At 42.6% G+C, this 144179-nt stretch overlaps 1 protein-coding gene across 1 annotated transcript; it reads left to right on the plus strand.

Moving 5' to 3' along the window:
• The first annotated feature begins 6739 nt into the window (after window positions 1–6739).
• Window positions 6740–110270, plus strand: LOC136114675 (microtubule-associated protein 1B-like). Its single transcript, XM_065860108.1, has 7 exons — window positions 6740–7117; window positions 12717–12818; window positions 71590–71672; window positions 84922–85062; window positions 93986–100280; window positions 104190–104428; window positions 105967–110270. The coding sequence occupies exons 1-7, from the start codon at window positions 6748–6750 to the stop codon at window positions 106120–106122; spliced, it is 7386 nt and encodes a 2461-aa protein (XP_065716180.1). The 5' UTR covers window positions 6740–6747; the 3' UTR covers window positions 106123–110270.
• The last annotated feature ends 33909 nt before the right edge of the window (window positions 110271–144179 follow it).

Below are 144179 nucleotides of genomic sequence, written 5' to 3' on the forward strand. Positions count from 1 at the left end.
ACATCTGGACCGAGATAATTTGTTTTCTTAAATAAGTTACCAATGCTTCTGCACCCCAGTGACACTTCTGGTGTTCCATCTGAAGTATTCCTCTCATAATAGTGGTTGGTACCACAACTTGTCCATTGGTGGTTACATACCACCCAGAATTATTCTTACTGGCTCTTACTAGACTTGCCAATTTTTCATCTTCTGTAGAATATTTAGGTGGTTCTGAAGGTAATAAATCAATTGCTCTTACCTTCTGGGAGACAAGACCCACCATTGTCCTCACTTGCCGCGCTACTGACCAAGCTCTTTGATCAGCAAGCCAATTTCCCTCGATGATTTTTGATGTTCCACTTTGATGAGCTTTACAGTGCATTACAGCAACTTGTGATGGTTTTTGAATGGCCTTAATCAGGTTCAGTATCTCCTCCTGGTACTTAATGTTTGTTCCTTGTGAAGAGAGCAGTCCCCGCTCTTTCCAAAGGGCTCCATGCACATGAACAACTCCGAAAGCATATTTTGAATCAGTCCATATATTAACTTTCTTGTTTTGCTGAGTTCCAATGTCCTGGTTAAGGCGATTAACTCCGCTTTTTGTGCTGAGGTGTTTGGTGATAAGGGCTTAGCCTCAATTACTGTCTTGGAAGTAGTAATCGCATATCCTGCATACCGCATTCCGTTCTCCACAAAACTACTGCCATCAGTAAAGAGTTCCCAGTCAGTTTCTGCCAGCGGAGTGTCTTTCAAATCAGGGCAACTTGCATGGGTATATTTGATGACTTCCACGCAATCATGTTCTAGGTCTCCTTCTTCAGTACCTGCACCCAAAAACTCAGCAGGATTCATTAGGTTATTAGTTTTTAGAACAACATCATCTTGTTCTGTCAGAATTACCTGGTATTTCATCATTCTGCTTGGGGAAAGCAAATGGCCCCCCTTTTGTTCCAGTACTGTTGTCACCATATGGGATACAAACACTTCTATCCTTTTTCCCATAGTTAATTTTCGGACCTCCTGGATCAGTATTACTGTAGCAGCTACTGCCCGTAAGCACGCCGGCCACCCAGCACTCACCGGATCTAGCTGTTTAGAAAAATAGCCAACAGGTCTTTTCCAGGATCCCAGTCGTTGGGTTAATACCCCCAAGGCAAGTCTTTGTCGCTCATGTACAAACAACTGGAAATCTTTGCTCAAGTCCGGCAGGCCCAAGGCAGGTGCCTGCATCAAAGCCTGTTTTAGCTTTTGGAAGGCTTCACATTGTGGTTTTCCCCACATGAACGTCTTATTCCCTTGTGTTTCGTATAAAGGTTTAGCAATCAACTCATAGTCCATAATCCAAAGTCTGCACCATCCTGTCATTCCTAAAAAGGATCTTAGTTCATGTAAGTTTTGTGGTTCTGAAATAGCACAGATAGCATGCACACGGTTTGTACCTAATTTCCGCTGTCCTTGAGAAAGCTTGCATCCTAAATAAATCACAGTCTCGGATGCAATTTGAGCTTTACTTTTCGATACTTTGTACCCATTCATTCCCAATTGGTTCAGTATTTCAATCATTACCTGGATGCAGAGTTCTCGTGTCTCAGTCGCGATCAAAATGTCATCTACGTATTGTAGCAACAGGTACCGTTGTCGAGGGATTACGATGTGGCCTTTCGTAGTCCATTCCTCGAGTTCCTTGGCCAACTGATTTCCAAAAATAGTTGGGCTATTCTTGAATCCTTGCGGAAGACATGTCCAGGTTAACTGAGTTTTCCTTCCATTGTGTGGATTTTCCCATTCAAAGGCAAATAGCTTTTTGCTTTCCTGGTCAAGGGGTATGCAGAAGAAGGCATCTTTTAAATCAAGTACAGTAAACCATTTATATTTCTCCTTCACAGATGTTAACAAGGTATATGGATTTGCAACTACTGGATAAATGTCCTTAGTGATCTGGTTTACGGCCCGCAAATCTTGGACTAATCGGTAACTACCATCGGGCTTCTTTACTGGAAAAATTGGAGTATTCTGATTCACATTCCTCTAGAATTCCATATTTCAAAAATTTTTCAATTAGAGGAACTATTCCTAACCTAGCTTCTAATTTCAGTGGGTACTGTCTCAACTGTACTGGCCTGGCATCTTCCTTTAATTCCACTTTTACGGGCTGGGCTGTTTTCAGTTTCCCAGGTATGTCAGTCGCCCATACCGTGGGGATCACCGCCTCCTCCACAGCTTGTGGTATTTCCACTACCGGGTTTTCTTTTAATAACAGAATTTGTCCTACCTTGGATTCTGGAATTTTCATTACCAGGTTTCCATTCTCAAATGTTATCACAGCATCCAATTTGGTCAATAAATCCCGTCCTAGAAGGGAAACTGGACAATCTGGAACATATAAGAACTCATGGGTTAATTCCTTTTCTCCAAAACACAGATCTAAGGGTTACAGGAATGGCCGTACTTATTCCCTCCCTGTGGCACCAACAATCGTTGTTGTTTTATGACTTATTGTTCCATGTAAGGAATTTAGCACAGAATAAGTAGCCCCTGTATCCACTAAAAATCTCACATCCTGGTCCCCCACTTGTATTGTCACCAGGGGTTCCTTATTCTGGGTATCTGTTTTTGTGCTGCCATATAGTCAGCTGTTATTATTATACTCCCCCAACACCATAGTTTGTATTCCATTCCCTGCTGCACTTGGTACCTGACTCGTGGAGCCCGGACGGTTCGGGCATTCATTTTTCCAGTGTCCTTCCTCCTTACAATAAGCACATTGATTTATACCAAGCTTTACAACAGGTCTTAAAGGAGTTCCCTGAACATTCCGAAAACCGCGCCCTCGGCCGCCTCTAGTTCCTCTGCGACGGATTTCCATTCCTATTCCCCTACCTTGCCCTTGGACCAGGGCCAACAAGTCTTGCTGAGAACGCCTCGACTGTTCCTTTTCTCTATTATTATAAACTTTCCAGGCTGTTTCTAACATGACATCCAGATCTCGTAATTGTGCCCCCTCCAGTTTCTGTAATTTCTTCCGAATGTCATCCTGAGACTGTCCCAAAAAGATTAAAGCCAACTGAACCCTTGCTTCTTCTGTTTAAATATCTAAATCCGTATATCTCTTTGCAGTTTCTTTTAATCTTTCTAAAAAGGCTGAAGGGGATTCATTCTTTTCCTGCCTAACATTATACAATTTTGACCAATTCATTTGTTTTGGCACAGCAGTCTGAACACCGATCAATAACCAGTCCTGATACCTCCGGAGGCGAAGTTGACCACCTCCAGTATTATAATCCCACCGGGGATCCTCCTTTGGAAAATTTTCATCGACATTGCCACCCACTATTCCGTTCTGAATATCCTCCCTTACATTATCTCTTGCTACCCGTATAACCATATCCTTTTCTGTAGAATCCATTAATGTGTCAAGAATCACTTGTATATCATCCCAATCAGGATTCTGTGTTTTAATTATCATTTTAATTATCCTTGCAACCTTGTCTGGGTTTTCCCGGTAAGGACCAGCCGATTGTTTCCAGATCATTAAATCTCCTGGCAAAAACGGGATTTTTACATAAACTGGCTCTCCCCCCACTCCTACCGCTTGTCTCAGGGGTGCTATTACATTTGGCAGTCCACCCCCCTTTTGGGCTTCCTTTCCTCTGTTCCTAGTCCTGTGGGATATTGGTGTGGTTGTTACTCCTTTTACACCAGTTGCTGCCCCCTCATCCCCACTGGAATCAATATCACTTTCAATAAGATGCACAGGTGCCGAGGGTTTAAGGGGTTTTAGGTGCCGAGAGTTCAGTGTCTGAAGGCGCAACGTCTAAACACGGCAGATCTAAGGCATTATCGCGGCTGCTTTCTATTGCCAAACACATCATGCATTTCTTTTCTGCCGTACAGCCCATACATTTATCATTAGTACCGCTCCTCCGGACTAACATTAACCCACATTCCTTCCTCCAGTCCTGTTTTTGTACAAGATAGAAAAAGAGATCCATGTACTGTACCTCATCCCATTTACCTTCCCTTTGACAAAACCTCATTAATTCACTAATAGTTCCAGGTTCTAAAGTACCCTCCGGTGGCTACCGTACTTCATTAGGCAAGTCATATTCAGGCCAGTAGTGAGTACACTATTCAATTAATTTCTTTTTACTCATTGATTGTCCAAATCCAGCCTCCTTCCAATGTTTCAACAAACAGTCCAATGGTGACATCTTTGTATCGCTCATATCAACATGAAAGGGTAACACACAGACGATTAACACAGAAAGGTGACACACAGATAACTTTACCAGAACAGTAAAGACGGATCAAATCACCAGTTTCAACAGCAAATACAGATCAAATTGCTAAAACTGTAGACCAGGTCCTGAACAGCATAGATAACCAGATCAGGTGAGTGCAAATAACCAGACCAAACCAGGTGCCGAGCCTGCGGTGTAAATATCCAGAACCAGATGCCGAACCTGCAGAGGTTTCCCTCTGTCTAACGGACGGCTGCCTAGGCAATACCTCGGGAGCTCCCTGCCCAACCGAGCGTGGCTTTTGCCGCGTCTGACCGGCAGGCTACCAGACACCTGACCAGCAGGCTACCAGAACCAGAACCAGACCAGATGGGTACCCAATAATCCAGGTAAAACAACAGATAAAGCACCTTCTTACCAATCAGAGGTCCATCGTGAGCAGCGGAGAGCCGGTCGCGTCCGATGCACTCCCCAAGAATACCTCGGTGCTAGCTGGAGCAGGATCGAGATGCGATCCATCTCAGCAATGCTCGCGAAGTCCCATCTGAGTCGCCAAAATGTTAGCAATCAGGACACATAACCACGGACGTAGTTATATGCGGTGCTTTATTTCAGCACTGGGAAACCAGGGGTTCGCACCCAAAGCTGTTTTCAAACAGCTGATTTAGACCATACCTTATTATACAAGTTAGTCACATACATATTCATTACACCCCTGACAACCATTAGCATATCCCACACCTATTCTAACACAAACTTTCTATCTAAAAGATGCTATAATTATCAGTTATTTTCTACGGTACGAACTTTAAAAGAATATATCGTAAATCTATGTCCACCTTAAGAATAAGGCTCGGTTACAGTTACCTGCCCTATAAGAATATACCATAAATCTATGTCAGCTTTAAGAACAGAGTTTGGTTACTGATTACAAGAGTTCTATGGCTACAGGGCTGGTTGCTATCCTAATATTAGTTCAACTGTAACAGATCCAGCGATATTCAGGGAAGATCCATTCTGTCCTGTTCCATGGAAAAAAACATGTTGTAAGGTTGATTACTATCAGTACCACAACTTGTCCATTGGTGGTTACATACCACCCAGAATTATTCTTACTGGCTCTTACTAGACTTGCCAATTTTTCATCTTCTGTAGAATATTTAGGTGGTTCTGAAGGTAATAAATCAATTGCTCTTACCTTCTGGGAGACAAGACCCACCATTGTCCTCACTTGCTGCGCTACTGACCAAGCTCTTTGATCAGCAAGCCGATTTCCCTCGATGATTTTTGATGTTCCACTTTGATGAGCTTTACAGTGCATTACAGCAACTTGTGATGGTTTTTGAATGGCCTTAATCAGGTTCAGTATCTCCTCCTGGTACTTAATGTTTGTTCCTTGTGAAGAGAGCAGTCCCCGCTCTTTCCAAAGGGCTCCATGCACATGAACAACTCCGAAAGCATATTTTGAATCAGTCCATATATTAACTTTCTTGTTTTGCTGAGTTCCAATGTCCTGGTTAAGGCGATTAACTCCGCTTTTTGTGCTGAGGTGTTTGGTGATAAGGGCTTAGCCTCAATTACTGTCTTGGAAGTAGTAATCGCATATCCTGCATACCGCATTCTGTTCTCCACAAAGCTACTGCCATCAGTAAAGAGTTCCCAGTCAGTTTCTGCCAGCGGAGTGTCTTTCAAATCAGGGCGACTTGCGTGGGTATATTCGATGACTTCCACGCAATCATGTTCTAGGTCTCCTTCTTCAGTACCTGCACCCAAAAACTCAGCAGGATTCATTAGGTTATTAGTTTTTAGAACAACATCATCTTGTTCTGTCAGAATTACCTGGTATTTCATCATTCTGCTTGGGGACAGCCAATGGCCCCCCTTTTGTTCCAGTACTGTTGTCACCATCCAGCAATATCCAGGGCAGAGCCAGCGAAGGCCCATCCTGACCTGTTCCAGAAGGGAACATGGAAGGAAACATCTTGTAAAGTTGATTCTGTTACTAACATTGGGACGGGACAGGAGGGGAGGTAATATGTCTCAAATTTTGCTGCAGTGATATAGTGAGATGCAGGAGACTGGACTCTTGGCCTTGGACAAGTGGAGCTGCTTTTTTCATCCAGTGTCATGGGTGCAACTGGAGCCCTCCCTGATGCTGCTTTTCCCAGATGATCTCGCCAGGTCTGCCAGGGCATCACCTGTGGCTCCTCATGGCACAGCCACCATGCTTCAAGGCTGAGACCCTGGGAGGGACTCGGGGAGCAGGAGATGACCAAGCCAGCAGAGTGAGGCCCTGGGGCAACAAGGGACATGGGATGACCAAACCAGCAGGCTAAAACAGCAAGAGGGCACAGGGGAAGAATGCGCGTGCAAGGAACCTGCGCCGTCCGGGACAGCACGGGAGGAGGGGTCACGCGGCTGGCCGGGGTGCGCCCCGCGTCCTTCCTGCTTCCGGGAGCCGCCGCGGGGAGGATTTGCCGCAGATGACATCAGCTGTGGATGCTGGAAAACTAGTTGTGCGGGGATGCGCTGGCTCCCCCCACCTTATTCTTCTCCTCCTCCTTCTCACCAGATCCCTGCCCTGCACCGTCTCCGTATAAAAGCGCCGCCACCTCCTCCCCCACCCTCATTCTCTGCCTCCTGCAGAGCCACCGCCGAGCAGCCCTTCTCCCCTCAGCGCCTCGGAGCTGCGGGGTGGAGCGGGGTGCCCGCGATGGCCACCGTGGTGGTGGTGGAAGTGGACTCGGAGCCCTCCTGTAGCATCCCAGACCCCACCTCCCTCTCTCCTAACCTCTCGCATCGCTTCCTGGACAGCAAATTTTACCTGCTGGTGGTCATCGGCGAGCTGGTGACCGAGGAGCACCTGCGGAGAGCTATCACCAACATCGAGCGAGGTAAAGCGGCAGAGAGCGGTGCCACCGCAGGCAGCGCCGCAGCCCCCCGGAGCCTCCACCACGCTGATGCCTTCCCCTTGAAAGCGGCCGCGATGAGGCCGCCCGACCCGTCGGGGCACCGCGGAGGGCAAGCTGACGGTCCCCGTTTTCTTCCCCTTCCGCGCGGGGCGCTGCCCGGGCTCGGCCGGCGGGGCTGGGGGCCCGACCACATCTTGTTCATGGTCGGGGTGACGCACACGGCACAGATACATGAGCTGTGAAGTCGTGGTCCCTGGTTTCTTTTTATTTAACAAGGGGCTCATCGTCCCGTCTGCGTGCACACCCCTCCCGCCCCGCCGGACTCTGAGCCCCTCCGTCGGGTGCAGGCGCGGTGGTCAGCGGCTGCGGGCTGGACCCCATGCGACGTCCGGTGGCGGCTCCCTGCTGCCGCCCAGACAAAGATCCGCAGTCGGCTCGGTGCATACCGCGCCCCGCTGTCCATCCCCAGGAGCGTCTGCCTCGCCGCTAGTAGCGGGCGAAAAGGGCAAGCCCCCTCCTCACCATTGTTGGGGCGGTGGGACTGCGTTTGCAGCAAGAGCCGAGCTCTCGCAGCACTCCGAGCCCATCTGCCCGGAGACAGCGGCGTATGGGCGTGGCGCAGTCCGCACTGCAGTCCCTATGGCAGCCCGAAGCGGACAAAGGGTGTCCGCGCCGCCGAAAAAAAACCGCGTCGGGGGCTAGGGCAGATGGGCTGCTAGGCGGTTGTTCGGCATTTCCCTCGGTTACCCAACAAACCCTTGTCCCATACCGCGAAACCATACCAGTGAGCTTCGGGGCATTTTCCTTTTCAGTGGCAAAGACTCCCTGAGCAGGAATGCAACTGTGCCTATTGTGTCTAACTTTCGACAACGAGACTTTTCTCTTGGCTGGAGAATTATTCAGGACCTAAGCTTTACATGCATATGTGTATTTCTATAAAGAAAAAGATATGGGTAGTAAGGCTAATACGTGAGTGCTCAACCTCATTATTGTCCAGCCACGGGATGCTATGATTCACTGTTTATTTGTCCTTTTCTTAAGACAGCAATACAGGAAGGTATCACAAGTGAAAAGACAGTTTTATACATTCTCGATGTGGTTTCTGATACAATAGATTGCAGTGTACATGGAGAGGGGAAAAAGCCCTGTTACCATAATAATGGTATGAAGCACAAAAAATTATTGCTGGACCCTATAGTTTGTTAAACTCAATTGATACATGATTTCATAATATATTTTTGTTCTGGGCTGGTGAAAACAGAAATATCAGAAACCTGCCATTGTTAGAAGGGAGAAAGAGACCTTGGAAAGGGGAATTGGTAGCAGCCTTGCCATATAGGTGTGGTTCAATAATCCAGCTAGGACTTCATTTGTTTCTATTGTTGTTTTCTCAACTATTGCTCTACTTGGCTCTTTCTCTTGATTTTTTTTTTTTTTTTTTGTGACTGTGCCTCATCTCAGCTAACCAGCTTCACTGTGACCTGTTCATCTTTATCGCTACCATTGTCTCCTAGAAAGAACTACTGAGGCAGATGCTTTATCATTCAGAGCCTCTTGAGCATTGCACTTTCTTAATGCTAATTTTTGGTTGTGTCAGAAGTAAATTGGCTGCATTTAATTAAATTATTACAATTTATAGAGCAAAAGGATAAAACTTCTGCCCTCAAGACATTTGATGTCATCCTTCTTCTCAAGAAATGCTCTTCAGTCTCTTCTTAAAGCTTCTATTGTACAGTTACTGCTGCATAGCTCTGTTGGTGCTACCTCTTGCCACTAAGCATAACACCTACTTACAGTTTTAGATGTTCAGAAGGAATGCTTTGGCCTTTTTATTAATCATTTTAGATTAATCTGGTGTCAGATGATGTGATTGGGATTTTGCCTGCTAGGAAAAAACCTTGATAAAATTTTGAGGTGCGTTGTTCTGGATGAATATGCTGGGAGTCTGAAGCTTTATCTGTGTGAGGTAAATATGGGCTTGACTAATCTCTTTTTCATTGGAAAGTATGCTGTAGTCTGGAAAAAATGGCTTCTTTCAACCTTTATTCTCAACAGAGCCTTAAATGCATTTAGGGTTCTTGATAACTCTACCTCACTGTCTTCTCTGGTACATCTCCTAAGTACCATCACTCAGAAGTGTGCATTCATGTGCTAAACTGTAGCACAACATGTCAAAGAAAATATCTGCTGATAACACATCAGTGGCATGATGCTACACAACCCAGTGCAATGCAGAGTAATTTCTTAATATATCATGAAGAGGGAATGGTGTGGCAAGCTGCATTTTCAATAATTACATTTAGGACGTCACTTTGCTAAGGGGACAATCCTCCAACCCACCGTCCACCAAAAAAGGAGAGAACGAAGAGAAAGCTTCAAGATTTTTCCACTGATTTGGCAGGTGCCACTGGGTGTGCCCTGTATGCTGTCTGATAAGTCCTATGCCTAGTGGCATTGCACTCCTAAGCCTTCAGAAAGAAATAGCTCCAGTTCGGTCCAGTAGTTTCTTCCATGATGTTAATAATATACATCATTGGATTTACCTTGGATTTTAGTTCCAGAATTACCTCTGTTCTACCCAAACCTGATTTGGTTATATTAATGTATATAATACTTTATATTACATTATAATGTATTTTCATAATTTTTGCATCCAGAATGCTGAATCATGCAGGTGCAGATTTGGGATATTATATTAAAATCCCAACTTCAGCTTCTAGGACTACTGTGTGCACAGTATGTCTAGGTTTTTTGGGGTTTTTTTGTGGTTTTTTTGCTGGTGTTTTTTTTGTTTTGTTTTTGTTTTGTTTTGTTTTGTTTTTTGGCAAGGGGTATTTATTTCAGATTGAGTCCTGTATTTTGGACATTGCCTGGCTCAGCAGTCTGACTATGCCTAATCAGAATCTTATCCCTACTGCAAATTTGGATTAATGAGAAAAGCAGCTAGGGATGGATGGTGGACAGATGCTATCATTAGCAGCATTGCTGAATCATAGTCCATATTGCTTAATTGACCTCTGGAAAGTTTTATAGTCTCCCCACACAAGCTTACTGACAGAGGACAGTGATCTGTTTATCTTCTAGCTTCTTCAAGTTCAGCATTCATTCATTCAGAGTACTTCAGCTTTGTGATCAATGTCAGTTTGCTAGTCATAGTTTTCATACGCACTGTACATGTGTGGTATTATATCATATTTACTTTCTTGCTCTCAAATGTTCCAACACCTGGAATACATTAAAGCCTGCTGAACTGTATTTGTCTGCCAAAACCACACTCCAAAAATGCACCATATGGCAAAGAGATTTTTGAGAAATGAAAATAAGGAGACCTACAGAAGAGACTCACTACTTATGCCTCTGAACAATGATGTATAATTCAGGAAGTGGAGGTGGCTGGTTATAGTTCAGTTATTTTTTTCTTCAGTGGTTATGAAACACACAGGTGATACTGTATTTCCAAATTTATTTAATTTCAAATGGCAGCTACTTAATAGCTGGTAGCATATCCCAGTAAGAAACATGCTCCTACCTTGACCGGGATGCTGACAAGGAAAAACCCTAGATGAATTCTCCCTGAAGAGGCTTCAGGCTCCTGAAGTGCAGATGTTCATATTTGCGTGGAGAACCTACCCAGAGCTGTAGTGGGAGACCAGCAGCACAGATCTGGTTTCTCTGCTCTTCCCCCTCTTTCTTCTCCTAATTCTTCAGTCCTACAACATGGCTTCTGCCAGCATGAGGCTTGACATTTCTCCTGCCTTGAAAGAGAATAAAGCATGAGAGGCAGCATTGACAGTAAAGTTTGCAACCTGAAAACCTAACAGAGTTACCAGCAGAAGTGTTAGTGGTAGTCTCATGGTAAGGGATTGGCCACACACCTCTTCAGGCATCTCCTCCACCCCAAAGATACCAAACCCCAAAGCGATTTAAGTCAACAGTTTCATGCAAAAACATGGTCAGGCATGTGGGGAGGGGTCACTAGACACTTCCTTGCCTGTGGTCCCTTCTGCATTTGCCAGCTAATTTGTGTAAGTCTAATGATATTCCTCTAGGAAAAACAAACAAACAAACAAACAATCAAAAATCACTATGATGTTGGTGTTCAAAATAGCAGCAGTGCCTGGGCTTACCAGTAGTGCAACTGCCTGCTCATTATTTTCAAAACAAAACAAGAAAACTATAGAATAATCTCAACACATGTTCTCCAGTTAATTTGTTGTGGGGTTTTTTTTTGTGTTTTTGTGGTGTTGTGGTTTAACCCCAGCTGGCAACTAGGATCATGCAGCTGCTCCCTACTCCTGCCCTAAGTAGAATGGGGAGAGAATAAAAAAAAAAAAAACAAACACCACCACCCAAACTCATGGGCTGAGATAAGAACAGTTTAATAAGATATCAAAGGAAGAGAAAATAATAACAGAATATACAAAACAAATGATGCACAATGCAGTTGCTCACTGATCACGACATTGATAGCCCGTTCGTTCCTGATCAGTGGTATTTTTTCCCCCTGGACTACTCCAGTTTATATACTGAGCATGACATCATATGGTAAGAAATACCCTTTTGTCCATCTTGGGTCAGCTCTCCTGGCTTTGTACCTTCCCAGCTTCTTGTGCACCTGGTAGAGCATGGGAAGATGAAAAATACTTGACTACCTGACAACAACCAAAACATCAGTGTATTATCAACATTCTTCTCATACTAAATCCAAAACACAGCTACTAGAATGAAAATTAACTCTATCCCAGATGAAACTGGGACTGTGTTTTTTAAAATTTAGTCATCAAAATCTTATGGTAGGAAACTGTAAATTTGTCTTTTGGCTGCAGTGATTTTTTTTTTCCCTGGTCAAATTTCAGTCCTTAAAATATATTTTGAAATAATACATTTAATGATCATATATATGTCAATTGTCTCGCTTTCTAAGTAGCTGGGGTGAAAATGGCAGGGAATGAAGATGCAATGTTTATTTTTTAGAAGAAAAAGTCAAACGTGGCAGTTTAAAATCTCAAAACTAGAATTTGGATATTTCATAAATAAAAGATCACTTAAATTTTGATTCAAAATATGGGATGCTTCAAAGCTTTTGAATGAAGAAGTCAGCAATTTAATACTTGGTATTTAAATATTAATTTGCAACATGCTATGTCATGCTGTCTTTTTTTTCTTGCAGGTACAAATACAATGGTCTTGCAATAGGACTAACATATCCTCTGAGTGATTTACTCTTTTCAGTTTTATAAATCAGTGTATTGCTATTTTAAAGTCAATTCCAAGACATCAATAACTTCTCATAATGTAGTTACTAGGATGTGGGAACCAGCAGTCCTAAAGCAGAAACCTTAAAGGATTGTTACCTTTTGGAAAGGCAGATTTCCTCTTGCTTGTGACTGATCTCTGTCCAGAGTGCTGCTTCTGAGCACTTAGCACTTTGCAAAGGATAGCTGTGTGGCTTGAAAGGAAGAGAGGCTGCTTTTGGAATTTAGAAATATGTAAATAACATGAATGTAAATGGAGAAATAATCAATTAAAACTTCCAGTGCTCATATATCAAGCTAGATGTGTTTTGCATTTTGAATTTTAGGAATCCGATCATGGGACACAAACTTGATTGAATGTAACTTGGATCAAGAACTGAAACTCTTTGTGTCTCGCCATTCAGCTCGATTCTGTCCTGAAATTCAAGGTGAGTTTTTGGAAGTGTTTGACAATTTTTTTTAATTTTTTTTTTTTTAAGAACAGAGTTATTAAACACACTCAGGTATTGGATGGTCCACTTTAATTTGTGATTCTTTATAATGAATACTTTTTTTTTTTGAAGATATGGCTTGAAAATTATAGTTTGTTTTAACTTTCTGACAACAGGAAATGTCTGAAACTTTAAAATAATTAGCCTTTTAGGTTAGCTTCATGTATCTTACCATGATTGCTTTGGCAGTAGATGTTAGTTTTAGGTCCCCATTAAAGTTAAGTGAAACTCACTTTTTGACTGAACAGTTTGTTCATGTAGCACCAATCTAGTAGTCCTGGAGACTGAAGCTGTTCCTCACTGTGGTAGGTAGAGCACATACAGAAAATAACCTGAAAGATTAGCTCTACAGTTTGACAGAGCCATAAATGGTGTCATGGCTGTTGTATGAGTGTGGCTCAAGCCCCATGTTTGTCCCTAAAGAGCTTGGACTTTTTCTTGGTATGAAAAAACTGAGGGGTGGAGGGTCTGTCTTGACTCACAGGAACTTTCTTTGACTTATATGAAGAAATTAGAATTTTACAGAGCTCATGAGACTAAATCTTCTCTTCTGATGATGCCTTTTCTTCAAGCCTGTCCTTCCTTTAGAGGATTCATAAAATAAAAAAAAAAAATCCAACAATTTTGTGAAGTGTAAAATTTTATTTTATTCTGAGTGCATGGGAATCAAGTGTTTGGTAAGGTTTCTAACATCTCATTACTTTAACACAAATGCTAAGTGAGTATCTGTGAAATTAATCTTGGTTTCCATATAAAAAATACATAGCCTTCTCCAAGGAGTATAGATTGCTTTCTTTGGTGAAATTATTGTGGCCATGTGCACATTGACTAGTACAACCTAGTATTGATGAATGTTATAAATTCTAGCTTCAGGAACATCTATGAAGTATGGTGAAAAGGTCTATGAAATGTTTTATCATACTACTGCATCACATTTCTAAGGTCAGTTGCTATACGCTGTTGACAAAGAGATCCTGATGTCTTGCTAGCATAGCATCATTGACCTGATGGTCTTGAATAATGTGCCAAAATGCCTTGTGTTACTAATTCTTCCTCTTGCAGCACAGATTATCTATAGAGAGTAAAACATTGCCAGATTTAAGAAAAAAATATACTTCTATGATTCTTCCCTTGGTTTGTAAAACAGCAGAACCAATACAAGAATATTGAGTGTGAAGATTTAAGGTCAAGGCATGTAGTTCCTGAATTATGTAGAAGTAAACTCAGGCCTAGAATGCAAATCTTTCATTTAAATTTCAATGTCATGAAGCAAATTCAATTTCTCAGTGACGTCAGTTGTCTTGTTTTACAGAGAAGGTATTCTGCTAAGTGATATTAGCAGAATTTATCTTTAAGGAATGCAATATGCAGTGCACCTCATTTTTAACATGTATGTGTTTTATTTTAAAACTTGGGGGGGAAAAAAGATCTTGTGCTTCTTGTTTGGCAAAAATATTCCAGTGTGTCCAGTGTGTCTAGTTTTGTTTGTCTTTTTTAGATGATATCTCTTGATAGCATTTCATTAATTAAAATAAAGCAAATATTCTGCTTTCATATGATAAATAAGATTGTGCACTTCTTTTTAACAGAAAGATTGCAGAATCCTCTAGGAATTTTTGTCTAGGAACTGTATTTTTGTTTGTTTTTTTCTTATTTGTCTAGACTTGCCTGTTTAGTCTGTCATTGTGTTGAATTGCAGCTTAATTGCATGTGACTGGAATTCATCAACATCTCTATGACAAGCAGTAAAAACACTTTGTGGAGAAGCCCATTGAAACCTTCAGAATCTCACTGCACAGATCAGAGGACAATATTTTAGTCTCATTAGTCTTTCTGGGTTTCTCTGATGTTGAATCTGCATGAAGCTCCCTTGTGTCTTCTCTACTGTTTGATAAGAAGGAGGTTTTTTTTTTTTTCTTGTATTTTTAAAATAAAATTTCAGAATGTTTGATTTCTGTTCAACAAATGTTGAGTGTTTAACCAGAGAAACTGGCAACATTTATCCTAAAAAGGATTGTAAGTATATATTCTCTTATGGTCCCAAACTCAGAAGTTCTCTGGAATTTGGGTAACTAGGTGACATCTTGTCTAAGGAAAGTATTCATCCAAGATGATGGGATAGTCTGTGGGATTTAATTAAACAACCTTTTTTTTTTCAATCTTTTGAGACTGAACTCTGTGCAACTCAAACATAGGAACAGTTTACTCTTGAGGAAGGATAGAGTCATTTAGTACCTCTGCACAGCTCTTAGAATAGTGAAGTCTGACTACTGGCTGAAGTCTTTTTGATTATAATGTTTATTATGGTAGTTGCAGTGCCAAATCAGTACATGCTTGTATGCTTTTCAAAGCAGTTTGAGGATACACACAGCAGCAATGTAAAGGGTAGGACTCTTTCTCCAAAAGGAAGCTTGGAGGAAAGAGGGCCAACCTGTTCCCATGCCATATGCCTGCACTGTTGAAGGAGAGACATGCAAGAGAATGTCTGTCAAAGCATTTGTGTGTTTTCACTTGAAGAATTTGAGGTCTAATCCTTCTTCATGTGTAGTGAATAACAATGTACATATTGATATTGCAGGGAGTATGACCAGATCCCAACACTCTTTTTGTGCTCTTATCAAGGGAATGCATTGTCACAGTGGTATTTGTGCATTCTATATTCAGCTGCTGGGCAATTTATGGACGATTTTCCCTGAAAAGATTCAGAATGGAAATGACAGCAGATCTTTTCTGATAACTTGTAAAACAAGTGAGTTAGCAGACTCCTTAACAGTACCAAATATTGCGGAGTTGTTGTCAGGTGCTGCTAAAAAATGAGTAACAGAACTTATTTACTGGTTGCCAAGACAACAGGCAACATCTCTTAAAATGGGTACTCCAGTGCTTGTTTCTGTTTTCTCTGTTAGGTACTGACAATAAATTCCATCTAACTTCAAAAGGACAAAAAATTCAAACCATGAGTTGTAAAACATACGTGTTGGAAAAGGAACTGTGTGGTAGTGAGGCAGAGCAAGTGGAGGGTCTTGGAAAGAACTCTGTTGAAATTGCATCTGTTGCTACCAATCTTAATTAAAAAAGTTTCAGCTACATAAAGCTGAATGTCCTGGTTCACAAAAGACTGAGTAAAAGGATTTTGTGTGTGGATGAAACCATTGAGGGCCCTTCTGCAAGACTTCCACACTTGTCATTTTGTCCCCTAGCTTCTACCTGGGGACGCTTGACTGTATCATTGGTGTGTATTCAAATCCTTGTATAGATTAAAATCTGTTTTATTTCAGTAGCTGTGCAGTAGCTAGTCACTCCAAATCTTCTAAGAAACAACTGCTCAAGCAATGCAGTATGGCTACTTTGTATTGTGTCCTGTTGTTATGAAGAACATGTTTTTGTGGAAGGCATATGTCATGGTTTAACCTGAGCTAGCAATACAACCACGATAGCTGCTCGCTCACCCCCTTCCCAACCCCCCAAACAGGGAAGAGAATCAAAAGGGAAGGGAGAAACTTGGAATGAGATAAACACAGTTCAATAAAATAACTAAGTACTAATACACTACTAGTAAATATACATTTATATAAAATAGAAATAGAATACAAAAAAAAGATACTCAGTGTAATTCCTCACGAACTCCGTCCACAATGAGCAGCCAATACCAGGAAATAGCACCTGGTCCCTACAGCCAATCCCAGAGAGAGAAAAGAGGAAAAAACACAGAAAGGCCCACAGGCCTCTGCAAAACATCAGGATGGCAAAAGGCTGAGCTAACAAAAGTTGTGAACACAACTCCCCCAGCTCCGAAAGAAAGAGCGAAGAAAGCCAACAGAACACGAGAGAGAGACCAGAAGATCCCGACTCTCCTTAAATATGAAGCACGATGTTAATGGGATGGAATACTCTTATTGATCAGTCTGGATGTCATTCAAGGTCTACCCCATCTATGCCCCCCTTCCTCGATGCCTCACACCTGTGGGCAGAGCACTCAGAATGTCCTTGTCTCTAAGACCAGAGCAATTCAAAACATTAACTCTGTCCCAGGGTGTTATCTTCTGGTTCTCAAACTAAGTCTAAATAATGACCATGCTAGCTATGAAAAAGAAAGGTTTCTAACTCCATGAAGAAAATTAACTCATTTTCAGTCAAACCAGCACATTCCACCCCTTATTCCATACGATTTATGGCATGCTTAGCCCTTATCAATACATTCTAGCTAATTACTACTGCTATATATATACAAATGTACATATATACATATACACATATATATACACAGATGTAATTCATCATTCTCTTAGTCCATGGACCATCCTTTCGAAATGTTCATTAAGTTCATTTAGTTAATGACTTTAAGCTTCACTTATCACAATAGTCTCCCAGGGCTGGAAAGATGGTGTATCTCATGCAGCTAAGTGCTTCCAGGTCCTTGGACAAAGACAATCCCACAAATGGATTTGCCTTTGCCTGAGACAGGAGTAACCCAGACTGCCTTCCCTAACATTTTTTTCATGTGTACCACAGGGACTTTATCTCCTTCTACAGTACGGAGAATTTCTAATTGGGCAGGTCTGGCTCGATTGATTGATCCTCTAGTGTCGACCAACCAAGTGGCTTTTGTTAAATCTGAATCCCACTTTTTGAAGGTTCCAGCACCCATTGCCTTTAGTGTATTTTTTTTTGTACCTTTCAATTTTCCCAGAGACTGGTGCATGATAGGGGATGTGATATACCCACTCAATACCATGCTCTTTGGCCCAATGGTCTATAAGACTGTTTTTGAAATGAGTCCCATTGTCTGACTCAGTTCTTTCTGGTGTGCCATGTCACGACTTGCTTTTCAACGCTGAAGACAGTATTCCGGGTTGTAGCATGGGGTACAGCATATGTTTCCAGCCATCTGGTGGTTGCTTCTACCATTGTACATAGTGCTTAACTTGGTGGGTTTGTGGACGTGTAATATAATCAATCTGCCAAGCCTTGTATTTTAACCATCACCCTTCATACCATACAGGCTTCAACCAGTTGGCTTGTTCGATTTCGGCACATGTTTCACATTCATGGATAACCTGTGAAATAGTGTCCATAGTCAAGTCCACCTCTAGATCACGAGCCCATTTATATATTGCATCTCTTCCTTGATGACCTGAAGCATCATGGGCCCATTGAGCTAGAAAAAGTTAGAATCATAGAATCATAGAATGTCCTGAGTTGGAAGCGACCCACAAAGATCATTGAGTCTAACTCCTGTCCTTGCACACGACAACCCCACAGTTCACACCATATGTCTGAGGGTGTTGTCTAGTCTCTTTTTGAATACTGTCAGGCTTGGTGCTGTGACTACCTCCCTGGGGAGCCTGTTTCAGTGTTTCACCACCCTCTGGGTGAAGAACCTTTTCCTAATGTCCAGCCTAAACCTCCCCTGTTACATCTTCCTGACATTTCCTCGGGTTCTGTCACTGGTCACTAAAGAGAAGAATTCAGCACCTATGCTTCCTTCTCCCCTTGTGAGGAAGCTGTAGATGGCGATTAGGTCTCCTCTTAGTCTCCTCTCCTCCAGGATGAACAAACCAAGTGACTTTAGCTGCTCCTCCATATAGCTTCCCCTCCAAACCCTTCACCAACTTCGTAGCCCTCTTCTGGACATTCTCCCATAGCTTAATAGCTTTTTTATACTGTGGCGCCCAGAACTGCACACAGTACTCCAGGTGAGGCTGCACCACTGCAGAGTGGAGTGGGACAATCACCTCCCTCGAGCAGCTGGCAATATTGTGCTTGATGCACTCCAGGACATGGTTGGCCCTCTTGGCTTCCAGGGCACACTGTTGGCTCATATTCAACTTGCTGTTGACCAGAACCCCCCGGTCCCTCTCTGCAGAGCTGCTTTCCAACATCTTGTCCCCCAGTCTGTATGTACAGCCAGACTTGCCGTGTCCCAGGTGCAAAATCTGGCACTTGCCCTTGTTTAACTTCATGCAATTGGTGATTGCCCAGTTCTCCAATTTGTTCAGATCCCTCTGCAGGGCTTCTCTGCCCCCAAGAGTGTCGACAGGTGCCCCCAGTTTTGTGTCATCAGCAAACTTACTAAGCAATCCTTCAAGTCCTGATTCTAAGTCATTTATAAAGACACTGATGAGTATTGGCCCTAAGATGGATCCCTGTGGAACCCTGCTGGTGACTGATCGCCAACCCAACATAACCCCATTTACTAGAACCCTTTGACCCTGGCCCGTCAACCAATTGTTCACCCACTGCATTGTGTGTTTCCCCAGCTGTATGCTGGCCTCCTTGTCCAGGAGGATACTGTGAGAGACAGTATCAAAGGCTTTACTGAAATCCAAAAAGATCACATGGATGGGCTTCCTTTGGTCAATTAGGTGGATAACCTTGTCATAGAACTAAATTAAGTTTGTCAAACAAGACTTTCCCCTCATTAGCCCGTGCTGGCTGGGACCAATGACTGCATTGTTGTTCAGATGTTTTTCAATAATTCCCAGAATGATCTTCATGATTTTGCCATTTTCCCACCTCAGCTACTTTAATCTCAGGAACCTGATCCACTTGCTTGTTGTTTTGATGTTCTTCACTGGCTCGACTTTTAGGCACATGAGCGTCTACATGATGAACTTTTACAGGCAGTCTCTCTAGCCAGGCAGCAATGTCTTGCCACAGTGTGGCAGCCCAAATGGGTTTACCTCTGCATTGCCAGTTGCTCCTCTTTCACTTCTGTAACCACCCCCACAGGGCATTTGCCACCATCCATGTGTCAGTGTAGAGATAAAGTCCTGGCCACTTTTCGCTTTCAGCAATGTCCAATGCCAGCTCTATGGCTTTTACCTCTGCAAATTGACTTGATTCACCTTGTCCCTCAGTGGCTTCTGTGACTCGTCATGTGGGACTCCACACAGTAGCTTTTTGTCTCCGATATTTTCCTACAGGATGGCAGGATACATCTGTGAACAATGCATACCACTTTTCATTCTCTGATAGTTAATTATATGGTGGTGCTTCTTCAGCACGTGTTATTTCCTCTTCATCTGGTGACATTCCAAAGTCTTTACTTTCTGACCAATATGTAATCACTTCAAAGATCCCTGGGCAACTGGGACTCCCTATTGAAGCTCGTTGTGCATTCCACTTACTCCATGTAGCGTTGGTTGCACGATGCGTAGAGGGAACCTTCCCTTTGAACATCCAACCCAGCATTAGCAGTTGAAGTGCCAGGAGAAGCTGTGCTTCAATACCAATCATTTCTGAAGCAGCTCAGACCCCTTCATATGCTGCTAGTATCTCTTCTTCAGTTGGAGTATAGTTGGCCTCGGATCCTTTGTGTTCTCGACTCCAAAAACCTAAGGGTTGACCTCGAGTTTCTCCTTATGCTTTTTCCCAGAGGCTCAAAGTTGGGCCATTATCTCCGTCTGTAGTGTAGAGCACATTTTTAACATCTAATCCTGTCCAGACTGGCCCAAGGTCTACTACATGAGTTATCTCACGTTTAATTTGTTCAAAGGCTTGTCATTGTTCAGGACCCAGTGGGGCAGCATTCTAAAACAGATGAGGACCGGGTGGCGTCCTGTGCCCCTAGGGAGAAATTGGTGTGCTCTGCTCGCTCCCTGAAATGCCTGTACACCAATGCGCGCAGCATGGGGAATAAGCAGGAGGAGTTAGAATCCTATGTTCGGTCGGGAGATTATGATCTGGTGGCAATTACAGAAACGTGGTGGGACAGTTCACATGACTGGAATGTGGTCATGGATGGCTACGCCCTTTTCAGGAAAGACAGGCCAGCCAGGCGTGGTGGTGGAGTTGCTCTCTATGTGAGAGAGCAACTGCAATGTACTAAATTCTGCCCAGGAGCGGATGAGGAACGAGTTGAGAGTGTATGGGTCAGGATCAAGGGACAGGCTGGCAGGGGTGATACTGTTGTAGGTGTCTATTACAGGCCACCAGATCAGACTGAGGAAGTTGATGAGGCCTTCTATGCGCAGCTGAGAGTGGCCTCACAGTCACAGGCCCTGGTTGTTGTGGGTGATTTTAACTTCCCTGATGTTTGCTGGAAGGACCATTCAGCCAGCCAGCCACAGTCCAGGAGGTTCCTCCAGTGCATTGATGATAACTTCCTCATGCAGATGGTGGAGGAGCCGACCAGGAGAGGTGCACTGCTGGATCTCATCCTCACTAACAAAGAGGGTCTGGTCGAAGCAGTAAAGGTCGAGGGCTGCCTGGGTTGCAGTGACCACGAGATGGTGGAGTTCAGCATCTCGTGTGGCAGGAACAGAATAGCAAGTAGAATTGCAACCCTGGACTTTGGCAGGGCTAATTTCGGCCTTTTCAAGCAATTGCTGGGGGAAATCCCATGGGCAAGACTGCTTGAAGGAAAAGGGGCCCAAGAGAGCTGGATTGCATTCAGAGATTGCTTCTTCCATGCTCAGGATCAGAGCATCCCCACACGTAGGAAGTCGAGGAAGGGAGCCAGAAGGCCTGCGTGGTTGAATAGGGATCTGTTGGGTATGCTCAAGCAGAAGAGGAGAGTTTACAGGTCATGGAAGCAGGGACTGGCCACTTGGGAGGACTATAAGGCTGCTGTTAGAGGATGCAGGAGGGCAGCTAGGGTAGCCAAGGCCTCCTTAGAATTACAGCTGGCAAGAGGGGTCAAGGACAACAAGAAGAACTTTTTCAAATACATAGCAGATAAAACTAATACCAGAGGTAATGTAGGCCCACTGATGAATGAGGTGGGTGCCCTGGTGGCAGAAGACACAGAGAAGGCAGAATTGCCTAATGCCTTCTTTGTCTCTGTCTACTCTGCTGGAGGCTGTCCTGGGGAACCCTGTACCCCTGAGACCCCGGATGAAGCCAGGTTAATGGAGGAGTTTGCTTTAGTCGATGAAGACTGGGTTAGGGAACAATTAAATAGTCTGGACGTCCATAAATCCATGGGTCCAGATGGGATGCATCCGCGGGTGCTGAGGGAGCTGGCTGAAGTCATTGCTAGACCGCTCTCCATCATTTTTGCCAAGTCTTGGGAAACGGGAGAGGTGCCCGAGGATTGGAGGAAAGCAAATGTCACTCCAGTCTTTAAAAAGGGCAAGAAGGAGGACCTGGGTAATTATAGACCGGTCAGCCTCACCTCTGTCCCTGGGAAAGTAATGGAACAGCTTATCCTTGGTGCCATCTCAAGGCACATCAGGGATAAGAGGGTCATTAGGGGCAGTCAGCATGGCTTTACCAAGGGTAAGTCATGTTCGACCAACCTCATAGCCTTTTATGAGAATGTAACAAGGTGGATGGATGATGGCAGAGCGGTGGATGTGGTCTACCTTGACTTCAGTAAAGCCTTTGACACAGTCCCTCACAACATCCTCACAGCTAAATTGAGGAGGTGTGGTCTAGACAATAGAGTAGTGAGGTGGGTTGCAAACTGGCTTAAAGAGAGAAGCCAGAGAGTGGTGGTCAATGGTGTGGAGTCCAGTTGGAGGCCAGTATCTAGTGGAGTGCCTCAGGGGTCAGTACTGGGGCCAATATTATTCAATATATTCATTAATGATTTAGACGAGGGAATTGAGTGTACCATCAGCAAGTTTGCTGATGACACTAAGCTGGGAGGAGTGGATGACACGCCAGAAGGCTGTGCTGCCATCCAGCGGGACCTGGACAGGCTGGAGAGTTGGGCGGGGGATAACCTGATGGAATTTAACAAGGGAAAGTGTAGAGTCCTGCATCTGGGCAGGAACAATCCCAAGTTCCAGTATAGGTTGGGGAATGACCTATTAGAGAGCAGTGTAGGGGAAAGGGACCTGGGGGTCCTGGTGGACAACAGGATGACCATGAGCCAGCACTGTGCCCTTGTGGCCAGGAAGGCCAATGGCGTCCTTGGGTGTATTACAAGGGGGGTGGTCAGTAGATCGAGAGAGGTCCTCCTTCCCCTCTACTCCGCCCTGGTGAGACCCCATCTGGAATATTGTGTCCAGTTCTGGGCCCCTCAGTTCAAGAAGGACAGGGAACTGCTGGAGAGGGTCCAGCGTAGGGCAACAAAGATGATTAAGGGAGTGGAGCATCTCCCTTATGAAGAAAGGCTGAGGGAGCTGGGGCTCTTTAGTTTGGAGAAGAGGAGACTGAGGGGTGACCTTATTAATGTTTATAAATATATAAAGGATGAGTGCCACGAGGATGGAGTCAGGCTCTTCTCAGTGGCAAACAATGATAGGACAAGGGGCAATGGGATCAAGCTGGAACACAAGAGGTTCCACTTAAATTTGAGAAAGAACTTCTTCTCAGTGAGGGTAACAGAGCACTGGAACAGGCTACCCAGGGAGGTTGTGGAGTCTCCTTCCCTGGAGACATTCAAAGCCCGCCTGGACACATTCCTGTGCGACCTCACCTAGGCGTTCCTGCTCCAGCAGGGGGATTGGACTAGATGATCTTTTGAGGTCCCTTCCAATCCCAAACATACTGTGATACTGTGATACTGTGACCCCACTCAAAATGGTTCTTTTTCTGAGTCACTCGATAGAGAGGGCTCACAATCTGACTGTAATCAGGAATACATGTTGTCCAAAAACCTACAACACCCAAGAAAGTTTGTCTCTCCTTTTTATTAGTAGGTGGAGACATAGCTGCAGTTTTGTCAGTCACATCCATTGGGATCTGACGATGACCATCTTGCCATTCTGTTTTTAAAAACTGGATCTCTCGTGCAGGTCCCTTGACCTTGCTTCGTTTTATGGCAAAACCAGCATTCAAAAGAATCTGAATTATTCTCTCATCTTTCTCAAAAATTTCTTTCGCTGTGTGACCCATACGATGATGTCATCAATATATTGCAAGTGTTCTGGAGCTTTACCTTGTTCCAGCATGATTTGGATCAGTCCATGTCAGATGGTAGGACTGTGTTTCCACCCCTGGGGCAAGCGATTCCACATGTACTGGATGCCCCTCCAGGTGAAAGCAAACTGTCGCCTGCACTCTACTGCTAAAGGAATAGAGAAAAATGCATTAGCAATGTCAATTGTAGCATACCACTTAGCTGCCTTTGACTCCAGTTCAAATTGCAGTTCTAACGTCTGGCACAGCAGCATTCAATGGTAGTGTAACTTTATTCATGCCACCATAGTCTACTGTTAGTCTCCACTCGTCACTAGACTTACACACTGTTAGCAGGTGAGTAAGTCTTACTGATCACACCCTGGCTTTCCAATTGACGAATCAACTTCTGAATATGAATCAGAGTCTCGATTGGTGCGATATTGCTGGCGATGCACCCTCATGTAGCAGTTGGCACGTGCTGCTCATCAACCCTCAGCAATCCTACAACAGAAGGGTCCTCTGAGAGACCAGACAAAGTAGACGACTGTTCAATATTGTCAGTGTCCACAGCTACTATGCCAAACACCCACCCTTTTGGGTCCTTAAAATACTCTCTTCTGAGGTAGTCTATGCCAAGGATGCACGGAGCATCTGGGCCAGTCACAATGGGATGCTTTTGCCACTTTTTCCCAGTTAGACTCATTTCAGCCTCTACTACAGTCAGTTCTTGGGATCCCCCAGTCACTCCAAAAATATTGATGGATTGTGTTCCTTTATAATTTGAGGGAATTATCGTGCACTGAGCACCAGTGTCCACCAAAGCTTTGTACTCCTGGGGTTGTGTTGTACCAGGCCATTGTATTTGCACAGTCCAATAAACTCTGTTGTCCCTTTCCTCTGCCTGGCTGGAGGCAGGGCCCCTCTAATTTGTGTTACGCGCATTCTATGGGTACGAATTAGAGGTTCCTTCAAGAGGATCAGAATCTCTTCTACCCTTTCTTGAAACTGAAACAGCCATTTTCCTAGGAGTTTTTCCTTTTAACTCATGTACTCTTTCCTGAAGTGCTGAGGTAGGTTTTCCATCTCACTTCCTCATGTCTTCTTTCTGATCACGTAAGAAAAAACACAGTGTGCCTCTTTTTGTGGATTACTTCTCCTAATAGCTGAAACATAGGTTCGTACGGGTCGTGAATGGAACCTGTCTTCTCTGAGTGCTTTGATTTCCTCTAACAGCTTTTCGAACCAGTCGTCAGATTTTTCATACAGTTTCTCCACAGTTGAGACACAAGCCTGTATAGAGGTAATGAGGTTGTCCTCTAAGTCCCAAAGTTGGTTAATCACTTCAGTCACATTTTGTTGAATTGTAGCTGCCCAGGATATTGATGCCAATGACCTAGCATATGCTGATGGTGCGCTTTGTACAAACCTGCGCCAGATGGGTCCTGTACAAAGGATTCTATCTGGATCTGTCCCCTCTTGACTGTTTGGCTCAAAATAGATTATATCCCCCACAGCTAATTCTCTCAGGAACTCTAAACCTCTGTCTGTAGTATTCCATTTCCCTGGATGACATACAACATCTTCCTTGAAAGGAAATCTTGCCTTCATGGCTGTCAGGAGTCGACTCCGGAGGGTGGAGGAGTTGTTCTCTCTTGCAATTGCCCTATCAAGGTTTGCATCCCTTGACAAATCCCAGCTGCTTGGCTTCCCTACCATCTAGTTTCAGACCATCAGCTCCATTATCCCAGCATCAGAGCAGCCAGGTTACAACATTCTTGTGTTCATGATGGCTGAAATAGTTTTGCATATCTCTCAGTTCACTTTGAGAAAAGGATCGAGTGGTTACCTCTTTTGTTGATGATGCCCCTTGGCTGTTATCAGCAGTGCGAGTAGTCTTTCTTGTGACTCTCTTACAAGGGACAACTGATGCTGACATGGGCTTGCTATCTTTTGATTTCTTTATAGTGCCTGTTGTGGAGGTTGCAGCAGCACCAGTGCCCAGTCTGGGGAGGGTGCAGTAGCTGCCTTGCCAGTCACTGAGGCTGGAGAAGTGGCAGTGCCTGCTGTCGGGGGAGAAGTAGCTACAGGGGCTGGAGCAATGGCCTTGACTGCTTTGCTCTGTGGAGGAGCTGGAGCTGCCTTGGCTGCCTTACCCCGTGTAGGGAGGGCAGTAGCTGCAGCAGCTTCCTTATGAGCTGACGTGCCTGTCACTGAGGTTTGAGCAGACGCAACATATGTCTCAGGAGTTGGAATAAATGCCGTCCTATTTAGTCTCATCTCTCTTATCAATAGCACAAACTGGCACACATTCAGCAGACCTGACAATACCAACAGGATATGATCAAATCCCCAAAGATACTCAAAATTCTCAAAAAACTTCTGTAATCTCTCCTAATGAAAAAGGAAAGGTGTTGTTAGTTAGCTTTTCTATAGACTGGCTCGTCCAATTGGAAAACACATAGGTGTATTTCACTGTAATCTCTACTGGAAGTTTCTCTAGATACAACAGTAATGAATATAAATTCACTGTCAGCTGGAGTATGATAAAATAAACCAGTGCCAAGCCACACAGCAGAATCATCACTGTAGACCAGTTTCCAGATGTGATAAACTGCACAAACGTATTAGTAAAATATACCCAGCACAAATAAGGTACTGCAGAACACACTGTAGAGCATGGGGTGTCATGTAACTACTTCTACATTTATACAGTCCTAAAATGACATTCAGCTCTTGGAAGGCAACCACAAGGCTGATGTGACCCCCAATGAAAATGAGTTTGACACCCCTGCTGCAGAGAGTAGCTGATACAACTTTTGCCACAGCAGTTTTAAACCAATATAATGAAATCTGCTTTAATACTGCCAGATTATGTCTGAAGCACACAGACCTGTGAGTATCTGAACCCTATGAGTTGGCACTGTGCCAAGAAAATTGAACCTGCATCACAGCAGTAAAACCAGCAAAATCTCCAAATTTTATCCCTTTTTAGTGTCAAATTTTAATGTTTTTTGCCACCACACAAGCCTGTCATGGTTTAACCCAAGCTAGCAATACAACTACGATAGCCACTTGTTCATTCCCCTCCCCACCCCACAAACAGAGGAGACAATCGAAAGGGAAGGGAAAAACTTGGAGGGAAAAACTTTGATTAAGATAAACACAGTTTAATAAAATAACTAAATACTAATACACTACTGGTATATATATATTTATATAAAATAGAAATAGAATACAAAATAAAAGATACGCAGTGCAATTCCTCACGAACTCTGTCCACACTGAGCAGCCATTCCCAGGAAACAGCACCTGGTCCCAACAGCCAATCCCAGAGAGAGAAAAGAGGAAAAAAGGCAGAAAGGCCTACAGGTCTCTGCAAAACATCAGGATGGCAAAAGGCTGAGCTAACAAAAGTTGCGAACACAACTCCCCCAGCTCCAAAAGAAAGAGCGAAGAAAGTCAACAGAATGCGAGAGAGAGACTGGAAGATCCTGACTCCCCTTAAATATGAAGCATGACTCTAATGGGATGGAATATTCTTATTGATCAGTCTGGATGTCATTCAAGGTCTGTGGGCAGAGCACTCAGACAGTCTTTGGCTCTCAGACCAGAGCAATTCAAAACACTAACTCTGTGTTATCTTCTTGTTGTCAAACTAAGTCCAAATAATGACCATGCTAGCTATGAAAAAGAAAGGTTTCTAACTGCATGAAGAAAATTAACTCATTTTCAGTCAAACCAGCACAGCATGTTTCCTGTCTGAGCAGTACCAGAAGATTTCCTGTTGCCCATAAATCAGAGGTTGGGCTTGAGTCCTTCTTTACCTGTGCCCAAGACTTTATTTTCACCAGTCTTCACTCCGGTCACGACTGGTGGTCCCCAGAGCTCAGTACTGGGGCCAGTTCTGTTTAATATCTTTATCAGTGATGAGGGGATTAAGTGCAAGCTGTGAGCTTGGTTAAATGCAGTAAAGTGTTACATATTCATGAAAGTTTTAGGAATGCCTATATATATTCATAACCTGTCCCTGAGAAGGTGGTTCTTATTACAATGAGTTCCAGGATACCATTTCCATAGTCTTCGCCTCCGGCTCCTCCTGGTTGCAGTTGCGCAGTGATCGTGAACCCGGGTCTCCTTCTCTGTACACGGTCACCTTTGGTCCAGTGTGATGAGTTGGTTGGGACTCAGACTGCTGAGTTGGTTAAAACTGGCGTATCTCCTGTCCTGTGCCCAAGTTTCTGTTATCTTGTTCACCCAAGGATGCACCCAAGGTTTTTTATCTTTGCAAGGCGTCTGCGAACTCCTATTTCTTGTACAATAAGTTACACAAAGCTAAGCAAGGCTAGGCAATAGTGATGTGGGTTAAGGGTTAGTTCTCGAAGTGTTATCTCTTTAGTTCTTTAAGTGTTAATTAATTAATTGTTAATTCCCTGTATCACACCAAGGTGACTATTTGTGATCATATCACGAATTGGCTATGTAAAGCTTGGAATCAGGGCTGACAGCACAATAAACAGTTTCACTGCTGAGTTTGATGCTTTTGCAGATTTTAGTGTCAAAGGCTTGGACTCTGAATATTCTCACCAAATATTTAAAGAAGTCTTAAGAGTTATTTTTTGAGATTCTGTGAAATAAGAGGCATCACAGGAAAGTAAAAGGAGTCTCAGTCTTGCAGCTTTATTAATATTTTCTTATCTCTGATGTCTTTTAAATTGTTACTATTTTCAAACATTACCCTTTCTGATACAAAATTAATTTGTATTAACCAGGTTCAAAACTTGTTCCCAGCAATATTTCTACATAAAATTCACCATCATATCATGGAGTTACAACCACTTGATTAAAAAAAACCCCAAAAAACAACAAACAAAACCACCAAACCCCAACAACTAACAACCTGTATCAACCCACATAATTTTCTTACCCTTTCCCTTTTTTTGGAAATAGCCTGCCATGGAATTATGCTCACTTGTGCTTTTTTGCCAGTAGATGGCATTCTCAATGCCCATACTCACTGCTGTGCAGTAAATGAGCACATACTAAAACCAATGTAAAGACCTCTCTACTGTTTTTAGGTCATAGTACTTAATGTGATACATATGTTTCTATTTTGCTCTGAGATCTTACTTGGAGTTTGAAGTTCAGACAATTCAGATCTGTTGACTTTGAAGGATGAATCCCTCGGTATGAAATGAGCTCAGCAAATTTCAGATCTCTCATAAAAGCAGAATATAACTCAGACAGGGCAAGAGCTCACACAGTTTAAAGACTGTAGATAGTGATTATTTATGAAAATGCTTAACATTTCATTAATTCTGCAGGGCCAGTAGAGAAAAAAGCAAAACCAGTATACATATGGCTCTATTTGTGCATAAATTAATGCATGCTGTAGATATATCTGAGGAAATACTTGCTAAATCAGCCTTAGAGATCATATATTCTCTGTATTGTCGGAATGTCTCTAACAGATCTGAGCTTCCTCTGTTTTGAAGCTGCCATATAACCACACCGAGATGTATAGTAGTGCCTCCTCTCCTTTGCTGAATTTAGAGCACAGCATGAAATAAAAGACCTGAGACCTAAACAAGTTGTAAAGTTTAGTATATCTCATTTTTTTCCCCTGTCTCAGTCTGTGGTATGACTGTTGGGAATATAGGAATACAGTAGCATGTAGCTTGACAAAGCATTTCAGTATTGTCTGACTAAAAATACTTGTTCATACAAGTTAAATCCCAGTGTGGCCTTATGCCTTTCTTAGGGATGGGGAAAAAATCACGACTTTCTGTGACTGTAGAACACATGATATATCCTAAATCAAGAGACCTAAAGTTTAGTTCTTAACTTTGCCCCTCAACTACATAAAGAATATTTGTGACTGTCGAGCTCACATGTTGTGGACAAACCTTGATCTGGATTATTCAGTTGCAGAGACGTAACGACATAATTTTTTTGATCTTACTTCAGCTTCCCATCAAGGACTGCTCTGCCAAGTGTACCAGTAGGGAATCTAACGTCAGTGATTTGTGCGGCTTGGTCTTCATTAGAATTCAAAATGAGGTCACTAGCTCTCTTCAGATAAGCCACCAACCAGATGTCAGAAAGCAGTCACTACAGGGATCGCTCAACTTGATTTGAAAATATCACAATAGGTGAAAAGCTGAGATTATTCATTTGAAAATTTGCGTAACTCCTTCAGATTTCTGAGTTGTATTTAAAAAAAAAAAAAAACATTTAATGAAACTGAACACCTTACATACATCTGCATGGGCAAAACATTTTGATATGCGTCACTATATATTAGGGCAACATTGGAGTGCTGTTGAAGAATTGCATTTTTCTAGATCCCATCTATAGATAGTTCGAGGGTATTGGCTGTAGTTTATAACAGGGTTCCACATAAAATTAAATGCAGCACTGCTGAGTTGCTGTTGGCACCACTTTGAAATAAATCCCAGTAATTCTCTCAGATGGTTTCTTTGCTAGTTTGGGTGGTGTTGGAGTTGGCTATAAATCAGTTGACTTCCATTAGATCTAAACCCCTGTAGGAAAGTGAGTGTTTGTGCACAGCATAAGCCAAACTAGTGAAAAATTTTCTGCCATCTCTGTTGTGGTTGAGACGGATAAACAACATAGACCAAGTTCTTCCAGGATGAAAGTAGTAGATGCCATTTATTGCCACAAGTGCATTTTTATGCAGTTTTACCAATTCATGTGTCTCTTCACTATTGGTTACAAGTTACAGCAGTAACATTTCATTGGCTAATTTTGCTATCATCCATGTTACTCTTCTACTCCTTTCTCTCTCACGGGTACACCTTAATATCTCTGGATACTCCTTTACTCCCATCTTTCTCATGGGTAGGCCTTAATATCTTCAAGGTTAATTTCTGTTCCCATGCCCTCCGTCAGGGAATTCATGGACCCACCATAGTCCTCCACACATCTCTAACAAAGCTTCATGTCAAGTAGAATTGAAACGCTTTTAAGCGCTGTCGTGTGTCTGTGAAAATGTGTGCTTTGTGATTACTAAAACATTTTTATCTGTCCTAAATCCAGAAATGCTTACAGGGTAAAAGTTAAAAAGCCATGTGGAGATGAAATAAATGACATTTTGATTACCACTCAGAGCTTGACTTAGTGACTGATACAACCTTCAAATCCTGGGGGAAGTGGCAAGGAGTAGTTTTTCTCTTTGGCACCTCTGCTTATGCCATCCCTGCCTCTACACGGCTGCTTATCTCATGATGGAGGGTTATTTAGAAGACTTTAAGGATTAAGCTGTGGAAGAGAATTTAAATTCCATCTGTGTGGATTATGATCTGGTGGAGTTCATTAGCATGCAGACAGAATTTGAGCACCTGTCTTCCAAGAGGCATGAGACTTCCAGGCATTTTCACACTGACAGATCTGTTATGCCTTATGGGCTTGTCCTGCATTTTCATATTAGCACAGTTTAATTAGGCAAGGAGTAATTGCTTTGTCTCCAGAATGATCTACTCTTATAATAGATCAATATTTATTACAAAGATTCTTTCAAGTAAATGTCCATTATTTTAGACAGGTTTGCTCATTCAGAGACCCTGAGGCCATTTAGGAAACAATTAAATCTTCTCTGGTGTGAAACAGAATATTAAAAAGAAGTAACACAGACACATCATGTATTCTCACTAGTTTACCCTATGTTCCTATGGCTTACTATTCTAATCTGATATGTAGGTTTGACAGAAGTTGTTTTCATAGACTGTTTCCCTTTCCTTGCAGCAGCATAAGTGTAAGGGGGGGAAGTAAAATGGGTCAAAACATTGACTAAAATAATCAAGCCCAAACAGAAATATGCAACCGTAGAGGAATATCTAACTGTTGTGCTGAGAAGAACTTTTGATAGCTTCATTCCATAAATTTATCCTGGTTATCCAAATTTGAAGTGAAAGGAAGTTGTGAAGCAGTCTGGTCTTCTAAAGATGTGAGTAGCCAGGTTTACAGTGACTGTCCAGTAAATGTCATATGAGGAGAACTTGTATAATCAGGTTATTATTGATCTCTTTTTTTTTTTTTCCCAAAATTAATTTTAATGTTCTGTGCAAGGGAAGCAGTTTTCCTGTGAGGAAGCATGTTGGAACAGTATGCAAAATCTGCTCATTTTAAGGATTCACAAAGGACCTAAAATAGAAGCCATAAATCAAAAACTTTTCAAAAGAGAAAGGCAAAGTGAAAGATTTTCTGATGTCAACTAACAAGAAGTCTCATTATTTTCCACCTAATTTTGAAAGTTTCATCTTTTAATGTACAGCTTCAGATTTCAAAGTCAGTTCAATATTTTGGATGCATACTTTACAAGGACCTTTTTTTTTCCTGATGTGGAAAGCTGAATATTTGTTACCAGTTTCTTAGTTCATCCAAAACAAGGTGCTTGTCACAAAATGTGTAATGAGCAAAGTTCAGCTAAAGGACACTATCTAACAGTCTCAAGATACATGTTAAACAAGGTTCAACTAATTGTTCAGGCTCCAGGATGTCTACACTGTGAGGACAGTAGTCCTGACAAGGTGTTCTTCAAATCTTTGTTAAAAGAGCAGACTGACCAGAAACTGGTCCAATGATTTACATATCCTTAAGTTAGTAATTGCTGACAGAATTAATTCTTTTAGCTGGTAATGACTACATAGGTAGACAATACTAACAGCCTTTCCCTCATCCACTAAGCAGGTCACCTGTCATAGAAGGAGAACAGGTTATTCAAGCAGGACCTGCCTTTCATAAACCCATGCTGACTGGACCTGATCACTTGGTTGTCCTGTACATGCCACATAATGGCATTCAGGATGATCTGCTTCTTGATCTCCCCCAACATCAAGGTCAGACTGACAGGCCTGTAGTTCCCTGGATCCTCCTTCTGATCATTCTTGTAGATGGACGTCACATTTGCTAACCTTCAGTCAACTGGGACCTCCCTGATTAGCCAAGACTGCTGATAAATAATTGATGATCACCTCCACCAGCTTTTTCGGTACCCTTGGGTGGATGCCATCTGGCCCCATAGACTTGTGGGTGTCTAAACGGTGTAGCAGGTCACTAACCATTTCCCCTTGGATTATTTGGGCTTCATTCTGCTCCCCATCCCTGTCTTCTGGCTCAGAGAGCTTTGTACCTAAAGCAAAACTGGTCTTATTATTAAAGACTGAGGCAAAGCATCAAGTACCTCCACCTTTTCCTCATCCTGTGTCACTATGTTTTCGCCCGCATCCTCTAGCAGGTGGAGATTCTCCTTAGCCCTCCTTTTATTGTGAATGTATTTATAGAAATATTTTTTATTGTCTTTTACAGTAGTAGTCAGATTAACTCCTGGTTGCACTTTAGCTCTTCTAATTTTCTCCCTGCATATCTTCATGGCATCCCTGTAGTCCTCCTGAGTTGCCTGCCCCTTCTTCCAATGCTCATAAACTGTCCTTTTAATCCTGAGGTCCAGATGAAGTTCTCTGTTCAGCCAGGATGGTCTTCTTCCCTGACCTTCTTCTTCCCCGTCTTTTGGCACATGGGGATAGCCTGCTCCTGCGCCTCTAAGATTTCCTTCTTGAAGAGAGACCAGCCTTCCTGGACTCCTTTTTCCTTCAGGACTGCCTCCCAAGGGACTCTGTCAACCAGGCTCCTAAACAGGTCAAAGTCTGCTCTCTGGAAGTCCAAGGTAGCAGTTCTGCTGATCCCTCTTTATTACTTCTCCAAGAATAGAAAACTTGATCATTTCATGATCACTATGTCCAAGGTGGCCTCCAACCATCACATCACCCACAAGTCCTTCTCTGTTTGGAAACAACAGGTCCAGTGGGGCATCTTACCTAGTTGGCTCACTGACCAACTGTGTCAGGAAGTTTTCTTCCACACACTCCAGGAGCCTCCTAGACTCCTCACTGCTGTGTTGTTTCCTCACTGCTGTGTTGTATTTCCATCAGGCATCTGGGAAGTTGAAGTCCCCCACGAGAGCAAGGGCTAGCGATCGTGAGACTTCTCCCAGCTACTTATATGTGAGGGTAAAAACTCATGGACTCCACACAATTCAATATGAATTCAAGCAAAGCCATTTATTACAGAGACAAGCCTCCTTATATATGCAGTTATTTCCTGATCACGCGTCCACGCTCCAAGCATGCATTAGCTGATTGGATATTGTCCATGTTCACAGGCTGTCCACGCGCCCGAGTCTCACTGCTAATAGGTCCGTTGATTTACACCATGTTGGAGCCTTGTTATTTCGGAGTTGCTTCTCTCCCATGGCAGGTCCTGTTCCCAGCCTTGAAATTCCTGGCTGGTTCAGTAACAAATGTCCATCTAACAGCAACCCCTCCACAACTCAGCCTCAAGAAAATCCCTCAAATCTCCCACACTTATATAATATTTCATCTGTCTCTTCATTCTGGTTGGGTGGTCTATAACAGACTCCCACTATGATATCTTCCTTGTTGGCCTTCCCCCTGATTCTTACCGATAAACACTCGACCCTATCATCACCATCATTAAGCTTTAGACAATCAAAACACTATCATACAAGGCTACCTCACCTCCTTCCTTGGCTATCCCTTCTGAAGAGTTTATAGCTATCCATTGCAGCACTCCAGTTGTGGGAGTCATCCGAACAATGTTTCTGTGATGACAACTACATTGTAGTTTTTCTGCTGCACAATGGCTTCCAGCTCCTCCCGTTTGCCCATGCTGCATGTATTGGTGTAGATGCACTTCAGTGGGGCTATTGATCCTGTGACCTTTTGGGAGGGAAACTCTTATTCCTACGTGACCATTCTTGGGTGTTTCCATGGTTTGTAACATATCAATAACCCTCGTGTCTTTGCTGCTTCGTGGCTCTCCATTCCCTACCTCCACTGAGACAGCAGACTGAAGGACCTTGCTAGCACCCTGTTCCCCAAACACTGGTATTCTGACCCCGGGTTTGTCTCTGGTGAGCCTGGTTTTCTCTGTTTCCTCCTTCAAATCTAGTTTCAAGCTCTTTTAATGAACCCTGCTCATCATTAGCTTACATGGAAGCTTATAATTACTACCTTAAAAGATCTTAAGGCAGAACAGTCTGCTGCTGCCGGAGTTTTTGTAGCGTTGCAGCCTGATAAGAATCCTGAAAGTCGCTGTGAAGTTTACCCGGTTCATGTCTTTGATACCCTCCCTATTCCATCCCCTGCTGTGCCTTCGGCACCCCTGATGGTTCAGCAGTCCAGGGCGGGGGGAGGAAAAATGGCGAGCGGGTGGCCTCCTGTACCATTGTCCAACCCTGATGAGAACAACAAGTCCAAAGGATTGGAGTCAGACAACTTGCCCAAAGAATCTGTGAAAGCTGAGAATGCTAAGGTTGTAGACAAGTGTACTATCAGTCCTTTTACCAATTTGTATCTGCCTTTACCACCTTTTAACCTTCCAACTTCCATGAGAGAGTAGAAAGAGTCACTGGATAAGAACTGGACAACAGAACTATGTGACAGATTAGATCAGCTAATAGAGAGTGAATCCAATAGTCGGCAATGTAGTCATGCTGATCGTGATGGGAAAGGGGGTGCTCCTGGGGACTCAGGTTATATGAATAATGATGATGCTAGAAAGTACTGGCGAGACTGTGCACTGTTACGAACCCCCCTGTTACTAATGATTCTCCAGCACCATTCAAGTCTGCGTTATCTGATGACTCGGATGGGGATGAGGGTCTGCAGCATTTTCTTGGAAAGTTAAAGGGAAAAAGAGTATGTGTATGTGTTGCCCCAAGATCAGATAAAAACCATGAAAAACTCAAGCAGAATTTGACCTATGCAATGTAACAGCTACAGATCATTTAGGACGGAACGATGGGGACTCGTTGAAAGGGGCAGGTATCCCACAGCTCTTGGAACAGACACTAATTGGCACACCACAATTACAGGTGCTATTAGTTTCTGAAATCCTGAGGCAGTCAGCAGACCTTGCATATCAAGCTATGATAAATGTGCCTGAAACCAACAAAGCAGCCAAATCATTTACAACTATTAATCAGGGTCCCAGTGAGAATTGCATGCAATTTATTGACCATCTTCAAGAGACCATCAATAAGCAGGTTGAAAACTTAGAAACTAAGGAAGCACTGGTGTTGAAATTAGCAGTAGAGAATGCTAATGTTTGCTATCAACGTGTTATCTGCGAGTTTTACAGTACATATTACATGCTTCTGTGTATTGCCCCTCTGAAAATCAAGGAGCTTGTCAGGAATGTGAGTTAATTGTTTCGCTGGTTGTTGTTAGAATTGTTTCTTTGTCGTATAAGTACACTGTAAAACTTTCTCCTCACTTTTCCCACTCGCGCTGCAAGCAGCCCTGTGCTTTCCCCCGCTCCCTCCCTCTTCTCACAGTTTTTACTTACAAGATGGGGTCAGGAATGACTGTTTTCAGTCGTGTTCCTAAGAAATTGGTATTGGGAGGTGTTTTAAAACATAGGAAAGCACTTGGAAATATGAGGAAGGAAGATCTTGTCAAATATTATGGTCATTGGTGGCTGCTGTATAAGTTAAATGATTGAGAAAAGTGTCCGGAGAATAGAATCTTGAAGTATAACACCTTGTTGCAATTAATGTTGTTTTTAAGGCGAGAAGAGCAGGACAAAATAAATCTCTACAAGAGATCATTAAATCATTTCAGACAGTTTTACAGGCGGAACGATTTGAACTTCACCAAGCTGAGAGAGAGTTAACTGATAACACACAGGTCACAGTAAACTTGCTGAAGTCTGCAAGATGCTTTCCTTATTAACCTGTTCTCTTTGTAGGTATCTGTTTAAGCATATTATAGTTTGGTAAGTCTTTGCCTGTTAAATGGTACAGTAAGTTCACAGACTGTTAAATCATGAGAATCCGTTGACTCAAAAAATGCATTTTGTGATAATACAGAAGATCATGAGTAATTTAGTTCCTTACTGTGTGAACGTGATGATAAGATTCTGTGTGTAATAGCTGTTACTTTTCTTTCTAGAATGCTAGCTTTATTCCAGTATTGTGGAGAGTTTTTGAAAGAAGAGGGCATAAAATGCATGCTATGAACAAGCCAGAGCTTGATGTAACTGAAGTGTAGGCCAGGGCCTACACGGAAGGTTATCTAAAGACACCAAAGAAGTAAACAAAAGCTGGACGCAGGAGAGGTGCTGTCGTCACTGCGCGTGAACATCTCATGGACAGTCCCCTGCAGCTAATCACGATGCAGGGGGGGATGCGTGACTGCATGGAGTAGCTAATCATAGCCTGTGCTTTGTCGCGTGACCACTAAGTAAGAGTATATATGTGTTGTTAGAACATGCATAGGAGGACGTTGATATTCAATGTGTTGTTAAAACGTTCATTAAAGGGCATTGATGTTAAACTCATATTGAGCCCGAGTCTCTGTCCTCGCCGGTCTGCCCGTCGCACTCAAAGAGACTTACTGTGCCAAATTCTTCATTCTCCACATCTGGTAGCAGAGGATGGTTAGCAAAAGTAAGATCTCCGGAGTGCCATTTACTGCGGTAAGCAGCATTCATTAAAAGACGGAGCCAAACCGGCTTGTAGGAGAGTGTGCTTTGTCCGGTAACAAAAGACAAGCACCAGACAAGCTGACCACTCGCCTCCTACTGAGAAGACCGCACTGATTAGATTATGGAACTTGAGGCAGCTGCGGCACTGTTGACGACTATTCTCTCTAAGAGAGGTATCGAATTGTCACAGGAAAAGTTAATCACATTGATTACATTAGCCCAGAAATGGGTACACTTTAAAGAAATTCCACTTTTGTTTTCCCCAGTGGAGTGGAGATTATTGGGGGACACTGTGGGATAAGACTATCAAAGGGGACGAAGAGAAAGAAATCAAAGCTCTGAGAGATTTGTGGAGAAACGTGTTAGAGACGTAAAAAGCTGCGAAAGCAGAACGAAGTGCTGCAATGGCGGCTGCGAAAGTGCCTGCACCCGAACAAACCTGTGCTGATCAAAGTTGTCAGCCAAAAGAGAAGAAGGGTCTGTGGGCTACTCTGTGGGGTCTGCCTGCTGTTCGGGGTGGTCGAGGGGTCCCGGCTCAGCCAATACTCTCACAATCGGATCTGCGGCAAGAGTTAGAGGCTCTGCCCTCCACAAACGGAGAAGCGGAAGTTTCCCCGTCTGAGTCTCTAGAGCAATCTGAGAAGAAAGCGGAAGTGCAACCAGGGGACTGTCAGGATGTGGGAGGCCCTGAGTGCTGCCCTCCTCCTACAGCTCCACCTCCGCTTTACCCCGTGTCAGACACTTCCTCCTCTGCGACTGCCGCATGGGGACCGGGGCCGCCCCGCAACTTACGTCAGCAAATACCTGCGGAAGTACCTTGTGAGCCTACTTCTACATCATTGGGCTCACCCCAAGGTGTAGAGCATTTACTGCAGGTTATTACCAGTAAGCTTGAACAACTTGACTTGCAAATATCAGATGTAGAGAAAAATAAGAGACAAGTCAGGTATCAAAAACCAGGTTGCCTTCCACAAACAATGCAACCAAAGGTACCCATAGAATCTACTGACCAGCCACAGCCCCGACCTGGCAGATGGTCAGGGTCATCACAGATGCCATTCTAGAAGATGATTGGTCTCCAGCAAAATTAGCCCTACCGGTAATTCAAAATATGAACACCCAGACAGCAGTATGGGAACCACATGAATGGAAAATTTTACAGCAAGCCAAACAAACAATCACCAACTATGGGATACGTTCAGAAGCTACCAGACAAATACTGCTTTGGATTTCTACCGCTGACTTATTGTGTCCCATGGACCGCCAAAATTTAATGCGCTTATTACTAACTCCAGCACAATTCCTCCTGTGGGAATTGACCTGGTATCAACGAGCGCAGCAAGAAACAGCCAAACACACCAGTCCAAATGACCCATTAACCAGTGTGTTACCCGACACCTATACGGGTCGTGGACAGGACGCTACAATAGAAGTTCAACTGCGATTTATTGCTGAAGTTCACTGGAAAACTGCACAACTTGCCCTGGATGCTTTCTTAACTTTACCAGGACCCTTAGCTCCCTCATTCATCGGTATACGCCAAGGCACTGCAGAAAATTTCACGCATTTTATTGACCAGCTACATGAAGGAATAATGCAAAACCTGGATTTATCAGAAGAAATGAAAAATCAAATGTTTCGGTTGCTAGCCTTCGATAATGTAAATTCAAAGACTAAACAAATACTAGCAACTCTGCCACCAGGATCTTCAGTAGAACAAATGCTGATGCGAGTAGCCAGGACAGAAGAACAGCGAAATGTGAAAGTGATGGCTGCCGCTTTCGAAGGGGTCATGCAGAGATCTCTTCAACAAGTTAGCCAGCAAGTCTCATCTACAATCCAACCAGTAGTGGCAGCAATTCAGCAATCCCACCACTGGAATGTGGAAGGGACCGGTACCTGTTATTGTTAATGGTAGAGGGTATATGTGTCTCTCCACAGATCAAGGTCCATTGTGGGTTCCAAGCTGAGCAGTAAAGCTGGAGTTGAAGCACGTTCAACTGAATCAACTTCCTGCAACAGAACCTTCGGAGGACACAGAGTGAAGCGTAACCCTTGCATTAATTTAGCGGTGACATGTATGTGTAATATAGTTATATAAGTAGGTCTTAATGATAAAGTGTTAAGCATGTGGAAAGTTTGTATCTTTTTCATTCTCTTGAGAAGCAATCTAGTTCCTGGGTTTTTGTTAAGAACTGCTTTTGATCCTCATCAGAATGTATGGGTAATGTTAGGAAGGTCTTTAAACACCACTACCTTCTGGGCAGGTTTCTCAACACCCAGCACACCATTCGTTACATGTTGAGTAGGAGTACCATTAAACCAAAGTTCTTGGAATTTGTTTAATAAATCCATTGCGATATTCAAACAGCAATGGAATACCTCAAGTTTGCTAAGAGGAAAAAATATTAGCGCATGGTTTGAAGACTATGATAACTGGGATGATCGCCTTCCCATAGGGCCAGAGCCACAGGAAATCGAACCGATTGAATTTTTGGTTTAGAAAGTTTAACAAATTGGCTTGGCCTAGGGGGGTGGATTAAGGGTTTATTGCAAGGTGCATTGCTTATGTTGATTGTTGTTGTAATTGGTATGTTATGCATAAGTCGTGCGTTATCGTCTATCAAAAAGGGGTTAGAACGTATAGTTAACCAAGCCTGGCTTGTCCAAAAAGAAAAAGGGGGAATTGTGGAGAGTTTTTGAAAGAAAGAGGGCATAAAATGTATGTTATGAACAAGCCAGAGCTTGATATAACTGAAGTGTAGGCCAGGGCCTACATGGAAGGTTATCTAAAGACACCAAAGAAGTAAACAAAAGCTGGACGCAGGAGGGGTGCTGTTGTCACTGTGCGTGAACAGCTCGTGGACAGTGCCCTGCAGCTAATCACCATGGCGGGGGGACGTGTGACTGCAGAGAGTAACCAATCATAGCCTGTGCTTTGTCGCGTGACCACTAAGTAAGAGTATATATGTGTTGTTAGAATGTGCATAGGAGGACGTTGATATTCAATGTGTTGTTAAAACGTTCATTAAAGGGCATTGATGTTAAACTCATATTGAGCCCGAGTCTCTGTCCTTGCCGGTCCGCCCGTCGCACTCAAAGAGACTTACTGTGCCAAATTCTTCATTCTCCATACAATATCCAGACTTGTGCAACTTCGATAGGCTGTGTCTCACTTCAGTGTGCTGGATTTGGCTTTTTGTATGCACACCAAGTAAAGAATCATGGTACTGGAATAACAGTTGTAGCACCCCAGATGAGACACTAATAAAAGCCTTGCCCAGTCCAGCTTGCTGCAGCGGCGGGGGAGCGGATGCTGAATGGGCTCCAGCGCGCACTGACCTGTTTTGTCAGGGAGACCCAGCAGCACCTCTACCTGGCTGAGCAGTAAGCGGCCCAAAGGTGCAATGCAAAAATTGAGATATTGTCTTGAATAAGTGTAACTCTGATCTATCTGCATATTTGAACTTGGTATTTCGTTTTCATATCTGAGCTCAGTATTTTAATTTGCATATTTCTATTTGGTACCAAAAGAATTTTGTTCGGGGAGATAATTACAAAATGGGAACCGGTTCCACTGCTAAAATTCCACCTTGCTCCCCGTTAGGATGCATCCTTATGCATTAGAGTAATTGCTTATATTGTTATCTAGTAATTTTGAGACCAGAAAAGAATTTAAATTGTTAAACTCTGCTTTGCGTTGAAAAAAGAAAAAAACAAAAAAAATCAAAACAAAAAAGCAACCAACCAACCAAACACCTAAATGCTATGATGGATGTGAACTTGGTGTTGTATGAAGTTGCATTTAAAAGTTGCTAGAATATGAACTGATTTGGATTGAGGAAAATGGAATAATGGATTGATACTTAATATATTGTTTTTTGACGTCTGTAAATTGTAAAAGGTAAATGGAGCTAAGGAATGTAACAACTGCTGAACTAATTGGAATTGCGTATAAAGTGTATTATGATTGGAATGAAATGGGAAAACAAAAAAGCAAAATATCCCAGGCCTGTGCTTGAACATACATTTCAGGCCTGTGCTTGAACATACATTTCAGGCCTGTGTCAAGCTGCAAGATAAACTCAGCTCATCGTAACTGAGGAGTTTGCCAGAGCCTCCGACTTCGTACCAGCGATTATACCACCTGCGTGGCCTTGGCTACATCTAAACTGCAGCAAGAAGAGAAAGAAGAAGAAAAACAAAAATGGAAAAAACCTGGTTGTCCACTGCTAAGCGGAGATAGGGGGGCTTTAGTCCCCCCGCTCTGTCTTTTATTTCCTCAAGTGTTGTCATCCATCCTTGATGTGGCACTGTATTGCTTCTCGGCTTTGAATTGGGAGTTGTTGGTGCTGTTTCTTTTTGCTTCAGTCTTGTTTCCTAGGTTTTGGCACATCTGGGGAAAGAGCTCATCGTTTAACCTCGTTGCTGAAGTTGGTCTTTTCACACTGGTCAGCTTTTGGGGGTCAGAGTGCTCAGTGCTTCTCTGGGTAAGACTGAGACTAATTTGGGTGTGGAATGGAGCCAGGTTGCTTTGATGTGGAGTTCAAACTGATTTGTTTTCATGCTGGGCTGGAGATTCTGCCATCTCAGATGGGGGCGAGAGGGAGGTTTTATTCCCCCCCCCAGCAATGTTACTGTTAGAGAACAGTAATACTGCATGAAGGAGTCTGAGGGTTGAAATGTAAAGGTATTGCCAGTGGATTCATAGTTCTAATGAAGATGGGAAATTAAACAAAATATTATTTTTTTTAATAGACTTATTCTTTGGTAACTAGTTGTAAGAGACTTCTTAGTAAATTCACCATGCTAGTTTTTGAGGTCATGGGAGAGAATGAAAGAAAGGCTGTTTTTTGAGACCAATGGAATGCCAAATTTGGAATAAAGTTTTACCAGATGAATTCTTTTATTTGCCAGAAAGCCCTATACCTCTCTTGGGTCAAGATTTGTTAAGTAAATTGTAAGCTCAAATAACGTTTTCTGAGAATTCTGTTTAGTTGCATGTCCTACAAGAAGTTGTTTGGATGGTGCAGATCTGCTTGCTGCAAGTGAGAAATCTCCAAGGAAATTTTGAATGCTCTATTTCCACTGGTATTAACAGCCAATGTTCTGATAAAGCAAATGCTACACTGACAGAACTGAAACAGGACTTCGATCCGGTAAGGGAAAACAATATCCAATAAATATGACAGCCAAAATGGAGTTAGAAACTTTGAGGAATAAATTTATGACAACCTTACAGGCTGACTGCATTCGTTTGGACTTGCAGATTTGTCTGTTTATAGCTACAACATCGAAACAACCTGTGGCTATTGTGGGACAGTATGATGAGATTGCTAGCAGACTGATATACTGATTGTTACTCTGATCAAGAAATGCAGGGAATTAATGTAAGTCTTAATAGACCATGATCCTTTTGTCATACATGTACCATTTGTGAAGTTTAATTTGGATTTCTTATTTGCAATCTACATCCTTGTAAATTGCACTAGCTGGTTTTCTTAACAGCACAGTTTTTGGCATGCCTAAATGTAAATTGATGCAGAACCTTTAACATCAGGTCACAGACCATACTTGTAGTTGGTCTGATCCTACATACTTGCACGGTTTTTGCTGATGGTTCTGGGACGTCTCATAAAGCTGTAGTGGACTGGCGTGAAGATAACAATTGGCATCATTCTGTAAAAATTATTGAAGGTTCAACCCAATTAGCAGAACTTGGCGCAGCTTTAAATTACTTAGAGCTTTTTAAGGAGGAACCTCTAAATTTGATTTGTGATTCTGAGTACGTAGTCAAGGTCCAACGCACGTATCTGATTCTGAACTGTTTTTTTTTGTTTGTTTTGTTTTTGTTTTAAGCAAAAAGGGGGGAGAAGTAGGGAAAACACCACAAAACCAATTGTCAAAAGCATTGTATGTGATGAATCACTTACATCTAAGTGGTGCAGCCCAAATTTGCCCTGTGTTGAAACACTTTGCAAGTATGACCCAATAACATGCTAAATCAGAAAGAACCTACGTTAGTTATGGCCAAATCACTAGTTAATGATCAATGGAAAAGGCCACATCAGTTGATAACCTGGGGAAAAGGTTATGTTTGTGTCATTATAGGCCAAGGATCGAAGTGGATTCCTGCGAAATGGGTCAAGCCACGGCTGAATAAAGACAACAAAGATTTAACAAATGCAGACGGACAGGAGGGAGATAAGTTGTGAGGACTGTTTCAGATGTAAACCACGGATCCTAATTCAGTGTTATAGATGCTCACAGACCTGGTGGTCTAGAAGCCTATTAGCAAGCAGGTGGTGTACCTTCTGTGGAGAATGGCAATTTGAACATCCAGCAGGAGAGCCAAAAGGGTGATATTACACTTAGATAGTCAATGCAAAAAATGAGGTAAAATTATGAGACATTCCTAACATAGTATCTACCGCACTCCTTCTCCCTAGTTTAGCGGCTGGTAAAGCTTTAGGAGACATATCAAAGTTAAGCTATTGGTCTTTTAAACAGGCTAATATAACTTCTGAGATACTAACTCAATTAATAGTAGATGTTGGTGGTATTAGGCATGTTACATTTCAAAATCGTGTTGCTATAGATTTTTGTTGTTGTAAGGACATGGTTGTGACGAATTTAAGAGAAAGATCTTGTATTAATTTGTTTAATCATTCTGGATCTATTCATAGTACTTTAGACAAACTAAAACAGCACGTTAATAAGATTGTCATAGTAGAATTAAGGTTTGACAAATGGTTTAAAAGCTTCGGAATAGGTGGGCAGTTGTTTGATCTTATTATGTAAGGCTTAGCTGCGTTATATATAACTGTAATCATCATTGTTAATCATATGTTGTATGCTGCAGTGTATTTCAAAGATGATTTAGAGTGTTGTAAACAAGGCCTGGCTGGTTCAAAAACAAAAAGGGGGAATTGTGGGAGATTTGAGGGATTTTCTTGAGGTTGTTGTGTGAATGGGTTTCTATTAGATGGAGATTTATTTCTGAACTAGCCAGGGTCAAAGGAATTTCAAGGTCAGCTCGAAAACTGAAAACAGGACCTGCTGTGGGAGCGAGGCAGTTCTACAATAACAGGGCCTCAACAAGATGTAAATGAACAGACCTATTAGCAGTGAGACTCGGGCGCATGGACAGCTCGTGAACATGGACAATATCCAATCAGCTAATGCATGCTTGGAGTGTGGACGTGTGATCAGGGAATAACTGCATATATAAGGAGGCTTGTTTCTGTAATAAATGGCTTCGCTTGAATTCATATTGGATTGTGTGGAGCCCATGAGTTTTCGTCCTTGCATCATACCTATTGTGCAAGGAAACCTGTGAAGTTGGGGTAGTCACAGCAGAGACCCTCCTTCTGCATCAGGCAGGAACATGTTGCTGTTGCCTCATATCCCTTGAGTCACCACTTTCTGCCATGCAGAGAGAGGACAGGGAGTCCTCTATATCATTCACCCTGTCTAACTGCTGGGCCTGCTTTAGGGAAGGTAGAGTGGAACTTCAGTAGTCTTATCTCCCACTCGCACTCCCTGATACTCCTCAACCTGCTCCCCTCCTCCCAGAGTGTTCTGTCACTAAGTCGAGGAGTTCCTCTATCTGGGCACACCTTCCAGAGGCGTGCTTGCTGCTGCCATCTGGTACTAGTGTAAGAGCAGGGCACATCCTGCAACCTGACACCTGGGTGGCAGCATGTTCCCACCAGACCTCGGTCTGGGCTGCCACATCACTTGTGGCGGGTGCCGACCTTACAGAGTCCATGGTTTCTGCTGGGTGGATACCATTGCTCCCTGGTCAAGCTGGCAGAGCTTCTCCATCTTCCCTGCTCACCCTTCCGTGCCAACTGTTGCGCAAACTGCCACACCATGCCATGCTCTGTTTGCATGCCATGCCACACTCTGGTTGCTAGCACTCTCTAGGCTCTTTTTTATAGGCATCGGGGGTGGTCACTGCTGCCCTGGCAATGCCTAGGTTTTGTCAGTGTCTCCTGTGAGAGAGCTACCAGCTCCTGGCAGATCTTTGTGTTGCCCTGGCATTTCCCAGCCTTGGGAAAACCCATCTGCTGCTCCGCTGCAAACGAGATTGGCTTCAGAGCAGCTCCCCTTGGCGACTGTCGAGTTTTTCAATATTTTCATGTTAAAAAGGCAGAAAGAAAAACTTTTTTTGTGGCTACTGCTAGCAGAATCTCTGAAGAGAGGGAGTTTCTGCTTCCTATTCTGCCCTTCAATATGCTCTTTCCAGCAAAACGCCCCCAGTAACCTCCTGCTGCATTTGGAGCTGTGGTTTGCTTAGACCTCTTGTGGTACCTTGTCACATAGCTCTGTATCTCCTGACAGGCTCATGCATTTAATGAGAACAATTGGACATGGTTGCAAGAGACCCCTCTATTTTCACAGCTACCAACTGCTTTCTTGCTCTCTCAGTGACAAGTATGGATCACAGAAGCCAAAGTTGACCCAGGCATCAAAAACAGGAGCCAAGTTTGCCCAGTACTTTTCTGCCTTTTCTCATTGAACATCGTCTAGGTAAGGCGGCAATAAAAGAGCTCCAGAATCACTCTGGATGTTATAGAAAAGGATTTGTTTCTTGTGCCAGCTTTGTTTTGAGAACAAGACCATGCCAAAGCATTAGACTTGGCATGTCCATCAATCCTGTAGCCAGCCATAAAAGAGAATTGAGCTAATGCTGACTGAGAAGGACAAGCAGATGATGGAGAGTAGAGGTAACTTTCTTTTCCTGATTGTTACTCAGAGGCTCACTGAGCAGGCTTATTCCTTACTAGGGTAAATGTTTTGTTGGTTATATCAAACTGCAATGTAACTAATATTGTCTTCATTTTACTGTTATTTGAAAAAAATAATCCAAAAAAATCTCTTGAATCTAGACCTTAAAAAAGCCTGTTATTTCCCTTACATCAACTCAATGGAAATCTTGTTATTTCCAAAGTAATACAAATTTTTCCCCAGAGGTGATACTTCTTAATAGCCTATACTGAAATTCAGACCTGGAAATTGCTTTTGTGTTCCCATGAAAAAAAAATAGTGCAGTGCATATTCCATGTTACATGTACTCTTCAGACATAATTTTCAGGTTAATTAGTACTAAAGGAGAATTCTTATAAAGCTTACACCTTTAAAATTTTACTAGGTGAGTGGCTCTTCAGTAGTCAGACAACCTGTACAGACCAGTTGTCAGTGTAATAATATTTGAGGGTTGAGATAATTCAGTATTGTGTTTTTTTTCTTTAGAGTTGGGTTGGCTTTTTGTTATCCCATTCCTTTGCTAATAGTTTCCTTCTACTGTACTAACCTGATAATTAGGGAGAAATTGCAACAAATCTTGACATGGTCACATACTTCAGAACTTTAAATGGTCAGTTTAATTATGAAGAAATCATCATTTGTTAACAAAGTAATAAAATGCAGAAATAGGTAATAAGTCCCCAAGCAGGAGACTATACATGCTGCTACTAATCTTGCAAAGGAATGTTTACTCTACATAAACAGTTAGCTGTTTATATAATTTGCATAAACAATATAAATGCCAAAGTTAAGAAAATATCCTTTGAAAAATAATTTTAGTATTCATTTTTCTTTCCCTTCCTCTTTAATGAAACATAAGAGGTGGAAAGCCAAACCTTCCCTTTGTGCCTCGTTTAAGCAAATTTCTGTTCTGAATTTCTGTAGAATGAAGGCTGAGAAAATTGTCATTAATATCAGAGGAACTCAGTATAGTCCATGTATTATCAAATATGACTAATGAGTGCTGCTACAATCTGTTATATCTATAGATAACTCTGCTGATGTCACATTGGTCTTATGGCCCATGTAGTTATGTGGACCACAGTACAGTGCATGCTAATAGAAATGAAGGCATACAGGGGAGCTAATTTTCCCCATGGAACATCCAGGTGTGTCCTTGTTCTGGATACAAGTGTCTGAGACCCTGGGGGCCCACAGTATGTGCTTGACCTATTGGAAACCCTTGATACTCCCAGACTGTCAGATCCTTCTCCTGGCAGCTGCCAACTCAGTTTCTCTTCCTTGGAGAAGGATCCTCAGTCTGCAGTGCTCTCTGTCTGTGTTACCCTTTTTCAACACTTCCTTGGACTTTCTCATATGTTTCTTAATGTTGCTCCTCTTCCTTTGTGGGTTTCCCATCTAGTTAGACAGACTCTAAGCCTGTCAGCACAGGAAATATATAATTTTCATAAAAGATCACCACTAGAACTAGATGATTCACAGGAAGTTTTTAAGCCAAGGGAGATAATTTTAAATGAGAGTTTGGTTATTTTTCTTTATTTGTAGAAGAAACAAAAATAATTTTGGGCACTAGAAATGTAACTACAACCCAATGTTTTTGTGAACTTTCAAATGTGACACCCATCTACAAAGAAGGACGGGAAGTAGGATCCGGGGAATTACAGGCCTGCCAGTCTGACCTCAGTGACGAGGAAGGTCATGGAGCAGATCATCCTGAGTGCCATCATGTGACACTTATAAGACAACCAAGAGATTAGGCCCAGTCAGCAGGGGTTTATGAAAGGCAGGTCCTGATTGACCAACCTGATCTCCTTCTATGACAAGGTAACCCACTGGATGGCCAGGCCCAAGGAGTTGTGGTGAAGAGAGTCATATCCAGTTGGCGGCAGGTCATGAGTGGTGTTTCCCAGGGCTCAGTATTGGGGCCAGTTCTGTTTAGCATCTTTATCAGTGATCTGGATGAGGGGATTGAGTGCACCCTTAGTAAGTTTGCAGATGTGGAGTGTTGATCTGCTGGAGGGTGGGAAGGCTATACAGAGGGATCTGGACCAGCTGGATCCTTGGGCTGAGGCCAATTGCATGAGGCTTAACAAGGCCAAGTGCCAGGTCCTGCATCTGGGTCACCACAACCCCATGCAATGCTACAGGTTCAGGGAAGAGTGTCTGGAAAGCTGCCTGGCGGAAAAGGAACTGGGGGTGTTGATTGACAGCCAGCTGAATATGAGCCAGCAGTATGCCCAGGCCAACAGCATCGTGGCTTGTATCAGGAATAGTGTGTCCAACAGGACTAGGGTAGTGATTTTTCCACTGTACTCGGCACTGGTGAGGCCCCACCTTGAATACTGTGTTAAGTTTTAGGCCCCTCACTATAGAAAAGACATTGAGGTACTAGAGAGAGTTCAGAGGAGGGCAACAAATCTGGTGAGGGGCACAAGTCTTATGAGGAGTGGTTGAGGGTACTGGGGCTGTTTAGCCTGGAGAAAAGGAGGCTGAGGGGAGACCTTATCACTACCTGAAAGGAGGTTGTAGCATGGAGGGTGTTGGTCTCTTCTCCCAAGTAGCAAGTGATAGGACAAGAGGAAATGGCCTCAAGTTGCACCAGGGAAGGTTCAGATTGGATATTAGGAAAAAATTCTTCACCGAAAGGGTTGCAAAGCAGTGGAACAGGCTGCCCAGGGAAGTGGTGGAGTCACCATCCCTGGAGGTATTTAAAAGGCTTATAGACGAAGTTCTTAGGGACATGGTTTAGTGCTAGGGTTAGGTTATGGTTGGACTCGATGATCCTGGGTGTCTCTTTCAACTGAAATGATTCTATAATTCCATTCATTTTAAAATAGTACAAATAGGCTTTTTTCTTTGCATGCTTTTTTCTAAGGGAAGCAAATTACATTAGTCAAATTATAAACCGCTCAAAACCATCAGTTTATGAAAAAAATCCTGAAAATGTTTTATTTCTATCTATACTGCTGGGCCATTCCCATGACAGCTATGCTTAAAAGGATCTTATACTAACAGATGTCTTCTGAGTAGAAATATACCTAGAACCCAAGAGGAAATGAAAGGAAACAATTTTTTGTCAGAAAATTACATTATGATTATATCTGGTTCTGTGAACTTCCTTTGCCAGATTAGACAACTTTGCACGTATTGCCATGGATTTACACATTGTCTTCCTTTCATTCTCTACTCCACATAGAAAGTAGAGATGGCAGCTCATGATAGGTCTACATGCAAGTCTTACTAAAAATATTTGATGTATTTTATAGAAAGTAGCCAGGATTTTTTAGAAGAATCATGCAGTAGTCTGATACACAGTGAACACAAGATAACAGTACAAGAAACTTAAGCCTTGTTTCAAGAGAATACTTAAATGAATGCTACTTTGAATAGGAGATTTAAAATTGTATTAATGGAAAGGGAAACTTTTATATTGTAATATATTTCAGGTCTTCCAATTCAAAATTATTTGCACAGTCCCTAATTTTGGGGGGCTTTGTTTTTACATCTTCAAACAGGATGGAAGATCAGATTTCTATTCCTTTTTAAAGTGCTTCCACTCTGATGTACTAAAATGTTATTCCATTTTAACTTAAAAATCCTCTTCAGAGGTAGTGAAAGATCCATGATCAGAAGCTCAAGGTTTTGGAGGCCTTGTGTCTTACTAACTGTAAGGTCCTTTCTGCTCCTCCTCAGACTCGCAAGTGTCAGTGACATGAGTCGAGTGGACATCCTTGATCTTCTGCTGACAGCTGCCCATGCAAAGCATTGACTGCATGGAAAATGCACACTCTAAGTGGAAGCTCTGTTGCCTCCTTCACAGATTGTCCTCAGGGTCTGGTTGGGACCAAGAGCAACATGTCCTTGCACATCCCTGAACTGGTCCAGGACTATGTTAGACCTCAAATAGTGGCATGTGGTATCCTAGCCGACCAGTACTCTCTTCTCTACAAGGAGATATTTCATGCCCGAGAGAGTATTTTCTTCTAGCTAAACTCATGGTGACAATCAGGCCCTTGTTGCTGATGGCAAATTATGTTTTATTTATGCTACAGATAAAATGTGTTTGCATTTCTGAAGTCCCTTGCAGTGTTGGTATCTTGGACTTTGTAGCCCTGCTTTACTACAGACACTGACCATAAGTAGAATGACACAAAATAATATATTTTCATTGTTCAAAAGCACATGAAAAGTACAGAAACAGTAAGAAGTATGTTTAGCTATCTCCAGTCTTAAACATTGTCCAAGGTCTTTTCTTAAGTGCCTTTTTTGGAATGCTAATCAGCAGTGCAGATAACTTTCTCGTAGTAATGGTAATAGCAAAGATACATAATGTAGGAAAAGAGCAGAATGAAAACTGAGGTTTTGTTGCCTTAAAAATTACTAAAATTTCCAGTGTTTTCATCCAACTTGTTTTATTCTCCCTCAGAATAATACTTATGAATGTATACTTAATCCAATATATTATTTATATGAGAAATCTAAATCTCACTTGTTTAACTTTAGAAGTAATAGTGGTGCCAGTGTTTGATCTCACAAGCCAAATACATGCTAATGGGTGAAACTATGTTTCCATTTCAAACAATTATTCAGGCTGTTCCAAGTCTAGATATATAACAGATATCATTGTCTAAGGATATGAATCATGGTGTGCTCCATTGCTAGGTGCAAGTATATAAACTGAAAGGAAAGCTTAAACTGTCAGAAAGATATTGAATCTTTTCTTCTTATTTGTTTTTTTTTTTTTATGTTGACAGTAGGCACAATATGAGTGAGCAGTGTGCTCTTGTCGTGGGTGAGTGATATAGGGTTCTGCTTGCTGCAGATCAATGTTTAAATCTCTCAAAAGTCCAGTAGCAAACTTTCAGGCGAGGTCCGATAACCATATGCAGAGCAGACTTTCAGGAGACAAAATTCTTAGAAAAATAAAAATTTAATGGAGTAGAATAGCAGGAGGGCCGACTCAAGCTGGGTACCTGCACAGGGATCCACCCAAGCATAGAAAACTACAAACCTTTATATCTTTACAGAACATTCACACCATGATTCAGTCCAATAGCAAAATTTCACCACCAGGTCCTTTGCTCCCCATTGGACGCTTTTTCTCTGACTCCACGTGGGCCTTTGTTTTGTTCAGTTGTAGACATTGGTTTTGGTCCATATCCTTGAAGGTGCTGTTTTGTTTGGATAAACCCTTTCTTCTCAGTGAAGTGCAAAATAGGCCCTGCTTTGCAGATGTCTGTAATGTCTCTGTGTTAGCCTTGGATCGTTGTTTTCCTAATCAGTTCCATCCTTCCCAGCAAAATGCAAGCTAGACTTTTATCTTGCAAGCATTTAGTGTAGTCTGCAGTTGCCCTTGGTAAATATGAGCAGGACTTTGCAGCTTAAAATTTTAGCAAATTTAGTCCACCAAGTTGTCGGATCAGTTTATGAATGCGGATCAGGGAATCTCGGTTGGTGCGATATTGTCTTCTATGCACCGTCATGGTAGTAATCGGCACCTGTTGCTCTTTGACCTTAACCAGTCCTACAACAGAAGGGTCATCTGAGAGATCAGGCACAGTAGACAGCTGTTTAATGTCCTCAGTCTCTGCAGCTTCTGTACCGAAGGCCCATGGATACCCTTTTGGGTCCTTAAAATACCCTCTCCTTAGGTAGTCTATACCAAGGATGCATGGAGCATCTGGGCCAGTCAAAATAGGGTGCCTTTCCCACTTATTTCCAGTTAGGCTCACTTCAGTCTCTAATAGAGTCAATTCCTTGGATCCCCCAGTAACTCCTTCAATACTAACAGATACTGACCCTTTATGATTCGATGGCATCATTGTACACTGTGCACCAGTGTCTAAGTGTCTACCAGGGCTTTATACTCATGTGGTTCTGACGTACCAGGCCATCGAATCCACAGTCTGTTAGCAATCTCATCATACTGTCTCACAATAGCCACAGGTTGTTTCTATGTTGTAGCTATAACAGACAAATCTGCAAGTCCAATCGAATGCAGTCAGCCTGTAAGGTTGTCATAAATTTATTCCTCAAAGTTTCTAACTTCATTTTGGCTGTCATATTTATTGGATATTGTTTTCCCTTACCGGATCGAAGTCCTGTTTCAGATCTATCAGTGTAGTATTTGCTTTATCAAAACATTGGCTGTTAATACCAGTGGAAATAGAGCATTCGAAATTTCCTTGGAAATTTCTCACTTGCAGCAAGCAGATCTGCACCATCCAAGCAGCCTCTTGTAAGACATGCAACTAAACAGAATTCTCAGAAAACGTTATTTGAGCTTACAATTTACTTAACAAATCTTGACCCAAGAGAGGTATAGGGCTTTCTGGCAAATAAAAGAATTCATCTGGTAAAACTTTATTCCAAATTTGGCATTCCATTGGTCTCAAAAAACAGCCTTTCTTTCATTCTCTCCCATGATCTCAAAAACTAGCACAGTGAATTTACTAAGAAGTCTCTTACAACTAGTTACCACAGAATAAGTCTATTAACAAATTTTTGGTTTAATTTCCCAGTTTCATTAAAACTACGGATCTGCTAAGGATGCCTTTAAATTTCACCCTCAGGCTTCTCCATTTAGTATTACAACATCGGTGCAAAGTGGGGGGAGAAAACCCCCCTTTCACCGCCCTGAACATGGCCAGCCAGTTTTTTACTTTTTTTTTTTTTTCTTTTTCTTCTTGCTGCAGTTTAGATATAGCCAAGGCCATGCAGCTGGCATACTTGCTGGTATGAAGCAGGAGGCTCTGGCAAACTCCTCAGTTACAATGAGCTGAGTTTATCTTGCAGCTTGACACAGGCTTGAAATTTATATTCAAACTATACAAACTGGGATATTTTGCTTTTTTGTTTTCCCATTTCATTCCAACCATAATACACTTTATATGCAATTCCAAGTAGCTCAACAATAGTTACATTCCTTTGCTTCATTTACTTTTAAAAATTTACAGATGACAAAAACCAGCATATTAAACATCAATCCATTATTCCACTTTCCTAAATCCAAATCAGTTCATATTCTAGCAGCTTTTAAATACAACCTCATCCAAGTTCACATCCATCATAGCATTTAGTTTTCTTTCCCATTCCTCCAACTAGCACATAAATTAAATGCAAATCAAAGTTTAACAACTTAAATTATTTTCTGGTCTCAAAATTATTAGAGAACAATATGAGCAATAACACTAATGTATAAGGATGCATCCTAAGGGGGAGCAAGGTGGTATTTTAGTAGCGGAACCAGTTCCCATTTTGTAATTATCTCCCCAAACAAAATTCTTTTGGTATCAAATATGCAAACTAAAATACTGAGCTCAGATATGAAAACCAAGTACGAAGTTCAAATATGCGGATGGATCACAATTACACTTATTCAAGACAATATCTCGATTTTAGCATTGCACCTTTGGGCTGCTTACTGCTCAGCCAGGTGGAGGCACCACTGGGTCTCCCTGACAAAACAGGTCAGTGAGCGCTGGAGCCCCATCGGCGCCCACCCCCCCGCCGCCGCAGCAAGCTGGACTGGACAAGGCTTTTATTGGTGTCTCATCTGGTGTGCTACAACTGCTATGCCAAAACCAGGATTCTTTACATGGTGTGCATACAGAAGAGCCAAATCCAGCACATCGAGATGAGAGACAACCTATCACAGAGTTGTGCAAGTCTGGATACCGAAATAAAGCTAGCATGCTAGAAAGAAAACTAACAGCTACTACACACAAAAATTTTACCATCACATTCACACAGTAAAGAACTGAATTACTCATGATCTTCTGTATTATCACAAAACACACATTTTGAGTCAACGGATTCTCATGATTTAACATTCTGTGAACTTATCGTACCATGTAACAAAGACCTACCATGCTTAAACAGATACCCACAAAGAAAACAGGTTAATAAGGAAAACATCTTGCAGACTTTAAAAAGTTTTCTGACCTGTGTGTTATCAGTTACCTCTCTCTCAGCTTGTTGAAGTTCTAACAGTTTCACCTGTAAAACTGTCTGAAATGATTTAATGATCTCTTGCAGAGTTTTATTTTTGTCCTGCTCTTCTCGCCTTAAAAGCAACATTAATTGCATCAAGGTGTTATACTTCAAGATTCTATTCTCAGGACACTTTTCCCAATCATTGAACTTATACAGCAGCCGACGCTAATTTCAGTATTTAACAACATCTTCCTTCCTCATAATTCTGACTGCTTTCCTATGTTCTAAAACACCTCCCAATACCGATTTCTTAGGAACACGACTGAAAACAATAATTCCTGACCCCATCTTGTATGTAAAAACCTTGAGAAGAGGGAGGGAGGGGGGAAAGTACAGAGCTGCTTGCAGCACGAGTGGGAAAAGTTGGGAGAAAGTTTTACGGTGTACTTATACCACAAAGAAACAATTCTAACAACACCAGTAAAACAATTAACTCACATTCCTGACAAGCTGCTTGATTTTCAGAGAGGCGATACACAGAAGCACGTAATATATACTGTAAAACTCGCAGATAACACGTTGATAGCAAACGTTAGCATTCTCTACTGCTAATTTCAACACCAGTGCTTCCTTAACTTCTAAGTTTTCAACCTGCTTATTGATGGCCTCTTGAAGATGGTCAATAAATTGCATGTAATTCTCATTGGGACCCTGATTAATAGTTGTAAATGATTTGGCTGCTTTGTTGGTTTCGGGCACCTCTATCATAGCTTGATATGCAAGGTCTGTTGACTGCCTCAGGATTTCAGAAACTAATAGCGCCTGTAATTGTAGTGTGTCAATTAGTGTCTCTTCCAAGAGTTGGGGGATACCTGCCCCTTTCAACAAATCCCCATCGTTCCATCCTAAATTATATATAGCTGTTACAGGGCACAGGTCTAATTTTGCTTGAGTCTTTCATGGTTTTTATCTGATATCAGGGCAACACATACACATACTCTTTTTCCCTTTAACTTTTCAAGAAAATGCTGCAGACCCTCATCCCCATCCGAGTCATCAGATAACGCGGACTTGAACGGTGCTGGAGAATCATTAGTAACAAGGGGGTTCAGAACAGTGCACATTCTTGCCAAGACTTTCTAACATCATAATTATTCGTATAACCTGAGTCCCCAGGTGCACCCCTTTCCCGTCATGATCAGCATGACCATGTTGCTGACTATTTGATTCACTCGCTATTAGCTCATCTAATCTGTCACACAGTTCTGTTGTCCAGTTTTTATCCAGTGACTCCTTCTGCTCTCTCGTTTAAGTTGGAGGGTAAAAAGACAGTAAAGGCGGATACAAATTGGTAAAAGGATTGATAGTACACTTGTTTACGACTTTAGCCTTCTCAGCTTTCACAGGTTCTTTGGGCAAGTTGGCTGATTCCAGTCCTTTGGACTTGCTGTTCTCATCAAGGTTGGGTAATAGTGTAGGAGGACACCCGCTTGGCATTTTTCCTCCCCCTGCCCCAGACTGCTGAACCGTCGGGGGTGCCGAAGGTACAACAGGGGATGGAATAGGGAGGGTATCAAAGACACAAACTGGGTAAACTTCGCAGCGACTTTCAGGATTCTTATCAGGCTGCAATGCTACAAAAACTCCAGCAGCAGCAGACCGTTCAGCCTTAAGATCTTTTAAGGTAGTAATTATAATCTTCCATGTAGTTGCTAATGATTTAGCTTCTTTATCTCCATTGCCGAGCTTATCCCATAATTTCTGCCCTTTATCATTCCAAAGTTCACATTTAAAAGCCTTCTCGGTTTCTCCCGGGTAGCCGTTAATTCTACATCAAACTAACAGTCTACATATGTTACTTTCTTCCTATTTAAGTCCTCTCACAGGGAGAATATGAAGGAGGAGCTTAACTATGGCTTGTTCTTCAGAAAATACGTATTGCTCCATAACTTCATTCTTCCCTCCTCCTGCCCCCAGCTGCTCACCTTTTCCGGTGATCCGTTGACGAATTTATCCCTGGGGCGTCTATGCCTCCGTCCGGTCTTCAGTCCAGCTGAACCGCCTCCAGCTGGGCTGCTCCAGGCTTTTCTCCAATCGTAGTGAGACGCCATTCAGAGTATCATGTCGGAGTCACCATTTGTTGGAGTGAATAATGGACTCAGCATTCCGATTCAATGTGAATCATGCAAAGCCCTTTATTACAGAAACAAACCTCCTTATATATGCAGCTATTCTCTGATCACACATCCACGCTCCAAGCATGCATTCACTGATTGGATATCATCTATGTTCACGAGCTGTCCACGCGCTGGAGTCTCACTGCTGATAGGTCCGTTGATTTATGTCGTGTTGAGGTCTTGTTATTGTAGAACTGCCTCTCTCCCACAGCAGATCCTGTTTTCAGCTTTCCAAAGTGACCTTGAAATTCCTTTGGGCCTGGCTGGTTCAATAGCAAATCTCCATCTAACAGAAACCTCTCCACATTGGACAGTTTGTCACACAGTTTCTCCACAGCCGAGATACAGGCTTGTCGGGGAGAAGAAAGTGTCTTCATGCTGCTGCAATATGTTTGCTATTTTACCCACAGTTGCTGGTCTCCCACCGAAATGGTGAGCAATCCGAAAGTGTGGGTATAAGATGGTGGTGTACTCTGCGCAAACTTCCGCAGTATACCTCGGGTACATGGCACTTCATCAGGTTCTATAATTGTCTGTGGGTCACTGTAAATTATCTCTTGCACAGCCAGTTCTCTCAGATACCTAATACGTTTCTTTATAGTGGTCTATTTGCTTAGACAGCACACAATATCATCTTCTAAAGGATACCTGATTTTTACCACTGACAAGATTCGCCTCCAGAGGCTTTTTGTTTCTTCTTTGCAATTGCCTTATCAGTGCCACCATCTCTGGGCAGGGATCCCAATTGACTGGCTTCGTTGCCATGTATTTCCAAACTATTGGCCCCACCATCCCAGCATCGAATCAGCCAAGTGACAATTGGCTCACCTTCACAATTGCTAAAATCTTGTTTCACAGTCTAGTACCTTTTCCTATACTGATTGCTTTGCTTTAGAAGGACCCTCTCCTTCCTCCGACTGTTCTTCATCTTCACCTTGTTCTATTGCAGAAATAACCTCTCCCTGCTCTTCATCTTCACCTTCCTTCACAATGGATTCCAATTGTGTTTTCTTTTGCATCCTCCTTGAAGTGGCCACATCATGTACTGTGGAGGTTTGAGTAGATGCGGTAACTGGTATTGGAATTGGCACAGCTACAGTAACAGTTGTTGAAGTTGTAGTGGCCACAGTATCTGTAGTCAACGTTGGTGTGGCTGCGATGCCAACTGTTGGAGTTGCAATAGCAGCATTAACTGTTGTTGGTACTGGCATGACTGCAGTATCCAAGTTAGGAATTGGAGTGGCTGCAGTGCTTATCGAGGGAGTTGCAGTAGCTGTTGTATCTGTTGTCAGAATTGATGTGGCTGCAGAATCTGTCATGGGAGTTTGGGTGGCTGTGGTGCATGTTGCTGAGGTTTCAGTAGCTGCAACACCTGTCACAGAAAGTAGAATCGCTACAATCCTCCTAAGTAGTTTTATCACCAGCAAAGACTGACACACATTCCAGAGACCCAGTAATACCAACAAACTTCACTTGATTGTCCAGAGATATTCAAAATTCCCAAAAGCATCTGTAATTTGCCCTAATGAAAAAGGCAAAGACCAGTTGAATAGCTCTCCTAAAAGATCACTCCTGCAACTGAAAAAACAAAAGGTGCATTTCTCTTTAATTTATTTTGCTTCTACTGGAGGGCTCCAAAAATACATATTCCTGAAGTATGACAACAATGAATAGAAATACACCATCAGCTTAGCTATGACCATATAGAGCAATGCCACACAACCCAGCAACAAAGCTATTATACCAACTTTATCCCAACTTCCAGAGATGATGTTCTGCATATAAACACTAACAAGAAGCATAACAAAAAGTGATGTTTGAATGCAACCAAGTGAGCAAATAATACAAATAATACCAGATTTGCAACAACATCCTTCAAATCAAGATAACTGCAATCTGCTTTAACATCACCAAACGACCCATAAAGCACACAGATCTACCATTTTTTCACCCCTCTGAAACTTAGAAAGAAAAAGCTGATACTGTCTCAAGTGTGGTTTCTGAGGTCTCCTCCCACCAGAGGATTAGAACTTGGACCGCTCAAATCAGGAGTCCGATGTTCTCTCACTTGCACTACCTGGTAAGCTATTTAGGCAAATTGTCAGAGACCATTCTTTGCCTTTCTCACTTGCCCCACGTTGGGCACCAATATATCTGTCACCATTTACTGTACAGAGACAATAAACCGTGGCAGATGCTCTCTGTTAACCCCCCGCCCTCCTGACTAAGGAAAGGTAATAGGAGGAAAAGGGAGAGAGACTTACAAGTTGGAAAGTTAAAAATGAGACTTTTAATTTGGAAAAGTTTTAAATGCTTTACTAATGCGACTAATAAATAGAGAAAACAATACAAAATATACAAAACCAATCTTGAATTTCTTGGGGTAGTGTAGCGACAGCCCACGGTGGAGCTGGCACTGCTCCAACAGCTGCAGGGCAGGTACCCAGAAGTCCTGGGCTGGACTCCACAGTAAACCAGAAGTGGCTACAGGGATGCAAGGTCTGGAACTAGGCCTAGGGTCACAGGCACAACAGGCAGGGTCCTCCTCAGATGCTGGCCATGGTCAGAGAGAGCGAGACCCTTGTGATCTCCCACTTCTATAGGATGTATGACATGTATGGGATGGAATACTTAGTTGGTCAATTTTAATCACCTGTTCTGTCCACCCCTCCTTGCAAATACACCCCTCTCACTTACAGGATGTGCAAAATTTATCAGTAACCTTGGCTGCCATAGCAATAAGTCTAAACCTGGGTCACTTCTGCATACCATTGCTACCGTTATCATTTCCAGAGCGAACAGTGTCTGAAAAACATGCAGCCAAATTCAGAGAAGTGCAGTTGCTTAGAATAACTTAGCTGAAAGGAAAATTCACTAAAAGAGAACTGGTCTTGTTTTAAACAAAACTAGGACAGCATCCTAGCAGGTATGGATTTTATTTTCACACAGAAATGTATAAAGTACTCTAATATTTGTACATTTGAGTTCTTCCTGGAAAAAATATTTTTCCTTCCTTGCATCCAGCTTTAATTTAAGAAGTCATTGGGTTGAATTGAGCCTTGGAGGCAGTGAATCTATCTTCTCTGACATAAATGGAGGTATGCCTGTGTTATACACACCCCACCACATCAGCTAGTTACAAGACTGACTGGTTAGCCTTTGCACATCCTGGCATCCCCTGCAAGGCTTTCAGAGTGTGCCTGGAAGGGACTTTCTGAAGTTCATTCATTGTCCAATACAGGGTTATTGCACCATTGTTTGGTTTAAATGGATGACATAAAAGGTACATGATAACCTTCCAATAAGTTTCATCAGGCATGGTACATCAGAAACAGATATAATTGAGAAAATTTCTGATCAGCTATTGCTTTCCAGCATACTGGCTGACAAACCCCAAGGCCAGATGGGACCCATTCAAGGGTAGTGAGGGAGCTGACAGAAGTCCTCACCAAGCCATTTTCAATTGTGTATCAGCAATCCTGGCCAATCAGAAAGGTCCCAGTTGACTGGCCGTTAGCAAATGTGATGACAATCTACAAGAAGGGCTGGAAGGAGGATCCAGGGAATTACAGGCCTGTCAGTCTGATCTGGGTGCCAGGGAAGCTCATGGAGGAGATCATCATAAATGCCATCACATGGCACATACAGGACAACCAGCTGATCAGACCCAGTCAGTATGGGTTTATGAAAGGCAGGTCCTGCCTGACTAACCTGGTTTCCTTCTATGACAAGGTGACCTGCTTAGTGGATGAGGGAAAGGCTGTGGATGTTGTCTACTTGGACTTTAGTAAAGTCTTTGACACTGTTTCCCACAGTATTCTCCTGGAGGAACTGGCTGCTTATGGCTTAGATGGGTATACCCTTCGTTGGGTAAAAAACTGGCTGGATGGCCAGGCCCAAAGAGTTGTGGTGAATGAAGTTAAATCCAGATGGTGGCTAGTTACAAGTGGTGTTCCCCAGGGCTCAGTATTTAGGCCAGTACTGTTTAATATCTTTATCAGTTATCTGGATGAGGGGATAGAGTGCATCCTCAGTAAGTTTGCAGCCAACACCAAGCTGGGTGGGAGTGTTGATCTGCTTGAGGGTAGGAAGGCTCTACAGAGGGATCTGGACTGGTTGGATCAATGGGCCAAGGTCAATCGTATGAAATTTAACAAGGCCAAGTACTGGGTCCTGCACTTGGGTCACAACAACCCCATGCAGTGCTACAGGTTTGGGGAAGGGTGGCTGGAAAGTTGCCTGATGCAAAACTACCTGGGAGTATTGCTTGACAGCTGGCTGAATATGAGCTTGCAGTGTGCCCATGTGGCCAAGAAGGCCAGTATTATCCTGGTTTGTATCAGAAATAGTGTGGCCAGCAGGACTAGGGAAGTGATTGTCCTCCTGTACTCAGTATTGGTGAGGTTGCATCTTGAATACTTTGTTCATTTTTGGGACCATCACTACAAGAAAGACATTGAGGTGCTGGAGTGCATCTAAAGAAGAGTAATGAAGGTGCTGAAGGGTCTAGACAACAAGTCCTATGAGGAGTGATTGAGGGAACTGGGGTTGTTTAGCCTGGAGAAAAGGAGGCTGAGGGGAGACCTTATTGCTGTCTACAACTACCTGAAATGAGGTTGTAGTGAGGTGGGTGTCAGTCTCTTCTTTCAAGTAACAAGCAATAGGACAAGAGAAAATGGCCTCAGGTTGTGCCAGGAGAGATTTATATTGGATATTAGGAAAAATTTCTTCATGGAAAGGGTTGTCAAGCATTGGAACAGGCTGCGCAGGGAAGTGGTTGAGTCTCTATCCCTGGAGGTATTTAAAAGACATGTAGATGTGTCAGTTAGGGACATGGTTTAGTGTTGGATTTGGCAGTGTTAGGTTAACAGTTGGACTCGATGATCTTAAAGGTCTTTTCCAACCTAAATAATTCTATGATTCTATGATTATCTGAAACCCTTACATTCTTAAGAATGGGAATCAGTTGTCTCTGCAGAAATTTCTAAGTGAGTTCAGAGCCCTTTGGATCCCTTTTTTAAAATCCTGGCAGATGGGTTTTCTCTGCCCTGTATCTTAAACCTTGCTGAAACAGTTCCGACAGCTCAATTTAATCTCAGAATAGCATAATAAACTGGAAACTCTGGACTATTTCTTATTTCATAAATAAGAACTTGAGTGAACTTTTGCAACTGAGTCCAAATACTCACATTGTAGTGCCTAAACATTAATAAGCAGTAAAAAACTTGTAGAACAAACTTAAAATAAACTCTAAACTTGGCAAGTGAGCATCCTCAATCAAAATTAGGGATGTTAATCAGGATCTCCACCAGGGGCTTTCAGCTGTCATCTGTGGGCTACTTCAGGGAAAGCTAAATTCGGAAAGCAAGGCCATAATCAGACACACACAAACATATCACAGTCATAGAATTGTAGAATAGTTTGTGTTGGAAGGGACCTTTAAAGGTCATCTAGTCCAACCCTGCTGCAATGAGCAGGGACATCTTCAACTAGATCAGGTTGCTCAGAGCCCCGTCCAACCTGACCTTTCATTTCTCCAGAGATGGTTCATCGACCACCTCTCTGGGCAACCTGTTCCAGTGTTTTACAACCCTCCAGAGCTGGACGTAGTACTCCAGGTGGGGTCTCACCAGAGCAGAGTAGAGGGGCAGAATCACCTCCCTTGACCTGCTGACCATGCTCCTTTAGATGCAGTCCAAGATACGATTGGCCTTCTGGACTGCAAGTGCACACTGCTGGCTCATGTCCAATATTTCATCCCCAAGTCCTTCTCTGCAGGGCTGCTATCAATCCCTTCATCCCCCAGCCTATGTTGATACCGGGGTTGCCCCGACCCGGGTGCAGGACTTTGCACTTGGCCTTGTTGAACCTCATGAGTTTCACATGGGCCCACTTCTCAAGCTTGTCCAGGTCCCTCTGGATGGCATCCCATCCCTCAGGCGTGTCAACTGTACCACTCAGCTTGGTGTCATCCACAAAATTGCTGAGGGTGCACTCAATCCCACTGTCTATGTCATCAATGAAGATATTAAACAGTACTGGTCCAAATACAGACCCCCGAGGGACACCACTTGTTACTGGTGTCCATCCAGACATTGTACCATTGACCACTTCTCTCTGGATGTGACCATCCAGCCAATTCCTCATGCACCAAACAGTCCACCCATCAAATCCATACCTTTCCAAATAAGAGAGAAGGATATTGTGGGGGACTGTGTCAAAGGCTTTACAAAAGTCCAGATAGATGACATCTCTAGCCTTTCCTTTGTCCACTTATGTAGTTACTCCATCATAGAAGACCAATAGGTTGGTCAGGCAGGACTTGCCCTTGGTAAAGCCATGCTTGCTCTCTCAAATTACTTACCTGTCTGGCATGTGCCTTAGCATAGCTTCTAGGAGGATCTGTTCCATGATATTCCTGGGCAGAGCTGTAAGGATGACAGGTCAGAAGTTCCTGGGGTCTTCTTTTCTAGCCTTTTTAAAAAAAGGGTGCAATATTTCCCTTTTTCCAGTCACTGGGGACTTCATCTGACTGCCATGACATCGCAAATATCATGGAGGATGGCTTTGCAACTACAGGAGTCTGGGATGCATCTTGTCAAGTCAGATAGACTTTGTATGTTCAGGTTCCTCAAGTGATCACGAACCTGATCTTCTGTTACAGTGGGAGGGACTTTGCTCCCCCAGTCCCCATCTTGCAGTTCATCCACTCGAGAAGTGTAGGAAGAGACCTTGCCAGTGAAGACTGAGGCAAAAAACTTGTTGAGTACCTCAGCCTTCTCCTCGTCTGTTGTTACCAGTTTATCAGTCTTGTTCATTCAGGGGGGACATATTTCCTTTGTCCTTCCTTTTCTGGTTGGCATACCTGTAGAAGCTCTTCTTGTTATTCTTTGTGTCCCTTGCCAAGTTTAGATCCAGCCTTGCCTTGGCCTTCCTGATCCCATCCCTACACAACCAGGCAGTGTCCCTATACTCTTTCCAGGACACCTGTCCCTGCTTTCAATGCCTGTGCATTTCCTTCTTGCCCTTTATTTTGACCAGCAGGTCTCGACTCAGCCATGCCAGCCTCTTGTCTTGCTTACCTGATTTCTTACACCTGGGGACTGACAGCTCTTAAACTTTCTGGAAAGCATCCTTAAATATCTGCCAGCTCTATTCTGCTCCCTTGTCCCCGAGGGCAGTTTTCCAGGGGATCCTATTGGCTAACTTCTTGAAGAGATGGAAGTTGGCTTTCTTGAAATTCAGGATCCTGACTTTACTCTTCGCTTGACCAACATCCCTCAGTGTTGGAACGATAAGGGACTCAGCACTCCGATTCAATGTGAATCACGCAAAGCCATTTATTACAGAAACATGTCTCCTTATATAAGCAACTATTCTCTAATCACGAATCCACGCTCCAAGCATGGATTCGCTAAATGAACATCATGGGCAGTCCACACGCTGGAGCCCCACCGATGATAGGTCCGATGACTCAGGCCATGCTGAGGCCCTGTTAATGAAGAAACGCCCCTCTTTCTCACAGCAGATTCTGTTCTCAGCTTCTCGAAGTGGCCTTGAAATTCCTTTGGGCCTGACTAATTCAACAACGGATCTCCTTCTAACGAAACCCCTCCACACCTCAGGACTGCAAATTCCATGGCTGCAAGATCACTGCAGCCCAGGCTGCCTTCAATCTTGATGTCACCTATTAACTCACTTGCATTGGTGACGATCAGGTCCAGTGTCACATCCCCCCTGGTAGGGCTGTCTGTTACCTGGCTTAAGAAGTTATCCCCAATGCACTCCAGGAGTCTCTTGGATTGTCTATGGCTCACCGTGCTAATTTTCCAGCAGATGTCAGGGTGTTTGAAGTCTCCCCCAGCAGGACGAGAGCCTGAGAGTGTGATACCTCCTGTAGCTGGAGTAAGAAGGCTTTGTCAGTAGTCTCCCCCTGATTGGGCAGCCTGTAATAGACACCAACCACAAGGTTTCCTTTGTTGCCTCAGTCTCTGATTCTTACCCATAAACTTTCAACCTGCTCATGACTATTCTTCAGAGAGCTCTTCACTTTTTATCCATCTCTTGATGTAGAGGGCAAACCCTCCACCCTTCCTTCCTTGCCTGTCCCTTCTGAAGAGCCTGTAGCCATTGATAGCCACACTCTAGTCATGGGATCTGTCCCACCATGTTTCAGCAATGGCCACTAGGTCGTGGATTTCTAGCAGCACAGTGGCTTCCAACTCTTGTTTCTTGCCTATGCTGCATGCATTGGTGTAGAAGCACTTCAGCTGGGCTGTTGGCTGCTTCACCTTCTTAGAGGAACACCCTTTAATTCCTTTGAAGTATATTTCACTGGCCTTTCCCTGTTGGATTCTGTTACCTCAGCAGCCCCTAGCTTGTCTCCATAAGACTTTGACTGTCCTCCAGTGTGGCAAACACATCACATTTATGTGACATTATCTGAGGAAGATGCAACAAGAAATGAAAGCAGGTCTGACTCTGCACAGAGTAGCCTGCAAGCCCATCTTTGAAATACACTGCAACGCACAATACATGATTAATAACATAATTACAATTACATATAATGCAGTTAAGCCTTAATAAGATCAAACAACCACCCACCTATTCCCAAGCTTTTAAGCCATTTGTCAAACCCTAATTCTACTATGACAATCTTCTTAACGTGCTGTTTTAGTTTGTCTAAAGTACTATGAATAGATTCAGAATGATCAGACAAGTTAATACAACACATTCTCTTGAATTTTTCACAACCATGACCTAGTGTTAAAAGATCTATAACTGTGCAATTTTGTAGAGTAGCATGCCTAATACCACCAACATCTACTATTAATTGAATTAGTATCTCAGAAGTTAGATTAACCTATTTAAGAGACCAACATATTAACTTTGATATGTCGCCTAAAGCTTTGCCAGCTGCTAGATCAGGGAGAAAGAGTGCAGTAGATACTATAGTAGGAACGTCCCATAATTTTACCTCATCTTTACATTGATTATCTAAGTGTAATATTGCCCTTTTGGCTCTCCTGCTGATTGTTCAAATTGCCATTCCCTACAGAAGGTACACCACCTGCTTGCTAATGGGTTTCTAGACCACCAGGTCTGTGAGCATCTATAAAATTGAATTACGATCCATGGTTTACATCTGAAACAGTCCTCACAACTTAAATCCCTCCTGTCCATCTGCATCTGTTGAATCTTTGTTGTCTTTATTCAACCATGGCTTGACCCATTTTGCGGGAATCCACTTTGATCCTTGGCCTGTAATGACACAAGCATAACCTTTTCCCCAAGTTATTTACTGGAAAGGACCTTCCCATTCACCTGTAACACCATTGCGCACTTTGACCTGACACTGATTTTCCCTAAGGTCTGTCAGATGGCCTTTTAAACTTGTTCCATGGCAAATCATAAGTGGAATATCAAACCCTTGGGGGAGGCGTAAAAAGTTCAAAACATATAATGCTTTGCTCAGTCTGTCATGTGGAGTAGTGCAGTCACTTCCCCATTTTGTTTTTTTCTTAAAAAAAAACCCAAAAACGGTTCAGAATCAGATATGTGCATTGGATCTTCACTACGTACTCAAAATCACAAATCAAATTTAGAGGTTCCTCCTTCAAAAGCTCTAAGTAATTTAAAGCTGTGCCAAGTTCTGCTGATTGGGTTGAACCTTCAATATTTTTTACAGAATGATGCCAACTGAACCTTCAATATTTTTTACAGAATGATGCCAATTGTTATCTTCATGCCAGACCACTACAACTTTATGAGACTTCCCAGAACCATCAACAAAAACTTTGCAAGTATGTAGGATCAGACCAAATACAAGTATGGTCTGTGACCTGATGCTAAAGACTTTCAGGTTCTGCAGCAATTTACATTTAGGCATGTCAAATACTGTGCTGTTAAGAAAATCGGCTAGTGCAATTCACAAGGACATAGATTGCAAATAAAAAAATCAAAATTAAATTTCACAAATGGTACATGTATGACAAAAGGATCATGGCCTATTAAGATCTACATTAATTCCCTGCATTTCTTGATCAGAGTAACAATCAGTGTATCAGTCTGTTAGCATTCTCATCATACTGTCCCACAATAGCCACAGGTTGTTTCTATGTTATATCTATAAATAGACAAATCTGCAAGTCCAATCGAATGCAGTCAGCCTGTAAGGTTGTCATAAATTTATTCCTCAAAGTTTCTAACTCCATTTTGGCTGTCATACTTGTTGGATATTGTTTTCCCTTACTGAAACGAAGTCCTGTTTCAGATATATCAGTGTAGTGATTGCTTTTTTGAAACATTGGCTGTTAATACTAGTGGAAATGCAGCATTCGAAATAACTATTAACAAATTTTTGATTTAATTTCCCAGTTTCATTAGAACTACGGATCTGCTAGGGATGCCTTTAAATTTCACCCTCAGACTGCTCCATTCAGTATTACAACATCGCTGCAGTGGGGGGGAGAGAAAATCCCCCTTTCACTGCTTTAAAAGCGGGCAACCAGGTTTTTCCATTTTTTTTTTCTTTCTCTTCTTGCTGCAGTTTAGATATAGCCAAGGCCACGGAGGTGGTGTAATCGCTGGTACGAAGTCGGAGGCTCTGGCAAACTCCTCAGTTGCAATGAGCTGCGTTTATCTTGCAGCTTGACACAGGCCTGAAATTTATGTTCAAGCACAGGCCTGGGATATTTTGCTTTTTTGTTTTCCCATTTCATTCCAAACATAATACACTTTATACACAATTCCAATTAGCTCAACAGTTGTTACATTCCTCAGCCCCATTTACCTTTTACAATTTACAGATGTCAAAAAACAGTATATTAAACATCAATCCATTATTCCATTTTCTTAGATCCAAATCAGTTCATATTCTAGAAACTTCTAAGTACAACCTCATACAATACCAAGTTCACATTCATCACAGCACTTAGCTTTAGTTCCCATACCTCCAACAAACACAGAAATTCAATGTGAATTAGAGTTTAACAACTTAAATTATTTTCTGGTCTCAAAATTATTAGATAACAATATGAGCAATTACTCTAATGTGTAAGGATGCATCCTAAGGTGGAGCAAGGTGGTATTTTAGCAGTCGAACCGGTTCCCTTTTTGTAATTACCTACCCAAACAAAATTCTTTTGGTACCAAATATAAATACGCAAATTAAAATACTGAGCTCAGATATCCAAACCGAACACCGAGTTCAAATATGCAGATGGATCACAATTACACTAATTCAAGACAATATCTCGATGTTAGCATTGCAACTTTGAACCGCTTACTGCTCAGCCAGGTGGAGGTGCCGCTGGTTCTCCCTGACAAAACAGGTCAGTGTGCGCTGGAACCCAATCAGCACCCGCACCCCCGCTGCGGCAGCAAGCTGGACTGGGCAAGGCAGAAAACAGGTTAATAAGGAAAGCATCTTGCAGACTTCAGCAAGTTTTCTGACCTGTGTGTTGTCAGTTAACTCTCTCTCAGCTTGTTGAAGTTCAAACCGTTTCACCTGTAAAACTGTCTGTAATGATCTAATGATCTCTTGTACGGATTTATTTTGTCCTACTCTTCTCACCTTAAAAACAAAATTAATTGCAACAAGGTGTTATACTTCAAGATTCTATTCTCCGGACACTTTTCCAATCATTTAACTTATACAGCAGCCACCATTAATTACAATATTTCACAAGATCTTCCTTCCTCATATTTCCAAGTGCTTTCCTATGTTTTAAAACACCTCCCAATACTGATTTCTTAGGGACACGACTGAAAACAGTCATTTCTGACCCCATCTTGTAAGTCAAAACCATGAGAAGAGGGAGGGAGGGAGGGGGGGAAAGCACAGGGCTGCTTGCAGCGCGAGTGGGAAAAGTGGGGAGAAAGATTTACGGTGTACTTATACCACAAAGAAACAATTCTAACAACAACCAGTGAAACAATTAATTCACATTCCTGACAAGCTGCTTGATTTTCAGAGGGGCAATACACAGAAGCACGTAATATGTACTGTAAAACTTGCAGATAACACGTTGATAGCAAACATTAGCATTCTCTACTGCTAATTTTAACACCAGTGCTTCCTTTTCAACCTGCTTATTGATAGCCTCTTGAAGATGGTCAATAAATTGCATGTAATTCTCACTGGGACCCTGACAGTAGTTATAAAAGATTTGGCTGCTTTGTTGGTTTCAGACACCTCTACTATAGCTTGATATCCAAGGTCTGTTGACTGCCTCAGGATTTCAGAAACTAATAGCGCCTGTAATTGTGGTGTATCAATTAGTGTCTGTTCCAAGAGCTTGGATACCCGCCCCAATTTAGCTTCTTTATCTCCATTGCTGACTTTATCCCATGATTTCTGCCCTATATCGTCCCAAAGTTCAAGTTCAAGTTTTGAGTCACTAATGCTCATAACAGTCTTTTCAGGTTTTAATTGCTTCACTGTGGTAATTATCAGTTTCCAGGTGGTTACAAGGCCGAGAATATCTTTTTCACTGTGACTAATTGCCTTCCACAACACAGTTCCCACTTTTTCCCAAGTCTCTATTTGAAAAACTCCTAATAGGTCAGCAGAAAACCCATTGCCTCTGCACCAAATTAATAGTCTTTTGAGGTTACTCTCCTCATACTTCACCCCTCTCTTAGAGAGAATATGCGGGAGGAGCTGCAGTATTTCTTCTTCTTCTTTAAAAATATTCTGCCCTATCTCCTCTCACCCCCAGCTGCTCACCTCTTTGGGTGTCCGTTGCAAGGATATCGGATCCTTTATCCCTCCTCTGTCGCTTCTGTAGTGATCAATCAGGAGTCATGCAGCCCACAGACTGCGTCCCGGTCACGATCCAGCCGAGCCGTTCCAACTGGGGCTCGCTCCCCACAGCAGTCATCTACCGTCTGTAAATTCTCCTTATGGATCACGTCGGGGTCACCACTTGCAAGGGCGAAAACTCAAGCTAAGCCATTTATTACAGAGACAAGCCTCCTTATATATGCAGTTATTTCCTGATCACGCGTTCACGCTCCAAGCATGCATTAGCTGATTGGATATTGTCCATGTTCACAGGCTGTCCACGCGCCTGAGTCTCACTGCTAATAGGTCCGTTGATTTACACCATGTTGGAGCCTTGTTATTTTGGAGTTGCTTCTCTCCCACGGCAGGTCCTGTTCCCAGCCTTGAAATTCCTGGCTGGTTCAGTAACAAATGTCCATCTAACAGCAACCCCTCCACAACTCAGCCTCAAGAAAATCCCTCAAATCTCCCACACCTGATCACGTGTCCACGCTCCAAGCATGCATTAACTGATTGGATATCATCTATGTTCACGAGCTGTCCACACGCCTGAGTCGTGTTGCTGCCTCATGGTTGCTGAACTGTTTTACTTCCACAGCAGATCCTGTTTTCAGCTTTCCAAGGTGGCCTTGAAATTCCTTTGGGCCTGGCTAGTTCAATAACAAATCTCCATCTACTAGAAACCCATCCACACCTTGCTGCTGCAATTTCCAACCAGTAGGGCAAAACGGAGGCTGACAAGCTTAGAACTCTTTCCTATAGTTCCAGTTCTTCTTTCAGAGTTGTTCTAACTGAAATGCTGCTTTTCTAGCTTTGTTGCTGGGCTTGCATCCAATGTTTATACTGCATTACCACTATCTGCTCTATTTGTTTCTGTCATAGTGTTTTGGATAGCATACATTTTCATTTTATAGCTCTCCTACTTCCTTTTAACTTATGACCTTTATTTCAAAAGAATGCATTTGTCTGCAGACTGTCAAGCAAAAGGGTTGAATCACAGGGGCTTGGCATCTGTGAAATGCTTTGCAGTCTACTGCAGTAGTATCAGGCAAGCAGTGATGGAAAACCATAAACTGCCTGAGATTAGAAGTTTATTCTGGAGGACCCCAACTTTCCTTTGGAAGGCCAAGCACATTTCAAACCCTCACCAAAATAAAAACAAAGACCTGTTGGGAAGGGGCATTTTGATGCTCCCCTAACACATTTCATTATTGACTTTTCAGTCTTTTAAGATCATTTCTGTCCTTTTCTTCATACCTTTACTGCTCATGCAACTCACAGTCCTCCTTAGTGGATCCTAGGTGCATGCACAAGGCGTTTCAGAAGCCAAAAGGGGACTGGATGAATTCCAGAATTCAGCAGTGTTTGGTAGCAGGGACCCGACAACAGTGCCAGGACGTTGCGTTTTACAAAACAGAGGCAAAAAGCCATTTTGCTTTTATTTCAACAGTTCACTAAAAACCTAACCACTCATGTTCTTATGACATCTGCATTGTTTCCCAGCAACTTAAAGGATGCTCTCAGTTTAAGAAATGCATATTCAGTATAGGCCTACCAATTAATCTCACTGCAGTTCTTACAGAAAGAGATGCTGATAAGAACTTGCTAATTACCATAGAAAAAAAATCAAGAGTCCTATAGTGTTTTTCTGGCATCCACTCCCAGTCAGTTCACTATTAAATACAGATAACAGACTAACTACTAAATATGAAAACAAATGGAATGTGAGGCTTCTCCAAAATTGCCCAGATGTTATTCATTCAGGAGCTAGCTGTATTTTGTACGTCTGTTAACTCTTGTCACTTAACATGGCTTGTTGTAGTTTTTGTAAGCAGGAGAACGATGAAGCAGGGCAGCATGGCAATTGTTCAACCATCCTGACAGGGAATTTCTCACAGTGTCCCAGTGTTAATCAATATCAGCAGAAGGCTGAATGGGGAGTTTTGGCAGGGTGGGTCCCAGTTTTCACCTGGTTCGTTCAGTGTGGCTGTGGATCTGTGATCTGTATGGGGTACTGCCTCTCCTGAGAGTGCTTCTACAGTATGTGATGGGGAGCACATGTGTGCTGTGCAGGACAGCGCTAGTGGTGGTGGGGAGCAGGGACATCCCTGGGCTCCTTTGCTTGTTCCACAAATTGTGCTCATTAGCCATGATGGGCAGCACTGACATACAGGCCAAGTATTCACTTTGCTTCTTGCAGGGGAAATTTGCAGCCCATGCTGACTTTCCTCCTGCTGTGGCTAAGCCACCAATAGTTCCTGGAAAAGCTAATTTTAAAACACCTAGGCTTGTTACAGGACTGTGTAACCTCAACTGTATCTGTGGTGTAGATAAGTCCATGAAAATCCAAGGCCAGATGCTCAGCTGGTGACGGTTACTCTAGTCCCTGATTCACACCAGCTCAGTAAGACCAAGTTGAGTAACAGGGACTCCTCCTGCCATAGGGAAGGGACAGGACCCAGCACTGTTGCCAGTTAGTTTTCATTACCTTGAATTTTCTGGAGTGGTGTTTCTGGCCCATAGGACCACACGCCATGGTTATTTCTGAACACAAGTCAGCACAGTAGTTGCTGTGGCCGGTGTGCGTTGCCTGTGTAACTAGAGGGCTGTCACACAGTGGAACATATAGCTAGCTCAGGGAAAGTGCTGGTTTAAACCATACTGGTTGAATTTAATGTCTTCTTTTTCTTTTTTTTTTTTTTTCTCTCTGTGCTTGCAGGTCAGAAGATTCTTCACCACAGAAGTGATGTCTTAGAAACTGTAGTCCTGATCAATCCCTCCGATGAAGCAGTTAGTACTGAGGTATATCAGTCAGAAATACTTCACTGGATGTGTCATAAAAACTCCATTAAGTGGACAGGTCGAGAGAAGCTCCTAACTGTGGATGAAATGACATGTTAGGAGCAAATATTATCAAAACATCAGCCATTCCTTGATTTTCTTCCTGGTTTCCTGGACTCCTGATAAAGTGTCAAAGGCATAGAGCAAAAACACACCACTTATCTCAGCACTCATTTCCTCATAACACACTAAATTCCCTTCCTGATAAAGGGAAGGCAACTGTGGTAAAACTGCATCTGCTTTTCTTCTGCTTCTCCATTGTTTGGTAGCTGTGGATGCCTATTTTACATATGAAAAAGTGCCTGAAAAGAAACTAGGTGCCTTGAGATAAATTTAGGTATTCAAGAAGAATTGCCATCTATGTGGTGGTAACTCTAGGTTGATCTATGTGATCTGTCCTTCAAAAAGCTCGTGACATGATCAAAGCACTCTGGAGAGTACCCCAGAAGAGTACTGTCAATTCCTCATGAACTTGCTAGAGTATTGAGTCAGAGACCTCAGCATGTAGCTCAAAGACAAAATTGACAAATTCAACTAGTGAGACCAAAGGTTGTAAAAAATAGGGATAATTACATTGCTAGCCAGTGCTGAGAAGCACTGTCATAGTACAAGTTCTTTTGGGAGATGAAGTGTCTCTGTTTGTAGTACTTTGTTAAAAATCTATTTTGTTACCAGCTTTAAGTGATACACAAACAGAAGGAAACACACCAAAACAAATTAAATTTCTGAAATTTTTAAAGTTTTTAAAAAGTAAGTAACTGTAGTTAATGGCAGCTCATGCACTAAAAAATTATGTGTGAAAATCTCTTACATTGTATTAGAGGTACTTGGTAAGGAACAAGGGTGTCAGCTGGGTGGTGGCTTTTAGGATTGTCTTTAGTACACTCAGGCTTTCAGAGTAAAAAGCTATAAAGGATGGGCATAGTTCTACCCAAAGCTCCTATCATATTGTCAGCTGCCAAATACCTCCCAAAAGAGAGAAGCCCAAAGGGAGAGAGACTGAAGTTGCCCAAAGAAAACAAGTTTCTGAAAACCCCATGAGCAGTTACATCCTTCTTAGGATGATCCCACTCCATTGCTTTAACACCTTGTCGAGGGTTAAGATTGCGGGGTGACAATCAAACCCTGGCAGATGTATTGTTAACCTCCTCTCCCCCCTACTTCCCCCTTTTGCCCCTCCCTCTCCCCCCTTCCCACTCAGGACAGGCGATCGGGAGGGAAAGAAGGACAGAGAGAAGAGAGTTGGAAAAGTTAAAGATGTTTTACTAATGCTACTAATAAGAATAGAGAAAATAATACAAAATATACAAAACCAATCTTGTAAGTCTCAGCAACTGCAGAGCCAGCACCCAAAGTCCTGGATTAGACTCTGTAGCCAACCGGAGCTGGATTCAGTCTGTCGCTAGGCCTCAGTTCGCAGGGACGACCAGCAAGGTCCTCTCCTAATGTTGGCCATAAGCAGAAGGGAAGGAAAAGGGCCGAGATCCTCGTGATCTCCCACTTTTATATGAAGTATTCACGTGAATGGAATGTTATACACCATTGGTCAGTCACTCGGTCATCAGTTTTCTCGTTGCCCCTCTCGCAAGATGTCCATCCGTGCTTATCAATAAGTTTGCATTCCATTGCTAGGTTTAACCAAAACATGTGTTGGGTTCTCCAGGAAAATGAAGCTAACATGAAGGCTTTAGCTGACAGGCAAATTCACTAAAAGAGAAACTTGTTTTTAACAAAACCAGGACATTCCACCCCTTATAATATGACATTCACTGAATACTTAAACCTTATCAATACAATCTATCAATACAATCTAATTAATCACTACTAATATATATATATATACACATATGTACATATATACACAGGAGTAATTAATCAGTGGACCATCCTTTGAAAAGTTCATTAAGTTCATTTTGTCACAACAGTCTCCCAGGGCAGGAAAAATGGTACAAGTGCATCTCATGACCACTGTTTGTGGGTTAAGGACACCAACTTCGAAGAAGGTGTCGGGCGCCACTCGAAGAAGCTAGCTCTAGTTTCATCACCATTGTCTTGATATGAAAGACACTTATTAAACATTGTTAGTGCGGCAATTCACATCATACAGTTCAGCATTGCATATTTTCACCTAAAATCAAATCCCCTTGAGGTACACACCGAACTTCTCCATCCTTAAGCATCACCCACCAGGTGCTGCCAGGTCCCTGGGCAAAAACAATCCCACGAATAGGTTTGCCTTTGCCTGAGGCAGGAGTAACCCAGACTGCCTTTCCTAACATATTTTTCATGTGTACTACAGGGACTTTATCTCCTTCTACAGTCCGTAGAATTTCTGATTGGGCAGGCCCGGCTCGATTGGTTGATCCCCTAGTGTTGACCAACCAAGTGGCTTTTGCTAAATGTGAATCCCAGTTTTTAAAGGTTCCACCACCAAGTGCCTTTAGTGTAGTTTTTAACAAACCATTGTACCTTTCAATTTTCCCAGAGGCTGGTGCATGATATGGAATATGATATACCCACTCAATACCATGTTCTTTGGCCCAAATGTCTATGATACTGTTTTTGAAATGAGTACCATTGTCTGATTCAATTCTTTCTGGCGTACCGTGCCGCCAGAGGACTTGCTTCTCAAGGCCCAAGATAGTATTTCGGGCTGTAGCATGAGGTACGGCATATGTTTCCAACCATCCAGTGGTTGCTTCCACCATTGTAAGTACATAACGCTTACCTTGACGTGTTTGTGGAAGTGTAATATAATCAATCTGCCAAGCTTCTCCATATTTATACTTTAACCATCGCCCCCCATACCATACAGGTTTTAACCGTTTTGCTTGTTTGATTTCGGCGCAAGTTTCACATTCATGAATAACCTGTGAAATAGTGTCCATAGTTAAATCCACCCCTCGATCACGAGCCCATTTGTATGTTGCATCTCTACCTTGATGCCCTGAAGCATCATGGGCCCACCGAGCTAGGAAAAGTTCACCTTTATGTTGCCAGTCCAAGTCCACCTCAGCTACTTTAATCTTAGCAGCTTGATCTGCTTGTTGGTTGTTTAGATGTTCCTCGGTGGCTCGACTTTTAGGCACATGAGCATCTACATGACGAACTTTCACAGGCAGGCTCTCTAGCCGAGCAGCAATGTCTTGCCACAGTGTGGCAGCCCAAATGGGTTTACCTCTGCGCTGCCAGTTGCTTTACTTCCATTGCTGTAGCCACCCCCACAAGGCATTTGCTACCATCCATGAGTCAGTATAGAGGTAAAGTATTGGCCACTTCTCTCGTTCAGCAATGTCCAAAGCCAGCTGGATGGCTTTCACTTCTGCAAACTGACTGGATTCACCTTGTCCTTCAGTGGCTTCTGTAACTTGTCGTGTGGGACTCCACACAGCAGCTTTCCACCTTCGATGTTTTCCTACAAGACGACAGGATCCATCTGTGAACAGTGCATACTGCTTATCAGTCTCTGAAAGCGTATTATATGGTGGTGCTTCTTCAGCACGTTTTACTTCCTCCTCATCTGGAGACATCCCAAAGTCTTTGCTTTCTGGCCAGTCTGTAATAACTTCTAATATCCCTGGACGGTTGGGACTTACAATTCGAGCTCGTTGCGTGATCAGTGCAATCCATTTACTCCATGTAACTTCGGTTGCATGATGTGGAGAGGGAACCGTCCCTTTGAACATCCAGCTCAGCAACGGCAGTCGAGGTGCCAGGAGGAGCTGTGCTTCAGTGCCGATCACTTCTGAAGCAGCTCGAACTCCTTCATATGCTGCTAGTATCTCCTTTTCAGTTGGAGTATAGTTGGCCTCAGATCCTTTGTATCCTCGACTCCAAAAACCTAAGGGTCGACCTCAGGTTTCTCCTGGTGCTTTCTGCCACAGGCTCCAGGTAAGTCCATTATCTCCGGCTGCGGTGTAGAGCACATTTTTAACATCTAGTCCAGTTCGGACTGGTCCAAGGGCCACCGCATGAGTTATCTCACGCTTAATTTGTTCAAAGGCTTGTCGTTGTTCAGGGCCCCACTCAAATTGGTTCTTTTTACGAGTCACTCGATAGAGAGGGCTCACAATGTGGTTGTAGTCAGGAATATGCATTCTCCAAAAACCTACAACGCCCAAGAAAGTCTGTGTCTCCTTTTTATTAGTAGGTGGAGACATTGCTGCAATTTTGTTGATCACATCCATTGGGATCTGACGACGGCCATCTTGCCATTTTATTCCTAAAAAGTGGATCTCTCGTGCAGGTCCCTTGACCTTGCTTTGTTTTATGGCAAAACCAGCATCCAAAAGAATATGAATTATTCTCTCACCTTTCTCGAAGACTTCTTTTGCTGTGTCGCCCCATACAATGATGTCATCAATATATTGCAAGTGTTCTGGAGCTTCACCTTGCTCCAGCGTGGTCTGGATCAGTCCATGGCAGATGGTAGGGCTGTGTTTCCACCCCTGGGGCAAGCGATTCCATGTATACTGGATGCCCCTCCAGGTGAAAGCAAACTGCGGCCTGCACTCTGCTGCTACAGGAATAGAGAAAAATGCATTAGCAATGTCAATTGTAGCATACCACTTGGCTGCCTTTGACTCCAGTTCGAATTGCAGTTCTAGCATGTCAGGCACAGCAGCACTCAGTGGTGGTGTAACTTCATTCAGGCCACGATAGTCTACAGTTAGTCTCCACTCGTCACTAGACTTACGCACTGGCCAGATTGGGCTGTTAAAAGGTGAGCGAGTCTTACTGATCACACCCTGGCTTTCCAATTGACGGATCAGCTTCTGGATAGGAATCAAAGAGTCTTGATTGGTGCGATATTGCCGGCGATGCACCGTCGTGGTAGCAATTGGCACCTGCTGATCGTCAACCCTCAGCAGTCCTACAACAGAAGGGTCATCTGAAAGACCAGGCAAATCAGACAGCTGTTCAATTTTCTCAGTGTCCACAGCTGCTATACCAAATGCCCACCTATACCCTTTTGGGTCCTTAAAATACCCTCTCCTGAGGTAGTCTATGCCAAGGATGCACGGAGCATTTGGACCAGTCACAATGGGATGCTTTTGCCAGTTTTTTCCAGTTAGGCTCATTTCAGCCTCTACAACAGTCAGTTCCTGGGATCCCCCAGTCACTCCAACAATATTGATGGATTGCGTTCCTTTATAATTAGAAGGAATTATTGTGCACTGAGCACCAGTGTCCACTAAAGCTTTGTACTCCTGGGGTTGTGTTGTACCAGGCCATAGTATTTGTACAGTCCAATAAACTCTGTTATCCCTTTCCTCCACCTGGTTGGAGGCAGGGCACCTCTAATTCCTGTTTTGCACAGTCTCTGGGTGTGAATTAGAGGTTCCTTCAAGAGCATCAGAATCTCTTCTGCTCCTTTTGTAAACTGGAGCAGCCAGCTTCCTAGGAGTTTTTCCTTTTATCTCACGTACTCGTTCTTGAAGTTCTGAGGTAGGCCTTCCATGCCACTTATTCATGTTTTCTCCCTGCTCATGTAGGAAGAACCACAGTGAACCTCTTTTTGTGGGCTGTCTCTGCCCTCTCTCTCGAGATTGGAAACGCCTTCTCCTAACAGCTGAAACATAGGTTTGTGCAGGTCGTGAACGGTACGAGTCTTCTCTGAGGTCTTTGATTTCTTGCAACAGCTTTTCAAACCGGTCATCAGATTTTTCACACAGTTTCTCCACAGCGGAGACACAAGCCTGTAGAGAACCAGCAAGGCTGTCCTCAAAGTACCGGAGCTGCTCAATCACTTCATTAATTTCTTGTATACCTCTAGCTGACCAGACCATTCCTGCCAATGACTTAGCATATGCAGGTGGTGCACTTTGTACAAATCTGCGCCACATAGATTTTGTACAATTGATTCTGTCTGGGTCTGTCCCCTCTTGGCTGTTTGGTCCTAGATAGATGATCTCTCGCACAGCTAATTCTCTCAGGAACTGGATACCTCTCTCCATAGTATTCCATTTCCCTAACGTGGATATACAGTCTTCCTTGTAGGGAAATCTGACTTTCATAGCTGCCAGGAGTCGGGTCCAGAGAGTAGCGGCATTAGACTCTCTTGAAATTGCCCTATCAATGGTGGAATCTTTTGACAGAGATCCCAGCTGCCTGGCTTCACCACCTTCCAATTCAATTGTTTCTGCCCCATTGTCCCAGCATCGCAGCAGCCAGGTTAAAATATTCTCGCCTTCACGACGACTAAAGTCTTTTCGCAGATCTCTCAGCTCACCTGGAGAAAAGGACCGAGTGGTGGTCACTTCATCTCCACCCTGTCCTGATGGTGCCTCTTGGGTTGATGTTGGCCCTGTGCCATCACCTGCTGCACGGGTGGTCTTTCTAGTGACTTTCTTACAACCAGCAACTGATGCTGATATGGGTTCACCATCATTTGATTCATTTTCAGAGTCTGAATGACTGTCACAGTGATTGCTGTGGTTACAGCAGCAACAGTGCCCAGTGTGTGAAGGCGGGGGGGCTGCCTTGTTAGCCTTTGAGGCTGGAGAAGTAACGTTATCTGCAGCGACCTTGGCAGAGGAGCTCTGCGGAGGAGCTGTAGCTTCAGCCTGTGAAGCCGCGGTTGGGGGGGCAGTGGCTGCAGCAGCAGCTTTGGCTGTTTTGCCTTTTCTCGAGCGGCTAGGAGTGCTTTTTGCTAAAGCTTCCGAAGACGCACTGCAAATCTCAGGACTAAGAAGAGACGCAAACCTCCTATTGAACCTCTTTTCTCTTAACAGTAACACAAACTGACACACATTCAGCAAACCAGATAACACCATCACAGTTCTATCAAAGCTCCAAGGATATTCAAAGCTCTCTAAAACATTTGCAAACTGTCCTAGCGAAAACACAAAAGTATTGTTAGTCAGCATTTCTAAAGATTCGCTTGACCAATTAGCAAATATAGAGCCATTCTGCTCTTTAATCTCTCCTGGAGGTTTTTCAAGGTAAAGCAAAATCGAGTAGAAATTCATTAGCGGCTGCAGTATAATGAAATAAACCAGTGCCATACCACACAGTATCATCATGACCACTGTCCAGTTTCTTGTTGTTATATAATGAATACTTCGATTCAGAAAGAAACACCAACACAGATATGGGATCAGCGAGCACAATGTAGAAAATAGCTGATACAACTTATGCCACAACATCTTTAAGTCAATGTAATTCACTTTGCCTTAATACCACTGAATGATATCCGAAGCAAACAGACGCGCGAGTATCACAACTCTATGAGTTGGCACCATGCCAAGAAAATTGAAAGGTACGTCAGAGCAGTAGAAAAGCCAAAAATCTCCAAATTTACCCCTTTCTCTTGCCCCACGTTGGGCGCCAATTATCTGTCGAGGGTTAAGATTGCGGGGTGACAATCAAACCCTGGCAGATGTATTGTTAACCTCCTCTCCCCCCCACTTCCCCCTTTTGCCCCTCCCTCTCCCCCCTTCCCACTCAGGACAGGCGATCGGGAGGGAAAGAAGGACAGAGAGAAGAGAGTTGGAAAAGTTAAAGATGTTTTACTAATGCTACTAATAAGAATAGAGAAAATAATACAAAATATACAAAACCAATCTTGTAAGTCTCAGCAACTGCAGAGCCAGCACCCAAAGTCCTGGATTAGACTCTGTAGCCAACCGGAGCTGGATTCAGTCTGTCGCTAGGCCTCAGTTCACAGGGACGACCAGCAAGGTCCTCTCCTAATGTCAGCCATGAGGACAAAAAAAGGAAAAGGGAAAAAAAAGGGCCGAGATCCTCGTGATCTCCCACTTTTATATGAAGTATTCACGTGAATGGAATGTTATACACCGTTGGTCAGTCTCTCGGACATCAGTTTTCATTGCCCCTCTCGCGAGATGTCCATCCGTGCTTATCAATAAGTTTGCATTCCATTGCTAGGTTTAACCAAAACATGTGTTGGGTTCTCCAGGAAAATGCAGCTAACATGAAGGCTTTAGCTGACAGGCAAATTCACTAAAAGAGAAACTTGTTTTTAGCAAAACCAGGACACACCTCTGCATCTGTACCGTTAAGTCTTGGAAGCTGCTGATTTGCTTATGCTCCTGTCTCATTTCACACTCTGTCTTTAACTCTGTTTTGACCGAGGCTAAGTTTTGCTGTTCGCTTTCTTCAAAGAATCTGGGACTTCAACCAAGGATAAAGTTAAACAGAATCATCACCTTGCAATATTTCTGTAGGGGTCTTGAAATCAGCAGACAAAATTCTGGTAGTCCCTCATGAAGCCTTGATTATTCCCAGACACAGAATTTATGTGTCTCTCAAAGTTCTTTCATGTGTATCATACATTTAATCTACAAGCATTTCTTTACTTTTTTTTTTTTCCTGTCATAGTTTCCTACCTCTGCAGAATCTATTTAATCACCAATTAATGAAATAGATTGAAGGGGAATTATGTGACAGTTGCATATCAGTGATTCACAAGTCAGGAAATAATTTTGCTGTTTGAAAACCTGGTGAATCTATACGTAAGTTGGCAGACTGCCCAGGGCTGCTGCCAGCAATGAGAGAAAACGGAAGAGGAAGCCAGTTCTTTTATGGTTTTAATACAACTAAACCAGACAATATTTCAGCCAGCCAGCTGCACTTATCTTTATTTTTGTCTGAAATAAAAATGAATACACGTGATCCAGCAAAGATATTGCTGAATTTATAATCATTTAGTGCAATTAGTGACAGATCAGCATTAACCATGCATTTAATTAAAGGAGCTTTCTGCTACTCAAAGTCAAGACCACTTATTTAATAAAATAACAATGAAGACATGGTAGAGTTGTGATCTTCTTTCAAATAGATACTCTTCAGTAACACTTTTCTACTTGTACTTAAAACATTAGTTGTTCAGCAGAGATTTAGGTCAAGCCTTCCTAGCTCGGCCTCCCTGGTGTGAGCAGGAATTGTTTATAAGAACTGATTGCTGAAGAATCAACATAAAAATTTGAAAGAATGGCTTGCTAGGACAACTGAGGTGATTATGTGCTGGTTGACTGGAAGTTGGTCAATGTGACGCCCATCTACAAAAAGGGTCGGAAGGACGATCAGGAAAATTACAGGCCTGTCAGTCTGACCTCAGTGATAGGGAAGGTCGTGGAACAGATCATCCTGAGTGCCATCACGCGGCACATACAAGACAAGAAAGTGATCAAGCCCAGTCAGCATGGGTTTATGAAAGGCAACTCCTACTTGACCAAAGTGATCTCCTATGACAAGGTGACCCACCTAGTAGAAGAGGGAAAGGCTGTGGATGTTGTGTACTTAGACTTCAGTAAAGCCTTGAACACTGTTTCCTACAGCATTCTTCTGGAGAAGCTGGCAGCTCATGATCTGGACGGGTGCGCTCTTTGCTGGGTTAAGAATTAGCTGGATGGCTGGGCCCAAAGAGTTGTGGTGAACAGAGTCAAAACCAATTGGCAGATGGTCACAAGTGGTGTTCCCCAGGGCTCAGTATTGGGACCAGTTCTGTTTAATATCTTTGTCAATGATCTGGATGAGGGGAATGAGTGCACCCTCAGTAAGTTTGCAGATGACACCAAGTTAGGTGGGAGTGTTGATCTGCTGGAGGGCAGGAAGACTCTTCAGAGGGATCTGGACTGGCTGGATCTTTGGGCTGAGGCCAATTGTACGAGGTTCAACAAGGCCAAGTACCAGGTCCTGCACTTGGATCACAACAACCCCATGCAACGGTACAGGCTTGGGGAAGAGTGGCTGGATTGCGAGTATATTTATACTTTCCGTGCACATATGCATGTGTAACTTTTCGTGCTCAATATGAGCACGTGTAAAATTAATCCTCGCATAATCGCGGGTGTATTTTCCTCCCATATCCCACATAAGCACGTGTAACTTTCCGTGCACATTTGCATGCATACTTTCCGTGCTTAATACAAGCACGTGTACTTTCCGTGCACATTTGCACGTGTAACTTTCTGTGCTCAATACGAGCATGTGTATAAATTATTTCCTCGCACAATCGCAAGTGTATTTTCCTCCCGTGCTTCCACATAAGCACGTGTAAGTGTATTAACCCTTGCAGGATTGCGAGTGTATTATAAATTTACCCTCGCAGAATTGCGAGTGTACACTTTCTGTACTGACTACGAGTATGTGTATCTCTTTAAAAATAAACCCGCACCATGTTCAGGCAAGTGTGTGCTCCTCCCAGACTCAGAGATGGTTCCGGCATTGTTTTGGGTGAAACCATGTGCATGCACTCTGTGGACCGCCTGTTGTATTAGTTGCTGCCCCTTAATAATTTTCCTCAACTGATATCCAAACCTGTATTTAAGTCACTTTTGGAGTGCTAAAACCCTGTTTCTTACCGGTTTAATAAAAGTTGTTTTGGACCCTGTTGTCCCTTAAACTAACCTCGGGGTGCCTCCGTGACACTACCTGAAAGGAGATCGTAGCATGGAGGGTGTTGGTTTCTTCTCCCAAGTAGCAAGGGATAAGACAAGAGGAAATGGTCTCAAGTTGCACCAGGGAAGGTTCAGATTGGATATTAGGAAAAAGTTCTTCACAGAAAGGATTGTGAAGCAATGGAACAGGCTGCCAGGGAAGTGGTGTACTCACCATCCCTGGAGGTGTTTAAAAGGTATATAGATGAGGCTCTAAGGGACATGGTTTAGTGCTAGATTTAGGTTATGGTTGGCCTCGATGATCCTGAGGATCTCTTCCAACCAAAATGATTCTATGATTCTATGTCATCTCCATGGATATGGAGTTTGGATGCAATGTCTACATGCTGATTTGTTCCAGATGGTTGCTGCTCATTTAGTTTAATATGTGGATAGCGTTATTCTGGAATCACTATTCTGATTTAACTTAATTCTCCCTGAACAGAGGAATTAGTGCACTTGAAATTTTCATACCTTACCCTAATTTGAATTGATTTTTCAGTGTTGGACAAGACTTTTGAAATATTTGCTGTATTGGGTCTGGCTCAGGTGGAGTTTACTTTCCCCGTAGCAACCCTCATAGTGCTGTCCTATATATTTATAGCTAGAAAGGTGTTGATAACACACCAGTGTTTGGCTACTGCTGGGCAGTGCTCCCAAGGCATCACAGCTGTGTCTCCAAAACCCCCACCTCAAAGGCCATTAGGCTGGTCATGGGCAAGAGGTTGGGAGGGGACAGAGCCAAAGACAGCTGACCAAAGGGATATTCCATACCATATGATGCCATGCTCAGCAATAAAAGCTAAGAGAAAGGAGGAGAGGGAGCATTCATTATTAAGGTGCTTGTTTTCCAAAGCAACCACTATGTGTAATGAGGCCCTAATTCCTAAGAAGTGGCTGGACATTGCCTGCTGATGGGAAGTAGAGAATTATCTTTTTTTGTTTTCTGTGCATGGCCTTTGCTTTTCTTTATTAAACTGCCTTTATCTTGATCCATGATTTTCATCTTATTTTCTACCCCCTATCCTGCTGAGAAGGGGGAGTGATAGAGTGGCTTGGTGAGCATCTGGTGGCCAGCCAAGGTCAACCCACCATATTTGCTAAAAGGTTTACTCAACAGTACAGATTCTTACAAAGGTTTTGTTTAGTTTTATTCTTTAATTAAGTTGAATTCAGCCAACAGAAGTATCCTGGATGTATGGATTTTTCTTAGCATGCAAGTAAATCTCCCCCTGCAGGGGAAACAGGAATTATCACTTGCTGTAGTGAGGGTCAAATAATGTAACGAGGATCTAGTTTAAAACAGTTAACAGTTGTTTCAAAATGCAGAAGTTTATTTCTTAGTAGCAAGCTCCTTTGAGCCATCAGGCATCTACATAATTTATTACTGTATATTGAAAAAGGTCTTGGGCTGGCACACTTAAAAAAAATTATAGTGTCCATAATTAGTGGCATCATGAGATGTAAATGGTGCATGTGACTGTATCTGAGTGCTTGATTATGATTATGGTGAAACAAACATCCTTTAACTTTGTAGATGATTCAACAGAATGACAGTATAAATGTGTCACTTTTATGTGTGATTTCTGGCTGTTACTTTTTAGTGACATTTTTGCAACTGAATGGCAAGTAATGCTGTACACTGGGAAAAGAAGATCGGCCTTCCAAAAACAGTCTTACAAATGTAGTTGTCCCTGATTAGCATGTGGACACAGTTGGTCATGGCTGTCCTGATAAAGTGCTATTAAAAGTCAGCAAAAGTTATAAAAGGAATATGTTTGTTCATTGCAAATATTATATTTCATTCAAATTTTGTTCTCTTCTGCTCCTTACTCTTTTCTCCCTGTCATGGTTTAACCTGAGCTAGCAATACAACCATGATAGCCACTCACTCACCCCCTCTCCCACCCCACCTCCCACCCCCAATAGGGGAGAGAATCAAAAGGGAAGGGAGAAGCTTGGGCTGAGATAAACACAGTTTAATAAAGTAACAAAATACTAATACACTACTAGTAAATATATCTAAAAAATAGAAATAAAATATACTCAAGGCAATTCCAAATGAACTCTGTCTGCAACTGAGCAGCCAATCCCAGCAAGCCACGCCTGGTCCTAAAGCTGATCCCAGAGAGAGAGAAAGAGAGGAAAAAGGCAGAAAAGCCCAGAGGCCTTTGCAGGATGGCAAAAGGTCAGGCTAAACTTCCTGCACCAAAAACTCTCCCGGCTTCATCCCAGAGAGAGAGTAAAAGATAGCAGAAGAAAGGCCAATCGGAAGGCTCCACTCTTAAATAATTACCATGACGCTAATGGGATGGAATACTCTTATTGATCAGTCTGGATGTCAGTCAAACTCTGCCCCATCTCTGCCTTGCTGCCTCACACCTGTTGGCAGAGCACTCAGAATGTCCTTGGGTCTCAGACCAGAGCAATTAAAAACATTGTGCTGGGGTGTTATCTGCTTGTTCTCAAACTAAGTCCAAATAATGACCATAATAGCTATGAAAAAGAAAGGTTTCTAACTGCATGAAGAAAATTATTCCATTTTCAGTCAAACCGGCACACTCCCCCATGTCATTAGTTTGGTTTATTCATCAGACTTTCTTTTAAATTGCTTCTTGTGCCTCATTTTTTCTCTTTTGTTCCTTTCTTCTTGTCTTTTGTAAATAGCACTATAACTTGAAAATGTTTCGACGGTCCTGGGAGAATCTGGTGCAAAATATATTTTAAATTAGATGAGGTGAACTGTACGTTCTCAGAGGAATGTACAAATGGGTACTAACTGCCATTATTGATGTCCTTCACTCTAGGTGCGCTTAATGATCACAGATGCTGCAAGACACAAGCTCCTTGTACTAACTGGACAGTGCTTTGAAAACACAGGAGAACTTATCCTTCAGTCAGGGACCTTCTCCTTCCAGAACTTCATTGAGATCTTCATGGATCAAGAGGTGTGTTCAGAAAAGTGTCTTCCATACATTGCCATGTGATGACATAGGTTTTTAGAAGAAAATGGCACTCTGTGTTGATAGAGTTAGCATTGACTAACTAATGCTGATACTCTTTACTCTTCATTATAGGCTTTATTTCAAGACATGTATTTAATTTACTTTAGTTTTGATGTAAATTGCTTAACAAAGGAATGACACTGTAATTTGAAGAATTAAATTGTAACTTCAAGAAACAGAAAACCGAGGAACATTTTGATAAAGTAAATTTATAGTGTTGTGTTTAAAATAAACAGCTTGTTTATCTAAGGTTCATATACAAAGCAGTCAAATTGAATTTGACACCAAGTTCTTGCCTGGTGGCAGCTGACCCATCTGTAGGAATGGCTGTAGTTTTTTGCACTACCTAGCTGCTTGGTTTCTTTACTGTAATGTTTAAAATTTTGCTAGTAAAATCTGTAAATCTTGCAATATTTACATACCAAAAATATAAGAATGAAGTATACAAATATTTAATGCTGGTTTTTTTATGACTTGTTATTTTGCTGTCTTGCTTAATGTACTGTATCTGAAAGCTCCCATAGGGCAAGAACCCATAGTAAACAAGCTATCACACTTAATTTGGCTGCTGTGTAAAATATATATTTAAATAAAGTATATGGCTGCATCCCTGGGTATTTAGTTTCCAAAATTAATTAGGAACATTTCAGTCAACTGAGATTTGAAAGTTCAGCACTGAAAAAGCAAAGTTTGCACAAACTCCAGTGTGACCTTATTGTATGCATTTGGGGACAGACCTTTTAGCAGGGCCTGTTGCGATAGGACAAGGGGTAATGGTTTTAAACTAGAAGAGGGTAGATTTAGACTAGATATAAGGAAGAATTTTTTTACAATGAGAGTGGTGAAACACTGGAACAGGTTTCCCAGAGAGGTGGTAGATGACACATCCCTGGAAACATTCAAGGCCAAGCTGGATAGAGCTCTGAGCAACCTGATCTAGTTGAAGATGTCCCTGCTCATTGCAAGGGGAGTTGGACTAGATGAACTTTAAAGGTCCCTTCCAACCCAAACTATTCTATGATTTTTTAATTCTAGGATCCTTTTTTCTCAAACCCTTTTTGTTCAACATATGGTTGTAGGGTTGGAGAAAGAACTGGGTTCCTACTCTCTGAAACACATGTGTCACCTAAAAGTCACTGTCAGTTCACAGTTGCTTTTCTGTGAAATTGCAAATGCAATCTCCTTGCATCACTGGCTAATTAGTGACACATAATTATTTTATGAGTACATGCAAAACTAGGGGCAAATCTTACCATTACAGTTAGGAAGCTAAACGGTTGACTGGAAAGCGGAGCAGTGGTTGTTAGCTATGAGTTACAGCCACCAAGGAATTGCTGCAGTGGTGGGCATGCAGAGAATACTCCCATGGTCTCTGAGTAAAGCTCACTTGGCTTGTCTCTGCTGCTGGCAGCATGCTCACCAGCCAGCCAGCATGGCTGTTTTAAAGTGTTGACTTCCAGCTTATTAGACAGTGGGCTTCCACTGCTCCTAAAAAATTTCACAAAAGCAAAGAAAGATCATATTTGCCATATTGCAGTATGTGTATGTGACATTGAAATTTTTAGGTGGTATATGAATAGGAAAAAATGTTAAAAAATTTCAGTCTTCAATAATATTGATAGACCTTGGGCTGCCCAGTCCTCTGAGTTAGAGAACCATGAGTGTGGGAACACTGACTTTCCCTTTGTGGACACTGAAATTTTAAAGGATTGGTTGTATCAGTTGAATGTTCATATGTCCATAGGGCTGGATGGGATTCATCCCAGAGTACTGAAGGAGCTAGCAGATGTTAGAGCAGAACCCCTCTCGATCATCTACCAAAGGTCTTGGGAGTCTGGAGAGGTCCCTGCTGACTGGAAGCTACCCAATGTTATTCCAATCTGCAAAAAGGGTATGACGGAAGACCCAGGGAACTACAGATATGTTAGTCTAACCTCCATACATGCCAAAATTATGGAGAAGATAGTACTAGGTGCTACAGAAAGGCATTTGAAGGACAGTGCAGTCATCAGGCACAGTCAGTATAGGTTCACAAAGGGAAAGTGCTGTCTAACTAATTTGATCTCCTTCTATGATAAGGTCACCTGCCTAGTGGATGAAGAAAAGGTGGTGGATGGAGTTTTTCTGGATTTTAGTAAGGTTTTTGATACTGTCCCTCACAGCATTCTTCTGGACAAGTTGTCCAAATCTGAGATGGGCAGGTTCATGGTGCACTGGGTTAAGAACTGGCTGAAGGGCAGGGCTCAAAGTGTTGTAGGGAATGGGGCTGCATCTGACTGGTAGTCAGTCACTAGTGGTGTTCCTCAGGGTTCAATTCTAGGGCCAGTTCTGTTCAATGTTTTTAATAATGATCTGGATGCAGGAACTGAATGCACAATTGGCAAGTTTGCTGATGATAACAAATTGGGAGGTGCTGTTGACTCTTGAGGGACAAGAGACCTTGCAGAGGGATCTAGATAGATTGGAGCATTGGGCAATGGCTATTGTGATGAAATTTAACAAGTCCAAATGCCATATTTCACACCTAGGATGCAGTAATGCTGGGCACAAGTATAAACTGGGACAAGAGTGGCTGGAGAACAGCCCTGCAGGAATGGGTCTGGGGGTGCTGGCTGACGACAGGCTCAATATGAGTCAGCAGTGTGCTCTGGAAGCCAAGAGAGCAAACTGCATCCTGGGGTGCATCAAACACAGCATAACCAGCCAGTCAAGAGAGGTGATAATCCCGCTGTATTCAGCTTTGGTGTGGCCTCACCTTGAGTACTGTGTGCAGTTCTAGGCTCCACAATTTAAGAAGGATGTGAAGGGCCTTGAATGCGTCCAGAGAAGGGCAACAAAGCTGGTGGAAGGGCTGGAAGGCATGTCCTATGAGGAGCAGCTAAGGACTTTGGGTTTGTCTAGTTTGGAGAAAAGGAGGCTCTCTACAGCTTCCTGAGGAGGGGAAGTGGAGTGGGAGGTGCTTATCTCTTCTCCCTGGTATCCAGGAACAGGATGTGTGGAAATGGTTCAAAGCTGCATCGAGGAGGTTCAGACTTAACATTAGGAAACATTTATTTACCAAGAGGGTGGTCAAACACTGGAACAGGCTTCCTGGAGAGGTGGTGGATGCCCCAAGTCTGTCAGTGTTTTACAGGCCTTTGGACAATGCCCTTAATAAGATGTTTTAACTTTTGGTCAGCCCTGAAATGGTCAGGCAGCTGGACTAGGTGATTGTTGTAGGCCCCTTCTAGTCTAGTCTAGTCTGCTCTATTCTAAGAAAGGAATAAAAAAATGTTTAGTGGTTTGTTTACTAATAATTAGAAGAAAAAATTCTGTGCTGTCCTGACCCATAAGCATATATGGTTTGATGAGTACTGTAGTAAAGTTGGTATTTCTGGTCTCTGTTAATTTTTATTTCACTGGACCGAGACTGAACTATTGTCATGGGATGTGGTTACAAATCAGTAAATACTCTTTGAGGGATAATCTTATGATGTCCTGCTCATAAAGCCACTGCAGACAGTGCCTAAAAGTGTAGTTTTCAACTTCTCTTGTGCCAGGAGATTGAGGATGTCATAGAACGGTTTGGATTGAAAGGGACATTAAATATCATCTAGTTCCAATCCTGCTGCCATGTGCACCTTCCACTAGATCACATTGCTCGAAGCCCCATCCATCCTGGTCTTGAACACTTCTAGGAATGGGGCACCCACAACTTCTCTGGGCAACCTGTACCAGTGCCTCACCACCCTCATGGTGAAAAATTTCTTCCTTATGTTTAATCTAAATCTACCCTCTTTCAGTTTAAAGCCAGTACCCCTTGTCCTATCATGTCCTACATGCCCCTGTAAAAAGTCCCCCTCCAGCTTTCTGGTAGGTCCCCTTTAGGTATTGTAAGGTTGCTATAAGGTCTCCCCAGAGCCTTTTCTTCTCCAGGCTGAATAACCCCAACTCTCTTAGCCTGTCTTCATAAGAGAGGTGCTCCAGCCCTCTGATCATCTTCATGGCATTCCTCTGGACTTACCCTAATAGGTCCATGTCCTTCTTATGTTGGGGGCCCCATTGCTGAATACAGTACACCAGGTGTGGTCTCACAAGAGTGGAGTAGAGGGGGAGAATCATCTCCTGTTCCTATAGCTTGAACTAACAATTGAGTCTTTGCAAAGAAGGTTGTGGTATTTCGCATGATACTGTGTGGGCATATTTTGCACTGACATTTTATGACTGAATTACTCCTTTAAAGTTTACATAATTTGGTGGTCTCTTTTTTTAAGAGCAAATAGAAAAGAAATGGGCCACATTTAACCTAATTTCCTGTAAAAAAAAATCAAATCACAGAATCACAGAATGTTAGGGATTGGAAGGGACCTCGAAAGATCATCTAGTCCAATCCCCCTGCCAGAGAAGGAACACCCAGATGAGGCTACACAGGAAGGTGTCCAGGCGGAATTTGAATGTCTCCAGAGTAGGAGACTCCACTACCCCCCTGGGCAGCCTGTTCCAGTGTTCTGTTAACCTCACTGAGAAGTTTCTTCTCAATTTTAAGTGGAACCTCTTGTGTTACACTTTGAACCCATTACCACTTGTCCTACCATTGGCTGTCACCGAGAAGAGCCTGGCTCCATCCTTGTGACACTCACCCTTTATATATCTGTAAACATTAATAAGGTCACCCCTCAGTCTCCTCCGAACTAAAGAGACCCAGCTCCCTCAGCCTTTCCTCATAAGGGAGATGCTCCACTCCCTTAACCATCTTTGTTGCCCTGCGCTGGACTCTCTCCAGCAGTTCCCTGTCCTTCTTGAACTGAGGGGTCCAGAACTGGACACAATATTCCAGATGGGATCTCACCAGGGCAGAGTAGAGGGGAAGGAGAACCTCTCTCGACCTACTAACCACCCCCTTTCTAATACACCCCAGGATGCCATTGGCCTTCTTGGCCCCAAGGGTACAGTGCTGGCTCATGGTCATTCTGCTGTCCATCAGGACCCCCAGGTCCCTTTCCTTCATGCTGTTAATACTCTACACTTTCCCTTGTTATATTTAATTAATTTTTTCCCCGGCCAAATCTCCAGCCTGTTCAGGTCCCGCTGGATGGCAGCACAGCCTTCTGACGTGTCAGCCACTCGTCCCAGCTTGGTGTCATCAGCAAACTTGCTGATAGTGCACTCTGTCCCCTCATCCAAATCACGGATGAATATATTGAATAATACAGGCCCCAGTACTGACCCCTGAGGCACTCCACTAGATACAGGCCTCCAACTAGACTCTGCCCCACTGACCACGACTCTCTAGCTTCTTTCCTTCAGCCAATTCACAGTCCACCTCACTACCCGATCGTCCAGACCACACTTCCTCAGTTTAGCTGTAAGGATACTGTGGGAGACTGTGTCAAATGCTTTACTGAAGGCAGATCACATCTACCGCTCTGCCATCATCTATCCACCTCGTTACGTCCTCATAAAAGGCAATGAGGTTGGTCAAGCATGACTTCCCCTTGGTGAAGCCATGTTGACTGCCCCTAATGACCCTCTTATCCTTGATATGCCTTGAGATGGCACCAAGGATAAGTCGTTCCATCACTTTCCCAGGGATGGAGGTGAGGCTGACCAGCCTATAGTTACCCGGGTCCTCCTTTTTGCCCTTTTTGAAGACTGGAGTGATATTTGCTTTCCTCCAGTCCTCAGGTACCTCTCCCGTTTCCCAAGACTTGGCAAAGATGATGGAGAGTGGTCTAGCAATGACCTCAGCCAACTCCCTCAGCACCCATGGGTGCATCCCATTCAGACCCATGGATTTATGGATGTCCAGATTGCCTAATTGCTCCCTGACCCAGTCCTCATCAACTAAGGCAGACTCCTCCATTGTCCCGACTTCCTCTGGGGCCTTGGTGGTACGGGACTCCTCAGGACAGCCTCTGGCAGAGTAGACAGAGACAAAGAATGCATTCGGTAATTCTGCCTTCTCTGTATCTTCTGTCACCAGGGCACCCACCTCGTTCATCAGTGGGCCTACATTGCCTCTGGTGTTAGTTTTAGCTACCATGTATTTGAAAAAGCTCTTTCTGTTGTCCTTGACCCCTCTCGCCAGGTTTAATTCTAAGGAGGTCTTAGCTTTCCTAGCTGCCTCCCTACACCCTCTGACAACAGCCTTATATTCTTCCCAAGTGGCCAGCCCCTCCTTCCATGATCTATAAACTCTCCTCTTCCACTTGAGCTTACCCAGCAGTTCCCTGTTTAACGACACAGGTCTCCTCGCTCCCTTCCTTGACTTCCTACGTGTCGGGATGCTCTGATCTTGAGCCTGGCAGAAGCAGTCCCTGAACACTAACCAACTATCTTGGGCCCCTTTATCTTCAAGCAGCCTTGCCCATGGGATTTCCCTTAGCAATTGTCTGAAAAGGCCAAAGTTTGCCCTGCTGAAGTCCAGGGTTGCAATTCTGCTTGCTATCCTGTTCCTGCCACATGAGATCCTGAACTCCACCATCCCATGGTTGCTGCAACCAAGGCAGCCCTCAACCTTTACCACTTCAACCAGACCCTTCTTGTTAGTGACGATGAGATCCAGCAGTGAACCTCTCCTAGTCAGATCCTCCACCATTTGCATCAGAAAGTTATCATCAAGGCACTAGAGGAAGCTCCTGGACTGTGGCTGTCTGGCTGAGTAGTCCTTCCAGCAAATATCAGGGAAGTTAAAATCCCCCACCACAACCAGGGCCTGTGACTGTGAGGCTGCTCTCAGCTGTCTGTATAAGGCCTCATCAACTTCCTCACCCTCATCTGGTGGCCTGTAATAGACACCCACAACAGTATCACTCCTGCCAGCCTGCCCCTTAATTCTCACTCATAGACTCTCACATCGCTCCTCATCCGTGCCTGGACAATACTCAATACACTGTAGTTGCTCTCTCACGTAAAGAGCAACTCCACCACCACACCTGGCTGGCCTGTCTTCACTGAAAAGGACATAGCCATCCATGACCACGTTCCAGTCATGTGAGCTGTCCCGCCATGTGTCTGTAATTGCCACCAGATCATAATCTCCTGACCAAACACACATTTCTAACTCCTCCTGCTTATTCCCCATGCTGCGTGCATTGGTGTACAGGCATTTCAGGGAGCGAGTTGAGCACACTGATTCCACCCTAGGGGTATGGGAGGCCTCCTAGTCTTCATCAACCCTAGAGTGCTGTCCCACTGATGCAAGCCCAGCCACAACCCCATCCCCCTTCGAGTCTAGTTTAAAGCTCTGCAAATGAGCCTTACTAATTTCTGTCCCAGCATCAAAGTATCTGTGGAACTGGGAGAAGGTATAAAATAAATCATACTTTTTCATCTTTTTTGTGTACTAATCTGGAACCATCAAATATTTTTTTTTACTTCAGACTGAAACAGAACAATAGCTTTTCATACCATGGCAAAGAACCTTTTGTTTTCTATGCCTTTATTTCAGTAACTGTTTTTGGTACAAACATGTTATCAAACACTGTCAAAATTAATGGAGTTATTCTATATTTTTACTTTTGCAGTCCATGAGTTTCAAATCAACCTTAACACTTTTTTTCTGGCTCCTTCTTCAACCCTGATTTTATATTTTTATTTATAAAACTATATATATAAAGTATTATAAATATATCATATACTGTATAAAATGATATAATATGCATTTTTATATATGTTTGTCATGGTTTAACCCCAGCTGGCAAATAAGCACCACACAGTTGCTTGCTCAATACCCCACAGAGGAATGGGGGAGAGAATTGTAAGGGTAAAAGTGAGACAACTCATGGCTTGAGATACAGTTTAATAGGGAAAGCAAAAGCTGTGCACACAAGCAAAGCAAAATAAGGACTTTGTTCAACGCTTCCCATTGGCAGGTAGATGTTCAGGCATCTCCAGGAAGGCAGGGCTCCATCACATGTAAGGGTTGCTTGGGAAGACAAGTGCCATCACTCTGAACGTTCCCCATCTTCTTCTTTTCCCAGCTTTTGTTGCTGAGTGTGATGTCATATGGTATGGAATATCCCTTTGGTCACTTGAGGTCATCTGTCCCATCTGTGTCCCCTCTCAACTTCTTGTGCATCCCCCAGCCAGCTTGCTGGCAGGATGGTGTGAGAAACAGAAAAGGCCTTGACACTGTGTAAGCACTGCTCAGCAGTAACTAAAACATCCAAATCCAAAACGTAGCCCCATACAAGCTACTGTAAAGAAATTTAACTCTATCCTAGCCAAAACCAACACAACAGAACTTATATAAATATATATACCTCACAATCTCACAAATAAAAAACTTGCAGCTGTTTGGATTTTTGATGCAATAAATAATTTCTTAGTGTGCCGGAAAACTGTCCTGCAGTCTGGGAGTCAGGAGCCAGCCTGAAGAAAGAACTGTAGTAATGATGGTGTCATGGAATACATCCTGTGTGAGGAGAGGGTGAGGAAGACAGCTGCCCTGGGAGGATGCTGGTCTCCTCTGGGCTGCAGTTATTCTCTGACTGTTAAGAGGTTGTGCTGTTTCCATAGATATTTGGCTGGCTCTTCTGGATGGGTGGGGGCAGCAAGGAGACTAATGAGCCAAATGTAAAAGCTTGTACTGTCCTCCTGCAAAGGGTGGAGGAGGGAAAGGTAAACCTTGGAGTGCTGTCTTCCTTTGGGCAATGAGGAAGGGACCTTTCCTCATAAGTTGCTCCTTTGTATTGAAAAAAAAAATAAGGTAGTAAACTAGTTGCGCTAACAGGTTCCTTTATCTTCTAGGATGGGTACTCAACAGTGCAGAAGTGAATGAAAAAAGTTTTATCTATCCAATCAGGAAATATTATGTTCTGACATTAATTGTCATTAAAAAATGAATTTGCATGCATCTTCTTGTGTTTTTGTTTTACAACCCTAGATTGGTGAATTATTGAGCACCACACACCCTGCCAACAAAGCCAGCTTAAATCTTTTCTGTCCTGAGGAAGGAGACTGGAAAAATTCCAACCTTGACAGACACAACCTTCAAGACTTTATTAACATTAAACTCAACTCAACTTCCATATTGCCTGAAATGGAAGGACTCTCTGAATTCAAAGAGTATCTGTCAGAATCAGTAGAAGTGCCATCACCCTTTGACATTTTGGAACCTCCAACTTCAGGAGGCTTCCTGAAACTCTCCAAACCCTGCTGTTATATTTTCCCAGGTGGAAGAGGGGACTCTGCGTTGTTTGCAGTGAATGGATTCAATATGCTTATCAATGGAGGATCCGAAAGAAAATCTTGCTTTTGGAAACTTATCCGGCACTTGGACAGGGTAGATTCCATTCTACTCACTCACATTGGAGATGATAACCTGCCAGGAATCAATAGCATGCTTCAGCGAAAGATAGCCGAATTAGAAGAGGAACAGTCCCAAGGGTCTACTACCAACAGTGACTGGATGAAAAATCTGATCTCACCTGATTTAGGAGTTGTATTCCTTAATGTACCTGAGAACCTGAAAAACCTGGATCCTAACTTTAGAGTAAAAAGGAGTGTAGAAGAAGCTTGTTTTACTCTCCAATATTTAAATAAATTGTCTATGAAACCAGAATCTCTTTTCAGAAATGAAGGAAATACCATTGACCCCATCATTTTATTTCAGAAAATGGGAGTTGGCAAACTTGAGATGTATGTGCTTAATCCTGTCAAAAATAGCAAACAGATGCTATATTTTATGCAACAGTGGAATGATACTAGCAAAGATAAAACTGAATTCCTGGTACCAAATGCCCAAGAACTAGACATTCTATTATCCTATTTCACCTCTGTCTCATGTCTGATTGTGTGGCATCCAGCTAATCCTGCAGAAAAAATAATCCGAGTTCTGTTTCCTGGAAACAGCACCCAATATAATGTTCTAGAAGGACTGGAAAAACTCAAACACCTAGATTTTCTTAAACAACCAACAGTTACACAAAAAGACCTAACTGGGAACATTGCTAGTCCGGCTGTGAAACAAGCCAGGTTGAAACAACAAACAGACAGCAAGGAGAGTCTGAAGCCTGCTGCAAAGACACCAAGCAAGCCTGTCAGAAAGGAATCTAAAGAAGAAACACCAGAGCCTGCAAAGCCTAGTCCAGCACTGGAAAAGCTTCAGAAACTGGAAAGCAAAGAAAAAGTTCCAGTTAAAAAAGACAAACCAGCAAAAGTGGAGATCAAACGTATAGGGGCAGAAAAAGACATAACTAGTAAAGAGCAGCAATTAGTAAAAATTCCTGAAAAGGAAGTTAGAGATGTGAAACCAAAAGTGGCAAAGGAGAAGTCAGTGAAAAGGGAAGTCAAAGTAAAACCTGAAGAAAAGAAAGAGGAAAAAGAAAAACCAAATAAAGAGGTTTCTAAAAAAGAGGAGAAAACACCCATCAAAAAAGAGGAAAAAACAAAAAAAGAAGAGATCAAGCAAGAAGTTAAAAAGGAGGTGAAAAAGGAAGAGAAGGTAAATAAGAAGGTAATCAAAACAGAAGCTCCACCAAAGGAAGTTAAAAAAGAAGGTAAAAAAGAAGAGAAGGAAGAAAAAGAAGCCAAAAAGGACATCAAAAAGGTTTATAAAGAAACCAAGAAGACAACTGCTTCTTTGACTGAATTAAAAAAGCCAGCAGCAAAGCCTAAACCACAAAATAAGGAAGAACCTCATAAAAATGAAGCAGCACCTACTGGAAAGCCAAAGGAAAAAGGAAAAATTAAGACACTGAAGAAGGAGATCAAAGTCAGTGGAGCACAAGCTGCCCTTCCAGCAGTTGGACCCACTGCCACAACTGTAGCAGCTGCAGAAATTACAGCTAGTGGAAAAGAACTTGAAGTGGAGAGATCCCTTGTGTCTTCACCAGAGGATTTAACAAAGGATTTTGAGCAACTAAAAGCTGAAGAATTAGAAACAACAAAAGAAACAAAACCTCAAGTTGCACTTGTAGAGGATGAACTGAAACTCACTGGCACAGAACAAAAAGAGGTATTTCAAGTCTCAAAAGAGGCCTTTGAAGTCCAAAAAGAAAAATTAGATATTGAAGGACCTCTCGAGTCCTCTGATGAAGGCATAACTACCACAGAGGCTGAGGGTGAGTGTGAACAAACACCTGAAGAATTGGAACCTGTGGAAAACCACAAGGTTGATGACAATGAAAAGTTTGAAGATGAGGGAACTGGCTTGGAAGAAGCATATGAAGCAGGAGATTATGAGGAAAAGGCAGAGACAGAAGAAGCTGAAGAACGAGGTGAAGATGAGGAAGTAAAGACACCACTGGACACCACAAAACCAGATATGGAGAAAGCAATAAAAATGGAAGAGAGTTCAGAAGAAATATTGGCTGAAGTAGATGCTAACATTAAAGCCAAAAAATATATTGAAAAGGCAGATGATGAAGCATCAGATGAACAGGCTGAGGAAGACAGGGAAGAAACAGTAGAAAAGGCAGAGACTGAAGAAGAGGAGGAAGACAAAGCAGAAAACATCAGAGATGAAGAGGAGACTGAAAAAATAGAAGCTGAAGATCATGTGATGGCTGTGGTAGACAAAGCTGCAGAAGGTGGTGAAGTTGAAGATAAATGTGGCCTACTCATAATTACACCAACAAAATGCTCAGACCCTCAGTCTCCAGCAGTTGAATTGGCCTCTTCTGTCCATGATGAAACATTACTTACTGGTTCAGAAAGTGAAGCCACTGTTTCTGATGAAGATAGAGAAGGTCAGTCTGAGGAATTCACTGATACTTCAGGTTACACACAGTCTACCATCGAAATATCCAGTGAACCAACTCCAATGGATGAAATGTCTATACTGCGGGATGTCATGAGTGATGAAACTAACAATGAGGAAAGTGAGTCACCCTCTCAAGCATATATGAACATTACCAAGTATGAGACATCACTGTACTCTCGAGAATTTGCTAGACCTGAACTTTTTCCACTTCCGGATGCTTTTAGAGGATTATCAGAAGGATCCAAAACAGAGGCCACAGAAGGCAAAGACTATAATGTCTCAGCTTCTACCATCTCACCACCTTCTTCTTTAGAGGATGACAAATTCTGCAAATCTGCATTTCAAAATGTATATTGGCAAAAAGGAAGTGAAATCCAAGGCACCTCCAAATTAGAAATCAAAGAACCCTATCCAGAAGATGGTGGAAAACATAGTCCAGACAAGAGTCCAGCTGAAAGTTTGCCCCCTCCATCACCCATTGCCAAAACACCACTGAGTGAACGCAGTGTGAACTTTTTGCTCACTCCCAAGGAGATCAAGATCTCAGCTGAGCCTGTCACCATTGCTACATTGCCTGATGTACATCAAGAAGTTGCCAATGAACACTGTGCAAGCCCTGAAGATAAAACGTTTGAAGTAGCATACTCCTCACAGTCTGCTGCTGGTAGTGCTGGCCACACACCTTATTATCAGTCTCCCACTGATGAAAAATCCAGTCAGCTTCCCTCTGAAACCAGTGAAAAGTCAACAGAAGCTCCTGTTAGCTTTGAACTCAGTGAAGTCGAAGATGAGTCTGCAAAACCCAGAATAAGCCCTATGGATGAGCCTGTGCCAGATTCAGAATCTCCTATTGAAAAGGTTCTCTCGCCTCTACGGAGTCCACCACTGATAGGTTCAGAGACCACTTATGAAACGCTTTTGAGTGCTGATGTAAAGTCTCTCACCAAAGATTATGGAAGTCCTTCTGAGGGGAAACCTGAAAAAGAAAAATCATCTGTTCAGATGAGCCCAGCTTCTGAAGCCATCTCTGTGGGCCTTTTCCAAGAAAAACAAGATGAAAAAAGCATAGAGTTTATGGTAATTAAGAAAGGCTTCAGCCTAGAAAACAAGATGGAGGATACAGAGCCCAGCAGCTCCCAGTCTTCACTGGTCTTGGATGAGCGGAAGTTAGCAGGTGAGCTCTCACCTACTCAAATAGATATCGGTCAGTTCGGTTCCTTAAAAGAAGACACCAAAATGTCAATTTCTGAAGGCACTGTTTCTGACAAGTCTGCAACTCCAGTTGATGAGGTTGTAGCAGAAGACACCTATTCCCATATAGAAGGAGTAGCTTCTGTCTCTACAGCATCTGTTGCTACTAGTTCATTTCCAGAACCAACTACTGATGATGTATCTCCTTCTTTGCATGCTGAGGTTGGATCCCCCCACTCTACTGAAGTTGATGATTCCCTTTCAGTGTCAGTTGTACAAACACCAACAACATTTCAGGAAACAGACATGTCTCCATCTAAGGAAGAGTGCCCAAGGCCCATGTCAATTTCTCCACCAGATTTCTCACCTAAAGCCACAAAATCAAGAACCCCAGTGCACGATCACAGATCTCCTGAGCAATCAACTATGTCAGTAGAATTTGATCAGGAGTCCCCTGAGCAGTCTTTAGCAATGGACTTTAGTAGGCAATCTCCAGACTATCCTATTGTTGACACTAGTATACACCATATATCTGAAAATGGACCAACAGAAGTAGATTATAGCCCTTCAGATATACAGGAGCCTATTTTTGCACGGAAGATTTTCCCTGTGGAGCAGTTATATTACTGTCAGGAGAAGGACATTTCAGAAATTATTTCAGTTGCTCAAATTGAAGTTTCATCCTCAACTTCATCAGCTCATACACCTTCCCAGTTAACTTCACCACTGCTAGAAGAAACTTTTACAGGTACTGTTCCACCCAGAGATATGTCACTACATTCTTCTTTTACCTCAGAGAAGGTGCAGAGCCTAGGAGAAAAGCTGTCACCAAAGTCTCACCTATCTCCATTAACTCCAAGGGAATCTTCTCCTCTGTACTCTCCTAGTTTTCCAGATTCACCTCCTGCAGTCACAGAAGTGGTAACAGCTAGTCACACATCTTTGTTATTGCTGCAAGTGTCCTCTGTCAAAGCATTTGGTTACCAGGAGCCCCTAACAAAGCACAGTCCAGAACATTTAATTAGCCCAGAAAAAGAAGATTCAGAGAAAAGCAGCAGGTCACCAGAAGAACTTAGTTATTCTTACAAGGCCCCAGAGAAAATTACTAGGTCACCAGAGGGTATTAGCTATTCCTATGAGGCAGTTGCAAAATCTGGATCACCTCAAGCCACAGATTATTCCTATGATATAACAGGGAAAGCTACTAGGTCACCAGAGGTTATTAGCTATTCCTATGAGGCAGTTGCAAAATCTGGATCACCTCAAGCCACAGATTATTCCTATGATATAACAGGGAAAGCTACTAGGTCACCTGAGGCCACAGATTATTCTTGTGAGATGACAGGGAAAACCACGAGGTCACCAAGAGTCACAGATTATTCCTATGAGATAATTGGGAAAACCACCAAATCACTTGAGGTCACAGATTATTCCTATGAGAGAACTGGGAAAGCTATCAGATCACCTGAAGCTACTAGCTATTCCTATGAAGCAAATGCACATTTTACTCCAGGAAAATCGTTATCAGAATCCCATCAAGATGTTGACTTATGCCTTGTGTCCTCCTGCGAATATAAACATCCTAAAACTGAACTATCACCCTCATTTATCAACCCAAATCCCTTTGAGTGGTTTGCAAGTGAAGAACAGTCTCAAGATCAAGAGAAGTCATTAACTCAATCTGGGGGAGCCCAGCCACCTTCTGGGCGACAGTGTGATGAAACCCCTCCCACATCCATGAGCGAGTCTCAGACTGATTCAGATGTTCCCCCTGAGACTGAGGAATGCCCTTCCATCACTGCAGATGCTAACATTGATTCAGAAGATGAGTCAGAAACCATTCCAACAGACAAGACAGTTACATACAAACAAATTGACCCGCCACCTGTCCCAATGCAGGATCACAGCCCTTCCCCTAGGCATCCTGATGTCTCCATGGTTGATCCAGAGACTTTGCCCACCAATCAGAATTTGGGTAAACCTTTGAGGAAGGACATAAAAGAAAAGACAAAGACAAAAAAGCAGGGTACTAAGATCAAGTCACCTTCTCCTGTTAAAAAAAGTGATGGTAAATCAAAACAAGTGGTTTCACCAAAACCAGCTGTAAAAGAATCTTCAGAAAAAATTTCCAAAACAGTTTCTCCAAAAAAGAAGGAGTCTGTGGAGAAGGGAACCAAAAATGTCTCTAATCCAGAAGTAAAGTCTCGAGTGGAAGAGAAAGATAAGGACACCAAGAATGCAGCAAATACAACAACATTCAAGTCAGCAAAGACTGCAACCACAGGTAAAGACATAGGAGTTCTCTAATGTTAAGATTTTCTTAGTTGTTACAGTGATTTAATTGCCTTTATATCAGCTGAGAATGGTTTATAGCAAACCCCCTGTCATCTACGCACCCCAAAAGTCAATTTAGGCAGGCAACAAGCTCCAAATCAACTTTATTCTAGCCAGAACAGTTTAGCCAAGAAACCAACTAGAAACGGGAGTTATCCAAATTATTTAGCACTCCAACAACATTATAAAACACAGGTTTGGATACCAGTTGAGGATATTATTATTATTATTGTTGTTGTTGTTGTTGTCGTTGTTGTACAACCACATAAAAATAATGAGGATTCTCAGCACACATTCACTCATAAAAACCAGAACAAGAGGCCTCTTTCACTCAAGGGTACCCAGCAGAAAATAATCACTTGTTTGTGGTGGGCAAGGGCTCACTCAAGGATATATCCAGAAGGAAAATCACTCACCAAAGAGGAGGCGAGGGCACTCAATCCCAGGAAGTCTCCTTAGATGGCATCTCACTCTAAGGGGAAGGCTCAGTTCACAGACCCGCTGCTCCAAGAAGACCACTCAAAAGGGGTCTTTGGCGGGGCCCCATTTTATAGCCTGGTGGGATCTGCCTGTGGTCATTACGAGCATGGTCCTGAAGCTTCTCAGCTTCTATGGGCACCTTCTTTGCTGAGGACCCTGTCTATTGACTGAGGATCCCACCCCTCCTGGTCCCCCAGCCATGAGGAGGTGAATGTGAGGTGTCACCCTGCCTTGGGGTGGGTGGACATGACTGTCTGCACTTTGGAACCAACCTAGGTGTGTAACTGAGGACATGCACAGTGGGGCATAAAAAGTGCTAAAGAGCCATCGACTGCCCTATTGAAAGCTCCTGATCTCATGGGGAAAGGGGGAGGGGGTTGTGCAACTGCCACACCCTCAAAGTCAGTCCGTGTTTTAAATATAAATATGGTGTGTTAAGACCATGTTTAAATTAATTGGCTGAATTAACTTTAGCATTCTGAGAAACCTGATGTATCAGTTTGCTCAGATGTAAAGTATTAGAGATTACATCAAATATAAAGAACTTAATATTACCTGTCTTAATTGTTAACCAACTAATAAAATTAAAAGTGCCACTTTTGTAAGTGAAGTGCAAGCAGTATTAAAGTGAACCACTTTATTCATTGGAAGAATCATGTAGGTGCAATACTCTTAACATAAAATAATGCAATTTAATATTGTGAGAGGCAAAGGTACTACCAGACATTGGATGGTTTCATTACTTTGCTGGATTAATTTTAAAAAGAGTATTTTAGAAAAATGATAACTAGTAAAAACAGTTTCAGTGAGCTGATCATGTATATCACATAATCCAATTAAAGTCTTATGCCATCAGTGATGAATAAACATACAGAAAATAAATTTCATTTGGAATGACTGTTGTGTATTCTGAGTAGTAATAAAATATGAACTAGATTACTGAAGGAGGCATTGTGCTAATATGTTTTTTTATGGTAGATCTTGTTAGAGAGTGTTTGTCACCGTTTACTGCAGGGTGACAATAAACCATGGCAGATGCTTTCTGTTAACTCCCTGCCCTCCCCACCAAGCAAAGGTAATAGGAGGAAAAGGGAAAGAGACTTGCAAGTTGGAAAAGTTAAAAATGCTTTACTAATGCAACTAATAAATAGAGAAAATAATACAAAATATACAAAACCAATCTTGAATTTCCCGGGGTAGCACAGCATTGCCTGCAGTGGAGCTGGCGTGGCTCCATTGGTTGCAGGGCAGGCACCCAGAAGTCCTGGGCTGTTCCAGTGAACCGGAACTGGAGTCAGGAATCAGGGTCTGGAACCAGGTCTTGGATCACAGGCACAACAGGCAGGGTCCTCTTCAGATGCTGGCCACGATCAAAGAGAGCGAGACCCTCGTGATCTCCCACATTTATAGGGTGTATGACATGTATGGGATGGAATACTCAGTTGGTCAATTTTAGTCACCTGTTCTGTCTGCCTCTCCTTGCAAATACACCCCTCTCACTCACGGGATGTGCAAAATTTATCAGTAACCTTGGCTGCTATAGCAATAAGTCTAAACCTGGGTCTCTTCTGCATGTCATTGCTACCATTATCAGCTCCAGAGCAGACAGTGTCTGAAAAAGCATGCAGCCAAATTCAGAGAAGTGCAGTTGCTTAGAAGAACTTAGCTGAAAGGAAAATTCACTAAAAGAGAACTAGTCTTGTTTTAAACAAAACCAGGACATTCCACCCCTTATTCAATATCATTTACATCATATGCAAATCACTACTGCTTTCTGCCTGTCTTCAAATGTATATACACACACACAAAAATATGTATATCGCTGGTTCATGACTGCAGGTCTCTGTCTGTCACAGCAGTCTCTCTAGGCAGGAAAGATGGTGTGTAATCTGGTTCAGTTTGTGCCCATGAATTTGCAGATCAGAAATATCAGTCTCAGGGAAGTTATTGGATGCCACTCGATGAAGGTAGTTCAGGGTTCATCACCACCACTGCATCAACCTGAAAGACACTTAAGGAACACTGTTACTATCAAGCAGCAATTAATATAATAAACTTTGAAAGTGAGTATTCTCACCCAGAGTCAGTTCCCCTTGAGGTACACATCAGACTTCACCATCCTTTAGCATCACCCACGAAGCACATCCAAGCCCTTGAGCAAAAACAATCCCACAAATGGGTTTACCTTTGCCCAAAGCAGGAACAACCCAGACAGCTTTTCCTAACATATTCTTTCCATGCACCACAGGGACTTTATCCCCTTCTACTGTATGTAAAAGGTCTGACTGAGGAGGACCAGCTTGATTGATTGGTTCCCTGGTGTTAACTAACCAGGTGGTTTGTGCCAGATGCTTATCCCAGTTTTTAAAGGTTCCACCTCCCATTGCCTTCAGAGTAGTTTTTAACAAGCCATTGTATTGCTCAAACTTCCCAGAGGTTGGTGCATGATAGGGAATATAATATACCTATTCAATGCCATGTTCTTTGGCCCAGTTGTTTATGAGACTATTTTTAAAATGAGTCCCATTGTCTGACTCAATTCTTTCTGGAGTGCTGTGTCATCACAGGACTTGCTTTTCCAGGCCCAGAAAAGGTCTAGGATTCAGTACAAGCAAATGAGTATCCAGCTATCTGTAGCTTCTCACTTTTAAGTGGTCCACTGTTCTTTTCTTACACCATCGTTTGCATATCACAGTATCACAGTTAGTAGATGCTTTTCAAAGGAGCAGTACAGTTCCTCATGCTGTACATTTCTCCAGCTCTTTATTTTTATATTAGATTGTTCTTCCTTGAAGCATAGTTCTCAGATATACACTAGAGCTGAAGACAAGGTTCTATTTGATGACATTTAAGTGTAAACTATAATGTCTAATATTTTAGCCAGTGTTGGTATCCACAATTCAGGAAGATGTCAGAAAGATGTATCACAGATTTTTTATGATGAATAATGGTAAAAGCTTTTGTAAAATACCCGATAGTTAGAAACACTAATTCAGGAAATTTTGTCATATTATGGTGCATATTTGGCATATTACCCGATGATGAATGGCAGGTCACACTAGACAATTGCATTGAACTTTCCTGTCTTTATTATATTATATAGTGAGTTTTTATTGTATGATATAGTTAGTTACTTTTATTCCTTTTTTTTCCTCCTAGTACAATCATAATTGGCATACAACAAATCTGGAACATGTCATTAGATGTAGAATGGCAATGCCATAATTGTTTCAGGGACACAGAAGCACAATTGTAGCTGTGCAATGCTTAACCAACACTAGCAATTTTAAGAATATAATCTCAGCAGTTATAATGATAATTATAATTGTATGTTTTTTACCAGCCTGTGATATGTTCTTTTGTTGTTTGATTTCCAAAGGACCTGGGAATAGTAAGTCAGCAAAGTCTATGGCAGTGCCTCCAGGACCCCCAGTGTATTTGGATCTGGTGTATATTCCCAACCACAGCAATAGCAAGAACGTCGATGTTGAGTTTTTTAAGAGGGTGCGGTCATCCTACTATGTAGTGAGCGGAAACGATTCTGCGGCCGAGGAGCCAAGCAGGGCTGTTCTGGACTCCCTGCTGGAGGGCAAGGCCCAGTGGGAGAGTAACATGCAGGTAGGCTCTTCACTAATATTTTTACCTGGAAGTTTAATCTTCTCTGAGAAGCAACTACAGGAAGCCAGAGTGAGCAGTTGCTGCTGGGGACAGTTCCCAGCCTGGGCACCTTGGTTCACCAGTAATGTGAGAGGACACCCAAGTGAAGCACAGAGCTGCACCATACTCAGCTGCTCCCCCATTTTTGGCTCTTTTGACCTGTCTCTGGAGAATAAAACAGTTGGGAACTGGTTTACAGAGCCGCTTGGCTATTTCATCTTGTTGCTATATCATATATGATGCAAGTCTGGAAACCTTGCAGTTTGTAAGTAGGAAAGAAAAGTGAATGTTTCATGGTTTCTATAGTAATCACGTACACTTGGAAACTTCATGTGCCTTTCCAACATGATAAATAAGTAAACAAAATATTTGGCCATAGTCTGAAGAGCTATCTGTGCAGACTACAGACTGCTGCTTCTCTGGAAAGTTATATTTCAGTACCTTAGAGAACCTTAGTTTACTTTTGATAAACTACTTCTTTACAGTAATTTTATTTTACCTACATCACAGAATGACGGGTTGGAAGGGATCTCTGGAGATCATCTAGTCCAATCCACCTGCCAAAGCAGGTTCACCTAGAGGAGATTGCACAGGAATGCGTCCAGGCAGGTTTTGAATGTCTCCAGAGAAGGAGAATCCACAACCTCTATGGGCAGCCTGTTCCAGTGCTCTGGCACCCTCAAAGTAAAGAAGTTTTTCCTCATGTTCAGATGGAACCTCCTGTGTTTCAGTCTGTGCCCATTGCCCCTCATCCTATCATTGGGCACCACTGAAAGGAATCTGGTCCCATCCTCTTGACATCTACCCTTCAGATATTGATAAGATCCCCTCTCAGCCTTCTCTTCTCCAGGCTGAACAGACCCAGCTCTCTCAGTCTCTCCTCACAAGAAAGATGCTCCAGCCTCCTAATCATCTTTGTAGCCCGCCACTGGACTCCTGCCAGTAGTTCCTTGTCCTTCTTAAACTGGGGAGCCCAGAACTGGATGCAGTACTCCAGATGCAGCCTCACCAGGGCAGAGTAGAGGGGGACAATATCGTCCCTCGACCTGCTGGTCACACTTTCCTTATTGCACTCCAAGATACCATTGGCCTTCTTGGTTACAAGGGCACATTGCTGACTCATGGTCAACCTGTTGTCAACTACAACTCCCAGGTCCCTCTCTGCAATGCTGCTTTCCAGCAAGTCCACCCCTAACCTGTACTGGTGCCTGGGGTTATTCCTCCCCAGGTACAGGACCCTACACTTACCCTTGTTGAATTTCATCAGAGTCTTCTCTGCCCAGTCCTCTAGTCTGTCTAGGTCTTGCTGGATGGCAGCACAGCCTTCTGGTGTATCAGCCATTCTTCCCATTTCAATCCATTTATTTATTTATTGCATAAAGATCCACTCTTTCCAAAAGGGAATCATGCTTGTTGGCCAGGACTTCTTACAAAGACATTTTCCTTATCAGTTATTTCTTTTGTCCATTCCTCAGGAGTTCTCCTGTTTCATATTGCAGGTGACCTTAATCCCAACCCATGACTCAAAAGTGATGAGGGAATGGTACCAAGAGACCCATGAGAAACAGCAAGACCTCAACATCATGGTTTTGGCAAGCAGCAGCACTGTTGTTATGCAAGATGAATCTTTTCCTGCATGCAAGATTGAACTGTAAGAACAAGACCATGCACCACAAGATTGAACTTTGTTTCCAGAAATTCTTCAGTTTGAAAACACCTTTTCTAAAAATTGAACCCATCTATTTCAACTGCTGAACTGTTTGCCTGCAAAATGCTATAGTGTATCATGGTGATGCAAGTCACTAATATTTTTCAGTCTTTGCTGATTGCTAAAGGAAATAACAGCATTCCCATAGTAGGGTTCAAATTAATGCAAAAATACAGATCCAGTTTCATCTCTGCTGAACATTTGGAAACTGTGTACAAGCACCCCCAGCTGACTTCTGCCAGGTAGAGGCATTTGCCCTCTAAAGAAACACAAAGGGAGAGAAAGAGAGAGAGGAGTAGGAGAAGAAAGTAATAAATAATTAGATCTCCAGTAGTCTCATGGCAATAGCTGTATCACTTACTGCAGTTTATGCACTCACATGAAAAGGTTTTAAATTTTTATCAGTCTGAGCTATCACAAAGGAGGTCCTTATTTTAAAGAATTAAGTTATCTGGAAAAAAAGAAGCAGCAAAATGTGACTAGGAAGGGACATACAACCTAAACGCTCATTAGCAGTTTTTCACTTTAATTTGAACTCTGCATACTGACATACCATAACAATCATAGGCCAAATATGCATGTAGTCTGAACCCCATTCAGAATTCTAAACCTTGTCTTTCAACATGCAGAATTGTTGGTCTAAGGCATGCTCCCAATAAAAAACCACTCACTCTAGTCAGAACACATGCTTAAAAACCCATGTCCACTGTCAATTAACTGAAGCAAAATACCAAAGCAGTTGGGAGTAAATACAGTAGACAATTTGCCTTAGAAAGTGACTTGAATGTACAAATAAACTTGATGCACTTATTTTTTAATCTTGAAACAGCAAATTTATAAAACATCTGCATAGGATCATAGTTACATCAGTAAAGAAGTGTGAGTGTGCACATGTGATACTAGAAACCTATCTGGTCAAACAGCTTGGTGCTATGAATTACCTATGTTAGTTCTGTGAACAATTAATTGATGCACCAAGACAGTTCAACAAGGCAAGATGAATATAGTTTTTGAAAGCTTCTTTTGTACTGTGGAAACAAGATTGAAGTGGTGTCCAATATCAGAGTTGCAAAACCTAGTGAAACATTCAGGATTATGAAAAAGGTTACCTGTGAGTCTGTACAGTAATCAACCTTCCTTTGTCTTACCTTATTTTATTTTTTTAATTTAAGAGTGAATATGGGAACAACTGTACAGAAACCTTTTTTGTTGTTTGTTTGGTTTTTTAGTGCTGTGTAAACTTTAACAGATTTTTAACAAAAGTTTTCATTTACAGGAAAATTAAAAGAAAAAATTTCCAGGTGAAGGCAATATTTTTAGTAGTTTTGTAAGATAAATTAATAATGTTGTTTAAGGTTCTAGTGAGAATGGATTTTGAGGTAAGACTGAAAATAGCAAACTGCCAAGACCTTTTTGGGGAAAGGGGGAAGGGGCACCCTGGTGATAAAATTAACCTACTGATAATGACAGAAAATGGGATCTGAAATGTTGATTGCCTAATATTTACAAGGGTGTAACATACATTCTCAATCCTCACAGGATCTTGAAAAAAGATAGAATAAGCAATAAATTAAGTCCTTTTCCTTTCCTCCTTCCTCTTTCTCTTCCTTTCCCCCTTCCTTTCCTTCTCTAGACTGCTTGCAGCAGAACAGCATATAGAACAGTTGTGTCATTTAAGACAGTTTGGATTTTTTAGTCTCAGAAGTTTTATTCCAACAACAAAAAAAAAATTGTTACACTGTAGAAGGTTTGCAAATCTGAATTTAAAGCAGGTGTAAAGGCCTCCAAAATAAAGATATGTACTGGTCTACATGATTCACCATTATGACTAGTATTAAGTTTCGCAATGTAGTGAACTATGACGTCATTTTATTTTCTTTACTTATAATTTATTTCAAATTTACATTGTTATGGTATTTTTGTTTAATAGATATATGTTTGCACTCCTAATTTTTATGAGGCTTTTTTATACTTCTTTAGGGCTCTTTAAATGTGGGCTCCTAAGGTATGTTTAATGCTGTGAATTACTGTTTGTCAATTGTTGGGGTTTTTTATTTATTTTTAATGTCTTCTTTTTTTAGGTATCTCTAGCAATGTTGTTTTATTTATTACTATACCTTTTAAGTCATTAACTCATAATGACTATAGCAGAAAACACAGATGGAAATGCGAAAATGAGCATGTTTCCTGGACTTATAATTATTCACTTAAAATTGCTTTTGTAATACAGTCTTCAAAGTGATAGGCAAAATGTTTGGCAGAATAGTTGTACTATTTCTACAATTCTGCTTTGCCTACTTTTTTATATAGATCAGATTTCAAACTTTTTGAGTGGGTGGGAACAGATTTTCTCATTTTCTGACAATATCTGAAATGGTTTGTACCTCTGCTTTGGCAGAAAATCTAACTACAGCAGTGGTCCTGAGACTAATCTCACTTATGCCACTCACTCTTGTGAATCAGGAGCAATTTTACTACAATCAGGGAAGTTATAGTAATTTGGTCCTACTGTGAATAAGATTAGAATCAAGCCTTAAATCTCCCCAAATAAGTTTGTGATGACTCAAGCATTTGTTTAACTTTAAAAATAATAATAATTAGACGATTACAACCAATCTTAAAATGTTCATTCATTTTTTGCTATTCTGAGGAATTGGAATGCCTGTTCCATCCATTCCCTTTTAAACAGTACTCACACCTGGGTGTAACACAGCAATGAACTCCTCCATTAGCTTCTCTTGCCCTTAATGTCTTTCCTGCCTATGGAACTAATCTGACTGTTCTAATCATAATACCATACAGTTAGTTTAGTAACAGTCATCAAAATGTACCGTGTACATTAAGTGCCATTGATCAACATAGATTTTTAGGAGCATGTTTTGTTATTAATTAATTATGAAGATTCAATAGGATACTCAAATTATGGTATTACCCACAACAACATCCGCAGTCATGATCTTTATGCTATTACTATACTGCTTCATAAAATTCAATGAAGAATTAACTATAGAGATCACGCCCCACTCCTAAACTTGAACAGGGCCTCTCTTGCATGCCTTTTCAAAGACCTGTGGTAGGCCTGACTTCATTGACCTCTACTTTTCACCCCATCTTTCACAGAATTCACTTTTGATTTTTTTATTATTATCTTACATACTGTGGTGAATGGAGCTGACTGTGTATAAGAATGTTGGGTTTTTTTTTTAATTGTCTACAATAGCTTATGCATTTTAGGAGAGTTCTGGTACTCATTTACTAAGATTTAATCAATTTGTTAATTGCATTTTCAGTCCCTTCCACCACAAGCAAGTCAGCTCAAAAGAGCACTTACTGTGCATTTAGGACATTTCTGTCATATGCTTCTCTTTGTTCATCTGTTGCAAGAGGTTCTTGCTCAGTAATGATGTTTTGAGAGAAATAGTCATTTTGTTGGTCTGGATTTATTAGAAAAGGAAAAAGTATAATGCTTACACTTGTAAGAAATTGTAAGCTTTCATCTTTTCACTTAATAGAACAAAACACTAAAAACAACTAGGGGTAAGCATTTCTTAGAATGTAATTATATTATTCACCTGGTTTAAAAATGTTTGCTATTTAAAATTTTTAAAAAGGGAAAAAATTCTGTTTTCAAAAAAAATCTAAAAAGAAGAAGTAACTAAATGAAACAATGATGTAAAAATATTGACAGGAAAATTTAAAAAAAGAAAAAAAAAGCTTCTCTGCACAAGACTGGCTAGATGCTCCAGATGGTAGAGCTACCTCTTCAAGATTGGGCTATAATCACAACTGTAAAAGAGGAAATCTAAAATATGCTTTCACACATTTGCATGCAGTTGTCATCTTCCAAACTATGGAAAGAAACAGTCTTGTTGCTGGCTGAGAAGCACCTCACGCACCTCCTCTCTCTTGTTCTGAATGGTGTTTGTGTCAATCTGCAGCTGTGTATGGTATTATGTCTTATAATCCTGCATCACTTCTATCCATCATATTTAATGTAGAAAATTAGTTTCCAGTGAAAGTAATATGCAGTGCTTTTATGATATTTGTGTGCTATGTCCCCTCTTCTACTGAGGATATTTGGTGTAAAGGAAACCATCTCAGTTCCACAATAAAATACAAAAGTGGTAAAGTGGTGTTGACATTTGTCTTTGTGTATGTGCGTATGTTAGGGAGACTTATAAATTAAGTGAAACAAATAATCTACTCAAACAAGGTTTATTTTTGGCTAGCCAGTTAAAGCTCCATTAACACTGGTTGCTTGCAGATTTGAGATAAGTGGAATTGCTACTACACAGTTGATGTAGAAATTCCTAAGCTTTAGAAGGGTAATCCAGAATGCACAATCACTCACCCATTAAGATGAGGGCTCTCATCCTCGAGAAGATACGTTGGGAGGCATCTCAACTCAAGGGGAGAGTCCCCAACTGCAGACTCGCTGCTCTGAGGAGCACCAACTTAATTGGTCCTTCAGCAGGACTCTAGTAAAATCTGATCTGTGGTCATATATGGTCATATTAGTTTCCATCAGCTGAGGGTCTTCTCTTACACATGGTAACAGTCACTATGCAGGTTTCACGTCCCGCCCAGAGGTATGGGAGGGGGGGAGAAGTGACTCAGGTTCATGGGTCCCTTTAGTTGGAAAACAGTACACATGGTACTTAAGGTCCATAAACAAAAGGCTTTTATTTTGCAGCTTGGCCCAATTGGCAAATGATTTGGTGGCAGAAGGATTTATGGTTTTGTAGGTTCAATTGGTAAACATAAAAAGTTTGCGGCATATGTGGGACTGTAGATCTTGTTACTATATTACTTATAAAAAGGAAAGCAAAAAAAATAGAAGCATAGGAAAGAAAGAAGAAAGAAGAAAGAAGAAAAGAAAGAAAGAAAGAAAGAAAGAAAGAAAGAAAGAAAGAAAGAAAGAAAGAAAGAAAGAAAGAAAGAAAGAAAGAAAGAAAGAAAGAAAGAAAGAAAAGAGAAAGACTTCACCATTCTTATGGCTCCACTTTATGTGTGATGGAGTTTGTAGTCTCAGATCCAGTGATGTGTGGCATCTTCCGGTGTCTTGTTCAGTTCATGTGGTGAGACTTGGTGGGCGGAGTGGTCCTCAGGATGGTGGGTGGATGCCACCAGTGTTTGCATAAGGTGGGCCTTTATAGCCCTCTGGGTTGCCCGCTTGTGTAATTTTTGGTCTTTTGTGGAAGTGTTATTGCGAAAGAAAAGTCTGGGGGGGTGATTGCGAAAGATAGACAAGTCTTGGGCCATCTTGAAGGGTCTCAGCTTTTCCCTTTGTGCCATGCTGGGCGTATCAGAAGGTGGAGCTATGTGCCCTCCAGCACATCCCCCACCTCCTGGCCTTTGTGGCTTGTCAGCTTGTCATTGATATGTAAATCGCAGTTCACCTTATCAGGAATGTCACATCTCCTGCTACTAGGGATGTCCCATCTCCTTCCGCTGGATGAACTGGTGACAATGTTTGAGCCATTATCTGTTTCAGTCTCCTACAGCAGGTATGATGAAAGCGTGCACAGGGTAGTTGCTACCGCTAGGGCTCCTATATGTTTGTTTTTTTTTCTGAAAATATTATTGACAATTTAAATGCTAGATGAGAACCAATCTTTATTTATAAAATTGAAAAAGGAATGCTGAAGATTACTTTTATTTTGTGTGGTGTAGAACATTATCATGATGTACCATGATGTGGCTTCTTTTTGTTCTCATTTCTGTATCCCTCAGCAGCATGAGAAAACACTTCATTTTCAGTAAGTACATGTTCAAGGGGCTGTGTCAGAGATGATACCCAATAAAGCTACATCACGAGGCGAGCAGCTCCAGTGACGGCATGATCCACAGTGGAGCACTCTAATGTGGTGCGCGGGGGGGTTTCCTGAACCAGGGGAACCTCAAGGGGAGCCAAGAGAGCTTCCAGGAGCCTGCAGCTCCGATGACAGTGGCTGATGAGACTTGGGCAGGGACAGGACCAAGCCCTCCTGCCCCATCATTTATAAAAGAATCCTCTAGGGAGTGCTAGTGACCAGGAACATTGTAAAAGGGGGTGGCACATCACCAAGGGCACAGTAGCTCTGCTGGATCGACCAGGGAGCAATGGTATCCACCTGGCAGAAGACTATGTACACTCTAAACTCTGAACACACTGCAACTGATGCAGCTTCCCAGACGGAGCCCGATGAGAACATGCTTCCACCCAGCTGTCAGGCTACAGCGTGACACTACTCTTATGCCACCATCAGACAGCACTAGTGAACACACCTGTGAGAGGTACGCCCAGAGGAACTCCTTTGCTTTGTGACAGAGCTCTGGGAGGAGGTGACTAGGTTGAGGAATATCGGAGACTCTGAGAGAGAGATAGACTACTGGAATCGCACCCTACCTTCCCTGGGAAAGGCCTAACAGCCAGACAGGATGCATGTCATGGAGGATTCCCTATCCTTTCTCCACCTGGTTGAATGCAGTAATGAAATATTCTATAAGCAGCTGGGAGAAGCCTCACAATCACTAGCCCTTTTTCTCATGGGGGACTTCAACCAGGACAACCAGGTGATCAGGCCCAGTCAGCATGGGTTTACGAAAGGAAGATCCTGCTTGAGTAACATGGTCTCCTTCTCTGACAAGGTGACCCACCAGGGAAAGGCAGTAGATGTTATCTACCTAGACTTTAGCAATTTGACACCATTTCCCACAGCATTCTCATGGAGAATCTGGCTGCTCACGGCTTGGATGGGCGTTCTCTTCGCTGGGTAAAAAAAAATAAAATGGCTGGATGGCTGTGTTCAAAGAGTGGTGGTATATATAGTTAAATGCAGTTGGCAGCGGGTCACAAGTGATGTTCCCCAGGGCTCAGTATTGGGGCCAGTTCTGTTTAATTTCTTTATCAATGATCTGGATGAGGGGATTGAATGCACCCTCAATATGTTTGCAGATGACACCAAGTTGGGAGGGAATGTTGATCTGCTTGAGGGTAGGAAGGCTCTACAGATGGATCTGGACCAGCTGGATCAGTGGACTGAGGCCAGTTGTATGAGGTACAACAAGGTCATGTGCTGGGTCCTGCACTTAGGTCACAACAACCCCATGCAATGCTGCAGGCTTGAGGAAGAGTGGCTGGGAAGCTGCCTAGCAGAAAAGGACCTGGGGGTGTTGGTCAACAGCTGGCTGAATATGACCTGGCAGCACGCCCATGTGGCCAAGAAGACCTAGAGCATCCTGGTTTGTATCGGAAACAGCATGGCCAGCAGGACTAGGGAAGTCATCATCTCCCTATACTCGGCAGTGGTGAGGCTGCACCTCAAATACTGTGTTCAGTTTTGAGGTTCTGAAGTGCATCCAAAGAAGGGGAATGAAGCTGGTGAAGGGTCTAGAGTACAAGTCTCATGAAGAATGGCTGAGAGAACTGGGGCTGTTTAGCCTGGAGGAAAGGAGGCTGAGGGGAGACCTTATCACTCTCTACAACTACCCAAAAGGACGTTGTAGTATGGTGGGCGTCGGTCTCTTTTTCCAAGTAATAAGTGATAGGACATGAGAAAATGGCCTTAAGTTGTGCCAGGGGAGTTTCAGATTGGCTATTAGGAAATATTTCTTCACCTAAAGGGTTATCAGGCACTGGAACAGGTTGCCCAGGGAAGTGATTGATTCACTGTCCCTGGAGTTATTTAAAAGATGTGTAGACATGGCACTTAGGGACATGGTGTAGTGGTGGACTTGGCAGTGTTAGGTTAACGGTTGAACTCGATGATCTTAAAGCTCTTTCCATCCTAAATGATTCCATGATTCTATGAAAATGAGCCCACTCTGGATTGGAGAAGAGGTCTTTTCCAAAGTTGTTGCAGTTTAACAAGAGCACGTGGCTTGTCTCCAGTGGACATGGACCCTTCCCAACTGCCATTGCCCAGTAATCCTGGTGAGAAGGGAGAAGTTGAGCTCTCAGTTTAGTTTTTTGCTTTATAAACAGTAGACTTCTCCTCTACTCCTGTTAAAGGGACTCTATAAGAGCAGTCTTTCTGCCTTTGTAGTTTTGCTTGACACTGTGATGTGTACTGTAGCAAGGTGCAGCAGTCAAGCCTTACATTTTTCTCCTTGGTGAACTGCAAGCCAGTGGGAGATGGTAATCATGTAAAAGCACATAAAGGTTGTGGCAGCATGGAGCAAAGTGTGTTCATTCTAGGAGAAGCAGTGGCCCTGTGGTATGTTCTTTGTCCTCAGGAAGCAGTTCTGCAGGTCTGTCCTGGTTTTGTTAAAAACAAGACCTCTTTCAGTGAATTTTCCTTTCAGCTAAGTTCTTCTAAGCAACTGCACTTCTCTGAATTTGGCTGCATGTTTTTTGTTCTAGAGCTGATAAGGGTAGCAGTGGTATGCAGAAGCAGCCCAGGTTTAGATTTATTGCTATGGCAGCCAAGGTTACTGATAAATTTTTGCATGTCCTGTAAGTGAGAAGGGTGTATTTGTAAGGAGGGGCAGACAGAACAGGTGACTGAAACTGACCAACTGAGTATTCCATCCCATAGATGTCATACACCCTATAAAAGTGGGAGATCACAAGGGTCTCGCTCTCTTTGGCCGTGGCCAGCATCTGAAGAGGACCCTGCCTGTCATGCCTGTGATCCAAGGCCTGGTTCCAGACCCTGCATCCCTGAATCCAGTTCTGGTTTACTGCGAACTCCAGCCCAGGACTTCCAGGTGCCTGCTCTGCAGTCGCTGGAGCCATGCCAGCTCTGCCAGGCAACACTGCGCTACCCCGGGAAATTCAAGAGTGGTTTTGTATATTTTGTATTATTTTCTCTATTTATTAGTAGCATTAGTAAAGCATTTTTAACTTTTCCAACTTGCAAGTCTCTTTCTCTTTTCTTCCTATTACCTTTCCTATGTGGGGAGGGCGGGAGATTAACAGAGAGCATCTGCCACGGTTTATTGTCACCCCGCAGTAAACAGTGACAGGGTCCTTATCCATCTCCAACTTCTAAGGTTTCATTTGTAACTTCCAATGACATTAATAAGAAATACTGTGTTTGGCTCGAATTGAGCTGAGTGCAGCAAAGCAGAGAAAAATGAAGACCAGATGAGGGGAATCAACTGCTGCAAATCTCAAGTATAATTCTGCATATGTTTGCTTCAAGGTTTTTTGCGATGTGGTGGTAGAGTAGCTAAATACTACTTAAAATATATTAAAAGAATTGTGCAAAACAGACCATGTCAGGTTTCAAACTCAGTTATTCATCTATAATTGCAGTGAAGCTCTGGATATGCACAGGTGGGACCACCTGTTGTACCTGTGGATAGGGTGTGGCAGGATGCAAACCCCCCTCTCTCCCCCTCCCTCCTTCAGTATGGAAGGAGTAGGCACATCTCCCTCTCTCTCTGCTACTTGAGGCTAACAGCTTCTTTTGTTTGGCCCCAGAGCACCCTGGCCAGGGCCATTAGGAGAAGGGAGTGCCGAGGCGCCAGTGAGCCGCTGGGCACCTGCGGTCAGTGTGGGGGATGTTTGGAGGCTTCAGGGGCACCCCACAGCCAGTGTGGGGGTGCAGAGAAGCTTCTGGAATGCCTACAGTCAGGTCTGATCAGCCAGTATAAAAACGGGATTCTCGTTGAGACTCCACCCATTGTCGCGAGTCTCTCGGAGCACGAGCAAGATGCTGCCACCGAGAGCCCCCTTCCCCGGAATGGAGACTCTGCTTGCTTTGCCACCACGGGGGTGAGTAAAACTTCTCGCAGGATTGCGAGTGTATTTATCCTTTCCGTGCACATATGCACGTGTAACTTTCCATGTTTAATACAAGCACGAGTAACTTTCCGTGCTTAATACAAGCACGTGTACTTTCCGTGCACATTTGCACGTGTAACTTTCTGTGCTCAATATGAGCACATATATAAATTATTTCCTCGCACAATCGCGAGTGTATTTTCCTCCCGTGCTTCCACATAAGCACATGTAATATTCCGTGCACATTTGCACATGTAAGTAAATTAACCCTCACAGGATTGCGAGTGTATTATAAATTTACCCTCGCGGAATCGCGAGTGTACACTTTCCGTACTCACTACGAGTACGTGTATCTCTTTAAAAATAATCCCGCACCGTGTTCAGGCAAGTGTGTACTCCTCTGGGACTCAGGGATGGCTCCAGCATTGTTTTGGTGAAGCCATGTGCATGTACTCTGTGGAACTCCTGTTGTGTTAGTTGCCGCCCCTTACTAATTTTCCTCAACTGATATCCGAACCTGTATTTAAGTCACTTTTGGAGTGCTAAAACCCTGTTTCTCACCGGTTTAATAAAAGTTGTTTTGGACCCTGTTGTCCCTTAAACTAACCTCGGGGTGCCTCCCTGACATAGGGGTAGGCTGGCTTGGTCTGTAGCATTTAGCTGGCTGCTTCCAAAGGCCAAATGAAAGCTCCTTTCTTCAACGCAGTTGCTGAGGAGAGGAAATTTTATTTCCACTAGTGTTGTTAATGAACAAATTCAATCAGCTTGTGAAGTATTTCAGATGGCATGGGAAAATGACCCTTTTGGGTCTATCTAAAATGAGGGATCGAATTTGTGGCATGTCAGACCTAGAAGCTGTTTAACACTGATTTCTAGTGTTTTATGGTTGGGAGGAAATTGTAGCTTTTCATGGTTCCTAGGATGGGATGAAAAGAGGTGTCCAGGGTGTGCTGGTTTGACTGAAATTGAGTTAATTTTCCATGCAGGTTTGTTTTTTTTTCTTCCTTCTTTTTAGTTTTAATAATTTATTTTGTATTTAGTATAAGAATAATGAGACAATGCTACTTCTTCCCTGGGGCGGAGTTAATGTTCTCTTTCAATAGCTAGGCTATGTTTTTCAGTTGATATGAAGAGAATGTAAGAACTCATAGATATATATTGGCTGTTGTCAGTGAAACCAAGCATGACTTCAGCTACAGATGCAAATTGGTAGGAGGGGGCTACAGGCAGGACAGCATCTAGACTGACATCCAGATTGATTAATGAAATATTCCCTACCATTAGCATCATGCTCGGCAAACAATTGGAGTCAACTTTTCTGACTCATTAGTTCTGTTCAGGTTTTCTGGTTCATTAGTTCATTTAGCTCCATCTGGGAGTTCCGTCTGTTAGGAGTTCGGTGTTAGTTTTGCCTTTTGTCATTCTGCCATTTTGCAATTGGCCTTTGGGCCTTTCAGTCTCTTGTCTTTTTGCTCTCTCTCACTGGAATCAGCTGTTCAGGACCAGGGTGCTCTCCTCTCCAGGACTTGTTGTTCAGTGCAACCGGAGTTTTGTGAAGGATTTCACTGAGTATCATTTATTTTAGTATTATTAGTATTTTTTTTTTTTTATGTCAACCTATGAGTTTCTCCCTTCCCTTTTGGTTCTCTGCCTTATCCCACTCAGGGAAGCAGAGGACTGAGGGAGTGGCTATTGTGGTCTTGAGTGTTATCTGAGGTTAAACCACAACACAGGGATCTCTTGAATAATAGCCATGGTGATACCTCATAGATCCAGCTTGTTCCTAGCATTACAACAAAGCTTGGCTTCCTAGGCAGTGTCTCTGGGCATACAATGCTTCTGCTATGTGAGCATTGCCTGTGCTCCTCATTCGATGAACAGTTTTTGACCACCACTTATTGCCGTGGTACATACCTCTGCCTCCCACAGACATGACTGGTTCAGGCTATCATTGAAGCCCCCCAGTGCATGGTCCTCTGTTTCCCTGCATGTGCTTTCCTCAGATTCAGCCTACATCCACCAGAGGCTGTCTCACAAGCAAAGCTGAATGCCCTCAACTTACTGGAGGATTTGCTGGTTTTTGAATGCATGCTCAGCATTGCTTTTGCTGGAAACAAGATTATTTTTATTCCCTTGAATATTGAGGAGGACTACAGAACTAAATCAGCAGGCACTGTAGTCTACATGAGCTCTGTTTGCTGGTTCTCATGGATCCTTACTACTTGATGTAGCTGTTTCTCTGCAGTTCAACAACTCAAGTGTTACTGGCCCACAATGTGAATGGTTAGCAAGGCAGGGGCAGAGTATGACTGCATCTGCTGCCAACTTCACTGCCAAAATGATTGTATATGCTATGATTTACACATCATACCGCAAATCAGCCCATCACCTGTGCTTGTGAATTACGAAGAGAAGATAAATTAAATAGATGGAACTTATGTCCTAATACAAACAAAATAAATATACATAGCAATTTATATATATACTGAAATTATATCCTATATACTTGTTAAGGTCCAGAAACTCATTTTGACTGAGCTTTTACAAACCTCATATTATCTCAGCCCAGCTGTGTTGCTTTCATAGCTTAAAGCATTGAAGTTAAACTGAAACACTGAGCCACTTAAATACTTAATATGAACCTCCCCAGAGTGCAAGTCAGTATTTCCAGCAAAAGTTTACAGTTTCCAAAGATGTAAAAAAAGTAGCAGTTACCATGCGTATTACAGCAGATTAGGTTTGAAAGTTTCTTTCCCAATTTGTTTAAGGGAGGAACTGTCATGATTTGCTATTGCCAAATTTTGTGGACCTCCTTAACCTAAAGTAAACTTTGTTCATTGTAATATAATTTTAATACAAAACCATACCTCTTTGTTGAAGGCTGCCTGCCTCCAGAAGATCTCTACTCACTGAGCATGTGTTATATAACTTGCATGCAAATATAAACAAAACCACAGTACTTTCAGAATCAGATGCTGTTCAGTGGACCAGGTCTTGCATCCCTTGAAGTCAGTGGTGCAACTCTCTTTTGTAAATATGGCTCTGGCTTTCTGTTGAGGTAGAGAAAGAGAGAGCACTTGCTAACCTGTGCCCGGGATGTCTTATACCTTTCTTGATGGCACAGCAAAGGTTGCTCAGGTCAGAAACCTCTTCACACCAGTCATCATCCATCTGCAGCTGGGGTAAGTCACTGGCATGGTCCCACAGTTTTAGGGTGACCAGAGAGGACAAGCAGGGAGGCAGCTGGGACAGGCCACGGGGGCAGGGAGCAGGCACTCAAAGCTGTAGAAAAGGACTCAATACCAGCACCATGCACAGAACACAGCACCTGACTGGGCCCAAGTGGATCTAGTAACTGTATTTTGACAAGGTTGAGTGTTACCATAAATACAGCCCATCTGTGCAAGGCTTTGGGCAACATTTATTTGAGCTGCAAGGTAACAGTCTTGCAAATAATGAATAATGATCTTCGGTGCTTTGCTGGAAGTGTTCTGCCAGTGACACTTGTGGGAGGAAGAGTTACACATTTGCTTACCTAATCAGCAACATATTTGGCATCTGCCATGGATTTGAAGTGGGAAGCTATTTTTTTAATTAAAGGAAGATCTTTAACCCTTAAAGTGCTGGTATTTCTCCTAAAAGAAGCCAAATTCATGCCAACGTACCAAAGAGGCTTTGCATTCATACTGGTTTCTGTTTCATTTGGCTAGTATTGTCACAAGAAGGGTCTCTCCCACATCTCGGGAAACATGGGGAAGCTATTAACACTGCCAAGCACATGCAAGTCTAGCAATGCTTGCACCGTAAGTGTTAGTGCAGGCAGGTATTATTTAGACTGGTAGTCACCTTGTTTGCATCCACAACTCAGTGACTGTGCATGCAAATGCATTGCTTCTAGCACTTAGAAATTTCCTGTGCTTTTAGCTATACAGATACCAGGACAATGACTAGGGAACTTATTCAAAAACTTTCACTAAGAAAGATGCACTCTTGTGATTTAGAAATATACTGAGAAGGGAGAAACTGCAATAGCTTTAATCCAAATCACAGCTGTAGTCACAAAAGAAAACAGGATGTGAACGAACATTTCTAGGAGAGGCCAAACAAAAAAAGGAGATAGTGTTACTACCAAGAAAGATTTTGGTCTGCCCCTTCCAGGAAATATTTTGACAATCCCATCCATGTGTAGAAAGGTCTAAGCATCTGTCTGAAATGTTGCAGCAAGGAGCAGCAACATTTCAAAAAGCTTGAGAATGTCCCAGAGAGGAAGCACTAAGAGTTTGTTGATTTTTCATGCTGCTGCATTTCTGGTGAACTACAGTCTGTGACTCCCTTGGGAAGCTAAGCACATGCCCAAACAGCACTGATCTCAGATGGTCTCTGAATTCTCCCATCTTACAATTTGTTTGTCTCATTGTTCACCTGGCTCAAAGGTAGCAGGTAGGAGAGAGCACCAAAGAAAAGAATACTTTCGCCCCTCTTCCTCAAGTTTCAGTTGCTAATTCATGTTTCTAACCTCTTGAGAATGAACTATGTCCAGGGACCTGAAACCTCAGGGCACTTGAGTGCTGGGTGCTCCAGGCTGCAATCTGCAGAAGTGGGGGTGTGTTGCCTTATGAGATAGAGAGGCAAAAAGACGTGGTTGGTCTCCTTGGAGAGGGAGAAGAAATAAATGTGAGATGATATACAGGAGGAACATAAAGGGAATCAAGGGGGAGGTCAAAGGGGAAGCAGGGAAAGCTGGTGAAGGGGATTGCTGGTGAGCTCAAGAAGGTGCAGGTAGGCTTGTGGAAAACATGAGAATTTGCTAGGTGAGAAAACATCGGTTTGGCAGAAGATGGTTGCTATTGAGCGAGATGGTGGTGTCATGGAGGCACTCAAAAATGATGCCAAGCAAATGATAAGCTTAAACCAACTTTAATTTGCAACCGAAACCAAATGGCAGACTGAAACCAAATGACAGAAACCAATGAGAAGCAGGGGTAATCCAAAATCAGTCAACACTCCAATAACATTTAGCAAACTTCAGGTTTGATATACCAGTCAGAGAGGATTATTTTTGTTTTTTCTGTTGCTATAATAGTTAAGTCTAAATAAATGGAAAGGGTGGTTAGTTGTTAGGGAAGTGAAGCATGCTCTGTGAAGGAAGGGGTGGGGTACAGCAGCCAGCAGCTTGTTGGAGCTCAATTAGCAATAGCAGCCTGGCATATCTACTGAGCAGAGTGAGGGAGGGAGGAGGTAGAGCCAGAAACAGGCTCCTTGTGCTGCAAATAAACAGATGATAAGAAGAAATAAAGACAAATGTGACAGTGCCCATTGTGGCCTAGCCAAACAGTGTCTCATAAGCAACAGGATCAACAGCTGTAGTGGCTAGATGCCATGTGTCAACAAATAGAGTCTTAAAACTGTGGTGGTGTAGAGAAGATCCAAGAAGGGAGAGGTGGTGCCTGTAGAAAGAAGCTGAGAAAGATATTGGAAGATGCAGGAGTAATTGTGAAACTTTGGAGGAACAACCCATGTCCTGATACAGAAAACCTGAAATGTGTGGGCAGTGGAAGGACACTTCGGTCTCCTGTGGCTGGACTAGGAGTGATGAACTCTTTGAAGCCACCAATTTTAAGGAAAATGTTAAGAGCATGTTTGGCCTCCCACTCTCCCTTAAGGCTCCCTGACTTCTCCTCCTAGAAATCAGAAAGCATTTAGACCAAGAAAGAGGAAAAAAACTTCAGGAGGCTTAAGAGAGAAAAGTTGCTTGTGAAAGTTCACTGTTGGTTTAGTTAGGCCAAGCCACAAAATCAGCCACTTACCCAGTGACAGCACTCTTCTTATGGAAGAAATTATGGGACTTGCTGACAAGATGGAGTGAAGGACCCTACTGCCATGTTCTTGAATGTGAAAGAGCAATCAGGCTCTTAGTGCTGTGCTGGTTTGACTGAAAATGAGTTAACTTTCTTCATGTAGTTAGAAAGCTTTCTTTTTCATAGCTAGTATGGTCATTATTGGGACTTAGTTTGAGAACAAGAGATAACACCCCAGCACAGAATTAATGTTTTTAATTGCTCTGGTCTGAGAGCTCTGCCCACAGGTGTGAGGCATCGAGGAAGGGAGGCATAGATGAGGTAGAGCTTGACTGACATCCAGACTGATCAATAAGAGTATTCCATCCCATTAGCATCATGCTTCATAAGAAGAGTCAGGATCTTCTGCTCTCTCTCTGTCTTGCATCCTTCACACTTTCTTTCAGAGCTGGGAGAGTGCTGTTCAGGACACTTAGTTCAGCCTTTTGCCATTTTGCAGAGGCCTCAAGGCTTTTCTGCCTTTTTTTTTTTTTCCTCTTTTCTCTCTTCAGGATTGGCTGTTTGGGACCAAGTACTGCTTCCTGGGACTGGCTACTCAGTGTGGATGGAGTTCATGAGGAATTGCCTAGACTATCTGTCACAGAGGTTAGTTTTAGGTGGACAACAGGGTCCAAAACAAACATTTATTCAGTAAAGAACGTGCACCAGATTAACCAATGGAAAATGGGGTTTTAGCTCTCCGAAAACATAAATACAGGTTTGAGTATCAGTTGCAGCAATTACTGAGATGCAGCAATTATTGAGATGCAGCAAATAATGACACTGGAGGTCCACAGTGTGCATACACGTGTCTCACCAAAAACAATGCCAGAGCCGTCCCTGACTCTGGGAAAAGTATACACTTGCCTGACTCCGGCAGGAATTATTAAAGAAAATACACGTCCTTATATTTAAGCACAGAATAAGCACCTGTCCAAGTAGCAAGGAATTATTTCACTCACCTACATGTGGAGATAAGGCAAACGGCGTCCCAGTCCCAGGAGGGCTCTCGGCGGCAGCATTTGGCCCGCGCTCCTAGAGGTCCGCACAACGGGCACAACCTTGGCAGGAGGGGTCCTGTTTTATACCCGAGTCAGATCTGACTCTGGGCACCCCAGAAGCTTCTCTGCACCCCCACTCTGGATGTGGGGTGCCCTGAAAACCTCTAAGCACCCCCACACACACACACTCGGGCTGTGGGTGCCCAGCGGCAGCTTGGTGCCTCTGTGCCCCCTCCTCCTCCCTCTTCACGACTCTGACCAACTGGTTCTGGGGTCAAACAAAAGAAGCTGTTAGCCCCATTGCAGGAAAGGATGGGGATGTGTTGAGGGAGAGGGTGCCTGCACCTTCCATATCGAAGGAAGGGGTGGGGGGTGTTTTGAGTGGCAGAGGAACACGCAGGTCAACTCAATATGAGTGATAAAGCATAGTTTGATTTATTAGCCCGAATAGCATATACTTATACAGTTCATGATAATTATGCATACCTGTCACCTATTAATTGGCTTAAGCTCTAACAGTACATTTGCATGGTCCTCCTACTTACAGCTGCTAGCTATGCTTATTCTACATTGTAGTGCTGTTGAAAGCTGTTTGTGAGACTCTGCCAAGGTCTCAGTGACCTTGCTGATTTTACTGAAACAGTCAGCGGTTCCCACCGCAGCCTAACCTTACTAATTGTGCTAAAGTCTTCAGAATGGGCTCTGCTCGTACAACCGGTCCGCAGATCCATGTCCCCCATTTCCAAACCATTCTCCAACAGGTGTGCATCTGCCACACTATCTTTTATTTTACATTCTATTTTTTTATATATATATATATATATATATATATATTTACTAGTAGCGTATTAGTATTTTGTGATTTTATTAAACTGTGTTTATCTCAATCCCAGTTTCTCCCTTCCCTTTCAATTCTCTCCCCTATTTTTTTGGGGTGGGATGAGGAGTGAGTGAGCGGCTATCGTGTTGTATTGCCAGCTCGGGTTAAACCATGACAAGTGCATTCACTTGGAATAAGAGAGATATTTGGTGGATGCAGATAAGATGCTTTCCTACACTTAAAGCAAGTTCACTTCACAGATTTGAAGTGTGTTCTCACTGGATTTACAGTGAGTTTGTGATGTTTTATAGCTGTAAGACTAGACAGGTGCACAATAAAACTGGAAACACTTATCAGACCCTATTTTTAAGGAACTTGCCCTGCCAGGAGCTCTAGAAAGTCACTGGGTGCATCTGATCAAATTCTGTGGTGACAGGGAATGTAAGCAGGGATGGACGATGATGCACCTCATAACCAGCGAGCTACAATCCCTTCCTCCCTTGACATTTCCTTGTGCTCTTTGTGAATAGGTACATTGTTTTACCAGTCTAAAGAATGGGACATGGAACCATGTACACAGCTGAGGCAAGAAAGTAATTACGTCAAAATCCCCATGAAACTGCACCCAGAATATAAAAGGAAACAGCACTGCAGTATGAGGCTCCTCGGTATTTGCTGAGGTGATTGTGCATGTTTCTCTATTGACCTTAAAAGTGGAGCAGAATAGCACTAGTGAAGTCAGAAATTCCTAACTTCCTTAAAGGAAAGGCACATCTGAATGCCTGTGCAAGTGCTAATGTGCTAGGCTAAAACTATTTAAAAGTAGCTTTTAAAACAGTCTAAAGTTAGGTTTCCAGTTCCATGTATAGCCCAAGTCTATGGGGCCAGATGGGATCCACCCAAGGGTACCAAGAGAGTTGGCGGAAGTGCTCACCAAGCCACTTTCCATCCAGCAGTCCTGGCTAAATGGGAAGGTCCCAGTTGACTAGAGATTAGCAAATGAGATGCCCATCTACAAGAAGGGCTGGAAGGAGGATCCAGAGAACTACAGGTCTGTCAGCCTGACCTCGGTGCTGGGGAAGGTTACAGAGAAGATCATCTTGAGTACCATCATGCAGCACGTACAGGACAACCAAGCGATCAGGCCCAGTCAGCATGGGTTTATGAAAGGCAGTTCCTATTTGACTAACCTGATTTCCTTCTCTGACAAGGTGACCTCCTTAGTGGACAAGGGAAAGGCTGTAGTTGTTGTTTACCTGGACTTTAGAAAAGCCTTTGACACCATTTCCTACAGCATTCACCTGGAGAAGCTGTCTGCTCACAGCTTGGACAGGCATACTCGTTGCTGAGTAAAGAACTGTCTGTATGGCTGTGTTCAAAGAGTGATGGTAAATATAGGTAAATGCAGTTGGCAATGGATCACAAGTGGCATTCCCCAGGGCTCAGTATTGGGGCCAACTCTGTTTATATCTTTATCAGTTATCTGGATGAGGGGATTGAGTGCACCCACATTAAGTTTGCAGACGACACCAAATTGGTTGGGAGTGTTGACCTCCTTGAGGACAGGAAGGCTCTACAGAGGGATCTGGACCAGCTGGATCAATGGGCTGAGGCCAATTGTATGAGGTTCAACAAGGCTGCTCAGGGAGGTGGTTGACTAAACCATCCTTGGAGCTATTTAAAGGATGCATAGATGAGGTTCTTAGGGACATGGTTTAGAGGTAGACTTGATAGTGCTAGGTTAACAATTGGACTCAATGATCTTAAAGGTCTTTTCCAACCAAAATGATTCTATGCAGGCCAGGTAATTATTTTATCCTAGCAAAGTGTTTTGACTGGTAGCTGTTACCATTTCTTGAAATGCTAACCTCTAGAATAATTTTTTAAACAATAAAACTGAAACAATGAAATTTCATTTTCATTAAGCATTTAAATTCTCTTTACTTTTCCAAGTTCAGTTATCTGGTATAAACAAATATCAGCTGACCATTAAACTACAACAAATATAATCTAAACACCTTGGTTTTGTGTCTTAACTCAAAATGATTGAATGATTTACTCCACACTGCCTGCATTAGCTTCTCTCTCAACATGTGCAAATCAGCTTAAACTGGGGGTGTCAAACTCATTTTCACAGGGGGCCACATCAGCTTCACAGTTGCCTTCAAAGGGACAAATGTAATTTTAGGACTGTATCATTTTAGGAGTAGTAGTGAAAATGAGTTTGACACCTCTGGTTTAAATGCTCTCTTACTAATGGCATACTAAGTAACTCCCATGATTTTTTCCCCAACAGTTAATTACTGTGATCTGAGGCTTGACTTTGCTTACACAGACTGTACAATAGCACTGAAGCAAGTAATACTTTTTCAGGGATATTCTAAGCTGTAACTAATAGCAGAGTTTCAGTAAGAAACTGTGCAATATTTCTTTCTTGAGCTTTATTTATCCAGATTTCATGCAGCCTAAGAATATTAATTCACTTAAGATGAATCATACTATTTCTGGCTTTCTGGACTCTTTAGCCTGATGGTTCACTAACAAACTGATTAATTGTCTTAAAAGTACAGATACACAGACAACCAGGGAAGAGTTTCCTGGAGGAAGAAGATGACATGGCACTGGCAGATTCTTTAACCCTTGGTCATTCATTAGATAGCAACACATTTTCCTGATTGTTCTTTTAAATAAAATGTTTTACTGAGCAAGCACTTGCAGAAATGTTTAAAGCCAAGTAGGTGTCCTAAAGAAAGGTACACCTATGCTTCTTTCAGAGGCCCTTTGAATAAAGCCTATTGTTTTGCATTGCAGAATGAAATGATTCTATGATTCTATGATGGAAAGAAGACGTGGGGATCATTCACCTCCAAACAAAATGGCAATTCTGGGGCCATGCAGATATCTGGACTTCAACTCTCTTTTATCACTGGAAGCTTACATGCTGTGCTGCTGGCCCCAAGTGTTCTTCTTACCCCAGCCCACACTCGCAATAATCCACAAAGGCACTGCCCCTTGGATCCTGCCTTGAGGCTCTGCCTTGTTCTCACACAGGAAACTGTGAAGTCACCTCTGAAGCCTCTCCACTTCTCCCTGCTTTAGCCAACAAAACTGCAAAGGTTTTGCTGTATTTTGCCAGACACCTGAAGGTTTGAACTGGACAGATAGCAGGTTAAAGGCTCTTTAAAATGCTAGGCATGCAGGTCTTTGGGGCTTATTTTATGATAAAGAAAACAAAAACAATGGCTATGAAGCTACTGGACTAAAAGCAAACTTGGCAATATTTAGGTGTATTCATCTCTATTTTGTTTGAGATGTCAGTAAGTATACAGTGCATCAGTGAGAAATATGAAGAGACAGTACGGTTGGAGTCTGGGGAAGGAACGTAATTCCTGACAACTCTTACAGATTAGATGTTCAGTTTAACTATAACTGGTTTAGATCATTCAGACTCTCCCTACTACCCACTACCAAGTATGTACTGAAAAGGGAGTTTATGGGCTGAACCCATATGAAATTGAGCTAGAAGAAATGCAACAAACAGGAAACTAGCAGGACCTCTCTCCTAATCCATTACTGATGCCACTGAACTCCTGGAATCTTCCCTGCTCTGCTGTGATATATCAGTGAAACTAATATAGGAAAGCAGCAGGCTCTATGTCCTGCAGGTACCAAAAGGGCACTGCTTTTAGAGAGGGTGTTTCTAGCATTTATGTGATAAAATGCTTTCCCACTGATTATTGACACAAATGGAAGTAATTGCCTGAGGATCACTGTACTGAGTAGTAGGCCTCAGTATATGAGATCTAAAAACAGGTAATTACAACACATTGCAGTGTTAGACACAGAGTCTAAATTACAGCTCCAAAGGCTTTATCAGGAAAGAACAAAATGTCCTCAAGTCTTGTTTGTTTTAGTGGAAGTAAAGGACATGCTGCCTCTCACACATCGTATCTGTTAGTCAGGCTGTTGTGACTTTTTCAGGTGTTCCAAAGGTTGGTATTAGACATGAAGTCCAAGTATGTGTACAAAAGCCATGCAGAACAAGCTACAGTTCTAGGCAGGAACTGTACGTCCAGAGCAAATCCACATGCTTTTTCTCACATACCCAGGTGTATGACTTGTGAAAGGGAACTAGGCAAGCAGGAGACAGAAGCAATTGTTTTTGAGCACCAGGAGAAAGACTGGGGCATACTGGCTAATGGAGGGTTGGTCAAAGAGCAACGACAGTGTTTTCAGCAGCAGAAGTGCAAATTCTGTGTTGGAGATGCATCACACGAGGGGCAGATAATGTGCTGGAACAGTGACTGTGAATGCCAACATCACCAGGTTGTTTCAGAGCTGCCACCTTCTCTCAGACTTTCACGGCTTTCTAGTAAACATCTACCTCTGTCCTGTGAACTATATCTGTAGTTGTCCAGGTGTTAAGAAAGTTTCTTATCCCTAGGTTCAACTGGGAAAACTAGCTGCTGCTGACCTAATAGAGTCCAAGATCGCTTCCAGGCTTATCTGAAATGAAATTCGGAATTGAGAACTCCTTTTCTCTTCCAGACAACCAGAAAACATAGCTTGTTTGTATTTAAATTACTGTTGGATGCCTGTCACCATTTACTGGAGGGTGACAATAAATCATGGCAGATGCTCTCTATTAACCCCCCACCCTCCCCACTAAGGAAAGGTAATAGGAGGAAAAGGGAGAGAGACTTACAAATTAGAAACTTAAAGCTGCTTCACTAATGCTACTAATAAATAGAGAAAATAATACAAAATATACAAACCAAATCTTGAGTTTCCTGGTGTAGCACAATGGTGGCCCACAGCAGAGCTGGCGTTCCAGTAGATGCAGGGCGGGTACCCTGAAGTCCTGGGTTGGGCTCAGCAATAAACCAGAACTGGATTCAGGGATGCGGGGCCTGGAAGTAAGCCTAGGATCACAAGCAGAATTGGCAGGGTCCTCTTCAGATGCTGGACATGGTCAAAGAGAGTGAGACCCTCATGTTCTCCCACTTTTATAGGGTGTATGACATGTATGGGATGGAATACTCAGTTGGTCAATTTTGGTCACCTGTTCTGTCTGCCCCTCCTTGCAAATATGCCCCTCTCACTTACAGGACATGAAAAATTTCTTAGTAACCTTGGCTGCCATAGCAATAAGTGTAAACCTGGGACTCTTCTGCATACCACTGCTACCATTAACAGCTCTGGAGCAGTGTCCAAAAAACATGCAGCCAACTTCAGAAAAGTGCAATTACTTAGAAGAACTTAGCTAAAAGGGAAATTCACTGAAAGAGAACTGGTCTTGTTTTAAACAAAACCAGGACAATGCCTATATTTCACACAAGGGCTACATCTTTCCTTATCTTCAGATTTTTCTGGTGAAACCCTAGAGCTAAGGATGGAGCCTGTGGTTTGTTGGCTCAGTGTCAGGGCACTTGCTACCACATCAGGTAACGCTGAACTGAGGTTAATTACGGAATTTCTGGAAAGGCTGAGATGATGAGAAAACTACCCTCTTGGCACCAGTCTGTTTCAAATTTGACATTTAGGCCTTGTCTTGAGCATTCTGCATTATTTTATTCAAGGGTAGACAATGGATGGACAATGAGAGGCATAAAAATATCTTGATCCCTCCTTCAAAAGGCACTTGTGTTTATATAAATCACTTTAATTCATCCAGACATTAATTATCATGTGCTGAGCGCTCACTTGTTAGCAATCAAGGACACATAACCACGGGCGTAGTTATATGCGGTGCTTTATTTCAGCGCTGGGAAACCAGGGGTTCGCACCCAAAGCTGGCTTCAAACAACTGATTCAGACTACACCTTATTTATACAACTTGGTCACATACATATTCATTACAATTCTTGACAACCATTATCATATTCCACACCTATTCTAACACAAACTGTCTATCTAAGAGATGCTAAGTAACATTCGCATGTTTACCAGTTATTTCTAAGTTACCTGCTTTAAAGAATATATCATAAATCTATGTCAATTTTAAGAATAGGGTTTGGTTACTAAATACAAGAATTCTATGGTTACAAGATCTGCTTATACAAAGATTCTATGGTTGCAAGGTTGGTTGCTACCTTAATATTAATTCAACTGTAACAGATCCAATGATATCCAGGGCAGAGCCAGCAAAGGCCCATCCCGTACCTGTTCCAGACGGGAACATTTTGTAAAATTGATTCTGTTACTAACACACTGATTCCCAAACACTTTTAAAATAAGAAGTTCTAAGTGCCTACAAAACAAGTTTAATATCTAAAGATCAGTGGCAAATAATTTATGTAAATAAAAAGTAAATAAGGGAAAAGCGTGTGTTTGTGAGGTGAAACCATAGGATACTAGTCTTTTAACTTCTATAATTTCTTTATAATGACTTTCTGTATTCAGGACAACTGTTCAAAAGTTGTGACAGCAACAGTGGAAATTGATGGGCTAAGGAAAGATTACTGTTCCTGGAACTACAGGCCAGATTAGTTTTAACCTGGTGTCATAGAGGCACCCCAAAAGTCAATTTAGGTGACAACAAGTTCCAAAACAGACTTTATTCTAGCTAGAAAGTATAGCCAATAAACCAACTAGAAACAAGGTTCATACAAATTATTTAGCACTCCAACAACAATAAAACACAGATTCAGACAAGATTATTGACAAGATTATTTGGGTATGACTACATAAGAATAATGAAGATCCACAGTATGCATGCACACAACTCACAAGAAACAAAACTAGAGGCCTTTCACTCAAGGGTACCCAGAAGAAATAATCACTTGCCTGGATTAGACAAGGACTCACTCAAGGATATATTCAGCAGAGAAAAACAACCACTCACCAAACGAGGAGGTGAAGCGCACTCAATCCCAGGAAATCTCCTTAGATGGTGTCCCAATCTAAGGGGAGGGCTCCAGTTCACAGTCCCACTGCTCCCAGAAGACCACTCAAAGGGGATCTTCGGTGGGGACCCCCATAGATCTGACTGTGGCCATTACCACCTGGTCCAGAAGCTTTGCAGCTTCTCTGGGCACCTCCTTTGTTGAGGACCCTGTCAATTGACTGAGGGTCCCACCCCTCCTGCCCCCCAGCCAGATGGAGATGAAGTCACCCTGCCCCCAGGTGGGGGAAGACATGACTGTCAGCACCACCCTAGGTGTATACATGGGGACAGGCACAGTGGGGCACAAAAAGTGCTAAAGAGCCTAAAGAGCCAACAGCTGCCCTATTGAAGGCTCCGGATCTCATCAGGGGATGTGCAACTGCCACACCGGGTGGGGGGGGGGGGCGGGGGGGGAGGGGCGGGCGGGCATTTGATTTTTACACAGCACAAATCAGAAATAAAATCATCAAATAAAATGCACTCATCATATAGCTATATTGTAATGATCAACTGTTTGTGTTTCACATTGTTATCATCAGTGTGATGATTTAAAGATAAAAGGGAGGGGATATACTCTTAATTCCCCAGACCAAAGGTATAAGATGCAACATTCCTACTTAATCATAAAATATATAAATGGACTGTCACAGAGGCACCCCAGAAATTAATTTAGGCAAGCAATAAGCTCCAGGCAGATTTTACTCTAACCAGAATTGTTTAGTGTAGATCCAACTAGAAATGGGGTTTATCCAAAATTATTCAGCACTCTGACAACATTATAAAACACAGTTTCAGATATCGGTTAGGAATTCATTTACTACACAACCGATTCAAACTCAAGTTCTTTTAGATGCCATTGATAAATACACTGTCTGCAAAAACACACTTTAGTTGCAAAAATACACTTTAGTTGTATAACAAATGTTAGTTGCAAGAAATAAGTATTGGTACCTTTTATATATATAAATTCTAACATAACTATATTGTGCTATTAAAGTGATTACAAATTCAAGCTTTAAGTCTAAACTCGGTATAACTAAGTGCACAAATCTTACCCAAGAGCATCCTCCTGAGGGTGGGGAAGATAGGCTCAGCCTGTCAACTGGTCCCAGAAGTCTATGTTATTCTGTTTCCTTGACTTCTCAGTGGTGGAGTCTTCCTCCCACCCTTCCTCTATTGTTAGCATATTTTATACTATTTCCTACATTTAGGTGGAGCTTGAGTGACTCTAGTCATATATACCTTTGTTATTGATTGTTTTAGAAATCCTTGCTTTGATTTTTAAGGTACAAACTTCACTGCACTTGCTCAAAGGGATGTGGGAGGCAGATATCTTTTGAGATGGAGATGTGTTTTGGTATTAAAATGAGATTATAATAAGTAAAGTTCATCCATTGGACAAATTTCTGGTTCAGTAACTAGCATTTTTGGTAGAAATGAACATTTATCCTTTTTAATTGACAGCAGCTATACCTTATCTTCAAAATTGGCAGCAGCTCTACCATCTGGTTCTTTGATGCAGGCACCTGCCTTGGGCCTGCCGGACTTGAGCAGAGAGCAGAGATTTCCAGTTGTTTGTACATGAGCGACAAAGACTTGCCTTGGGGGTATTAACCCAACGACTGGGATCCTGGAAAAGACCTGTTGGCTATTTTTCTAAACAGCTAGATCCGGTAAGTGCTGGGTGGCCGGCGTGCTTACGGGCGGTAGCTGCTACAGTAATACTGATCCAGGAGGTCCGAAAATTAACTATGGGAAAAAGGATAGAAGTGTTTGTATCTCATATGGTGACAACAGTACTGGAACAAAAGGGAGGCCATTGGCTGTCCCCAAGCAGAATGATGAAATACCAGGTAATTCTGACAGAACAAGATGATGTTGTTCTAAAAACTTGTGAAGAGAGCAGTCCCCGTTCTTTCCAAAGGGCTCCATGCACATGAACAACTCCGAAAGCATATTTTGAATCAGTCCATATATTAACTTTCTTGTTTTCGCTGAGTTCCAATGCCCTGGTTAAGGCGATTAACTCCGCTTTTTGTGCTGAGGTGTTTGGTGGTAAGGGTTTAGCCTCAATTACTGTCTTGGCAGTAGTAATCGCATATCCTGCATACTGCATTCCGTTCTCCACAAAGCTACTGCCATCAGTAAAGAGTGTGGACCACACTTTGTTGCACAATTAGTAAAAGAAATCAGCAGATGTTTGGGAATTAAGTGGGAGTTACATGCCCTGTGGAGAAAATGAATCAAACCCTAAAAAGGCAACTTAGCAAGATCTGTCAGGAAGCAAAAATTCAATGGCCTCAGGCATTGACAATAGCATTGTTGCGTATTAGGATTAAACCTAGGAGTGGAATGTCAGTAAGTCCATACGAGATTTTGTATGGGAAACCATATGAAGCACTAAACCCAAACCCAGAGGTACATGTGAAAGGAAATCAGGACTTGTACAATTATGTGTTGTCTCTTGGCAGGACACTGAATTGCCTCAGATCCGCACTAGTGTGGAATCGCCCACTAGCGCTCGAGAATCTGGCACATGATATAGAGCCTAGAGACACGGTGTATCTAAGAACTTGGAATGAAGAACCCTTACGAGCGTTGGGACAGACCCTATCAAGTACTCCTACCTACATTCACCGCAGTCAAAGTTGCTGGAGTAGACTCCTGGATACACTATACCCGAGTGAAAAGAGTCCCAAGACTGTGGAAATCGCAGATAGTGGGTCCTACCTCGCTCAAGATTACATCGCAGTAATGTCTGGTTTTCATTACCGAATTCTGATCTTGGTTAGAGTGTTTGTACTTTTGAAAACTGGAGAGGAAATTGCTACTCTATTCCACAAGGCCTCTGATAAACAGTGGGAAAATGAGACTATTCAAACGAAATTGCAAATTAGGCCACGAAGAGCAGTAGGCAATAACGAAAGTACCCAGATACCACAGGTGGTACAAAGCGTACAGAATCAGGCAGAGAATCTGATGACAGGATTAATTCGAGATTTCGCACTGACTCAGAATACCAGTAGCATCACTGCTTGCCTTCCAATTCCAAAATCAGCCGAAGACCCAATACAGTGGGGAATAATATTTACCACCTTACCAGAAATAAATAGAACTGGTGAAATAGCATGCGAATCCCGCACTAGAAAAGAAGTCGTCCCAACAGAACAAAAGGTAAAAGAAAAAGAAAAATGGAAAACACCAGGGCCAAGGGAGGATTGTTTAAAACTACCTGGGGCAAAATGGGTTAAAATAGGAACGACCAGACCATTCAAACACATAGGTTGGTGTTGTTATGACACGTGGACCACCAAAGTAGTAAACCGAATGGTTGAACGGACCTACTGGGCATGTAAAGATCAGGATAACAAAAATACAACTGAATCATGGAGTAACATGTGGACATTGAGTATTGTACAACAATACCAATATAGTGAAGCATTTCCATGGTGTGTACGGTGGTCCAATGTAACAGGAGGAACGACAGTACCATGGTGGAATTGTTCACGAGTAATAACTTGTCAGACAGATATGAGGGAGATACCTATATCCATCGTTAAGGTTGCAGTAATTGCAGGTTGTATTTGTCAGAAACAATTGGATCCAAAGGAAGGAACCAAGGCAGGTATCGATGGAGATAGAATTGATTGTAGAGGCGTTATAGGTAGTGTGGGACATCTGGTTTGGGCCTTAAGTGATGGGACCTGGACAACGCATTTACCAATAGCAGGACCAGTAAGGGAAATTACTTTGGGACTGCCAACCCTATGTCCTATTTGGAAAAAGTCTCCCTTGAAAAATGGGCAAGAACTTCTACATGTTAGGCACAAACGAGAAATAGATGAAGACGATGTGTGGTACGAACCATCAAGCAGTGTTAAATTCGGCTGGGCACTAGAATCTTTCTTTGCACCAATTGCGGCATACAGAAACAGAGAAATGATTGATAAATTGATCGGGCAAATGGATCGATTGGCCAGAATAACTAAGAAAGGTTTTCGGGAACTTAATATACAATTACAGGTTGCGACTAAAATGACCTTGCAGAATAGAATGGCACTCAACATAATGGTATTGAAAGAAAATGGTGTCTGTGGATATTTGAAAGACAGAATTGATCATTGCTGCATCCATATTCCAAATGTAACTTTGGACATCGAGAAGGACATTTCTCAACTGATCCAAACAGAGATGGATCTGCGAAAGGAAAAACAGGATGCAGAACAGAACTGGATAGGAGTTCTGTTGGATTCATTTAGTTTAAATTTCGGAAGATGGGTACATTCACTACTAGAAAGCTTAGTTGTACTTATAATTGTGATTATACTTCTTTGTTTATTATATGTAGGTATTAAACGCGTAATTAGTCAAACAGATGCTAAGAATAATCGCATTTTCAGTGTCCTGCGTAGGAATTATGCTAATCCTGTATTTGACAGCCATCCAGCTAGCCCTCTAGCTTATGAACTGTCACATTTGCCAAATCACCAATCAAATCAATAATTGAAGAAGTTGTTTGAAGTGAAAATCCATTGTCTAAAGAAAAGGATTTTCAAAGGGGGGAAGATGGTAGTAATCAACCTTACAACATGTTTTTTTCCATGGAACAGGACAGAAAGGGTCTTCCCTGAATATCGCTGGATCTGTTATAGTTGGATTAATATTAGGATAGCAACCAGCCCTGTAGCCATAGAACTCTTGTAATCAGTAACCAAACTCTGTTCTTAAAGCTGACATAGATTTATGGTATATTCTTATAAGGCAGGTAACTGTAACCGAACCTTATTCTTAAGGTGGACATAGATTTACAATATATTCATTTAAAGTTGGTACCTTAGAAAATAACTGATAATCATAGCATCTTTTAGGTATGAAGTTTGTGTTAGAATAAGTGTGGAATATGCTAATAGTTGTCAGGGGTGTAATGAATATGTATGTGACTAACTTGTATAATAAGGTATGGTTTGAATCAGCTGTTTGAAGCCAGCTTTGGGTGCGAACCCCTGGTTTACCAGCGCTGAAATAAAGCACCGCATATAACTACGTCCGTGGTTATGTGTCCTGATTGCTAACAGTAAGACATGGAGGGATGCCTTGTGCGTGGCCAGAGTTTCTGCAGTGGTATTTGGTGTAGAGGTACCTGGGAAGTGGGGGCTGCTGTCTGAGAGTCTAGCGATCTTGCGAGTAGATCGAGCAACCCTGAGTTTTCTGCATCCTGATTTCGGGAGCCAGGACCGACTTTTGCTAATGATTTTAGTAAGGGTAAAGAACAATGCAGACATCTCTCAAGTTACTTTTTGCAGCTGCTGAAAAAGGTAATAGTCAGTCAAAAGGGTAATAGCCAGTCTGTAATTGTGTGTTATCTTTTGTAAGTGCCTGGGCATTCCATGCATTCCATTCTAAATCGTAAAGTAAATCAGAGTTGTAAAACCAAACAATCGGTAAAAGTGTCTGTGTAAGTGTGTGTGAGTGTATGCTAATTACTGTTTAAATATATGGTAGTGTGCTTTAGCCTGTGATCTGTATAAAACAGAAGATGAGCTTAAAACACCTTGATTTAAGTCACATGGCATGAGTTAAATTACAGTGCACGTGGTGTAAGAAAGTATATGCAGATATGTTTTTCACCCTCTGAAACCAGGGACATAATAATAAAATGGGAACTGGTTCCATTAAAATATTAAAATAGTATCTTACTCCCCTTAGGATGCATCCTTGCACATTAGAGTAACTTAGTGGGGAAACCTGATAAAAGAAAGTTTGAAACAATATTGTATTCGTTTGTGACTTGAATGTGGGATTATAGCAATTAGTGGCAATTCATGTTGTTCTGCAGAACTTGAGAAAAATAGGATGAGACACAGTACTGTAATTTAATTTGCTCTTACTGTTATCTAATAATTATAAGACCAGAAAAGGATTTAAGTTGTTAAACTCTGATTCGTACTGAATTTATGTGCTAGTCGGAGATATGGGAAAAAAAACACACTAATTAAATGTTATGATGGATGTGAGCTTGGGAGAGATTGTATTTAAAAGTGGTTTGAAAGTGACTAGAATATGAACTGAATTGGATCTAGGAAAATGGAAATAATGGACTTATGTTGAATATGCTGTTTTTCTGACATCTGCAAAAGGTAAATGGGACTGAGGAACATAACTATTGCTGAGCTAATTGGAATTGCATATAAAGTGTATTATGACTGGAACTAAATGGAAAACAAAAAAAGCTCAATATCCCAGGCCTGTGCTGTACAGTTTGAACATAAATTTCAACTCTGTGCCAAGCTGCAAGATAAATTCAACCTCCCCTGTCCATGTGGCCTTGCCTGCATCTAAACTGCAGCAAGAAGAGAAAAAAAAAAAATAATAGAAAAACCGCTACTAGAAGCAGTGAAGGGGGGGAAGCTATGTGCCTCTCAGGGTAGCCTCTCTCACCTGAAATGGTGCAAGCTCCCCTAGAGAAGTTATAGCAGCTGAGGGCAACAGAAAGTAGAAATTTGGAAATTTTTTTAGATGAAGCTTGGAGAGTATTCAGTAACAGGGAAGAGGAAGATATTGTCAAAAGGATAAGAAAGTAGGGAACTAAAGAGGTTGGAAGGCTTTGAAAGCCTTTAGAGAGAGATCGATGCACACTGGGAAAATGAATGTCGGGGAAGGTACACAAGAAGTAGGCAGAAAGAGTAGCAAGTTTTGAAAAAGACTGACTGGAACCTGGAATGAACAGAAACAAGTGGAATTTTTGGTAGATTACCTACTATGTAATCGTTACTTATTGGCAAAGGGAGTCACTGGCCAAAGCGAAAGGGCGTATTTTTGTGAACCTTTGAAATATAAATTGGATAAACAAGTTTCTTTTTATGCCCAATTCCCCGAAACCTCTTTTGGGGAGAAATTTGTTGGAACAAATGGATGCAGTAATCAAATTTGAAAAAGGAGAAATTACTCTGGAGATCAATGATCAGTAATATATGCAAATAATGGGCTTGCTTTTAGCAACTGTTCCCACAGAAGGCAAGATTAATGAATAAGTCGTGAACCAAGTGTACCCCGGGGTATGGGCTACTGATGTACCTGGAAGGGCCAAAAATGCCTCACCTGTCAAGGTAAGGATAAAGGGAGGACAGGGAAGGAATTCAGACGGTAATAGAGAAATTCCTACAAATCGGGTTATAAACAAAATAACAGAGGACCTCTACCCAGTGGTAGCAAACCCATACGCCCTTCTGACTCTATTAAACCTGATTTGATTTACTGTTTTAGATTTAAAAGATACCTTTTTGCCTCCCTCTCCATGAAGCCAGCCAGAAAATATTTATGTAAAACTGTCGAGGGTTAAGATTGCGGGGTGACAATCAAACCCTGGCAGATGTATTGTTAACCTCCTCTCCCCCCCACTTCCCCCTTCTGCCCCTCCCTCTCCCCCCTTCCCACTCAGGACAGGTGATCGGGAGGGAAAGAAGGACAGAGAGAAGAGAGTTGGAAAAGTTAAAGATGTTTTACTAATGCTATTAATAAGAATAGAGAAAATAATACAAAATATACACAAAACCCCTCTTGTAAGTCTCAGCAACTGCAGAGCCAGCACCCAAAGTCCTGGATTAGACTCTGTAGCCAACCGGAGCTGGATTCAGTCTCTCACTAGGCCTCAGTTCGCAGGGACGACCAGCAAGGTCCTCTCCTAATGTTGGCCATAAGCAGAAGGGAAGGAAAAGGGGAAAAGCCCGAGATCCTCGTGATCTCCCACTTTTATATGAAGTATTCACGTGAATGGAATGTTATACACCATTGGTCAGTCTCTCGGTCATCAGTTTTCTCGTTGCCCCTCTCGCGAGATGTCCATCCGTGCTTATTGATAAGTTTGCATTCCATTGCTAGGTTTAACCAAAACATGTGTTGGGTTCTCCAGGAAAATGCAGCTAACATGAAGGCTTTAGCTGACAGGCAAATTCACTAAAAGAGAAACTTGTTTTTAACAAAACCAGGACATTCCACCCTTTATAATATGACATTCACTGAATACTTAAACCTTATCAATACAATCTATCAATACAATCTAATTAATCACTACTACTATATATATATATATATATATACATATGTACATATATACACAGGAGTGGACCATCCTTTGAAAAGTTCATTAAGTTCATTTTGTCACAACAGTCTCCCAGGGCAGGAAAAATGGTACAAGTGCATCTCATGACCACTGTTTGTGGGTTAAGGACACCAACTTCGAAGAAGGTGTCGGGCGCCACTCGAAGAAGCTAGCTCTAGTTTCATCACCATTGTCTTGATATGAAAGACACTTATTAAACATTGTTAGTGCAGCAATTCACATCATACAGTTCAGCATTGCATATTTTCACCTAAAATCAAATCCCTTTGAGGTACACACCGAACTTCTCCATCCTTAAGCATCACCCACCAGGTGCTGCCAGGTCCCTGGGCAAAAACAATCCCACGAATAGGTTTGCCTTTGCCTGAGGCAGGAGTAACCCAGACTGCCTTTCCTAACATATTTTTCATGTGTACTACAGGGACTTTATCTCCTTCTACAGTCCGTAGAATTTCTGATTGGGCAGGCCCGGCTCGATTGGTTGATCCCCTAGTGTTGACCAACCAAGTGGCTTTTGCTAAATGTGAATCCCAGTTTTTAAAGGTTCCGCCACCAAGTGCCTTTAGTGTAGTTTTTAACAAACCATTGTACCTTTCAATTTTCCCAGAGGCTGGTGCATGATATGGAATATGATATACCCACTCAATACCATGTTCTTTGGCCCAATTGTCTGTAATACTGTTTTTGAAATGAGTACCATTGTCTGATTCAATTCTTTCTGGCGTACCGTGCCGCCAGAGGACTTGCTTCTCAAGGCCCAAGATAGTATTTCGGGCTGTAGCATGAGGTACGGCATATGTTTCCAACCATCCAGTGGTTGCTTCCACCATTGTAAGTACATAACGCTTACCTTGACGTGTTTGTGGAAGTGTAATGTAATCAATCTGCCAAGCTTCTCCATACATATACTTTAACCATCGCCCCCCATACCATACAGGTTTTAACCGTTTCGCTTGTTTGATTTCGGCGCAAGTTTCACATTCATGAATAACCTGTGAAATAGTGTCCATAGTTAAATCCACCCCTCGATCACGAGCCCATTTATATGTTGCATCTCTACCTTGATGCCCTGAAGCATCATGGGCCCACCGAGCTAGGAAAAGTTCACCTTTATGTTGCCAGTCCAAGTCCACCTCAGCTACTTTAATCTTAGCAGCTTGATCTGCTTGTTGGTTGTTTAGATGTTCCTCGGTGGCTCGACTTTTAGGCACATGAGCATCTACATGACGAACTTTCACGGGTAGGCTCTCTAGCCGAGCAGCAATGTCTTGCCACAGTGTGGCAGCCCAAATGGGTTTACCTCTGCGCTGCCAGTTGCTTTTCTTCCATTGCTGTAGCCACCCCCACAAGGCATTTGCTACCATCCATGAGTCACTATAGAGATAAAGTATTGGGCACTTCTCTCGTTCAGCAATGTCCGAAGCCAGCTGGATGGCTTTCACTTCTGCAAACTGACTGGATTCACCTTGTCCTTCAGTGGCTTCTGTAACTTGTCGTGTGGGACTCCACACAGCAGCTTTCCACCTTCGATGTTTTCCTACAAGACGACAGGATCCATCTGTGAACAGTGCATACTGCTTATCAGTCTCTGAAAGCGTATTATATGGTGGTGCTTCTTCAGCACGTTTTACTTCATCCTCATCTGGAGACATCCCAAAGTCTTTGCTTTCTGGCCAGTCTGTAATAACTTCTAATATCCCTGGACGGTTGGGACTTCCAATTCGAGCTTGTTGCGTGATCAGTGCAATCCATTTACTCCATGTAACTTCGGTTGCATGATGTGGAGAGGGAACCGTCCCTTTGAACATCCAGCTCAGCACCGGCAGTCGAGGTGCCAGGAGGAGCTGTGCTTCAGTGCCGATCACTTCTGAAGCAGCTCGAACTCCTTCATATGCTGCTAGTATTTCCTTTTCAGTTGGAGTATAGTTGGCCTCAGATCCTTTGTATCCTCGACTCCAAAAACCTAAGGGTCGACCTCGGGTTTCTCCTGGTGCTTTCTGCCACAGGCTCCAGGTAAGTCCATTATCTCCGGCTGCGGTGTAGAGCACATTTTTAACATCTAGTCCAGTTCGGACTGGTCCAAGGGCCACCGCATGAGTTATCTCACGCTTAATTTGTTCAAAGGCTTGTCATTGTTCAGGGCCCCACTCAAACTGGTTCTTTTTACGAGTCACTCGATAGAGAGGACTCACAATCTGGCTGTAGTCAGGAATATGCATTATCCAAAAGCCTACAATGCCCGAGAAAGTCTGTGTCTCCTTTTTATTAGTAGGTGGAGACATTGCTGCAATTTTGTTGATCACATCCATTGGGATCTGACGACGGCCATCTTGCCATTTTATTCCTAAAAAGTGGATCTCTCGTGCAGGTCCCTTGACCTTGCTTTGTTTTATGGCAAAACCAGCATCCAAAAGAATATGAATTATTCTCTCACCTTTCTCGAAGACTTCTTTCGCTGTGTCGCCCCATACGATGATGTCATCAATATATTGCAAGTGTTCTGGAGCTTCACCTTGCTCCAGCGTGGTCTGGATCAGTCCATGGCAGATGGTAGGACTGTGTTTCCACCCCTGGGGCAAGCGATTCCATGTATACTGGATGCCCCTCCAGGTAAAAGCAAACTGCGGCCTGCACTCTGCTGCTACAGGAATAGAGAAAAATGCATTAGCAATGTCAATTGTAGCATACCACTTGGCTGCCTTTGACTCCAGTTCAAATTGCAGTTCTAGCATGTCAGGCACAGCAGCACTCAGTGGTGGTGTAACTTCATTCAGGCCACAATAGTCTATAGTTAGTCTCCACTCATCACTAGACTTACGCACTGGCCAGATTGGGCTGTTAAAAGGTGAGCGAGTCTTACTGATCACACCCTGGCTTTCCAATTGACGGATCAGCTTCTGGATAGGAATCAAAGAGTCTCGATTGGTGCGATATTGCCGGCGATGCACCGTCGTGGTAGCAATTGGCACCTACTGATCGTCAACCATCAGCAGTCCTACAACAGAAGGTTCGTCTGAAAGACCAGGCAAATCAGACAGCTGTTCAGTTTTCTCAGTGTCCACAGCTGCTATACCAAATGCCCACCTATACCCTTTTGGGTCCTTAAAATACCCTCTCCTGAGGTAGTCTATACCAAGGATGCACAGAGCATCTGGACCAGTCACAATGGGATGCTTTTGCCATTTTTTTCCAGTTAGGCTCATTTCAGCCTCTACAACAGTCAGCTCCTGGGATCCCCCAGTCACTCCAACAATATTGATGGATTGCGTTCCTTTATAATTAGAAGGAATTATTGTGCACTGAGCACCAGTGTCCACTAAAGCTCTGTACTCCTGGGGTTGTGTTGTACCAGGCCATAGTATTTGTACAGTCCAATAAACTCTGTTATCCCTTTCCTCCACCTGGTTGGAGGCAGGGCACCTCTAATTCCTGTTTTGCACAGTCTCTGGGTGTGAATTAGAGGTTCCTTCAAGAGCATCAGAATCTCTTCTGCTCCTTTTGTAAACTGGAGCAGCCACCTTCCTAGGAGTTTTTCCTTTTATCTCACGTACTCATTCTTGAAGTTCTGAGGTAGGTCTTCCATGCCACTTGTTCATGTTTTCTCCCTGCTCATGTAGGAAGAACCACAGTGAACCTCTTTTTGTGGGCTGTCTCTGCCCTCTCTCTCGAGATTGGAAACGCCTTCTCCTAACAGCTGAAACACAGGTTTGTGCAGGTCGTGAACAGTATGAGTCTTCTCTGAGCTCTTTGATTTCTTGCAACAGCTTTTCAAACCGGTCATCAGATTTTTCACACAGTTTCTCCACAGCGGAGACACAAGTCCATAGAGAACCAGCAAGGCTGTCCTCAAAGTACCGGAGCTGCTCAATCACTTCATTAATTTCTTGTGCACCTCTAGCTGACCAGACCATTCCTGCCAATGACTTAGCATATGCAGGTGGTGCACTTTGTACAAATCTGCGCCACATAGATTTTGTACAATTGATTCTATCTGGGTCTGTCCCCTCTTGGCTGTTTGGTCCTAGATAGATGATCTCTCGCACAGCTAATTCTCTCAGGAACTGGATACCTCTCTCCATAGTATTCCATTTCCCTAACGTGGATATACAATCTTCCTTGTAGGGAAATCTGACTTTCATAGCTGCCAGGAGTCGGGTCCAGAGAGTAGCGGCATTAGACTCTCTTGAAATTGCCCTATCAATGGTGGAATCTTTTGACAGAGATCCCAGCTGCCTGGCTTCACCACCTTCTAATTCAATTGTTTCTGCCTCCTTGTCCCAGCATCGGAGCAGCCAGGTTAATATATTCTCACCTTCAGGGCGACTAAAGTCTTTTCGCAGATCTCTCAGCTCACCTGGAGAAAAGGACCGAGTGGTGGTCACTTCATCACCACCCTGTCCTGATGATGCCTCTTGGGTTGATGTTGGCCCTGTGCCATCACCTGCTGCACAGGTAGTCTTTCTAGTGACTTTCTTACAACCAGCAACTGATGCTGATATGGGTTCACCATCATTTGATTCATTTCCAGAGTCTGAATGACTGTCACAGTGATTGCTGTGGTTACAGCAGCAACAGTGAGCAGTGTGTGAAGAAGGGGGGGCTGCCTTGTTAGCCTTTGAGGCTGGAGAGGTAATGTTATCTGCAGCGACCGTGGCAGAGGAGCTCTGCGGAGGAGCTGTAGCTTCAACCTGTGAAGCCGCGGTTGGGGGGGCAGTGGCTGCAGCAGCAGCTTTGGCTGTTTTGCCTTTTCTCGAGCGGCTAGGAGTGCTTTTTGCTAAAGCTTCCGAAGACGCACCGCAAATCTCAGGACTAAAAAGAGACGCAAACCTCCTATTGAACCTCATTTCTCTTAACAGTAACACAAACTGACACACATTCAGCAAACCAGATAACACCATCACAGTTCTATCAAAGCTCCAAGGATATTCAAAGTTCTCTAAAACATTTGCAAACTGTCCTAGCAAAAACAGGAAAGTATTGTTAGTCAGCCTTTCTAAAGATTCGCTTGACCAATTAGCAAATACAGAGCCGTATTGCTCTTTTATCTCTCCCGGAGGCTTTTCAAGGTAAAGCAAAAACGAGTAAAAATGCATTGGCGGCTGCAGTATAATGAAATAAACCAGTGCCAAACCACACAGGATCATCATCATGACTAAATAATATCCGAATCAAACAGATGCGCGAGTATCACAACTCTATGTGTTGGCACCGTGCCAAGAAAATTGAAAGGTACGTCAGAGCAGTAGAAAAGCAAAAAATCTCCAAATTTACCCCTTTCTCTTGCCCCACGTTGGGCGCCAATTATCTGTCGAGGGTTAAGATTGCGGGGAGACAATCAAACTTGTTTTTAACAAAACCAGGACAAAAACCCAGCTCACATGGTGTCGAGGGTTTAGATTGCAGGGTGACAGTAAAACCCTGGCAGATGTATTGTTAACCTCCTCTCCCCCCAACTTCCCCCTTTTGCCCTTCCCTCTCCCCCCTTCCCACTCAGGACAGGTGATCGGGAGGGAAAGAAGGACAGAGAGAAGAGAGTTGGAAAAATTAAAGATGTTTTACTAATGCTACTAATAAGAATAGAAAAAACAATACAAAATATACAAAACCAATCTTTAAAGTCTCAGCAACT

The sequence above is a fragment of the Patagioenas fasciata genome, chromosome W (genome assembly GCF_037038585.1).
Source record: "Patagioenas fasciata isolate bPatFas1 chromosome W, bPatFas1.hap1, whole genome shotgun sequence".
Taxonomy (NCBI): Eukaryota; Metazoa; Chordata; class Aves; order Columbiformes; family Columbidae; genus Patagioenas; species Patagioenas fasciata.

What these genes read in the sequence shown, in the direction of transcription:
- LOC136114675 (XM_065860108.1), top strand. Translation starts at nt 6,748, where the DNA reads ATGCGCTGGCTCCCCCCACCTTATTCTTCTCCTCCTCCTTCTCACCAG. An exon ending in TATCACCAACATCGAGCGAG is followed by an intron (nt 7,118 to 12,716) that starts GTAAAGCGGCAG and finishes TTTGAATTTTAG; the next exon opens with GAATCCGATCATGGGACACA. An exon ending in AGCAAAGACTGCAACCACAG is followed by an intron (nt 100,281 to 104,189) that starts GTAAAGACATAG and finishes TGATTTCCAAAG; the next exon opens with GACCTGGGAATAGTAAGTCA.